The 110576-nt window shown below is 27.9% G+C and overlaps 3 protein-coding genes across 3 annotated transcripts in view; 1 reads left to right on the top strand and 2 right to left on the bottom strand.

Moving 5' to 3' along the window:
• Positions 1-4554: 4554 nt before the first annotated feature.
• On the bottom strand, positions 4555-68384 carry Chd1 (chromodomain-helicase-DNA-binding protein 1). The gene is made up of 39 exons (XM_087168113.1): positions 67927-68384; positions 53954-54249; positions 53480-53669; positions 49923-50006; positions 49645-49712; positions 48305-48547; positions 47172-47305; positions 46316-46532; positions 44216-44316; positions 43950-44131; positions 42240-42367; positions 41943-42159; positions 40321-40410; positions 38905-39095; positions 37445-37580; positions 36085-36137; positions 34060-34213; positions 33334-33486; positions 32369-32440; positions 31258-31407; positions 30975-31126; positions 28636-28732; positions 28455-28547; positions 26079-26270; positions 24563-24705; positions 24256-24297; positions 23983-24119; positions 22913-23054; positions 19092-19242; positions 18472-18576; positions 17318-17461; positions 16844-16999; positions 16024-16158; positions 14309-14481; positions 14038-14191; positions 13094-13266; positions 10974-11144; positions 7943-8065; positions 4555-5144 (listed from the first exon to the last, which is right to left on the bottom strand). The coding sequence occupies exons 1-39, from the start codon at positions 67933-67935 to the stop codon at positions 4877-4879; spliced, it is 5619 nt and encodes a 1872-aa protein (XP_087024239.1). The 5' UTR covers positions 67936-68384; the 3' UTR covers positions 4555-4876.
• A 1483-nt stretch (positions 68385-69867) lies between these two features.
• On the bottom strand, positions 69868-92581 carry mRpS11 (mitochondrial ribosomal protein S11). The gene is made up of 6 exons (XM_087168114.1): positions 92326-92581; positions 90609-90736; positions 86236-86261; positions 83866-83940; positions 82855-82920; positions 69868-70063 (listed from the first exon to the last, which is right to left on the bottom strand). The coding sequence occupies exons 1-6, from the start codon at positions 92514-92516 to the stop codon at positions 69956-69958; spliced, it is 594 nt and encodes a 197-aa protein (XP_087024240.1). The 5' UTR covers positions 92517-92581; the 3' UTR covers positions 69868-69955.
• A 15336-nt stretch (positions 92582-107917) lies between these two features.
• The window catches only part of LOC107446698 (uncharacterized), a 10995-nt gene continuing 8336 nt past the window's right edge, over positions 107918-110576 (top strand). Inside the window, exons 1-3 of the mRNA XM_087168112.1 lie at positions 107918-108045; positions 108292-108432; positions 110256-110303. Of these exons, the coding sequence (XP_087024238.1) occupies positions 108304-108432; positions 110256-110303 (177 nt within the window). The 5' untranslated portion in view covers positions 107918-108045; positions 108292-108303. The remainder of the gene's footprint in view (positions 108046-108291; positions 108433-110255; positions 110304-110576) is intronic.

Raw genomic sequence — 110576 nt, 5'->3', positions numbered from 1 at the left:
TTAAAATATTTTATGAGGAATTTAATTTTCCGCGGAGCGAAATTATTGAAGTCCTCATTCCTCCCTCTGAAGTTTCTCTAAAAATCATTTCCTTGGGATAAAACTGGTTGACCTTTATACAGGGATGAGATTTTTTTCGCTTTTTTCTATCGAATTTCAGCCTTTTTATCAAAAACTCAGATTCTCTAAAAGTTTCGTTTTTTTTATTTATTTATTTATAAATATCCCGTTTTTTTTTTTTTTTAAATTCAGTCGTTGAAGTCAAATTAATATATTTATTTACGATTTTCAAAGAAAAACAGAAAATTCAAACTACGTCCTAACTGCTAATCCTTCCGCATGTTTACTTATATTAGCTATTTTCTCCGATTTCACGCATAGAAAATAAGATTTTCCGTATTTTTTATCCGTCGGCCGGATAGCTCGTATTTTCGTAATTTAGACGTCGCTGCTTCTTGTATTCTGGAGAGAAAGCAAAAAAAAAAAAAAAAAAATGGAGGTGAATTTGTGGTGAAAATATTTATTTGCTCATTCAATTAATCTTGTAAATTTTTACTTATTGTGTAAACAAAAAACAATTCAAACAATCCTTTTAGAGATCCCAAGTCCCGACTCTGCAAATATCTCGATTTTTATTCACGTGATTTTAATATCAATCATCAATTTTCGTATTTACCTGATTTAAAAGTTGCGCATTGCAATTCTTATTTACGCTTTTTAAATATCGTACATTATGACTCGGATTTACGAGATTTAAAAATCTAATATCGTGTTTTGTATTTTCGCATTTTTAAAATCGCGATTTTATTATCAAACATCGATTTTCGTATTTACCTGATTTAAAAGTTGAACGTTGCGATTCTTATTCAGGCCATTTAAATATTGCGATTCTTATTTACGAGATTTAAAAAGCCAATTTCTCGATTTGCATTTACGAGCTTTTAAAACCCTATGTAGCTACCCGAGCTTAAAATCCAATGTCGTGATTCATTTTTGCGGTTGTAATATCGCGCGATTTTAAAATTATGCATCTTGATCTAAAAATTACGCATCATGATTTGTATTTTCGCATTTTTTAAATTCGATGTAGAGTTTTATATGCACGTGATTTAAAAGACTCATATCGGGACTTATAATCACATGGATTACAAGTTTAAACAAAAATTAGACAAAAAAAGTGCGATTTTTATATATATATATATATATATATATATATATATATATATATATATATATATATATATATATATATATATATATTTTTGGATTTCCTCTTTTTTACTTTCTGACTACTCTCATCCCTGTAATTAACACAATTTCTATGTCGCCACAAAATTTTAAACACATTTTTTTATTGAAAACTAATTTTTAAAAATTAGTTGCAAAAAGGACATTTTGTTTTTTTTCTTCTTTTAAAGAAATTTAAAAGTCTAATTAATTTAATATTTTTCTTAATAAGATCAATTTATAAAAGTTGTCAATAAGAATTTCTTTTTTATAAATTTGACTTTAAAAATTAGAGATATGTTCTAGAGGGGAAAGCTAATTGCGAATTTTTAAAAAAATATATTTCAAAAGGAAATTCAGCACTTATATGAATTGAATGCCGTTTGCATATTTTTTAAAGAAAATAACACTAACCATAAAAAAGCGTTTGCTACGAAAACTCAAATATTAATTAAATAACTTATATTTAAAATTAGTTAACACATTGCCGAGAGGACTTTTAAATCTTTCTCTAAAATGAAAGGAAGTTTGAAGTTTTCAAATCATATTTTTATTTGTAGATTTTGCTAATTTGTTAAGGAAATAAAAATTTGAATTTTTAAAAATCAAAAATAATTTCATGGAAGATATTAGCAATTTGAGTGCAACAAAACCAATTTTTTTTTGTCTGAAAAGACAAAACACCTGTATTAAATTTTCTTAAATACACTACTTTAACAGTATCACTTTCAATGGATGACACTAGTGCAATATAAAACCTGTCTTTCTTTTTTTTTTAAATTTTCAATCCTACAATAACAAAATATCCAATAAAAAATATTGTATCAGCATGAATGTGTTTGATATAACAAGCACTCAATGAATCATCCTCAGAAACTGATGTAAAACTTGGATTTAAAGCAAGTTTTTTCTCTGAAGAAAATTTTAACTACATAAATGCACAATCAGAGAAACATCTTGTTACCTACATGGGAATAAAGCTTTTTTTTTTTTTTTTTTTAATGCTTAACAATGTAGCAGCTCATTAAATACATTTTATTTTTGTCTAGGCCAAAATAAATTTGCTGTGCCCTCCGCCAGGCTGCACTAGTTTTGCCTTTATGCTCCTAAGTAAAGCAACTGTGACAATAGAATTTCTTTCAAGGCAGCTCTGAGGGGTTACCCACAAATGTCACACTTTTTCTCAATATTTTGACCAGCCTCTTCATTGACACATTTCACCATACCCTCCTTGTCGTAAACATGCAGACAGTTCAGAAACAAAGCACATGTTATAGATAATATTTCTAAATTTTTAGATGAGTATTTATTTTAATGTAAAAGATGAAAAAAAATTATATAATTATTTAAATTTGCTGATTTTGAAGATTTTATTTTAGTCCCCCTTCAAGTACATCAATTTAGACACCCCCTGAATATACTCGTTTATCTTTATAAATAAGAATTTCTTTTGTATTTTTAGAATTTTATTTATATGCTTTTGATTTTCAGCATGATTGCAGTCATATGATTTCATCACTGAAATCTGCAACTTTAATTTATGGAAATAAAACTTTTTTTATTTTATTTGAGCTTTTAACTTTTTTTATTTTATACAAAACTAAGAACTTATTGTTATACCATATAAAATTGCCGTAGTTAGTGGCAAAAATAACCAATGAAAGTAAGTCCGTATAAATCTAAAATAAACACAGAAACAACTGCATTCCAGCAATTTCATGTTAAATTATAGATTTTAATTTTGAAAATGAGATTTCATAATAATGAGAATGCGATTTTCCAAGGTTGCAATAGATTAACAAAAGTGGCATAGTCCATGCGACAGAAGTAGTAGTATATAGTTAAAAATCTTTAACTTTTATGTTTGATTTGAAATTTTTCGCCATAATTTTATTTTAAAATAATACATTTAATGATGACAATATGAAGTTTTTAAATAGTTCTAAAAACCCAGGTTTTTCATTTAAATCCAACCTTTTGATAGAAACCTTAAGTGAAATAGGCATTTTTTTTAGAAAGGCAATTTTTTTATAAATATACTTATTAAAACCCTATTATGTTCTTGTTTAGATATTGTAATTAACCTTTTGTATACAGCTGGTACAACATATGAACCAAATGTAATGGTACACCGTAAACAAAGGGTCAATTAAAATTTCCAAATCTCAAGCAAATTATTATGATTAGGAAAGATTTTATAAAAATTAAATGAATTTTAAAACTAGAAAAATTACAGCCAGTTTATAATTTGCTTTCACAATACCTTTTATGAAAAAAACAAGTTTCCTATTTTATTTTCAAATCTTATTTCACATTTGAGTGCTGCAAATTTTTCTCTATATTTACAAAAATTTCTTTATAGATATGTTAGTAATAGAACATCATCCTTTGAACATTCTAAAAAGTAGGAAAAAACTATTTCATCAAAACTCTGGAGACAAAAGTTGTAAAAGAGCAAACCATTGATACAGGGTGCATAGCCAAATCTCTCAACAAAAAATAAGCACTCAAAAAAATTTTTAAGCACTACATACATTAACAACATGCAAAAGAATTTTCACTATCATAATAAAATGACTAGGTTCTGACAAAAAACTCTTTTCTTGATAATATTAGCCATTATAAAATTATCGAGATTTTTTCTGTTCGATATCAGAGGGTGGAAAATGGAGCCTGAAATTGAGAGAATCTTGCAAAATGCAACAGAGTTGCACGTGAGAGCGCAAGAATCTCACTATATACACATGCAGACTCTCAAGTATTTCATCAAACATGTAAAATTATTGCTTTCATATGCTATGGATCCACGGTAAGCCGAAATAGAGAGTGGTTGAATGAATAGTGAAAACGTTGAATAGAACAATGTGAAAAGTACGCTTTTCCGTAATACGTGGCGAAAATTGACATGGTAAAGAAAAAAAATCTAATTTTCGAAAATGGAAAATAAGCACTTTTTAAAAACGCTACGCACCATGTGATAGCAATAGAACACTTTTTTTAAGGAAATTTTTCTTTTTTTAATAAAGCAAGTATTTGAATTTTTTTTTTTTAAATTAAGAGTTAAACTTAAACTGTTGCCAACACTTTTTACTTACGTGCTGCGTGAAAGTCTTTTTTTTCCTTGAGGAATAAGAATTCCAGTCTTAAATTTATCTCTATGCAAACCTAAATCAAAGAGTCTTAAATTACACCATATATAAACTATTGAACAAGAAGTAATTATATATTACTCATTTTTTGTAGTAAAGATAATTTTTTACCCTCTGTTTAATTCTTTTACAGTGAATAGATCTCTGATATAATACAAAAATTAACAGAACCAAAACAAAAACTGAAAACCATTAATTTATTATTTACAAATTGATTTTTCTTCTTTATACTGTAATGTACATAAGAAAAAGCACTTTCATTTCTGCTTGTTGTGGAATGCATTAGTTTGTACACATGATGATAATTCCTTGTAGCAAATTAGATTTAAATGATAATGAAGTTTGTCGATTTTACCACATCACAGTGTTAATTGATGATTAAATTATGGGTATGATATTTACATATTCACACAGTTGTGTTCATAGAAAATATATTAATATATATATATGTAGTCCTAAACTGCTCCTGATGCAAAAGACATATACAAGACTAGGAAATTTTAGTTTTTGAATTTGTGATCACTACTGGAACTATGATCTTTTCTTCTACGCCAAGAATCGGCGTGACCTTGATAGGATCCATATGAATCACCGGAATGATCTGACCCATGATGAGGTGGTTGGGAGCCCATTGAAGGAGGTGAATGTACAGGGGGTGCAGGTCCATAGTTATAACCACTATGAGCAGGAGGAGGTTGACCAGGCATACCATAAGGTGCCGGGCGCATACCGTATGAAGAGTAGCCCCCACCACCACTTTGATGATATCTGTAATAACAAATTTAATACTGTAGACATTTGAATATTCAAAAGAATTATCTGCATTCTTATAATGCTAAGTTTAATTTTTACAGAATTCAGTAGTGAAACTTTTTAGTAAATCTACGAAAAAAAATGTGTTTTAGTAAATTTAAGACATTAAGAAATAATTAGCGAAAAAAATTAAAAATAGGCAATTTTTCGCATTTTGAAAGTTTTGTACGCTGTATAAATTCTACATGTTTAAATATTTGGTGAAAATGGCTTGTAATGTCATAAACAACTGCAATAAATGCTGAAAAACAATAAAAATATAACTGCTAAAAGTAAAAATTTTACAGTTGTTTGTCGCTTTTTCGGATCAGAAATGAGAAAAATGTTTAGCAATGACATAAATTCTTGATGCAAATGTTACTCAAATTCGAAATTCGTGTGTAACAACATCATATATAAAATAATGGAATTCAAAAGATGATGGGGAAACAGATGCCAAAAAATGACTTCTGGCTGCCTTAAAAAATTGGAAAACATCACGGATTTATGATAGAATCTTCATTAATCTGGCATGTCAAAAAGCAGTAAGTCAGGTTTCGTAATTAATATCAGATTAAATATATTGAAATTTGAAACACCAAGGGGGGGGGGAACCAAAAAAATATAAATAGCAAAAAAAATAAAAAATCAGACTTTTTTTAAAAAATGGGTTTTAAATTGTGTAGTACGCAGTAACAGACAAAATTGGATAAAAATTATGGAGAATCCATGAATGTTGAAATTTTTGTTTTTATCACATAATTTGCATTAAGTCTGAATTGTACAGTGAAAAACGATTTATATTCTTAAATGGAATCGAAATTATCATCTGTACAGCCTGACCCCGATTCAACAAATTCATCGGAACCAGAACTGTCAAGGGTCGAAATAAAAATTTCTATACTTACAGCAACACAAAAACCCCATAATTAGAAATTGTACACTTTTTTTTTTTATTCAGAGTTGTTGTTTTTTTTTAAAGAAAAAAACAATAATTATATACAAGTTCATTTTAAATTTTTAGGTATGAGCTGAGTAATGTTTAACAGATTCCCCACTCGAAAAATGGGAGTTTAAATTATCCTTACATGTGACATAAATGTTAAAACCTTATCTTTTTCTTTCCCAGACAATATGGATACAGTAGACATTTGAAAAGCAACCTAATTTTTTTTCTTTTTAACCAGAACTAATACAAATGAAGAGTAAAAATTTCTGTGGTTTTTAAAATAATTTGTTAAATTTGAGTTTTTTCTTCATTAAAAAGGGTCTTATGGGAGAAAAGAAAATCGGATTCCTTCATAAACCCTATTTTACGAGAGGCCTAAACCCTAAAAATTTAATGACATATCAAAGACTATTTTCTACATAATTTTAATTGTTTTTAAATTTAAATGTTTTAGCTTTCTTAATAGAAGACATTAAAAAAGAAATTGAACAAGCACATTTTTAAACTTATTACTGTAAAATATTAAATGGAAAGAAAAAATTTAGTATAGTTTTTTCTTAATTCAGATAGGGTAAACCAACCAGTGAAGGAACACTACCCAGTGAAGGAACATTTCATATATATTGATTAAAAATAAGAATTTGAAAGTTTTTCTTTAGATTGATTGGTAACAATAGCTTACTGCCAAACAATAGGAAGTCATCTAGCAATGTTTTGGATTACCTGGTCAAATAGACTTCCCTGGAAAAATTTTTGAATTTGTTATTATCTCTGCAACACCTTGTTTCTTTGAAAAAATTATAAGGTGAATGTTTGTATTAATATGTTTGAAGTGGAATTAATTGCAGGTAATAGTTTTACTTTTCTCACTGTGAAAAAGAGAATTCAAAATAAGTTATTGAAGTTACGTTTTATTTTTTTTAAGCATCATAGCATAATAAAGTACTGAGATAAAGGGGTGTTTATTTGCTGGATTACCAAACGATGAAAAACCAGAGAAGGAACAAGTGTTCCTTTACTGGGTTTTTTTTCCTCTAAGTTAATGAAAGTAAAGATAACTTTAATTTTCTTGTAACTTTAGTGATGTTCCGCATCAAAAGTATGTTAAAAATACGAAAAACAACTTCTAACCAGTGAGGGAACAGGCATGTTCCTGGTATAGATTTACCAGTGAATGAACAGTATGTGTTAATATGTTGACACTTTAATTTTCAATTCATGATTACAAAAAATAGTTTCCAAGTATTTATATGTTATAATTTCAAGAATAGGCTTGTTTTTAAATATTTGTATGGCTTATAAATTCATAAAGAGCATTAAAAAATAACCAAAATTAAGTGTTCCTTTACTGGGTGTTCATTCACTGGTAAGAGCTGTTCTTTCACTTGGTCTTTTTACTACTTGTTATTTGAACCTCCAAAACTTTAAAACAATGTTATGTCAGTTCTCTACAATTTTTTTTACATAATTTGCAATTAGTAAAAAATATGTTGACACTGTCATTTAACTAAAATTACGAATTTTGAAATTAATATGATTTTTAAAAGGCAAGCAAAGCTTAAGTGTTCCTTCACTGGTTAGTTTACCCTACTTTTTATTTTCTTCTTCTAAGTTGTCTGTTTTTTAAAAAAAATTTAAACATAAATAAAAAATTTTCTTACTGAAACCATTTATTCTCTTAATGAAATGTCATATAGAAAAATACCAACAAAAAAAAATCTTTACTACTACATAAAAATTGATTTCAATGCCTTAAATTTTTTTTTAAAAATATTTTTGATTATTCAGGAAAAATTTATTAAGCAAATATGAAAGACGTAATTACCTATTATTATGCCTATCTGGAGGATATGGGTAATCTCTATGAGGTTTTCCTCGCTGGAAATTGTTGCCTTCTTCTCTAGAATAGTTTCTGTAGTGATCACGTTTGTTATAATCATTTGAATACCTAAAATGGGGAGAGAAAAAAAAGCAATTTCAAATTTAAGTTATAAATTCAACACAATTTTAAGCTACTCTTATAATATTTTTTCCCTGTCTTTAAATGAAGTTTTGATAACTGGACTGAAAAAGTAAATATTAACAAGTACAACAAAATTAATTACGTTATCATTATTTGTGCAAATAACTCCACGCACTAAGTTTTTATTAATAAAATTAAGAAAAAATAATTTAGCAGCAAATTAATTTAAATAAGTTTGACATAGTAAATATTTTTATTTTAATTATGTTGCACCAAGATTGTGTGAAACTGAAAAATATTTTTAATGTTAAGGACATACAGAGGTTGGACAGAATAAAGGACACACATTAATATTAACTAATTTTTTCATATTTCTCAAATGCTTAGAGAATTATTTTAAAAAGTGTTTAAGCCATGCAATTAACATACATATCAATAAAGTTTAAAACTTATAGAGGTTTGAGGGACCGGCAATAAATTACAGACACCCTATGCCAAAAAATACAATAATAAGTTTGTAACTCACCTCAATTACGTTGATTATCATATAAAATAACTGCACAAAATTTCATAAACCTAACTTAAATATCCATGGAGATGTGGACATTTTTATAAAAAACTCTATAATTGCAGAAATAATCAATAAAATAATTCTCTCTAGAAGTAATTTTTAATTTTGCAAAAAGTAATTTTTAATTTTGAAAACAAATTTTTAAATTGTGCAAGGTATGAGTATTTAAAGAATATTTTTAGGCTACATAGCAGAAAACATTTTTAAAAAAATTTCATAATTTCGTTTTGAATCGAATTTGATAATTTATGTAAAAAAAATCCAATTTAAATATCTTGAAAATTTAAAAAGCTTCTAACAATTTTCTAAGTAATTTTTCTTAATTTGGAAAGAAAGTTTTAAATGGTAAGGGGTTTTCCACAAATTAAATTTCGTACTATTAAATAAGATTTATTAAAAATGATAATGGCATTATTATCGAAATCGGCATCAATGCTTGAATGACGTATTGGCATCATTATCAGAACATAGGACCACACCCTATTGAATCATGTTTTATTTCCTAATATCATCACATTTTGTTGTCCGGACCATCATTTTAGAGTATTATCATTTGTGGAAAACCCCTTATCATTTGGAGTATTCAATAAGAAGTACAACAGCAACTAAGAAATTTGTTAGAAACTTTTTAAATTTTCAGGATATTCAAAGCAGAATTTTGTCATAGGTTACCAAAATACGATTCTAAACTAAATACTCATATCTTCCGCAATTTATAACGAATATTTTTGTTTTTCAAATTCTTAAATATTTTATTATTAATTTAAAATGACTCTAAATATTTTGTTTAATTTCATTAAACATATTTCTTCAGTTATAGTAAGAAAACATAAGTCAAAAAATTTAGTTTTTATAAAATGTCCATATCTCCATGAATATGAGAACCAACATAATTGACATGAGTTACAAGCTTATTGCTGATTTTTTGGCATAGGGTGTTCAAAAATATTCTTTTTTTGTTTGTAATTTATTGCCGGTCCCTCAAACTTCTGAAAGCTTAAACTTTTAGTAATACTAGGGACCGTATTTTTTTTCTTTTTTTACAATTTCAAGTTTATTAAGGATGTTCATTACGCTATCTCTTAATCAATTGCGAAATTTATGTTTAGGATCCTCAGCATTCAGAAAGAAAGATTCTGATTCCGACATGTTAACTGACAGATCATAAGAACATAATACTATTTTTAAATAAATAACTAATCAATATTATTTGTGAATCTTTTTTGATTCATTATAGTAAGAAATCACTGCTAAGCATTCTATTAACCCATTGCTTACAGCTGGTACAATAAATGGACCAGAATGACTTCATCATGCTAAGTGCCGTAAGCAAGATGTTAAATAAAAATATATAAGTAAAATATATATATAAAAAGATATATAAATATATATATAAGTAATAAAAAAAATATGAAAATAATTATCAAATTTTAATTTTAAACAAATTTAGTACTTGAATTCTAAGTGTTGAAAAATTTTTAAGAACGCTTACAACCATTAAATTTGGGAGCTATGTTCAACAGCATGAATTTTTATTAATCTAATATATATTTATTAATCTAATAACATATTAAGATACAATCTAATATATATTGTGTTAGTTAAGTTTTCAAACCTTAAAACTTTTTACGATAATCAGGGGGTCGACCTATACGCCCCAATCAGTCGGACATTCATTGATCGTAAAATATTGATAAATCATGAGCAATAAAATAGATATGAATAACTCTGTATAAATTTACCTCTTTCAAAAAAATATTTTTAAAATATTATATACCATTAATTTTACATTTCCTCTCTCCCTCTCTCTTTTTTATTTATTATTATTTTATTTTTTTGCATGTTAAGTTTTTTTGATAGAAACAATACTTTAAATTACGTTCAGAAAACATTATTTTGCTTTATTTGAGGATTGTCTCACAACACCTTAATTTGAGAGCAAAAATAATAATATCCAGATGCAACAATGTGAAATATTTTTAACTTAAAATTTTTTTGTAGATTCAAAAAAATTTTTTTTAGAAATTTTCAGATTTGTGTTTTCAGCTGTCGAGGTATAAGCCTGACATACTAGAAATTTGCTATCTTGTAATCATTGATATGGCAGGTCAACTTATACACCGAGATACAAGGTATTCCAAAATATTAATTAGTTACTAAATAAATCAGGAAATTATGGTCAGATAATTTTCTTTCTTTTTCTCGGAAGAAAACTATTACATTAGTGTTAATATAAATTTATTTTAACGAATTACTAAAATGCAAATTAAAATACTAGGCAGGCGTGATTACACAGAAAGTACTACTGTATAATATACTTGCCTATCTTTTGACCAATTTCCACTCGAATGATTTGAATTGTTCCAACGATCCATTTTCATCTTATTTGGTACACCATCTCTATGATTTGAATAACCATGATGAGGTGCACCAGAATAACTATTGGATGGACTTTTTTGTGGATACAAATTCTTGTCTGAACTTCGACTATCACTAAAGTTAAAATAAATATATAACTAAATTGCAATTGAAAATTATGTATTTTTGACAACACTATTTCAAGGTAACTAAGCGTAAAAGTATTAATTTCATAATTTTAAGAAAATTAGTACTGAAAATCAATAACAAACTGTTTTGTTCTATTATGAACTCTTCTAAATTACCCAACAGAAATGCTCCTCTTATAATTTATATCATATTAAATTCATAAAACTATTTAAAAATTCTACATTAATAATTATACTATTTTTTAACATTATTTTTAAGAAACACAGTTAAAACTAACACAGTTTATAAATCCATTTAACACTTGAAAAGAGACTGTAGTTTTCTTATTACAGGCTAATTTTTGACTGTCAAATTTCAGACTACACGCTGGCACTGACTGCTTGGCAGAACATTAGTCAAAATAGAATTACTCTATATCAATGTACACTACCCAACAATAATAGAAGAGAAGCATTCACTTTTTGACATTTTTTTAAATTTCTCAAAAAACACTCAAAGGATTATTTTGTAACATTAGAGTTGTTTAGTTCATGTGATTTTTTTAAACTTAGCAATAAGATGTAAAGCTTTCAGAGGTTTAGGGATCGACAATAAATAATGAAAGAAAGCAATTATTTATTTTTTTAAAACTATTTATGCCAGAAAATCAAGCAACCAGCTTGTAACTTGTATTGATTACTTTAGTTTTTATTTACAATTACTGCATAAATTTTGGAGGCCTAAATAAATACTTATACAGATATAGACATTAAAAAAAATAATAATAATTGTCTTATGTTTTTTTTTTTTTTGCCATAACTTCAAAAATAATCAGAAAAATTAAACAAAATTTTTGGAGCAATTTAGATCTAAAAACAAAAATCAATCATTTAAAGAAGTACAAAAAGTATATAGACAATTACTCAAAACTTTTTACATTTTTAAGATATTGAAATAAGACTTCTTTCATTAGTTGCCAAATGCGGTTCACTACATAATTATGAGGAAGAAAAAGCTTTTTAAATTGTTCGCGCACGCGCAGTACAAAAGAACTACTTCTAATACTCATATCCCTCGTAGTTTGAAGCAAACTTTTATCAAATTTTAAAACAAAATTTTGTATTTAATTTTAAATTGCTCCAAAAACTTTTGTTTAATTTTACTGAATATTTTTAAAGTTATAGCGAAAAACGTAAGATAAAAAATAATTACTTTTTCTTAAAAAATTTCCATATCTCCATAAATATTTAAGATAGAATTAAGAAGTTTCATACAGTTTCTTGCATATAACAATTAAAGTAATCAATACAAGCTTATTGCTTGATTTGCTGGCATAAGATGTTTGAACATACTAGTTTTCTTTCGTAATTTATTGTCGAACCCTCAAATCTCTGAAAGCTTTAAAACTTTATTGCAAGCTAAGAAAAATCGCATGAACTAAACAACACAAGTTACAAAATAATCCTTTAAGTTATTTTTGAGGAATTTTAAAAAATGTCAAAAAGTGAAAATGTGTCTTCCATTATTGTAGGGTAGTGTATGTTCAATTTGCCAAGCAAAATATTTTGAATTCAAACAATCTTTTGACCTATCAAGGACTAGAAAGAAGCTACTAAGACAACAGAGAGATTAGCAAATTATATTGAGAGGAAGCAAGAACAATAATTATTTCTCTATGATCAGACTATAATTAAAATTGTCCTTTTTTTTTACAGTTCAAATTTTAAGTTGTTTATTGTTCACTTTCAATTGTTTATTGTTCACCCTGATTCTTTTCTGGTGCAGTGGACTGTCCTAACACACATGAAAACAAAATATTAAAAGGAAAACATTAAAATATCTTCCAAGTGGAAAAGCAACTATCTGCAAATCATTAAACACAAGCCATAAAATGTTGTTAGATTTAGTTTAATAGTAAATACATCTCTTAAACATTAACATTAAGTTTTTCTTACCTATCTCTCCTTTCAGATATTTTTCTGTCATTAGGACTGTCTGAGTATTTCTTTTTTAATGGTCGATCACCTTTCCTACCAGGATCATCTTCAGCTGACCTTTTATTGGATGACCCTTGTTGAGAACGATGTTTGCTATTCTGTTTATCAGGTATAGATTGTTTGGGACTAGTCTGAAATCAAAAAGTTTAAACTTTACAATGGAAATTAAATTGCTACCCCCTACTATTCCCCAGAATAGTTAACAATGCATTGTAATTGTTAGAATTCTGACCTGTGCCAATCTGAAAATTTTCAAACAGTTAAAGGATAAGCCTAATTTCAAAATATGGTTTAAGTGCGATAATAGTTAATGTTAATTACAAAATATAATTCATGAAGAGACAAGGGGTAAAAACTCTGAGAACTAAAAAAGTGAACTCACACATGTGCAAATTTCACCGAAATATTTAATAATGAACATGTTAAAACAGCACCTAGATATAAAATAGACAGGCAGTTAGATATATTATTAGAGCCTTGATTTTGATGATGTAGAGAATCCCAACAAATGCCCTAGAAAATTGCCCCATTATTGAATTAAAAATATTAAAATGAAACATTGTTTTCCTCCTTAAAATTAATTGCAATGCAGTACATATTGCATGTTCATTTAAGCTTAAAATAAATGTTATATGCTAAAATAACAACAAAAAAAAAGGAAAATAAAATGACTACTGAACATAATCAAAAATGAAAAAAAAAAAAAAAAAAAAAGAAAACCCAAAAAGTTAAAAAATTTTCTAAAATGCAAAACATTGGGCTTAAATTATTCAACTGTGGAATTCTGAACAGTGGAAATCTGAGATTATTATTTATATTGCAGTGTATATGTGGAATTTTACTACATTACTTGTACTATAACTAATGTCTTTAAGAATCCAACTAACATAAAGACTACTTACATCAAGAATAGATTTTCTTTCCATGTTATCATTTGATTTCTTCGACTCAGATGGACGATTCGCTAGTTCTATATCTTTAATAGCTTGACGATATATTTTATACAGTTGCTTAGCATTTTGCTCAGTAAAGTTTGAAACAAAAATCCATAAGTTACTGTCAAGAGAATTAAAAAACAAATAATAAATAAGTATTTATCAATAGCAAATAGAGAAAGACATACATTAAATGCATAGAAATTAAATGCTCATAATTTTTAATTTTATTACATACCTTCTCCATTCTTTTACTGATTCTGGATCCTTGTAACTCTTTAAGATTTCTGAAATTTTACGTCCAATTTTTAGCAAATATTGGGGAAAACGTCGTTTCTTTTCTTCTTCCAATTCAGATTTGAAATCAAGTCGCATCAAGTATTTTTTTACAGGCCTCATCTGTTCTTTGCACTAGATTAATGAATAAATAAGTTTCCTTTTAATTTGAAAGTTATCCAATGTAAAATATTTAAAGAAACAAAAAAATCAAGAGCAATAAACTATTTTTGTTAAAAGCAACAAAGAATACTGAAAAATTCAAGACTAAAATATTTTATTACTTATTTACAGAATGATAACTTTAACTATTACAATAACTATTAAGGATGTATGTTATATAAAACCCTTCTGCCAAGGAAAATGAAAAAGTCTCAATTTTAGTGCCTTAAACTGCTGTGTATTCCCTTGCACGAAGAAAAAAAACTACTAAATTTAAATAGTAGCAATGACTTAAATACAAATAAATGAATAATAAAAAATTAAACTTTGAAAAAATATCCTAAACTTTCACTCAGAAAAAAAAAATACTACGATCAATGAAAAATTCTGAATTACATATTCTCATGAGCCATACTTAGGTAGCGTTGGAGTAATTTTTCAAACATTAAAAAATTATATTTCCAATTTTATAATCAGCCTAGAGAAAATGAGAAAGACTGCATTTAACAGTCATGAATAGCTGTTACATATTCACAAATGTGATAAAAGTAGAATATTATATGCTAAATATTTTTATTTTGAATGCCATCAGTCGTTGAAAAGTGGTTGCATTTTTATGGTAGGTTTTGAAGTCATGGAAAAATGTCCATTTAAATTTTTTTTTTTTTTAAAAATTGAAAATAGAAATCATATTACAATGAGAGGCAAAGAGAAAGAAAACAGTAAAAGTGTATGTCTATAAATAACTTTATCAAAATAGAGAACTTTGTCCTAAGGCTAAAGATTAACGAGAAAAGATAATTTATGAAAGTTTACAATTTATAACCACGTGTTAGTGCTAAATTTTATTACCAATATAAAATATTTTCAACTACTAAACTTAATGACAGTGAAGACTTCATTTTTTACATCACATTTAGTGTTAAATTAATTAAAACATTAAAAACTTTCTTACCATTTATCACAAAAACTTTTATCTTCACTATATAGTTGCAATATCTATTTAAAAACAAAGTTTATCTGCATACTTTTTAAAAATTAGTTACTAATCTCATCTTTAGGCAGGGTGCTTTTTGTATTTGGTAATATTTCTCTCTTAAACTTTTTAGTGTTCGATTTGTGATTCTGAAATAAGCTCAATTTTAAACATTGAACTTTTAACATTATTCATGTACGCTTTGCAATGATTAATATGCACTGTAATTTAAAGTACATAAATTTGGTTTAAAAAGTTGCTTACTATATTCTAATTGCCTTTAAGCTCTAAAAGTTTATGATTTTTACATTTTTAATTTGTTTCACACACCAGGGCAAATTTTAGATGTCTACGTTATGTAAAAAATATTAATAAAAAGAGACGTTTGATATCCTATAAGACGAAGAAGAAAAAAGAAGGAAAAAAAAGGAAAAACAGGTGTTAAAATTCCTGCAGTAAAAATTCTAAGTTTAATAAAATTAAAAACCAATTTAAACTGTTTTAAAATGCTAAAAAAATCTATACATATTTATACTTACAGTTTTAAATACATCATCATTAAGATTTCTTTCAGTTGCATCAATTACTTGAGGCTCAGCGTTTGCAGTATAATGCATAACAGGAGGTATTTTTTTCTTTTTCTCTTTTTTCTCTGGAGCAGGAGTAGGAGCTGCCTAAAAGCATTTAAATATAGTTACATATATTCAGATCTTAATTCAATTGAAACAACAACAAAAAAAGCTATCCTAGGCATGCATTAACAACAGACCATAAAAAATAAAACACCAGTAATTTACTACTGGTTTTAAAATAAGTTAATGAGCTTTATCCTAAAAGTTGATGCCCAGCTTGACAAGCACTTTTAGATTCTGATTTTCTTTTCACAGAAATAAATTTAGCTAACAAGAAAATGTCTAAGATTGCCATTTTGGAGGCTCACTTAATCTAAAGACAAACGTAACTTTTTCTTTAATTGAGATGGTTCAGGTTAATATATAGATCCACCAATTAAAAAAATAACAAAGACAGTTACTGTTATTGTTGAATTACGTTAGTTGGAATAGCAGAGTAAGTAAGAGTAGCATGTACATCACAAATCCTTATCTAAAATTCAGCAATTATTTTATCAAATTAAATAGCCCAATGAAAAAAGATTAAATACTTTTTAAAGATTAAATTTTTTTAAAAGGTTTTTTCAAAATTTTTAAAGAAATTTATTTTTTTAAGCTCAACTAATAAGCAATTATATTTTGAAAGTATCAGTAAAAAGCAAATTAATAATTTAAACTGGAACGTTTTAAAAATAATTGCAAATAAAATATCTAAGAAAAAAAAATATGCAAAAACTTAATAGCTTACTTTTTCTTTTGGTGGTTTTGGTTTCTCGGGTGGTTCTTTCTTTGTTTTCTTTTTCTTAGATGAAGATTCACTATCACTTAAAACTATTGATTTAATAGGAGCTGGAGATGCTGGTTCAAGCTTAACAACAGGCTTTTCAGTCTCTTTAGTAGTGGTCTGTAATATTTTAAACTACATTACTATAAGGACTTAAAAATTAACATCATCAACTGTAAGTATTATTTTTGAATATTATAAATCAAGAATGAAAGTACAAAAAAATTATTTAATTGCATAACACATAAATAATAAATTCTTAAACATAAAGAAAGAATATAAAAATCATAAATAAGTCAGTCGAAGAGTGCATATTTGTGATTTTTATATTGTTTCTACACTTTACAATCAGCACAAGAAAGAACCCTATCTTTTTTGAGTAAGTTAAGTTTTTTTATTTCAAAGCTATCTATTGTATATACACACAAAATTACTTACGGAGGAATCGGAAGCATCACTATCTGTGTTATCAATAATAGCTTTACTAATATGTTTTGTTTCAATCTTGCTTTTGCGGGGAGCCTTAACTTTGCGACCTTCTTCAGTCTTTACTTTACGACCACGTTTTGATTTTGGTATTTCCTGAAAAAATGACAATAAACATAAATTAAAAATAAATAGATCACACATACCTACTAATATTGCAGTTTGCTACGTCGCAGGTACCTATTTCATATTTTTCCACATTCTTAGTATAGTGAATAAATATAATTGAACAATTATAAGGCATGCATACAATTACAATGGATATCGCCAACTTTTAGCAAAGTAGACTTGATGGTCTACATACTATTCTTCTTATTGAAAGATATTGTTTCTTTTTTTTTCTACTTTGAATTCTGAATTTAAATTAAGACTATTCAATTAAGGCCATTTTTATTATTAAAAAGATTTAATATGTTTATAATTCATAATTATTGGAATATCTTAAAACCAAATTTACAATAAAAAAAAATCTATTTTGAAAAACAATTTGACTTTGAATGCATATACGTTTAAAAATAAAAGCATTGAATTGCACTACAAACAAGACAAGCATAAAAACGTTATTTTTTTTTAAGAAAGAAAAATTTCTGGTCATGATATCAATTCGTAAGAATATTTCTTAGACAGGGCTCCCACTCAATTTCAGAAAAAAATTCCCTGGCTTTTCTAGGTATACATTTTAATGAAAATCCATACCATATTTAATCTATACCATGCTACTTTTCATCAGAAGTTTTTCCAAGTTTTTTTTTACTATTTCTTGCTTCTTAGAGTTAAAATAAAATTAACTGACAATTCCGGGTTTTCCCTGTTCTCGCTGACCCATGGGATCACTGTAAGAGGTATTCGGGAAAAATAGATGTAGTTCAGTTAAATTAGGAACCTCTGTTCTAGATAGATCATAGATACATAGTACTTACTCTAGATAGATACATGTTACTAAACTTGAAATAATAAATTATTAGTCATTCAAATTAACAAGATGAAATAAGACTCAAGATTGCAATAAACAATTGCATATCTTGAATTGGCGGGAATGATTAATAAAATGCAAAATGACATGTTTAATTTTAACCATGCTAAATTAGTAAAATAAAAGAACTTACTTGACCAGGCGACACAAGAGTCATTTTCTTCAAAATTTTTAATAAGTAATCTACACGAGTCTGTAAATTTTTAGCTTGAGGCTTTTGTTCTCCATCAGGTAAAATCTAGAAAAATATTAAAAATTTTCAAGTCTAGTATTTAAGATAAAAGGAAAATTCACCTTATTATGCCTTTCAAGAATCATAACTAAGTGTTAAAAATAAATATAAAATATTTCATTAGGAAAATTTAAAAGGCCAGCTACATGAAGAACTTACTTCAGTGTCGAAACAAAAAAATTAATGAAGGAAACACAAGTTTAAAAAAGATAATCCAAAAAGTAGAAGAAAAAAAAGATAAGAATTGATTGAGGTAAAAGTTGGTTCTAGCTTTTTCCCACTCATCAATTCTTCTTTGTAACATGTTTGTTATTTTCTTCCTGCATTTTTATGTATCTCTTTTTTTTGGGTTTTGCCACTGAAGAAAGCTCTTCATTATAAAGCCAAAACTATAAGTTTCTTTATGTGGAAGTATTAGAACTCTTTTCAATTCATTTAGCATTATTCTCAAAAAATCAAAATAGTGACTAGAAAGAAGTTAATAGCCTTTCCTATGTTTTAGAAGAGTTATTTTCACTCACCTTTTCTCCTAGATCAAGATTAGGATCCATTTTGATAGATTCCCAACTTCCCATGCCATGCTCATAGACACCTCTCAAAAGTCGAGAATCCTCTTCTGGTCCCCAAGGAACATCAAAATGTGCATCTTTAACATGCTCTCGCAATACCCAGCTAATAAGTAAAAAAAATAATCAATTTCATCTTATATTTTATGAAGCTTTATTAATTTCTAAACATGAACTTTAACTCTTTAATAATTGATTTTGATATTTTTAATACACAATCATGTAATGCACTTGCCTATTATTTTTCTGTTATTTTTTTCAAAAGCAAAATTATAGCTCTAAAATACAAGTTGAATTTTCAATAAAAGAATTAATTAGTAAAAATGTCTTACATAATATGATTCAGACTAATAATTTTGATCACATTGTATCTTTTTGCCATATTCAGGGCTTCAAGTGGCAAAAGATGGTTTTGGAGCATCTTTGGAGCAACAAAAAAGCAATTTTGGAGCAGCAAAACAAAGATTTGGAGCATAGTTAATAAATAGAATTAAAACAAGAATTTTAAATTTCGTTCATTAATAACCTATCTAATTTTTTACACTTTTTTGAAGGTCCCTGCATTAAAAAATTAAGTTTCTTTTTGGTACCTTCCAATGCTGTCTAATATTCTGCTATCCTCGACTTAGCCTCAGATAAGAGGATCTGTCCGCTTTCTATAATTGATATGTCTTTATTATTTTAACTATCTTTAATATTTTTTTCAGCTACGGCTAAGAGATCCTGAGAAGCCTTCAATTTTTTTTACAAATCAATTTCAGCAGCTTTCAATCTGCTTTCCTCAGTCTCAGTGTTTTTCGCTTTTTTCTTTCTTTTTTCTCAACCTCTAATCGAGCAGATTAATTTTTAAATGCTACCACTTTAATCATATCTTTGTCAACTTTAAAGTTATTTAAATCCCTATTTTGTTGATATATGACACAACTTCTCTCAAACCATTCACACTATGCAAATTTAAACTTGCCTTATTGTCAAGTAGCTTTTTGTTCACCCTTAAACCTCTTTCAATATTGGCATTCCCATGTGGTACGCACAAAAGAGCTATGTTATAAGAGGATATTTGATAATTCCCAAAATTATCTTTCTTCACAAAATAGTTTTTCCAAAACACATCAATCTGTGCATATTCATTTGAATCAGAAGAATAACTTTCTGGTTCCCCATGTAACCTTGTCCCTTCATCTAGTAACAAAGATGCCTCTCCAGGCTTTATAATGGATGGGGTTACTGTTGTTAGATATCTTATTGACTTAATAGAAGTTTCTTCCATTCTCATTACAGGATGCAACACTTTAAGATGGTACAGTAATCTATTTTTAAAAGGCAATACTTTTAATAGATTTTTTTGCACATGCCAAGTAAAAAGACCTTGCACCTAAATACATAATTTTTTTTTTTCTGAAGAAGATGAGGATGTCATCACCTTTGTGGTATCTAGTCCAACATCTATCAAATTTTAATTTTGCCAAATTTCTGCTTTTTCTACATTCAATGATTTTAAGTCCTTTCCTGACAAACATGAAAAGCAGAACTCTTCAAAAAACGCCCTAACAATGCTTTAACTAGGAACACCATTTCATCATACGGCAAGTGAATCAATAGTGTTTCAGTTTTTAATCTCAATTGATATATTTTTTTTAAGAAATATTTCTTTAAAAAAAAAGAGCTTTTGGCAAAAGAAATTTAAATAAATTCAATACTGAATGGCTCATACTATTTTTTAAATTAATAATTACTTTCCTTAATTCTGTAAAAGGTAATTCAAAACTGTAATTAATTTAACTATTATTTAAGGTCATCGAGTGTAATTTTCTTAAAATTTAAATAAATGTAATTTGTAATAGTATATTCAACAAAACATTAACAAGATTAATATTGATCATACCAAATTTATAAAAATATGTAAAGAATTAAGCAAATTAAGAAAACTTTAATAAATTTATATTACAAATGTAAATTAGTCAATGGCCCCTAATAATTTTTATTAAAATTGGTTACTTATAAAGTATTTCATTAATGAAATGATTAAAAAAAATTAAATAATTTTTAAATGCAAATACAATGAGTATTGAAGCTAAAAAAAATTTGTCAGAAGTAAATTATTATATTGTCTCTACACTTATAATATTTAACAAATCTGTGACAATTAAAATTTTTTATATCAATTGCTGTAAATCAAATCATTAAAAGATGAACTGAAGTATTTTTGAATGAAAAATCTTAAAAACATAAGATTTTTTGCTGCATTTAAAATATTGAAACCCCCTCTCTTCATACTTATTTAAAATTTTGCCTCTAAATATTATTAAGTTATTTCCTAAAACAAAATAAGAGCACTGAAAATTTTGAAGGTAATAACACAATAATAAAATGCAATAAGTAAAAAAAAATATTAGTAAAAAAAAGTAATAAAGTAAAATAATTGTTTAAAAACAATATGCAATTAGTGGATGGTCCCACAGATAAAAAATTTACGTTATGAAACTCAATTAATTCTTATCTTTATTAAATGAAATGAATAAAAGGGAGATGGAAAGTTTAAAGTTATGAAGCTTTGTGATTCTTGACTGTTCTGAGGATCAACATGAAAATATGTACTTAGTGGATGGTCCCCTAGTTAATTCAAAGACCATGGTACTAATCTATAAATAGAATAGCGCAAGAAGGCCATTACCTTGCCATTGACGAAGACGATGGCACTTCAATAACGATGAAATCAACAAGAGAAAAAAAAATTTCTTATGCTATTAAAATTTGGCAATGTTTAGTTGGTCCCCGAAAATTGTTTGGCGCAGATTCGGCGCAAATTTAACATAAAATGCCGTTTCTGCGCAGTAATGCGCAAATATACCGATTTGGCGCAAAATGCGCAATGTGCGCAGCACTTGAAGCCCTGCATATTGCAAGTTAGCTAATTTTTAATTTTACTGTTATAGGTATTCTTGTTAATTTTTCATATTGTTCTGACAAGTGGAATCATAGATGCAAAATAGTAGCTTTTAATAGTCTAAAACACTAAAAGTAATAAATTGAATAGTATCCTCAAAGTGCTGATACTAAATGGAACGTGAAAATTAAAATGCTATAATAAGTGCTCAAAGTGTTATACTAAACATAGGAAGTAAATAGTAGTGGCAAAATCTTGACTGTATAAAAAATGTTTAAATAAACTTTTTAATGAGTTTTGAGGCTTTTAGCTCTAACATAAAAAATCTTATTCCATTTTGAAATAATTTATCAAACATGCATTTAAATACTTTTTGAGGAGGGAGGAAGTGTTAAACAACCATAACACATCATTACCAAGTATCACACATCAAATCTGTTTTTGCAGATTTATTATAATAAGTAAATTTTAATTGATGCCACTCAAAATCTATTAACATGCATGAGCACACATAAATTTAGAGCAATGAGGTTTTTAAATAAACAAAGCAATCAATTCAAAAATAAAATAAGCAAATTTTAACCACAAATTTAAAAGAAAAAAAACATTTTTTTTTCAGCTGAAACCACTTTGTTGAAAATAGTAATCATTTTGCTTTTTAAAAAAATAGAAAACCGTAGTATAGGGAAGATGAAAATAGTAGCCTGTGGCAGCTTTGTAATAACCATATTTTATGAATGCAAAAACATACAAAAATATATATGAAAAATTAAGTATTTTAAAAGATTGTGTAACAATATTTCTACCGATGTATAACAAACCACTCTGAATTATAAATTAAATAATTTAAATTAACAAAATAAAGTAAAGATAATTATGAAAAAAATACCTTTTCCTTTCCTTCGGATCTGATGGCAATATGATGTCCAAAGGTTCCAACTCACTCTCAACTGTAGCAAGAGTCTTAGCATTGACATTAACACCGCCAACTTTAAATGATGGACCCTTTTCTCTTCCTCTTTTTTTCACAGCTTAAAAAGTGATAAAAGAGAAATTATAAAAACAGAATTATAATAACTTTTCACATATAGTTATATATTTTTGTGTACAAGACAAAAATTTGAGAACTCTTTATATACATTTTGGAAAGGAAAAAGAGAAAGGTATTAGAACATAGACCGAAAATAAGAATGTAATAATAATATCAATAAATGATCAATATGACTTATCAAAACATATATTCAGTAGTTGAAAAAATTTAAACTATAATCATAAATTGTTACTATTTTTTTTCCATACTGTTCATTCATTTTGTTTTCATGGCACAAGTCTTACACAATATCAGCAACAAGACTCTTGAATAAGTTTATAAACGTAGCACTAAAACAAATTATTTTCCTTTCTGCTTGGATATTGTTTTTAACTTTTGAGTTAATTTTGGAAGAACAAAGTGAACCCACATCTTTTGGAAATCTTGGTAATTAGAGTAAATAGAGTTAACAAAAAAAAAAAAAAAAAAAAAAAAAGAATTCTATGAAGAGAATGAAGTATCCTTAATTTTTTTTCAGCAAGTCATCATATGCTATCATGTTGATTCAATTTCTTATTCTCAAAATAATATATTTAACATTATAAGAAGCAAAATATTCAACATATAATATTATATTTTCCTACACAATCTTTAAAACCTTTTACATAAATGCAAAAAAATTTATTTGAAAATTGGGTATTAAATTAGATATGCATAGATATGTTAAATATGCATAAATTAAAATATAAATATTCAGTTATAATTTAATAACATTCAATTGTCTATGGTTAATTATTGCATATTTTTTTTATTTATAGGAATGGGCTATATTTCTAGTATTATATTGACAACATACATACATAACACAAAAGATTTTTAAATATATGTTTAAACACTGTACTTAAATTAAAACAGTAAAAAATATGTACCTGGTTCTTCTTCGTCCTTCTTATCCACAAATTCCTTCATGGCCTTATCACAACCATTTTTAATTAAGTCTGCTAATTTTTTCAATTCATTGAATGGTTTTTCTTGTAATTCTGCATCCATGGCAATAGCCTCTAATCTGAAATTTAAAAACAAGATTTAGTTTATGTAAAACGGACAATTTTTTTAACAATTAATAATAATTTAAAAATATTATAAAACATTGCATTATAATATTAAAGATACTTTGAGTTCAATAATAATTTTATTGATACCTTTTGAGAGGACAAGGAAATTTCTTGTAACTTTTCAAAAACCTGCAAATAAATTAATTACAGATTATTTATAAAACAATAAAGATGAACAGTCAATGAAAAAATGATCATAACACACTAAGCCTTATATATTTCTGACTTATTTAAATGATACACTATTCAATAGGCATGCAGCAATAAGAGCATTCTGTAAATTTAAAATGGCATCAAAATATAAGGTGCCTAAGCTAGTTGAAACAGCCTGTCAATTTGAAGTAGTAACTAAAACCAAGTATTAAAAAAAACAATAATATATAGAGAGTCAAACCTTCTAATTTCAACATCAGTAAAGTCCTTGATAGCATCATTTTTAACTATTCTTGGCCGACCTCTTTTCTTGGGTCGATCCTCATCTGAATCATCATTATCTGACCCAGCGCTGGCTGACTCACTATCTGAATTTTTGGTTTCCTATGAAATGGTTATCCAAATTAATTTTAAGCATTAAAAGAAGGAACTGAAAGAAAATTGAGACGGAAACAATAACATTGATAACTGTAGCATCTCCAAGTGAGTATCTGATTTAAAGAACATTATTACCAAAAAATACCACAAAGAACAATTTGTTTCTCTGTTTGATGCCTTACTTGCATTAATTAAAAATTGTATAAATTGAACACAAAGAATTACAATGTGGCTGTGCTTGTTAATTGTAAGAATGAAGGGGCCAAGAAAATTACCTCATTAAATCAGAATGTTTTATGACAACGATAGCAAAATTATGAAAAATAAAAGTCATAGCTCACAAAAATAAATCAAAAAATGCTAAAAAATTAGTTATTTTTTATTGTTTATTACTTACATGAAAGGGGTTAATGCATGAGCTTTGTTTATTATTTAACTGTGCGTGTTTTTTCTGCAAAATCAGAAACAATTTGGTGGCTCACTGAAGACAAAAATAGCACCATGTTGAATACAAAAATATATCACTAAATTCTCCTTAACATCTGAAACCCTTTTAAATATTTGTTATCATATTTCTGTTCAAATGTCTATTTTTAAGAGCATTGAAACTGTAGAGTTATTCAAAGTGTCATAATTCTCATTCTTTGCAGTAAAAAATTCATATATTGATAAAATATTGATCAGATTTCTTTTTAAAAACTTTCTCACTGAACCTATTTTGATTATTTGAAGACAAGGCTAAATTAGAATTAGCTAAAATGTTTATAAATTAACAATGCCATGCTAAATATTTTACTATATTCACAGCATTAGTAACTTTTTAGTTTTTAAATATATTTACCCACAATGCTTTTTAAAAGGGGAAAAAAATTATTTTACAAATGAATTTTAACAGTTAATATAAAATAAAAAACACCTAATACTTATTGCCAGCATATTTTTATCATTTGCTTTAAAAAATGGTAGTCAATATACATTAAAAATTTATATAAGGAAGTATAAAAATTTCTCATTTTTAGGATTTTGACTTTTATAATTTATTTAAATTAGCATTTAGTATTTAAATTAGCATTTTAGTATTTAAAGATTGTAGCTATTATTAGAAATACCTCTCCTAAAATCAATTTCAGTTAGTAAATATGCAATGCCCTGTTCTATTAGTTGCTTGACAATAATATCAGTGATATTACTGTAATGGAAAATTTTGTAAGCACTAATAGACATTCAAGTACTTTAACAATTATTATTATTACAAAAAAAGATGTAATAAAAATAAAGTATAAAATTACAAATCACTGTTTTATAAATAAATGAAGACAAATTCAATAATATATTTATAAATTGTTTTGCGTTAAGATAGTATTAACACATTTTCTAACCTTTTTAACAGATTTTCGACTCCTGGGAGGCAAGTAAAGCTCTAATTCTTCTCTTTCTCGCTCCTCGTCTTCTATCTGTTTTCTCTCTTTTTCAGGTATAATATCATCCCAATCTTTTTCATTTGATTGTTCTTTTGAATCACCAGAACTTTGCATGCTCACTTCTTCTTCATTAAAGTTAAAACTAGCCACCTAATGATTAAATTGAGAATGAACATTGATAAGTAACAAAAGCTAGATTAACAAATATTTATATTAAATAAATTCAAGGTATTATAAAGAAGCACAGCAAATTTTGGAGCGACTAAATAAATAATGAACTTTAAAAAAATTAAAACATAATATTAAACTGAGTATAAATTATATATGATCCATCTGAGGATTAATATTAAATTTTCAGTTTCCATATTCTTCATAAGTTTACTATCTTTCATTGTAATTATTTAGGATGCATTAAATTACAAACTTTTGGATATGTCAGATTTTATTTTAGAAATCGGCTTTGTTAAATGGAAAGAAAAAAAAACACATTGAAGTAAATGTTTCATTGGCTAATAAGCAGGGCCTCTACTGAAGTAAACATTCAAAAATAATTGCTTTAGTTGCCCCCAAGCTTAAAAATAGTAGTCTAAATAGTAACCTTAGAAAGAAATACTAGTATATTTAATAAAATCATCTGGCAGTGAAGTAGCACATAAGGTAAAAGAAAAATCTTGAAGAAAAAAAAATTAGAGATAACACAGAGTGGTTCGTAAAAACCACCCTTTATTTTTTTGTTCTCTAGAATTCTTATCATAAGTGAAAAAATAAAGAAATACGCTTTGAGTGAAAACTACTATTTAATTGCCTAAAGAACAAACATGATTTGAAATCAGGCAAATCACAGTGCAGAATGTGGATGTAATCATAAAAATAAAACTAATGTAATTGCGCAAGGAAACAGAGAGGAGTTGGATGCTGATTATTATAAACACCTTAAGTTTCAGCCTCCAATTAAACTTATATTGATTTTAATACATCAGTTTTATCCATTGTAATTTGATAGATTTCAACAGTACTTTAGCTTACTCCCGTACTAAATTGTGACTCCTCCCAAGTGTATACTTTCTTTTTCCGTTTTTCATGTGATCTGTATCATGTGTTAAAATAGTATAGATATATTTAAAATTATCGCCTTTTAATAAACAAATAATAGACACAGTTGCCTTCTTTTAGTTTTAATAACAAATAATTGCATTTCAGGAGTAATTGTAACTGGTCAATCATAAGAGAAGAAGGACGTAGATGCCATAATAATACCAATATTATGTTGGGAAATAAATAGAAAAGAAAAAATATATCATGCGCTTTATGAATGTTAATAATTTTAACAAACATATTTCAGGGGTGACTGTGACACAAAGTGAAAAACTCTGAAAATTTTATTTGCAAAAAATCAATTTATAAAGTTCATATTTAACATAATTTTTTGATTTTTTATAATTAAATTAATTACTAATGCAAAATATATCACACCTTTAGAGTAACGAATTAAAGAAAAAACTTACTTCTTACAAGAATCGCAAAATTAGATTTTGCACAGTTGCATAGTTTTTATGCATAGTTTTTAGCAATGCATAGTTTTTAAATCACATATAAAAATTCAAAAATCGTTGTTTGATATTACAAATTCTTATTGCTGATTCTTGTCAAAAAAGAACCCTTAATGCATTCTAACTAACTCAATTAATAGCAGCACACACAATTTAAATAAATAAAAATCATTAACTTTTCCATTAAAAGTAAATGCCAAGCTTTTATAAGATATTATACATAAACTTGAAAAAATGCATTATTTTTTTAAATTTTGTTTTTAATATAATTAAATGATTATATTATTCACATTTAATCACATTAAGGAACAAAATTTTAAAAATTGAGCACTGTTATTTTTTTTCTTCAAAAATCTCAGTGTCTATAAGTGTCACTATTTATCAAATCATCTTTTTGGAAATTTACTCACTAATTCTAAATTAACTACTTTAATATGGTGATATCAATGTATCAATATTTATTACATTAATGAGTTTGAATACAAAAATTTGTAAATTAAGTTTAAAAAATTAACAAATCTTGCTCACATCCTTTTTCATGCTTTATGGAAAGAAAAAAAACCTTCTCTCTTGAAAAATTAGTAAAAACACTAATATGTGTCTAAATTGTAAAAAAATTCTGAAATACTCCCAAAATACTGAAAAGGTAACAAAATTAAAATAATCGCACAAATTTTAAGCACTGTTTATTTGTTATAATATCTTTTTAGAATCACAAATTATCTAGTACTTTAATAACAGTAGTTTGAAAAATGCAATATTTTGAAGTTTTATAAAAGAATACCTTAAATGCTGATAAAAGCTCTTCTCCAACAGACATGGGTTGATCTTGATCATCCCTATATTCTGCTCTACTTAGAATTTCATCAATGTCCACCTATCATATAAAAATATATGTTTTATACACCACCTTCAAATTGGACAATTTAGACATGGAAAAAAATCTTATTGCTAGACAAACTCACCTGAGGTTCTTCATCTCCATCATCGGTTTCTTTAAATAATTCTTCTGCACCAAACTTTAAAATTGCTGATAATTCCTCTTTGTTAAAAGGTGTTGCACTGTAAAATTAAAAGACACAAAATGTATTAAGATAAACATGTAAATATAAAAAAATTGCACTGCTACTATTGCTTATTTCTTTAATAATGAAAACAAATAAAACACTTAATCAAATTACATTTACAGTCGGTGTCTACAGGGTTATCAACTAATATTTTGAATTAAATTATTTTGTGTTATTTATATCACCTGTGATTTTGGTTTCTTAGTTAAACGTTAAAATAAACAATATATGTTACACTGTTATAATTTTGTAAGACAAAGATAATGGTGTTGTTCCTTTAATACAGACATTAAATATATATTTTTTAGACAAAAAATTTAAATTTGTTAACTAAAATTGAGTATCAAACAATCTTTAGCAAACAGTACAATCACTGGATGTAGCTAAAATCCATGACTATTACGTATATGACCATTAATACCATTTGGATACTGTATTATTTACAATCTAGGTGAGTATTGAAAAAAAAACAACTTATTTTTGCTTAAAGTCAGCTAAATATTACGTTTTTTAATCACTACTCTGAAAAACTTTGTCCTGTATTGTACACAGGGTTGGGTTTTTGACGTCAAAAAGTGGTTTTTGACATGACAAGGGTATAATACTGGTTTAAACCGTCAAAAATGTCAAAAACTGAAGTTTGCCAAGAAAATATATAAACTTCAAAACTACCAACAGTTGCCATGCATTATATTGAAATTTAATTATACTATAGGTAATCAGCAGGTTTTAAAATATTTTTTAATTAAAATTTAGGTAAAATAACAGATTTAAAATCTCAGAAATTTATATTCAAATGCATGTGCAGAAAAATTTTGCACAAAAATTGTTTAAATATTTATATTTAAAAAATTTTTCTTTTTTCTTTTTGATACTTAAGAAAATTAAAAGTTTATTACTATGCATTTTTGACATATAAGGAACATATAACTAATATTTATAAGGAACTTACAAGTTATGTTGTATAAATACAAACTTGATATAAGATACAAGTGTATAAAAAAATTTTTTTAATGTTATACCGAATATCTTTATTATCCAGTATGTTAATTTGAATTTAAAAGTAGTTATATTTATGAATAATGATAAATATAATTCATATTGTTTATTATATTTATTTATAATTATTACACTTATCATTTTAAAACAATTTTTATCTCTTAATTTTTTTTTCTCCACTTGTATTAAGAATACAAATAATGCATATCTTGAAAGCAGGAAGTAATTATTCAACAGCTGAATATTTAGATATTCAACAAAACTATATCGTATTCAGCAAAATGAAATTCACAAGTATTTGGATAAACTATATTTTCAGCATAGTAAATGAATAGGCTGAATATACTGTAAATCGACACTAACTACTCTGTGTATTTAACAGAAAGCACTTAAATTTGTATTGTCTTATGTTAAAAAGATTATTAAGAAGATTTAAAAGAATATTAAAAAGATTTTTCTTTAAAAGAAGATGTCTAATGTACAAAACTGCTAATGTTTATCTTTAAAAATGTCTAATTTTTAGTATAATCTATACTATACACTAAATTTGGTTATAAATAAATTTCTTAATAATATCACTGCAGATTTTCAATAACACATGAAAATGAATACATAATATTACAAAAGATGTGAGTTTTCAAAAGTACAAGATTTTGGTTACTATTCAAAATATAAGTGTTTCTTCAAAATTTTAAATTTATTTTTTCTAGAACATATTTAGAAACACTATCCTTTAAAAAATATATTAATTTTATGTATTAATTAAATTTCACATATGAATATAGGTTTTTGACATTTTCGACATTTTTGACAGTGAGGTTTTTGACGTGACGGTTTAAACTGTCAAAAACTGTCACATGTCAAAAACCTGCCAACCCTGATTGTACAATCATTAACTTTTCTTTATTCAAAGAAATAATAATTTGTTAAAAAAAAATTTAGAACAAAATATTTGAATAACAAAAATAAATTTTTCTATTCAGTTGCAATTATTGGTATATAACATTTAGATTTTAAATAAAATGAAAGCTAAGTGCTTTATTCATATTTTAAAAATGAAAAGAATATATTTTAAATGATTTTGAAATAACACCATAAATAAAGCAATAAAATTATTCTTTATTCCTAAAAAGAAATCAATGAATAAATATTTAAATTCAGCTAATCCTGTGCCGCCCTAGAAAATTTTAACTGATTAAGACTAATTAATAATTTTTAAAAGTTTAAACATATTATACCTATTTCCAGGTGCTTTATTAGGTTGCATAACTGTGCGACCAGTTGTGTCCATTCTTTGAATTACTAAATGATCTAAAACCATTTTTCGCTTAGCCCTTTCGATGATATCCTCTTCAACACTAGTTTTAGTTACTAAACGGTAAATATTAACCTAAAAATAAAAATAAATTACTCACTTTCTAAATGATTAAATATTTTTACAAATAAAACATTTTGAATACATTAAAAAACAAACAAAAGAAATACTAATTGTGAAGCATCATAAATATATAAGTATATTACTTGGTTTTTCTGACCAATCCTATGAGCTCTAGCTTGTGCTTGTAAGTCATTTTGTGGATTCCAATCAGAATCAAATATTATAACAGTATCAGCTGTTGCAAGATTAATACCAAGCCCACCTGCTCTAGTTGACAACAGAAAGCAGAAGTCCTAAAAATATATAAAATAGTAGTATAAATACAAGGCAGAGAAAAAAGTAATTTATGTTAAAAAGAGGACAATGCATAACAATATAAAATGTGAAACAAATCTTCCCACTTTTTGTCAAAGGAAAGTAGGAATGATTTGGAGCTCTTTCTCTATACTAAGATATAATTTGGCAAATCAGTAAATCTGCCTGAATCATTACAAGATTAAATGGGAGTTCATAATATAGTTATTTCTTGAAATAAATATTTTTTTTTTTTTTTTAAATTTTACATAGAAACCTTTTCTAATTATATCTGTCTGTTAATTCTCATCTCGCAAAGTATTCTAAAATATATACACAAAAATTATATTAAGTTAATAGTTACAGATAAATAAAAATTTAATTTTATATTTACTTGTTGTTGTTGTTTCTAATCCCCAAGAGGTCCATCCCAATTAAACCAATTCCATAAGTCCAAAAATATATTTACTTTTTTTAATAAAAGCAATGTGTGTTTTCAGAATACAATGTTTTTTTTAAATAACAAATTCTTTCAGGTACTTTTAAACCAAAACCTAACATTTCATGGAGTTATTACCCCTTTAATACAAAAACAAAACGAAGAAAAATGTAACTTAAATGCATAAAATATTTGATTAAAATAACTTTAAATAAACCGTATCAATAAAAAAGAATAAGTCAAATGCACACATTTCAATTGAAGTGATAAAAAGTTTTCTTAATTAGGAAAGTAATAATTCTTAATTAGGAAATAAAAATAACATTTCAAGTTGTATAACATAAACATACTTCGATTATTTCTATGAACACATGAAATACTAATTATTGAACATATAAATAAGAAAATATGAAATTATAAGAAATATACATGGAAATACACCATGCATACAAACTTAGCCGAATAAAAATAGAAATTTAAATTAAGTTTTATCCCCTGTATAAGTTTTAAAAGAAACATACCTGTGATCCTTCAGCATTAAAATGATCAAGCGCTTGTTTTCGAGTTTCTCCTTTTATTGATCCATCCAAGCGCTAAATGTTATATTTTTAAAACATTAGTCACATAGTTATTGTAAGAAAATAACAAAATGAAAAATACTGCATGGTTTAAGATAATGGCAAGAAGCAAAGAAACATTTAAATTCAAAACAAAAAATCTCAATGCCCCGATCAGATATATGTCTCATTTTAAGTTTAGTTACACGATTTTCACTTTTCCAATTTAAATTGGTTTTTATGATAAGGAAAGGATTTTAAATACACAGGAAGTATCAAAAATAAAATTTTATGTATATCTTTCCAAATAAGTATAGTTTTGTAGTAAAAGTAAGTACATATTCACAGACACAGCACAAAGTATAATTCTACCCAATTAAACTCTACACATATATAATTCGATCTTTTTTAACTACACTTTAAATAATAATACTTTAATTTGCATAAACTAAAGTTTGCTTGACATGTAAACCTAGGTTTAAAAATTATTTGAAATACTAAAAAGAACAAAATTTCCAGACAGAAAAACTTATGATGAAGGGGTTTCACTCTAAATCTCTCCGAGATAAAAAGGTAAGAAGTATCCATTTCTCCCTTTTTATTAAATAAAAGAGTTTTTACTGTGTATACATAACAGTTTAATAATAGTAAGCAGTTATATGACAAGAGAAAAAAAGGGTAAATGCCTGCTATATTTATCAATAACTGTTGAGTGATTATTTAATTATAATATAGAAAAATAACAATTTGGAAAATGCACATAAAATTTTAGTTTCATGTTTACCTTTAATTACCGAATTTCATTTTAAAAATAGTATAAAACTCACACAAAAATACACTAAGAAATCAAAACTTTCTGCTTTTGACAAAAATAAAATAAGAATATAAATTAATCAACAAATGCAAGTTTTTTTTAAATGATTATTTACCTGATATGAAAAATGACGTAGCTGCATGTAATCACTTAAAATGTCTAACATTCGGACCATCTGAGAAAATATGAGCACTCTATGGCCAGTTTCTTTTAGACGGCACAAGAGTTTGTCTAATAGCACTAACTTTCCACTGCAACGAATTAAGTGCTAAAATAGAAAAAACATTTTTAAATAATAAATTCCTAAAACATTAACACATAATTCAATACTACATTATTCAATCTATTATTACAATCTCTTCAATTTCAGTGATGATTTTACAAACAAGGTGGAAATAAAAGTGCCTCGTATAAATTTAGCATTTTTCCTTATATTCACTCTAAAGACTTTCTAAAGAAGCAAATTTGACTTCCCCGTAAGGGTTAAACTAAAGATTAAAATGTAACGATGAACAAAGAATTATGCAGCAACATAGAGATTTTTTTCTTTTTTTTCAATATTGAACATATCACATTAAAGCCTGTTTATTAAGCATTTAAGTTATAGAATTAATGTGCAGCGAAAAGAATTATTCCCAGAAATCAAAATGTTAAACAAAAGTCATTTTTTTAATTAAAAAAAAACAGGTAAAAAATTAAAAATAATTTATTAGATTAAAAAAAATTTTAAAAAACATAAAAATTTATCAATAGGCCTTTTAAAAGTATTACTAAGATTATAAAAATAATGTATCACAGGAAAAAAATAGAATAATGTTAATAACTAAAAAGTATCACTTACTTGTAAGTGGTCCAAGTTATTAGTATTATCAACAGGTCTTATTAGAAAAGCATGGTTACAACACTTCTTTAATTCCATTATTATATTACAAAAACTTGAAACATTTCCTTTCAATCCTTTACTAAGAGCTTTATAATTTTTAGTCAAAATCCAACTAGAAAATAATTTTAAACAAATGAACTAAACTAAAAAACTGATATATAAAAAATAACTAAATAACTGAAATATAAAAATTATTAATATCAATTTGAAAATGAGCTATCTGTAGTAACATGAAAAAATCCAATCTAATCTCTTTATATACCCACCCAAAATTTTATCAAATTTGACATTATTACAATAGCAATTAATTATTTACCTACTATTTGCAACCTTTTTACATTAGAAACTACACTATTACAGAAAAAGTAAATATAGAAACTTTTTTCCAGGGTGTGTAGCCAAATCAAACAGGCGCAAGATTTTAAAAAGAGCAATTAATTTTATTTAATCATTACGTGATGATGGAAATAAGAGAGAGTGACACAAAATCGTCGTGCTGCTCCATAAAGGTTAGGGAAAATCTTGCAAAGAAAATCCGTAAAATGTCTCGTTCTACGGAATAAGGGAAATCTTAGCAATTATAATTGGTTTATTAAATAGGTTGCACGATTCCCACAAGGAGCAACGGGGAAAATGTCTATGCATACTTGAACTAAAAATGCATACTTGAACTAAAAATAAATTAAAGAACAGGATGTGAATTTAAAAGTGTGAGAAAGCATTTTGTTTTGAATAATAAATTAAGGAAAAGATTTACAGAAAAGTAATAACGTAAAAAGATTAATTGAAGCTTTTTATAACACACACACACACATATATATATATACACACACACATTAACAAAATGCTAATTAATTTTTAAACACTTTACACAATAACACCTTTTAAATAATTTGTGGCTAAAATTGACAGGGTGAAAACAAAATTTCATTTTGGAAAAGGGAAAATTAAGCACTTTTTAAAAGCACCCAATCAAAAAGGGCTTCTAAAAAATGGATATCCAAAATAAGCAACCTTTAAAAATGGTAAGAACCCAGGGTTTTCCACTTAAATGGAGAAGATGTCATTTCTACAAACAAATTCAGTCAATTTTCAAGCAAGGAATAATGAGGTTATTTGACACTTTTCGTTTGGGTATAAGAAAGTAAAATTAACTTATGTAGCTTGCAGCAACTTTGTCTTTAACCTTCCGTTAGTCGCGCGCACCTCACAGGTGCATCCCTACTGCACTTCCACCTCCTTTGCCGTCAATAGATTTTTCCGGGGGTCGAGCCTAATGTTATGCTCCTAACTTTGGATTACTCAAATGTCCGTGTAAAACAGACCTTAGAACATGTCGATGGAGAGTTGGAACCGCTCAAATCACCCCTCTGGTGCAGCGCGACCATTGACGCAAGTATTATGGATATAATATTTTTATGAATTAAATATATATATTTTATCTCATGTTCTGTCTTCTCAACGTAGCAGGTATAAATGGTCAAGTTATATACACAGAAAATGGTTACGGAGTAAAAAACCGCAGAACCTTCTTGCGTCAATTGGTTGAACATCTTGTGATGGAGGAAGAGATCCGACGCGGGAGCAAGAAAAATTTATCTTCGGTACTTCGCTAAATAAGTTTTCTGATATTTATCTCTCTAAATCTGAGTCTTAAATTGGTAACAATTAACTATTTAAACTAGACTAAATTTAATTTGGCTTTCAAAAAATCAGAAATACCTCATAGATGCAACGCGATTAACCATGTCGGAAACAAGTGCGCGACTAACGGAAGGTTAATAAAAATTATTTGAAAATGTTCGTTATTCTAAATTCAGATTATTATATATTTTAATGAATATATTAACCACACTAAAACACAATATTTAAAAGTGGTTTTAAGCATTTTATACATTAAATATTAACTCAATATGTACACTAACTGAGCAATTAGTATTCTTTAAAATAATATTACCATTATTAAGATTAACACATACTTACCGATAAAATTGTTTCTGAGCAGTCGTCATTTCAACACGCAATATTCGTTCAACCTATAAAAAAAGTATCAATAAAAGATAATTTTCTTTAAATAACATATATCATATCGTAACTTTTGAAATACAAGTGGGAATACAGGAAAGAGTGTGTGAGATAAAATTGGTGATAGATTATTCAAATATTATACTAAATGTTTCCGACTTACTTAAAAAATATTTTATGTTTTTATAAAAATGTTTAAAAAAAAAATAATTTTTTTGAAGCAATAATAGGTACATAATGCTACAAAATTTAAAATCAATATTTCAATGATTTAAAAAAAAAAAACTAATTCGGTTGAGTTAGAAAATTTTTTCACAGTGTTAGTATGCTAAAGAAATGTGGTAGCAAAAAAATTTGCATTGATTACACAGTTCAAACTCTAATACTTAATGGTCTGAAAATATTTTAACTTTAACGTCATTTAAGCATAATCATACTAATGCCGTTATACAGCAGGCTTAATTTTTGGGTTCATGACTACTAATGTTCAATTCCGCAGCCTTGTAATTTTGAAACCAATCCAGAAAGCATGGGAATTTAAGGAGAAATTTGCCTTCTTGGTGGACTTTTTTTATAGAACTAACCCGCATTTGCATTACACTGAGAAGAAAATCACAAGAACCTTCCACAGTAAGCTTGACGGCAAGGGGACTCTAATCCATGATCCATCTACCACTGAGGATATTTTATGCCAGCACTGCGGTCGGTGCAAGCAATATGCCGAATTTGTATTGACCAGTCATAGCTGGGATTCGAATAGGGTTCACCTCATTGGAAGACGAACACTCTATCCCTTGAGCCACCATGGCTGTCCCAAGCAAAATTACAACAATTAATTATAATTAAATCGTAAATGACAAGAGTGAAAAATCATTGATTTTTGCTGCCATAAATGCGACAATGGGAACAGTAAGTAAAAGTGTCATGCCGCTTATATAGTGTCATTGGTCTGTTAAAGGTTAAATTGAGAGGAAAATGCTTCTCTCTGATTTGCAGAGTAAAAAAATATAATCAATTACAGCTTATACTAAGCAAGAAGTAATAACACAAAAAACTGCATCTCCTTCAAACAAACAGGAATAATTATTTAAAAATGCATTTGTATGTAACTACAAGGAAGCTTGCAAAAAAGTTTTTTGCGGGAGACTAAATTATTTGATTTTAATCTTTGATAAAATTTAAAGAATATCATTATAAATAAGAATGTAAATTTAAGTCTATGTTTAAAAATTCTTTTTAACCTGAATGTAAACGACAAGAAATGCTAAGAGTATTTATAATACCAAGTGATATAACAGTACCAAAATAAACAACTTACTTTAGCAGGTAATGATTTCTCAACATCTTTTTTTACTCTTCTTAATAGATAAGGTACAAGTTGTTTATGCAGTTTAGGATAGCCTTTATCAGCTGTGTCTTTATGCTCCTCTTCAAACTCTTCCCAAGAGGAGAACCTTTAAAGTCACCATGAAATTAATTCCAAATAAACATGATATCCCTCATCCAACTCTTCATTTATTATCTTTTGCTCATAAGAAATTCACTCAAAAGATAATTACTTATTATTATAATACAGTTAATTATTCCATTAATTACAACAGAAATAATAAGCTATATAACAAAGTAAAGAGTGGAGCCTTTCTCTTTATTCATCATAATGCACAATTAATATTAAAAATAATTTGTATCATGTTACTCTAAGAGATACATATTATAATGGAATATGATATATATCTATTAGCATGGGTAATTGTGACACCAAGTGAAAAATCTTGAAACTTTTATATACCAAAAATCAATAAGTCAATTTATATCCCTATCATGTTTCATATATAACATTATTTTTTGAATTAGCATATACAATTATTACATGAATATAAATCGCAACGCTGGATTTTAAAATCGTGTGGGTATGATCGTGACAGTGAATTTTTAAATTGTGTAAATATGAATCACGATACATAATTTTTAGATCGCATGAACATAATCCTAATGTGTAAGTTTTAAATCATGTATAAATTTGAAAAATTAGTGTTTGATTTTATAACTGGTTGAATACAAATTGAAACTTAGTGTTTTAAAAACGGCTATATGCAAATTGCAAGATTGTTTTTTCAATCCCATTAACAAGAATCGCAATGCAACGATTTTATAATCTTGTGAAAACAAATCACAACATATAATTTAATACAAAAAATCGATCCTTGATATTAAAGCCACATTAATAAGAATTGCAATATTAGCAGATTTTGGCACAACCAAAAAATCTGCCAACCAAATCAATGAAATTGGTGGATGAATCACATGTATGTAAACCTCTTGTTAATGGGATTTAACAAAAGTTTTAAAACGATTATAATAAGTTTTTCTTCTGCTGATCAATGGTCTAGAGAGAGATTGAATTCTACAAATATTCGCGGGGAAAATCACAGGCATGCTCTAGCTTTTAGATCCGGAAGAAATGATTAAAAAAAACTGGAAAACAATCACCCCTGCATCATATACATTACATATCATGCTAATATAACATATTTGCCTAACATTACAGAAATAGATAACTGACAGAAATAAACAGTTATTATTTATAGTTTTGATCAATTTTACTACTTATATAAAAGCAATGATTAAAAAGTGATAAGTAAATTTACAAAATTAAGAAGGTACTAAAAGTAATAATAAGAATAGGTCTATAATAAGATCTTGTCTGAGCATAGATTGCAGAAAACTATATAGAAACTTGAGAAAAACATAGTGCTAAACCATACAGCTGTAGCTTACTTTTGAGGCATTATAAAATGCAGAAGAGCATAAAGTTCTCGAAGTGAGTTTTGAAGGGGTGTTCCAGTGATCAGTAAACGATGATTCGTATCAAACTCATACAAATATTTATACAGCAATGAATCTTCATTTTTTAATCGATGAGCTTCATCTACTCCAAGAACAGCCCAGCTTATATTTCCCAAAAATGCCTAAGAGATAAAAGGAAAAATCAAATATATATAGAATTAGAAATGCTAAATTATACTCTCTTGCAGAAATCTAATAGATGGGGCACTAAGAGATTGAGGTATCTGACTAAATTACAAGGAGAAAAAAAAACAGCCTTAATTAAAATTTTGAATTTTGAAAAGAAAAACTTCTAAATTTGCACTTTAAAATTTTATAAAATATTTTTTCAAACTAAGAGCAAATTTGAGCATAGAAACTAAAAAAAATTTTATGTCACACTAACAACTGTACAACCAATTGTAATGCATAAATATCAAAATTGTTTTTAAATCAATAATATGGTTACCTGCGTGTAGAAAAATCTTCACACAGTATTTCCAATATACAAAGAGATAATAAATTGGTCAGTATTGATTTTTTTTATAAAAATTTTAACATTCGCAATTATAAAGTAAGATAAAAATAATAAATTCTCACTTAGGCTTCAATTTTTAGTTTAAAACATAGCAAACAATATATAAAATCTACGTAGCAGGTTTCAAATAATTCCTTAACATACGTTTTTGTGATGTGTCGAATAATTCCATAATAAACTTTTTTACAATGTGTGTTGGGGTAAAGAGATCTTCTCAAAATAAAAATTTTTCTGAAAATGTATTTAAAGTAAGTAATACTTTTCTGCTTTGTTTGTTAGTGTGCAAAGAAACAACTGTAACTTAGATTCTAAAGATTGGAGAGCAAAAATTTAAAGAATACTGAAAGCTAATTAAATAAACTTTCAAACATAAATTTTAAAAAATTTAATTTTTCTAAATATTTCCAATTTTCACCCAGCTGGATACCTTACTTTATTGTAAATAAAAAGGTTTGTTGAAGCATATTTCATCAATAAGTCTAGCATATAGTTTCAAAAGACGGGAATCAATACCTACAATGTACAGTAAAGCAACACTAAAAGATCACATAATTTTTGAAGCTAAAAAACAAAAAGACACATTTCGTTCAAATCAGAAATTTTAGAAGTGCGACAGCTAAAGAAGAGACGTGTTCTAACAAACTGTTGCCAAAAGATAAGTGCTTAACTAGGGCACATGTGCAATTAGAAGGGGGGTTTTGGTTTTATAAACTCATAAGAGAAGTATTAACAGAACAACTTTCAAAACATGAAATGAATAAAACTATAAAAAAGATAAAAATAAATTCAAAAATAAAAAATATTTTCTAAGACAAAATCTTAATAACTACCTTATCTTTCAGAAGCAATTCATAAGTAGTAATTAGAACATTGAATTTCAACCTTTTGTTACCAGGATGTTGCCATTCATATTGCCTTATCTAAAAGAAATAAAATTTGTCACGCAATGACTTTGTTCAGTACAGATTTTAAAAATAAATAATAATTCAAAAGAAGTTTCTTAAAAAAAAAAAAAAAAAAAAAAAAAGAAAGCAAGAAGAAGAATAAAGCAACAATGTATAAGCGATCTAGAACAAATTTACTCTAAACCACAAAAATAGCATCTGTGTTTTACACTAAAACTATTGAATTTTTTTTTAAATTAAAGTCTCTTATACCTAATATTCTTCCCCTTTGCATGGGAATGTAATATCTTCACTATGTCAGTTCATTTTTAAAGGAATCTATATAAATATATATATTTTTTATCTCAACAACAAATAATATAAAAACCTTGTTGTGTGCCAACAGCTGTGAAATGAAACAAGCTGCCAGATGTCAATCTGAATCTATCTCCTCGAAACCAAACTTTTAAGTTATTGATTAGAACTTAAGTTATTGGAGATGTTTGGTTTCAGGAAAAGTTATCTCCCCACAACGGATGGCAGAACCCTTCATTCAATCCTGTGCATAGGCATCACATCACACAAACTCTGAAAACAGGGATTCTTAATTCTGAAGAGAGAGAATATTGACTGCATCAATTAAGATTTTTATCCCAATAATATATCGTTTCCACTTCTTTAAGCATTTGTTTAAAAATAATGCATCAACATACATTTGAAAATAAGTTTATTATTCTGATATTTATAATTATTGATTTATGTAATAATACATAGAATTGAGACATTCTGAAATTCTAAATACATTAGTAAAAATAATAAGATTTTTGGCATACAAGTGAGAATTAATTAGAATAATGCAACTGCAAGCAGCGGTGCTCCTTACATGAGGTGCATCTAAAAGACAAATCAGTTGATTGACAAAGGTGACTAATTAAAAAATAAAAGATCAATGTCACTGCAAGGGTTTCAAACAAATATGTGGCTTGTGAAATTAAACATTATCAATCTTTTAATAAAAAATAATCTAAAATAAGCATGCATATTTCTTGTTGTTGTCGTCAACCATTGAGGCATAAGGGGTGCGATTGTTCTTTTTTTCCAGTGGCTATATTTATGGCCAAGAATTAGACTTTTGCCACACCCATACGTCTCACCCGTTTATAGGGCGAATTCATTCATACATCCATCTATTCGTCCACACATCGTAATTTTGACCTGAACCAGAGAATGTTCAATCTACAATTCAGTACCACCAGAGTTTACTTTACAGGGAGCCTTCGGCTGGCTGGATTCAAACTCTCGTTCGAACAAACATGAGTCCAGCACCTTGCCAACCAGGCTATCCTGGCCAGCATGTATATTTTAAACATCAATAACATAAAAAATGCATATAGAAATTTAAAACATAAAAAAGCAGTAAAATTAATAAAACAGTCCAATAACATTCAAAAGAAGAAAAACTAAAATATCAAAAATACAGAAAAGAGAAAATCAAGCATTTAAGCATGCACACTCATAATAAATATATTTCCACTTCCAGAAAATTTTAGTTTGAGAGCAATACTTACCACATTTCGACTATTCACATCACCAAGATAAATAATAACATTCATTTCTGGAGCCCATTGTTCAAATTCTCTTTGCCAAGATGTCATTGTTGATAAAGGAACAACCAATAGAAATGGCCCATAAAGTTGATGCTGATTGTATAGATAGTTCAGATAACTAATAGTCTGGATAGTTTTACCCAGTCCCATTTCATCAGCTAAAATAACACTATTTTCCCTAAATAGAAAAATTATAATGAGCTTTTCCATTCTTAATTTATTTTAAATGCTTTAATTAAATAAATGGCATGTACTAACTTGCACCAAGAATTTGCCAACCAATTAAGACCATCTAATTGGTAGTCCCTGAGCTCCAAATTATTAGGACCACCAACATATTTAGGTTGAGTTTTAAGAGGTATAAATTTTGGACGGATCTTAAGCACCTATATAAAAAACAAATAGATTAATTTAACTACAGTAGCACTAATCAAGTTTGCTTAGCTTTTGTCCTAAAAGGAAACATATTCTACAGTAAAACATGAATGAAAAACAATGACTAAAATAGCAAGGAAAAATAACATTTAACTACAGAGATCCCTCGTTTTTCATGGCTAATGGGGACCAGAACCTTCCACGAAAGCTGAAAAACCGCGAAGTAGGTTTTGCCAATAGGAATTTCCGTGTATGCGGGTACACGAATGGTTTAAATATGTATACGGTATTTATACTTTACACATTTAAGACAAAAATTACAACAGTATACGTATTTACTTAAACGTGTCAGTGCTAATTAATAAGGTTAATTACAAAACTGAGTGTAGGGTGCTTTAAAGGCACGAATGACACCTTGATCCATTGGCTGAATTAGAGGTGTAGTGTTTGGGGGTGCTGAGGTTGGGTTGCAGGTCCCTTGCATGGCCTCCTGCACAGTCCATCAGGAGAAGGATCTTAAAGGGGAGGCCCTTTTCAGACAGATACAGCTTCACGTGGGGAATGAAGCAATGGAGGAACCATTGACGGTGAGAACTCAACACCGTCATATTGCAGGTCCGTTGCATGGCCTCCTGCACAGTCCATCAGGAGAAGGATCTTAAAGGGGAGGCCCTTTTCGCCAGATACAGCTTCACCTGGGGAATGAAACAATGGAGGAACCATTGAAGGGTGAGAGCTTTCACTATCCAGGCCTTGGAATTATGCATCCAGAACATGAGCAACAGAGCCGCATTTCTGTTTTTTAATGCCCGTGGATTTTTGGCTTTATAAATAAGGCCTGGCTTAAGCCTAAAACCTGCAGCATTGCCAGCCGTGATGACAGTCATATAGTCTTTGTGAGCCTTGAAGCCTGACCTTTATGAGAGCCCGTAGTATATGTACTCTGAGTCAACTCATCTCTTCGGGTGACATGCAGGGATCCGTCACTTTCGCACATCAACATGAAACAACGCTCCTTTCCGCAATGTGGCTGCCGACATGGTTTTATTTTTTCATTTTTATTTTCTGATGAATATTTCGGAAAAACCTGCGAAGCACTGAAGATGCAAAACATGAAGAGCGAAGTGACGAGGGAACACTGTACTTATTTCCAAATTTTTATCTAAACAAAAAAATATTCCGATACTGAATAAAATAAATTGATAGATAAATAAATGACAGAAGTCATGTACCTAAAAGTTACTCATTTTATTTATAGCAATGCTTTAAAAATTAGGACCGTGAAGATAAGCATCCTATAATTCTGTACATTTTAGATATGTAGTTTGTCTTTGTTCAATAAATAACTAATAGCATGCCATATTCATTTAAATTGCAACAAATATTTTCATAAGAAATTTCAAATAATCTGATATTACCATTGTTTCCTTTTTCAGATAAAAATTCTCAGATATAATTCCCAATTCAAAACAGGTTAATTTAGTTAAACTTTAACATGAAAGAAATTGACAAAGAAAATAAAACTTAAACAGTAAAATTTGAAATTAAATATAAAAGCAAAATTAATTTACAGATAACATTTACTATACTAACTTTACAAGCTTTGCTCGGTATCTTCTGATTTTTTTGCCTCACAAAATATTCATCTATTTTACTTTGAAATTTCTTGGATATTAGACTACCTTCTTCCCAAGTGCATTCTATATACGGTAAACCAGACCATTTACAAAAATATTCTGTTTCAGTACCATCACCACTCTTCGATGGGCCATGAGCTGTCGAAAATATTTTTAAATTAGCAAAAATACATTATCTATTAAACAGAACACTATAGCTACTATTATAAAAAACATTATTACCAATAATTCTTTCCATGTGCATATGTTGAGTATGAACATCTAATGACATCTCCTGCTGGCATTCATAGTATTCAAGATCTTCAGGAGAAGCAAAAGATTTCCTAAGTTAGAATAATTAGACATGAATATAATAAAATTAAAGGTTTTTCAAACATTTAATAAAAGGTATAAAATAGTACAAAATTAAAGAAAAAACTTTGTTAATTGATTTAAAAAAACAGTTAAAAGTAGAAAACTAAATTCAAATTTTTAAAAAAATTCTAAAAATTTTAGATGCTTTTTAAATTAATAATTTAAAAAAAATTGAAATTTATTTGAAAACATAATAAAAAAGTAATAATTTTGGTACACAAAGTTGTAGAAAATAATTAGACAAAACTTGGCAGTCAATATTTAGTAAAAAGCTAATTAAAACAAGTTTGGGCTAAAACAAAAATACCGACTAATACTAATAAAGAATTTTTTAAAAGCTGACATTTTAAATTAATATAAAAAAAAATTTTATCACTTTAATAATCTAAAACTTTTACTTTCAAATAGTTCATATAACATCTCTTCAATTTCTTACAAAAAAAATCATATTTTGATCTTGAAGAAAAAAAAAAACATAAATGATGTTATTAGAATATAATACGGCAAAGTCTGCAGGCTATTTATCTTGAGAGCTTGTAAAAGTCTACAACCAAAAAAACAAACAAAACAAAAAAAATCACATTATTAGCATTTTTCCCCAGCACAATCCAAAGTGTCATATAAATAATTTGAGTAAATAATTTTAAATTTTTTTTCCTTTGAAAAAAAAAAAACATTTAACCTTTACATTTAAATAAAGAGTACACTGTTCACACATTATATATTTACAATCTAACATTATTTCAAATTCAAAAACAAAATTAAAATCTATCTAAACAGCAATAAAACATATAAAAAATAAAGGTTAAAAAATGATATTTTAGACAAAAGTTCTTGAAGACAATACTTCGATTCAAAGATTTAAAAGTAAGATTAATTAAAAGATCTATCAATTAGTGCATTGAACTGCAAAAAAGTAAATTGTTTGAAATAGTTGACACCTCTGAATAATTTAATTATCAAGCCCTTAACATACGAAGACGTCTGGGAGACGTAATTGGTTTCTTATGTCAAAACAATAATTGACGTGTCTCAGACGTCTAGAGATGCCAACTTGCTCTGGACAGCAAATAAATATTTTAAAGTTGTAGTTTATCAATTGTGATTCTTGGTTTAATAAATTCTATTTAGAAGATTTTTATCCGCCACTATTTCTAAATAATTCGTAGACTTATAAACAGGGGTGATTGTGAGTCCAAGTCAAAATTCCGGAAAATTTCTTGAGTTTAAAAAAAAAAAAAAAAAAAAAAAAAAAAGCAGTTTAACTTGAAAAATTAGAAAAACATTTAAACAAGGTTTTTTTCCTTTTTCTCAATATTTCTTACTTTACTTAAAATATATTTAAAATTTTACACATACCTATGATGACCTGGAGAAGTAATTAAAATTTCAAATAAGTCTTTATGATTATAAGAACTATTTACTGATAAAAAATGAATATTAATCATGAATATAAGCTTATAAAATATCTCCCTGGCTCTCCCTTACAAACAAATAAAATAAACTATGTTTTTAACTTCCACCTTTGAAAATTTGATTTCCGGAAACTTCTGTGATCAATAATTTTCTGAAACGTCCGGACCTTTAATCTCCGGAAACTTCCGGATCACTGTTAGCAAAAATTCCGGAAATCCGGATTTTTTCCGGAGCACAATCAGCCCTGTATATAATTCTCCACTTTATAGTAGTCATATCATGTCATACAGTAGTCATACCTTTTAAAAAGCAAGCAAATATATTCAAAATTTAGTTTGTAGTTATTTACCGTTTCTTTAATTATTTTGGCGTGTCTGGAGCAGTTGGCATATATGTCAACATTCCATTGCGAGTTGTTGTTTACAGTGCAATTAAAGATCATTTCTATATCAAGAAATTTAACAATATGCCAAGGGTTTAAATAAAATTTTGAACAGGAAATTATGGAGCACCAAAAAGAAGACAAATTAAAAATATTAAGATGAAATATACCATTCTAGCAGCTCGTCATTCTTTTTCTTGTAATTTTCAAGCTTCTTCATTCCTTGAACTTTTTGTTCTTTAAGGGTCGCTTCTGTTTCCCATGTGTTATGCAAATAAGACCAGCCCTTCCATTTTATCAAAAATTGTTCTTCTGTTTCAGTAGCTTCACCAGTATTTGGGTCACCAAAATCATCCACAGCATAAACAGTAGTACAGGCTCCAGTTGCTAGAAGTATATTACATAAATTTAATTCACCAATCATCAATAATGTCAGTTTTGGATAACACAAATCAAAAATGATTGTTTTAATTAATTTATAAATGCAGTAAAAGCATTTGAAGAGTTTCAGAAAAGTTTTTTTTAATTAATTTAAATTAGCATTTATTATAAACTGTAACCATTATAGTTTAAAAAATAAAAAAAGTTTTAAATCAAAATACATAACTAATTATTTAATTTGATAACAGCTCATTTTCCATAATTAATAATTAAATTAGAGTTGGAACAATTTTTTGATAGACTTAAATAAAATTTTTAAATAGTTTTTGAAAATTAAAAAAAAAGCCTTATAAGACAGGCAATTGGCCAAGAAATTTAATATCTCTCATTTACATAAGTGCACAGTTTAAAAATTGCTGTGTTAACATCTCAAGTAGTTAATCACATATTTTAATAATTTTAAATTAAAGGGGAACTACAATTTAAAAATGAACTTTTATTAAAATAATTGAATTATTTCTGACCTTTTCCTAGTCCGACTTGAAAGCAAAAAAAAAGTTGAAACCATTATATGAAAATTATTTTATAAAATTAAATGAAAATTACAATAAATCAAAACAGTCTGAAAAATAGTTAAAAACGTACCTCCTTTTTTGCCAGTACGGTGATCAAGTACCTTCTCAATGCACTCTGCAGTCTCTTCCTCCATTATAGTTTCAGTATATTCTATTTCAACAAGATCATCTGAATCTGTTTCGTCTGCACTTTGCTCTTTATAGCTAATATAAATATCATGACACAATAAGTATATTTTATTGGTACTTTTTGGTTAGCTAAAGAGATGCAGGGAAATTAAATTTTTTTTAAAATTTCTATTTTATGTTTTTTAATGTATTTAAAAAATAAATCAATTAAAAATATTTTAAAAAAATTGATGGAGGCTGACATTTATTGGAAACTTTTCGATTGCACCTAGATTATTGATATTGATTATATTTTAAGTGCAACAAGCAGTTGAGTAAAATAAAAATTTCGCAAATGATTGTTTTACAAAGTCAAAATAGCAAAAGTAAATGGACAACACTGACAGCATTAAAAACAAATAAATAGTTTAGCAAAAAATTCCATAACAAACACGATGTTAGTAATTTTGAACTAATAAACATGCTACTAAACACTCCTATATACATACATAACTAACTAAAGAAATTATTAATAAAATAGGATAAAAAAAACCTGTTGCTCTGGAAACATTGTAAAAACATGTATATTTCTAAGAAATCTGTTTAAAAAGATTTTATTTTATTTCCAATGTTGCATCATTTGCATTAAGATGAAAAATCTTCTAGTACTAAGGTATATATGCCAATGCATAATATACCTAAGCACAAATGACATGGGCAGAATTTTCTTCTTTTTTTTCTATTACCTAACACTCTTTTTTCTTTTCCCTATTACCAGAAATTTGTCAGTGAAAGGACATTGATACTTTCAAATAAATTTTTTAAAAAATATTTGTCAGATTCTTTAATAAGTTTAGTAAGTATCAGATTTTTAACAATAAGTTTCAGATTCCTTAATAAGCTCAAAAAAAAAAATACATCCAAATTATGCTTATAACATCAAATTTCTATTAATTTTTTAACTTCAGACATTAATTTATTAAAAAAAAATTTCAATAAGTCTCAGATCTTGTTAAAGCAGAGTAAAATAGTAATAATAAAAAACTTCATGGTAAATCATCTCAATTTCAGAAAACAAATTACTGAAATACAAACCTAACACTCTTTCTGGACTGCCGTAATGGAACTTGTTTCTCACTACCATCTGAATCGTAATAATCTTCGTCTGATGAATTATGCCCCTTCTTTTTAGGTTTGACCCTTTTCTTAGAGCTTGAAGTTTTAACAGGTCTTCTCTTTTCTGAATGAGTAGATTTATTTCTAGGTGCAGACCTCTTACTTTGATAAGCACTATCATCACTGTCACTATCACTATTAGATTCCTTCCAGTCTTGAGATCTAAATATAATATTTATAATATAACTATTATAGAAACTTACCAAGAGCTAAAATAACTTTAAGTGCTTTGTTATTAGAGCAGGAAAAAAAAAAATTTTTAAAATTATTTGAAAGCAGGCATGATATAAAGGGGATATCATTGATATAAAAGGATCACTGCAATAATGAGGGGATTGTTTGTATATAATAAATGCTGTACTCGTAAGGACACAAATCCCAAGACATCACAAGACTTCTTTTAAAAGATAAATTTAAATACACACCAAAGTATGCAAAACACAAAAAGCACATTTTAACACAATAAATAATAACAAGAATGGTTAGTAAAAAACCAAGATTGACATTAAAATTTCAGACAAAAAAATACAGAATTGCAAATATCTATTTGAATTCTCAAGCTATTTAATTTATATAAAAGGTTTGTGCAATGAAGACAAGCTGCATGCTCAGAAAAGCAATTGTGGTGAAAAAAACTGTAATTCCTATGCAATAAGATTTAAATACGAATATTTGAAAAGTATAAACCTGAAAAAAATACAGTGGAACAGTTGGATGCATGGGTGCAAGTTGGAAAAAAGGCCAAGACTGAAAATTTTTTGACTGAAATACCTAACATACACAATACTCCCTCGACATATGCAAACTATCTAAGAAAGCTTTACCATAATACATCAAGTTTAAATACTGTACAAAAAACATTTATTCATCTGTCTTTTGATAAAATAACAACAGGACATAAAAAAGTAGACCAATAACATAGACCTAAAAAATATTTTTAAGGACAGAAAAAAAAAATTCCGATTTCCGTCTTGGAGTCAGTCTTGTTTCCGTCTTACTTCCGTCTGAGGAAATTTTCGAAAGATGGCACCCATGGTTGGATGTAAAAACATCATTAGACGTGTTCTAAAGCCCTCGTTACATTTGGAAATAACATTTTGGATTATTTTTTCCCATGTTTACAATTAGTCATCACATTTAGATACATTTTTTTTTAATTATCAATGTATATTTACACATTATATTCAAAAACTACAGTTCTTCAATAAAAAAAAGTAGGTCATGAAGAAAAAATTCAAAAGACATGGATAAATACATACTGCTTCCTCTTGACACGCTTTCCGCCTTTTGAATCCCTTTTTTGTCCACTATCACTTTCTTCAGATTCCTAAAAAAATAATTTAATATCTGTTAGAATGCAAATAATGAATAAAAAAATAATCATTTTAACAGTTCTCACTCTAAAAATAAATTTTAAAGAATATGAGATTAAATATAACATTAAATATAACAGATTAATTATGCCACTGTCAAGCATGTAGGTAAAACAAATAACATTACACAAAATTTATACTGAAACAGCAATAACAAAACTTACATCTCCAATTGTGTACCTTTCTGGCTCTTTTCTTGACCTACCAGACCTTCGTATACCAAATTCTTCAGGGTTCTCTTCCCAAAGCTTAGTAAAGAAAGAAAAATATTGAATTATTTTACTAATAGTCAGATAAATATTTGAAAATATATATACAGTACATGTTTAATCAAATTTAAAAGAAGTTGCAACAATGCACATAAAAGTAGTCTCATATACATGTACAGTGATTTATTTAAAAAATGTAACGGCAGGTACTGAACTTTCGTTCTTCACCTTGGAAGATGCCGGAAGTGTAGCTCATTTAATGTTACCCAGTGGGCACCTATGAAAATAAGTCATGGATGAGAGCAACATTACCCCCACCACACTCCCACAAATACCCGTTCATAGGGTGGGCCACATTCACACATCTCACACAACAGATGACAACACATAGAGAGAAACATCCATGCTCAGAACGGGATTCGAACCCGCAGCCATTTGCTTCGCAGTCAGGCATGCTAACCGCTCGGCCACCTGGCCGGCTAACAAAAATGTATCCTCCTAAACTTTTCATATTATAATAAGATTTTCATGTACAAATATACAATGTTAGTGGTGTAAAAAGCAGATTGTAAATATGCTATGAAATCAAAAACGCTGGATTTTTCAATTTTTTATCATAAAAGGTTATTTATTACACAAAATCTGTATACCTTACAATTTTCAATTCTTCTTTTTACTAAATGAAACCATAAAAAATATATAAAACCATAAAAAATATATATATTTATTATATTATTGTTTGCATGAAATTATCTTTGTACATATATATATACATCATAAATAGATATAAAATTGAGCTACATAATTAATTATATGAATAATTAGGGATTGAAAATCTGAATGTGATGTATTGGGGGAGGGAAGGTAAGTTTATTCAGAAAGTATACTTTTATGTAACTTAATTTACATGTAGCATTAATTATATTTGGAATTTTCCTTCAAATTATTAAGATTGCATATAGTGAGTTTAAAATAGATTATCAAATCACTTTCTGAAGAAGATAAATTATTTGCATCAATTGTAAAAAATTTAGGGCTATGAAGAAATTAAAATGGTACAATTCATGATACAATTTATCCCGTAGATGTTAATTACCATTTGCAGAGGAAGAAGTAATTGGTGGTGGAAAATAGCACTTGGAATTTATTGATGAAGTTTAGTAATCGTTGGAGAAAATAATTATTATCAATTTTTCCACCATTTCCTTTCATAATGATGACGAAAAACAATTATATTCAAGTTATAAGTTAAGTTAACAAAGTTAAAGAAGAGGCATTTTGAATTAATAACAAAAGAATACAGGACAAAGGAACTAAATTTTTTTTTACTTTTAAATTGACACTTGCGATTTGTTAAAGAAAAGAGGTGAGAATCTTTTGATTTCACGCATCTTCTTAACTTTTACCAGACTTCCAACTTTTGTTCTAATTTCAGTCTGATTTCTGTAATAATATGAAAAACATGGATATCACAGAAATGAAATCCAATATTTCTAAACAGCACTAGCGAAAAAATCATGTATTTTTCTCCCCAAGTCTCACATAAAAGGATTACTACATAAAAGAATCGGGCACTAAATTTCAAGTGAGCAAAATTTCACACTTTGAAGAAATTCTAGTTCTCACTTGAAATTATCACGAAGGGGGTCATACAGTCATAATTTACAAGCGCGATTCAGAATTCACAGATCGAAATAGTATTATATTGAAAATAAAATCATAATTTAAAAAAATACCTATGTTGAAATACCAAACAGTTGAAAATGCGATCGACAAAACCATGTGAACTATTAAATTGTCACAAAGTGAGTGCATCGAAAAGCAATCCTTCAAATGTGTGAATAGAAATTTCCCATGTAAAGTAGTATTAAAAAATTATGAAACTCCTAAGTAATAAATGACAAAAGTGTGATCGTAAATCCACATGAGATCGAGGGTGAATCGTCAATAATTTAGTGCAAAATGCACAATACGAATTTTATGGAACAAAATATCATATTTAATTACCAAGTGAAAATTCATTTTAACATCTACCAAAAGAACGAGCAACAAAACCACCCAGATTCACTATGGAATTGTCCCAAATCAAGAGAATTGAGAAATTATTACTAACTGAAATGCGTGATTTGAAATTCAACAATGGACATGGGACTTTCCACTATATTTCATATCTGCTCTTTTTCAAAGAAATTAGTTTTTATAAAATAAAGGTTGTTAAAGAATAAAATAATTTTTTAAATGGCCAGAAAGGTATAAGTGAAGGGGCAAACCCAACAGAAAACGACTATCCATCAAGAAATCACAAATGCTATGTAGAAGTATTATTCAATATTATTATTTGCCAGGGGAAAGTTAAGGAAGCCTTCCTTATATTAACTGTCTTAGTTTATTGCCGAAGTTCCATTTCTTAGCCTTACACTATGTGTTGGTGGCAAAGAAACTGCAAGACACAATAAGGGATTTTAATAAAATTCATAGTATTCATGTACAGTAGGGAACCGATTATCCGGAACGATCGGGACCATCGCTATTCCGGATAACTGATTTTTCCGGTTTTCTGATACGCTACAAAAAGCCGTTTTTTTTTATTGTTAAACCCAACTAAAAAAAAATAAATTTTGAAATAATCTTAAAAAGAAGAAGAAACGATGAAATAATACCCCTTTAATTATTTCCAAACTGATGGTAAGATAAACATTTTTCAAAACAGAAAGAAAAATCCTAAAATCTTATGAGGAAAATGGCGGAAAAATTTATCGAATTTTGTTCCGGTTTTTTGGTTTTCCGGTTTTCTGATTTCCGGATTACAGGTTCTGTACTGTAATTCTTTTCAAATTTTATATTAAATGTGTTGAGCAGACGTAGAGGGAATCTTTAAAATTGGAACTCAAATTGAGATTATTGAATAAAAAGATAACAAATTATATTAAGGGTTTTCATTTATCGGGCAAAGGATTTTACTTTTTTCTGATTTTATTTTTATGAAATTTAGTTTTGAAATGATAGAAAATATGCATATCTTTGCATGGCATTATTATATGGTATTTTAGTAGTGAAAAATAATAGATGGACTCTTTTGGATAGGTAATCAATCTTTTCTTTAGAGTAAGAGAGAAGAAATGGAAAAAGAAGCTAATTCAAATTAAAATATACTTTGCAAAAAAAAGAAGAAGAAAAAAACTGTATACAATTCAGGTTTGTGCTGAAATCATTACAATTGCTAAAAATGTAATACCCTTAGAAACTCAGAGCACATTAAATAAGTACCTATAACTTTCTATGATAAAAATAAGCTTTTGTATAACAAATTTGGAAATTTTCTTTGATAAAAGCAATATCACACCCAGATATTTTTTTTTCATCCACACACTCGATAATTTAACATGTAAGAATACCTGTACACATTTTTTTATTTTAATTTTTATAGGCTCAAAAGTTCTCACTGGCAAGTATACCTTCGTTTGCATGACAGAGAACTGAACTTAACATGAAAAAAAAAGACTGAAATTTACCGTTTTAAGATCATCTAAATCACGACGGCCTTTCGGAGAACGTTTAACATCTTTTGCTTTAGTTGCCTTAGAGTTGTAACTACCATGGGAACTTTTGCTATCTTCTTCACTATGAGCAGACTCATTTTCTGAATGTGAACTCTGCTTCTCTTTTTTAATTTTAGCATCTTTAGCAGACCCATGACTTTCTCTAAAAATGAGAGAGAAAAAATTACAACCAAATTAAAAAGGAAAAACCTATTTTGTTTTAACTTAAAAAATAGCATTAAAAAATATAATTAAATATAAATTGCAAATGTTTTGATTTCTTTACTCAAAATATAGGAAAATAATTTTATTTCTAACAAATATTCTCTCCTGTCAAAAAATAAAAATGTAGATTTAAGATTTTATAATAAACAATTTACCTTGCACATACCTTCTTCAAAAATAAAAGCAATAAATAAAATTTAAAAAAATAATAAAAAGACTTACGCTTCTGACTCAGATCCTGAGTCAGAACCACTATTGGACGAGCCAGAGTCAGATCCAGAGCCACTGTTAGATCCTGAATTTGAACTTTTAGCTGATCTCCCAGAATTAGATTTTTCATCTTCTGATTTTGATGCAGAGCCAGATTTACCAGATCCTGAGCTAGAATCTGAATCTGAGTCACTGCCAGAATTTTCATTAGTTGAATCTAGAGTCTGGTTCAAAGCAGATGAATCCCTATCATTGCTTATGCTTGAAGATAATTCACCACTTGTAGATAATCCATGTGATTCCTCTTCCTTTAAAAAAAAGTAGAAGTATAAAACAATAAATTCAGTATCGAAACACAAACAATGTGAAAACAATACTGCTTCATAGGGTGATGTTTCATTTCAGTAAAATTTAAACTTAAGTTTTATTTAGATGCATATTCCCGGCAATTGCATGATTCTAAAATACTGAAATTACACAGTGAAAATGAAGAAGAAAAAAGTGGTGTTAATTTTCTTTTTCTAACTTATTGTGATAAAAACAAATTGTCACAAATTATTGCCGCAAAATGTAAGGAATAACAAGGGTCTATAATAGTTCAAAATTTCTAGATGCTAGTAAATTATGCAACAAAAACTAACATACTTACGTTTCGTTTTTAGAAATTTACTAGAAGACAATTAGTATTTTTAATATATTAATAAAAAATAAAGATAAGTTTGTTTGTTCTTAAAGGTTACTAACTTATTCTAAGAATATAAAATTACATTTTAATAAAATTAATATAAGATCATAAGACGAAACTAAGTGCAAACATGGACACCATATGGGTTAATAAAAAAGGCTGATTTTAAAGTTCTAGTAGGATAGCGACCAGGGACCCAGGATTTTTGGACTTCTCATTAACAAGCAATTAGTGCTTTGGCTACTTGCAATGATGTTGTACCTTATAACTGCATGTAATAAGTCCAGCCAATGAGGCACCTTGGAATCATGTGACCCAAAATTTCAGAACTAACTAAATTTTATATGAACTTCTGTAAGACAAATTTAAAATTTCCCCTTTTTTTTTTTATTCCCATTTCAATACTACATGTGCTTATTTGACACATTTATTTTCATTTAAAAAAAAAAAAAACTTTAGAAACTATGAAATTTAAAAAAATTTATTGCACATACTGAGTAAAAATAATCATTAATTTGAGTTAGTAGGAGCAGTTGATCCTGGTATAACTAAGGTTGACAAAATCCTATCATAGGCAATTTTTAATGCCTTCAAGTAAACCCCTAAAACAAACCTTCACTAAAACTGTTCTCTTCCCCACTGGCATCGCTCCTTGCACCATTATATTGTAGAATACAATATATGTATGTAGAATAATTTATTTTTTTTTTACAAAATTAACAACTTTTCAAACTTCAGCAACACCCTACAACATCTGTACATAATATACTAATTTATGTACTCTGCTATCACAAACAGATCTAACTTATTTTCATTTATCCCAAACAATTCAACTCACAAGGCAACTCAAACAATTCATATCACATTATTATTGATTTTTAACCTTCTTCTCAGCCATTATAGAGATATAACAAGCCCTCTTCCTTATGCTTATTTAAGATATAATTACTGCAAAATGTAATAATTTTTGCAATTTAAAAACCAAATTCGTCATAAGGAGGGAATTAATATCTTGAGTCAGCTTATATTTCTTTATGCCCTAAGCCAGCAAAAATAAGCAAATGGGAAGTTTTTTCTCTAAATGTATGACGGCATTTTTATAAGGGTGAGTTGATATGTTAACCATCTCAACCCAAAAAACCACTTTATGCCATGTGCATTACATATATGGTATTGTAAATAAAATATATTGTAATAATTTGTAATCTATTTTTTGTTAAACCAGGGCTCTCAATTATAGCATTTTAATGGTAAAGCAAATTGCTAGGTTGCTAAGAAAAAAATCCACGTCAACTCTCTAGAATTGCCCCATGAGACATAACCCTTATTAGACTTTTTATTTTTATTTTATACATAATTTTCATTGAAAAATTTATAAACATACAGTATGATTATTTGATATTTGGCCAACATCATGTACAATAAAAGTGAATAAAATTTTGTAAAAAGGCATTAAAATGTATGGGCTCAATTGAAAATAGGGTTAAAAATGATTCAATAGTTCTCATAGTCTCAACTAGTTTTTTTTTTTTTTTTCCTCAACTTTAAACAACAGAATTAATCAATTCAAACTTATTTTAATGAAACATACATAAAATCTAAAAGTACAAGTAACAGCTATGATATAATGCTAACAAAATTAAAAAAAATATGCTCCAATTACAGGTTTGGTTGCTGTTCTTGCTGAAATCTGTTTGCGTGGATTTTAAATTTATTTTATGTTTTTAGATCAATTTTATAATTCATTTGAAATTTGGAGGAAATTTAATGATTGGGAACTTGAGTATTTATTTCTCATCACAGAAGGGTGCAATAAAACCATATACAACAGGGATGGCGAACCAATGGCACGCGACACAATATATTTCGGGCACTCTACCCGATCACAATTGTTGTTACACTATGAATTGTTATTACACAAATGTTTATGAAGCATATGGAACAATTGAATTAAAATTCACGAAAAACAAACAAATAATAAACAATTATTGATAAAAAAAATTAAAAATTAGTACTACAAAAAAACAATTAATGACCGTAAAAAACAAGCTAACAATAAATAACTAGATAAAAAAAAAAATCATCAGTCCTGCTTAAACTTACATCTTACAACCTAATATAAGTTATTTGTCATCGAATCTGCAACAACAGAAGTCACACTGATGTTACTTTAAGTTGAATTACGTGTATAACTGAGACATTGCAAAATGTATTTTTTTTTCAATGTAAATAAAGAGTTTTGAGTTGATAGTATTTAGTATTATTATTTTTCCAATAATCACGATGTCAAAATAATTTGACGGCACGTCTATGACCTCATTAAGCAATTTTTTAGAGAGAATGGCACGTTGGTGTATAAAGGTTCGCCACCCCTGATATACAACATCTAGCTGTAAAGAATTATTTAGGCTTCAGAACAGACAAATAACTCTTAAAAATTTTTTACTGTGAGGATCAATAGACTGTGTTAAAATACATTCTTTGCATTTAAAAATCAATTTATTAGCTACTTTTTTGCAAGTTTTGTCAGAACTGTGATATCTGTAATGAATCTTAATTAAAGCTCCGGAAAAAAATAATTTTAAATGAGTCAGGTAGGAAAGAGGATTTTATAAATTTTAGATGACTACATTTACTTAATTTAAGTTCAGCATATAAGTGTGTTTATTTTTTCTGCTGTCTAGCATACCCTCTATTTTTGCAAAAAAAAATATTTTTTTTGATGCGAGGTGAGATGTAGACGTTCGTAATTTTAATCATCATCAAGTTTTTTTTCATTAAATTTAGTATAATTTTTAAAATGTTCACTTCTTTTAGCTTGCAAATAGCACGTAACTTTTAAATATCTGAAGCGAATGTCAGAATTTTTTTTTTTTACACAATTTTTCAAACTAACACTACACACGCCCCTGGTTTTTATAAAACTCCTCATCAATGTAGTTACACTGAAAATGAAATTATACCACTAAAATTGTTTTTCATGTAAATTTTTTTTAATAGTTTAACTCAGATTTAGAAGTATTTATTTATGAATCAGATGATTATCTAAAAAAAAAAGCATTAAGAGAGAACAAGAATTAGTAAATGTAATGCTTCTGCTGAAAATTAAAATATCAGTCCTTAAAGTCAGCCAATCGATTTATTAAATAAGTTCCTAAACTGAAATTTAATTAATATATCCACATGAAATAATACACCTTTCAGATTCTACACATTTAACCTTTTGCTTACAGCTGGTACAATAAGTGAACCAGAACGGCTTCATAATGCTAAGGACCGTAAACAAAAGGTTAAACAAATGTAAAAATAAGAGAAAAAACGTAGAAGATTAAAATGGTGTGAAATTTATAATTTTTCCAAAAACAGTAATTTGAAAGTCATACTAAGAAAAGAACACAAGAAATTAAATACTTCAGTTTTGTTTCTGTAAACAAGAAGGTTGAAACATGGGAAATTTTATTATTCGAAACTGCTTTATCTTAGCATTTGTATTTTGACCATAGCATACCTGTTTTCGAGCTTGCTTTATGTGTAATTACAAATATTTTTTTTTTTTAAATAGTACTTTGGAGCTGAACTATCGTCTCTCTAAACATATAAAAAACAGAACCTAAGTCATCAGCTTCACTCAGGGTTGGCAAGGTATTTACCATCTTGGGAAAAATTGTTCCCATCTTCAGAAAAATTTCTTATTGTTTCTACTATTTCTGAAAACAGCTTATAAGCATTCAAGGCAGTATTGAAACAAGAATTAAACACACTGTTAAAATAGTGTTGTACTAAACATTGCAGAACAATATATGATCATTTTAAGAACTAATGTTCTAAACAATATTACTTTTTAAAAAAAAATCACTTCTGGCATCAATATAGAAAAGAGAAAAACAAACATTTTGTTAACATTATCCAAAATATTTATTCTGCAAACATGTAGGCAACTACCAGCTAAATTGCCTGAATTCCTAAAACAAAAATACCTTTGCTGTTTTTGGAAATTTTGCTGTGTACTTCAAAAGAATGCAACTTTACTTTTGTTAATCACAATCTATCATGCAATCTTTTCTCCATCTTATTGAGATCAACATTCAGTGTTATCAGTTAAGTCAAAAGCCATTACACTTCATTTCATTTTTTTCCTTGCATCTCGAAAAACTTATGTTTTTGCGATTTGTTGTTGGTTATTAACTAGAGTTTTCATGCTAGTTGAAGTGTGATATGTTGAAGAGAATACAGTACAAAGGAAAAACAATAACGTTTAGCATTAAATATGCATATTTGCTTATACGACTTATTACTTTTTCATCATCCAAACTTTTATTATATTTGTGGTAATAAATCTAATTCTTAAAAATTATTAATAAACAATGTTTACACTAAATGAGTATGTAATGACCTAAATAAAAGGTGAAATGTATTTTTTTTTTTTTTTTGATCTGTTCTGCAAATGTATTCTTAAATGTGCAGCTGTTGAATTATTTAAAGTATTAATTCTTATCCAGTTAAATAAAAAAAAAGAAATTTAAGTTTGGTGACCACAAAATAATTTTTCTGTGCTATAATGCCAAAATATGACTGGAACTAACATATATATATAATTTATGAATAAGGTCATTCTGAAATTTAAATTTCTGGAGCAAAATTTTAGTTTATCATTTTTGATTAAGTTGAGAAAAAAAAATGCTTCCTTAAGCAGACTATAAATCATAACTTTTCAGATAGATGTTTAGTTTCGAAAATTATAACTAAGTTAGTTTTCCTTCTTGTTCTATTTTTTTTAAATATTCTGCCTGAAAATTGTTTTCATTCTAATATATTTTTGGTATTATTTTCTCCTGATTATCCTATTTGAACCACATAAGAGGCTTGTTTTTGCGATACATATTTTTTTATTGTTTATCATATATTCATTTTATAACTAAGTTTTGATAATAACATTTCTATCTTTATTTCTAATGTCTACATCATTGATATTCATTTTTGTCGTTCAGATTTTTGAAAACTTATAACATAAAAAACAATTTTTTTATACTTTTAATTCATTTGAACAAATGATTATTTTGCAAATTTTGAACTTAAAAGCGGACATTTTTATCATGAACATGAAATATTTTTTTTCCTAATCTAATTTCCTAAAAATATACGACTAAATATTGGTAAGATAAATCTTTATTTTACTGTACCCTTATCATAGTTTATTTTTTAAAAATCTAATTATTCCTTTGACCCCCTCATGCAACAGGTCATGGGTTAGATCCTTGGGCTGGACAAGGTTGAACCAGCCTTTCATCCATTCAGTGGGTCGATAAATGAGCACCAAGCATGCTTGAGAACTAATCACGCGTTCGGCTGACCACCTAACTGGAACATCTGCTCCTGCACACCACAGCCAAAGGTCAAGAAAACTGAGATGGGCACAGAAGGCCTGGTCCTATATAGGCTGTTGCGCCACTGAGTTTAGTTAAGCAATTATTCTTTTGTAAAAAATAAAAATAAATTATTTTTTTATAAAATAACATAATTCTGCTCATTTGAGTTTTCCGGTTAATCAGTTATTTTCTGTATATACAGCTGTAGCAAAGTTATGGTGTACAATGAAATAATACAATGCAATTTGTAAATATGAATTCAATTTTTAATTAATGGTTATAGGCTGACATTGAAAATCTAATAGATATGGGTGATTCTCACGAAATATGGCAATTTACAGTCCCTTGCTCCAAGATCTAATACTATACCACTAAATGAACTTTTTTGTTAAAATTTTAATAAATAGCATTGCTGTTAGTACTTTAAAATGACCTTGTATTAGCATTGACTGTTTTGTATATTTAAAAAATTTAATTGAATTTCAAAATGTCATTTTCCTGGTATGTCACAAACAATATTTCCAATAATAACTAGCTCATAACTTCCCATATCTAATCAATATCTAAATTTTTTTTATCTTAACCGTTGTAAACATTTCTAGAATATATGCAGAGGGTATTATTTACAAAAACTTTGTTGAAAATAATTTTTTCTGTCAATAATTTGTCACAAGGAAAACTGTCATTTTATTACCTACTTTTATTTAGTGATTTATAACCAAAATAGATAAGGCCAGCAATCAATATCTTATGCTAATAGACTGATTAGAACACCATCCTATCTGAACATGTCTTATTGCATGAATAAAGAACCAACTTTCTAGTTCAAAACCTATTTCAAAAATTTTTTCAACGTGAGTAGGTTTTTATGTTGTCATTTTTCTGTTTTCTTGAAATCATTAATAACATAAATTTACCTGTGTTATTTCAAGAAATCCTATCGTTTTCTGCGGAATGTAAGCATCTTAGGCAGAAATGTTAAAGTTAAATGCTATATAATGGCAAATTGTCATTATCCTGGCTTTAAAATACCAGAACATTGAAACAGTTACCAGAAAATTTTCTTAAACAGTTGAATGCAAAGAGAGAAAGCAAGTATTAACCTAATACCAAGTTTATGTAAGATTGTAATATGCTAGAATGTAATCAGTTATTTTTTTAATTTAATGATGGATTATTTCACACAATTTTATTCTGTACTATCAGCAAGAGAAATTTTTTTCATTCTTTCTACAGTGGATAAAAGAATTTAAGCAATTCATTGTCTATCTAACGCAAAGGCTTAAATTGATTTACTCACCATTAGCTTAAAAATGACTGTTTTTTTTAACTTCTAAGCTAATATGTCATTTTCCTGGCATTCAACATTTGGTAATTTTTCCCCCCTTTAGCAAATGTCAATTAACTACACTGCAGTCTGTAAGATATTAATAAATGTAACTAAATAAATATACAAAAAGAAATTTTGAAGACTTTAAATTTGAAGAAATATTTTGTTTCGAATTGTCATGTTTCCAAAGAATCACCCATATATCAGAATATTGAGAAGATTCGCCTCACCTGGTTACATGAATTAGTTTTACAATTACAAATTAGGTGATAGCTCACATCATATCACTTGTCTAATGGCTTGCTGACATACATATATATTTACACGTATATTAACTATAATTATTAATATTCTATAATATGGAAATATGATTCAAATAGGTTATAAATAATAAAGCACAAGGGCTAATAGTATTTACCAGTAAAATCCTAGTTTTTACTGTGTCCTGGTAAAAACTAATTTTTCCCCGCTAAAAAGCAACCCTGGGGCCTTACCATTTGATCATTTTCTTTCAAATTTTTTCAATTAACAATAAAACAAAATTAAAGTTACATTTAATATATTTTCACTACATAAAAACAGGCATATTTTGGATTAATAAAGGTAACCTAAAATGCCCCCCCCCCCCCAAGTTTGTTATATTGCCATGCTTTGTGTGATACCAATATGCAAAAATAATTTAAATCAAACCATAAAATGTTTCAGCTAGTTTTACATGAATTTGATAGTCAGTGTTATAGTGATTTATTTAGTGAAATTCTGAATACATTTACTAACAGCTGAATAATAATTTATTTTGATTACTGACTAAGTAGTCTGATAGCAGCACTGAACAGATAGGCCTCGCTTTCTTCTAAATGGAAACTATATTGTGCCTGCTAGTTTGTTAACACACTGGTTAGTGAAATTGGCCGCAGTAATGTTTTGCATCTTTCGCAATCCTCTCAGGTGTGATGAATAACAATATCAGGCTCCTCTTCACTTTCAATTAAACAATACATTTTTTTTTCATCATAAAGAGATGATTTTTGGGACTAATTAGAATGTGAAAAGATTCTGTACAAGCATATGGTAAAGCAGGTAATCTGCTGTTTCCTTTCAACGAAAATATGAAGGTACGTTTAATTGTCTTAACTGGTAATTAGCTGATAAGCAATGGATGCTTCCTTTCAGCTTAACCAGCATTAAATACCGAAGACAAGTGATTTTAATTTGTGAACTTATAACCTTAATAACAATAAATTTAAATTAATAATGTCAATTGATAATTTAACTTTTGGCTTTAATGAATACTATTATATTCTCATGCTCTATATAAGACAAATAAATCAATCTCATTTTTTTTCTCTTTTTTTACATTTTTATGAACCCAGATAATACAACATTGGAATAAGTTTATAAATATTAAAAATTACATCACAAACACATTTTCCTTCTCATAGCCATGTCATTTTCAGAATAACCATATATTGTGCTGGTTAAAGATAGGTTCAACTTGACCTAACAGTCATGAGTAACTGTTGCTAACTCACAGCAGTTATGAAAATAGCTATCATTTGCAAAAAAGCATCACTTCATGCAACGCCACATCCTTCGAAAATCATCCTCAAGAGGGTAATTCTCTTCAGATAGGCTAAAATGTAAATGATAGATATTTCAGTTTTTTTCTAGGGAAAATTGAATAAGCGGTTTGTTCATTAAAAGTTTGATGATGTTTATTACATCTCATGAGTTTGAAGTACTATTTGAAATAAATATTTAATTTTTAAACCTATGAAAATCACTCTAAACTCTTACTTATACATTTCATGTTCAATTTGCATATTTTTAGTACAACCTGTTCATTTTTTAGTCATTAAACTTTTTCATTTAGCAAAAGAAATTCTCACTCTTTATAAATATTAATTCTTTCACTTAGTGATTCAGAATGTTCCAGGTCAGTGGCATAATTATTTTGGTAGAGACAGTGCACAAGTTCGAAGAACATACTCTGATAAATTGCAAAACAAATTAAAGTAAATTGGGATAAGTACTTCAGTTTTTAAAAAGAAAGTGATTAAGATAAGATGAGTCTCTCACACTCATTTAAATTAATTTATTTTTCAAAAAAGTATAAATGTAACTTCCTTTTATGCATATGGTTCACAACCTTTTTCGGTTCACCACCACTCAACAAATTTATAACTTTTAACACCCCTTAAGATTCAACATAAGTTTAATAAAAAGAAAAAACTTTTATTTCTTAACATTTTTGATATGATACACTTTTATTGGGATGAATATAATTTGGTATAACTCAATGTTTCCAGTACATACAGTATGGGGTCAACATATTTAACAATCAATTAAATTGTAATTTATATGCCAATTGCAGGAAAAGAAAGAGCAGTAGAAAATTTTAAATGCCTTCAATCGCTCAAAAAATAATTTTTTAAAAAAAATGTGTTTAATAATGTGTGTTTCGTGGAATTGGACACCATCTTTGTATGACAGTTGAATAGTTATTTTAATTTTTAAAATTTTAATTATTAAACAGGTATATGTTCTCCGATACAAAAAATTGATTTTACTTTACAGGCTATATAAAATGACTTTCTTTAGTAAGCTGCACAAATTTGCTAAAGTACCCCGGACAGCAGTATTGTCCACCGTGGAAATCAATGCCTCTCGCATTGATTCCAATGGTACTTAAGTAATTTATGTTGTTAATTCATTTTCTAAAAATGTATTATTATGAAGTGCTCCAGTTTCCAACTATTGTGTAGTTCAAGAATATTTACATTTTAATTTTAGATTATTAACACCTTTATAAGGGGTTCTGTTTTAAAGAATAGAAAAAAAATATGTTAGTTTCAATTTTTATCAAGCAGTTAAGGACAGACACATTACGAATTATATTTATTAAAATTGTTTTAAATATATTTATGACTTAAATTAATCATATTATCATTTCATTAATAATTTAATCATTTTTCTTTTGATTCAAGAAAATTAAATATAACTAAGTGTATGTACAATATATGTATTCATTTTCAACACTAAATTAAAAGGGGATGAAACTTTACCCTGACATTTTGACAGGAACAAGTATTCATTACTTTATTTCATCACTATTACTAAAGTACTTCATTAATTTAATACTATTATTTTTAGCACTTTAATAAATATTAAGCATAACTACAATATATTTTGTCTAGTACATTTTATTGTATTGTTTTGTCCACAAACTATGGCCTGCGGGACACATGCCGACCGCAGGAACTTCTGAACACAATTTTAAAAAAATCTCATTTGGTTTTATATTAACCATTATAAATTTTCTTTTATTAAAATATTAAATTCTAATTTATATTACTCTATAAAATGTGTATTATTATTATTTTTTCTTATGCACTTTCATTCTGTAAGCTTCTCTTTGGTTAGAATTTATATCCTCCCTCCCGATATTCATATATATATAAAACTATTTGAGAAAATAGTTATTGTGAAAAATGGAAAAAGTTTTTTTAACTTTAAATAAATTCAATAAATTAAAAGTATTTAGTTTTCTGCAAATATGTTTAGTTAACTGATAAAAATATTTGGTTCTTAGAATACTTATGCTTAGATAAAAATTATGTTTGCCGTAACATGGCAAATATGTGAATGGCCCTCCACTTAAAAACGTGCACCTCTTGTCTAATACCTTTTCTGGACTTTCTAGTACAACCTTCTGTCTCTCGTAACACAAGATTTAGAGATTCCGTCTCGCTCAATTAAAATAAACCAATTTTATATTTAGGTGGAAAAAATTTTCACATTTAAGTTTTTAACCATTGACTGCTCTTATATTGGATGTATTAAAAGGGTCAAAAAATCTAAATCTATTGAAGAAAAAAAGTTTGTTCATTTAGATTAAGTATGTTTTCAAGCCTACTTCTTTAACTTAATAGTTAGCACCAATTAAGGTCACCTTTTTGAATCATTAGTGTTGCCAGTGGCACAAACAAGCAAACATTTCTTTCTTTGCACTGTACATTTTAGTATTTATATGGATTATAGAGAATCTCTTTCTTGGAATGTATGAATAAAACAAAAACTTTTATTTAAGAAATCCTCCTACGTTATGAAACTAGAGCAACTAGAACAAACACAAAGGTGACAATTTAACTGATAACTGTGGCAAAATAATCACTAAGCAACTTCAAGTCAACGGTTCGAGATAAAAAAAAAATTACAAAAGGGGACTAACTCAAAGGGTATAACCAACTTGTAACCATCCCTAAGCAAACCTCTACACGTATTTTTGTTTGAACATTTGACGTTCAAATTCAATTTGGCTCCTTGGCGATTGTAGTTTGGGTGGCAGATGATGTGGAAATATCCCTATGTTTTCAACTGCCTAATGTAGAACCCTAATCAACCACTAAAAATATGATTGATTTGAATATGTAGCAGTTCATGTTTCGTATTCTTATACATTTGAGTAACACTTATACGAAAATATGATTTTTTGAAGAAGCTCCTTTACCTTGATTTATATTGTTAAGACTAGAGATTTCAATGAGCAAAGAAAGATACAAAGAGACAATATTCAAGTGATTCCTGAAAAGTCAAGAACAATAGGCAACCTTAAAATACTTGCTGCCAGAGTAGATTGCTGAAATGTCGATTAAAAAAAGATTCGAAAGAAAAAGATAATTAAAAAAAAGGCAAATCAACAATTTATATTTATAGATCTTACTAATTAGAAACTTACAGACGAAATGCTATGTCAATTCAAATTCAATGTCACTTGGAATCTTCTTCCACTTGATTTCAAAGATATTTGCATTTCAATGCAAATATTATTGAATCACCAACTAAAAATATGTGTCAAATAAATATTTACCTAAATGAACTAAAGTCTTGTCGACACAATACAAAAATTAAGAACTATGTTTTTGTTTTATTAACTACTTCAATCCCATTTTATTTTCAAAAAACATAATACTCAAATAAAACACTAATTTCAAATTTTAAAAATGCTATCTTTTCCTGATTTTAAAATTTGATATCCTGTAAATGTATTATTATTATCTTTTTTTTTAATTTTACATACTGAAATGTTTGATTTTATTCTTAAAAACATTTTAACATAATTTTTATGTTAGAGGACCTTAATACATACGAGAATTTCTACAAAAAAATAATAAAACCATGGTGCAATGCTGCTGAAAGTCATAACCTAATTCTTTTCAGGTTTAGTCCAGTATACCTTAATTTTACTCTAGAAATAGCAGGTAGAAACTTTTTAATGACATTACTTACTGAAAGATTAAAAACAAATCTATGGGAAATAATTACCAGTACTGGCAAATCTATAGCAACATTTAAAAATAATAAACAGGACTACTTATGAACAATTTGAACTGATTTCATATAACACTTCACATCATAATAATAGCCTTAATTAAGCACTAAAAAAATCTTAAATATTCAAGTGAAATCCATATTTTTAAACTGTTTGAAAGCAAAAATAATTTAAATCTTAAAACTGCATAAGAATTTTAAGTAAAACATGAGAGCAATTTAAAGTTAATAGCATTTCAGTTGATGAGAAGTATGGATATTTTCTGAATTGACCTTGAGATAAGCAATTAGTCACAATTAAATATGAATCTATATTCAGAAAAAAAACAAGTGTGTGTAAATGCTTTTAATAATGTACTGTCTAGATGCTACTTCACTGATAAATTTTAAAGCGATCAATAATGCTAAGATTATGTTGAGTACACAATAGAAAATAGCTTAAAGGAACACTATAATTTTATGATTATAATAAAGAGCATAAGTTAATGATATCTTTAAACACCATAGAAATTTATAACTAGAAGCAATAGCAAAGTAAAAGCACTGTCTTAATATTTATAAGAGTGCCAAGTTATTTTATTTACTTACTGCTAAGTAATACACTAAAATGATGTTTCTATATTGAATGTATTAGTCATGAAAATCCATTGGTAAAGACAACTTAAATGCTACTTTTGCATAACATTATACTTTTAATAATAAATCATATTATAGCATATTGATTCATGGGTTAAGCAAACAAAAGCATTAAAGCAATCCAATAAACAGCTATTTTACTAAATTGGGTACCCTTAGAAATTTCAAAATTTCAGCCTAACATAAAGGAATGCACTTAGAGGAGTAAAAATATTTACAAATATGAATGGAACACTCGTTATTTTATCTTCATTCACTGATTGACAACAGTTATATCACAACAACAGCTGAGTCCCAATGAGATTAACAGTAAAAATCTTAAGTTTTCTGCTATTGTCACACATGGATATACTAACTTAAGTCAAGTATATAAGTGCTAAATATACGTAATCAGTAAAAAATATAAAACTACTCATAAATAGAGCTATTTAATTGAAATAAACACTAGCAAATCAATAAGCAATACAACTGAGCAATTATATAAGAGATTGAATTCAACCTACTAAAATGATCTATTCAATTAATGTTATAAAAAACTTCTCGATAACATAATACACAAAATTGACAACTAATTAAAAGTAAACAATTAAAAATAATGCAAAGAATGTTTACATTAACAACGAACGTAAGTACGTACCTTATCCATAGTTTCTCACATGGAGCAAAATCCAAAAATTATTATTTTCGATAGTTAAAGAAATATTCAAGTTCAAAACCGTAGCGTAGCGAAAAATAAAATGTTTTTAAATGAAATCGCAAGTCTAAATAAGCTCACGAAATCAAAGCATCGCTTTGCTTATTATCGCATCAAGATGGCAGACAGAATGATGGCATCCATTGCGGCATTACAGCACGATAAAAATAAAAATCACGTTAATTTCTGAATTAATTCCGAAAAATAGTAACTAATAGATATTTAAAACTAGCTTAATTCACAAGATACAATGTAAGAAGATATTCAACTATAGTATATCACAACACAGGCATACGATGTAGCCACGTTACGAAAGAGTTGCATACATCCACCATTTTTTCAGCTTCCTCTCCTACAATGAGTGTGACGTAGCAACTCTCGCGAAGTCACGTGAGAGCTGCATATTAAAGGTCGTCGCTATTTCATTTAAGTTCAACCAAAAAATTATTTTAAATATCGTCAGTGTGAAAAAAATTTTAATACCAGGTTACTAAAAAGAATTAATTAGCAGAAATAATTACAATTCTTCACTACGTTTAAATTATAATTAAAAAAAAATTTTAAAAATACGATGCGTTCAATTCGGTTACAGTTACTTTCTGCAAATGGCGTATATCAAAAAAAACAATTAACTTCTTCACCAGTTTGAGAAATAAAAATAAATGGTTCCAGTGCATAATTTTTGTTTTTGTTCAGCTAGCCCTACCATTTCTCAAAGCTCTTATTTAGCTGGAATTGATTTCAAGTAAAACTGATTTTAATTACTGAAAATTTCATTCAAAACTCCTACACTGTCTATATATATTAGTCATACAAATAGATTCAAGTAGAGAATTTTGAGTAGAGTAGGAAATTGTGTTTCACAAATTGCAGAATGCCAGTTTAATGACAAAGATAACTACAAAATAAATTAACCTTATTTTTTGATAAAATGCCCTTCTTTAAATAAAAGTATTAATTCAGATTTTTTGCTATAATTATCCTAGCAACAACTTAACTCCTTAATTCTATAGCCTCTATCTGAACACTATCTAGTCTAATATTTACAAATATAAAAAATATATATAACAAATAAACACCATTAAAACTAATGCTAAAATATTAAAAATATGAATACTATTTCTATTTTAATAGCAATGACAAATAGTACTTACATGTCAGATGTCTTGGCTCGTGGAAATCCAAATATTCTTCAAAAAATAAAAATCTTCTCCATAGTAGTACTTAAATCACAGCCACGTTACAGTTACCATTTCACAATTATTTTCGAAAAAAAAAAATTTACCCACACCAAATTGCAAAATCGGTCATCAAAAAAGTTTAAATACATTAACAACAATACAAACATATATAATGTAAGATAAATTGCATGAAAAAAATTAAAGCCACAGTTGATAAATGAATTACAACGCCAAGTGAAACTATATATCACAACATTGCACCATGGTCGTAAAAATAATTGAGAAATGAAGTTTAATGCTTGGGGTAATTACTATGAATTTTATCTTTCTAAACGTATAGGGCAATAAAGATAATTTGCATCAAGAATCTTTAGAGAACACAGCCTTACTATTTATGGTATAGTAATAATTATGAAATACCATACACTTCAAGTAAATTCTATTTCATGTTAAATCTATTTAAATCATAATGTTACTCATTCCATCAATATACCATAATTATTTCAATATTTTTCTAGACAATGAATATTTTTTCTAACTATATAGAAACATTTAAAAAAAGAAAACAATAATGGAACACTGAGATTCCAATAAAATACTAAAAAAAAAGCAAAAAATTCACATATCTAAAGAAAATAATGAGCAAATATATTCATGAGACACTAGTAAAGTGAGAATTGGAATTAAAAAAAAACTAATCATATGGTAAAAAAAAGATTTTTATTGATCTAATTATCTTTACAAAATGAACTAACAATTATATGAATAATGATAACATGAAGGATGCCAATTCATATTCTTCTTTGCTTCCTAGGTCTATTTCCACCAATTACAAATGGAGTCTTATCAGTAATAGATATTATGTCCAATCCACCCATTTCCAAGCCTTTAATAGAAGCCTAAAAATTACAGAAGTCTATTTAATATATATATATATCTTTAATAAAAAAAAAATGCAAGATCAAACTCAAGCAACCAACTAATAGTGATACTAAAGACCCATTGAATGCTTTATGAACAGTTTTTGAATTTAAATGTTTTTGCTACCCATAACAAAAAAAAATACTGACTGATTACTTTAAACTGATTACTATAAGTGAGGTTTGCTTCACTATTGATTAGTAATACTTATTTAAATATTCAAGCATTAAGATGTGTAAAAATTTATTTCAATAAGGATTTTTTTCCAAATACCTAATCAATTTTAGGTAATTTTCTAAAATGTAGCTAAATTCAGTAGTCTACTGCTTTTGAACCTGAGCGAAGAAATTTCTTTAAAAAGAAAATTTATAAATTTTTTTAAATTAAAACTTAAAACATTTTTTATTGTAATTTAGCTTACATAACATTAATTGCCAATTCATTTAATAATCTTAAAATAAATGAAAATAAAATCAAAGATTGGAATGAAAAGTAAATTTAATATAATTTTTTTCAATTTTTTATGTAAAATAGAATAGTAGAACTTTAATATATTATTACTAAAGAACTTTTTATAATATTATATCATGTATTTTCCTATCAAATCATGCAAAGATTCAACAGGGATCCTTAGTGCTTGAGAGTTGTTTTCCTGAGAGTTGGGGCTCTAAATTTGCCATGCTCCAATAATATCATTACATCCTAAAGTCATAGAAGAGAATTAATTGAAGCACTGTAATGGCAATGCCTGTTAGCTAAGGTGCTGTAGAAAGATTATTTTTGGATTTTTTTTTAGTATCCCTTTTTGTAAAAAAAAATCTTAAATTAAAATCTGAAACTAAAAAATGTATAAATAAATATATATATTAAAATTGCTGGAGCTTTAGCTAATTTCAGGGTATCTGCTACATTTTAGATTTTCAAATTCATGACTACGTCGAATTCCATGAAATTTTCATGACTTAACGAAGTTACTATTTTCTCTGACAAAAGCAGAATAAATTAAACAAGCATTATAATAACATTAATTAAAATGATAGGTTTAACCAAAACTGTTATCCTCTTCATCTTCATATTTATTGATTTTAAATTTAAAAAACAGAGTAAAGAAATAGTTGAAGCAATAAAATAGTTGAAAAAGTAAAAGCTGAGAAATTATTTCTTTTTTTCTGCAGAATTATATTCTAAAGATACTTTTCTTGTTCATCAGAAATACTCCTGATGTTTCTGTTCTCATTTCGGAATTTAAAAAAATTGCCTATGACTGGCTTGCTTCAGCTAGAATTTTAAATTGATAAAATTAAAAAAAGATTAATAATAATAATTCTGAAATCACAAGTTTAAATGATACTTCTCTCCAGAAATGATGTTCTTTCTTTCATTTTTAGAAAGAACAGCATAATTTTTTAAAGAAAATGATTAAAACTTTATATTTTAATAAAATATGACTCAGAGTGGGGATTTTTTTTACAATTTAATATGCTTTTTCCCTTCTAAGAGTATTTTAGTAGCATAATTGTATGATTTTTTTTTTCCTTTCCTCAGTTCAGTAGCTTTACACTACTGGGCTAAGGATATACTAATATTTTTTTATATGGTCAAATAAAATCAATTTGTTTAAATAAAAAAAATTTATTAAAATTTTTTAACCAGTTGAATAAAATTTTATAAATTTGAAATTAATATTTTTTTTTTTATAGATAATCTTAAAACAAAATATTCAGTAATATATAAGGACACATAATTTATGTAGATATAAGTACACCTATATTTGGGAAAAATAAGGTTGACAAATCCAAATTTGAAATAAATTATAAAAGGATATTTAGATCTCAAAATTCTTCTTTAACAACTTAAGAAAATTATCTTTTTAAAAAATAACAAGAAAAAATATACTTTTTTACACTAGGCATATAAAATTTTATTAGCTCTAAATTTAAACTTTTCAGTAAAAATTTGTCATTAAACAATTATAAGTGGTCAATCTTAAGAGTCATCAATTTGAGTTTCTTCCAAACAAAATACCAACCCTGATATAGCTATTTTAACTACAGGGTGCGTAGCCAAATCTTTCAACAAAAAAAAGCACCCTTTTAAGTACTTTTTTAGCCCTCAAAAAATACTTCTAAGCACTATACACTTTAACAAGATGTAAAATAATTTTCAAAGACTATATGATTATAATAAAATAACTAGTTTCTGTCAAAGAACTCTTTTCTTGATCATTATTGCCATTATAATAGGATCAAGAGACTTTTTGGTTCTATATCAGAAGATATTACAAAATGCAGTAGAATTGCACATGAGAAAGCAATAATCTCACCGAACAAAGCTCAGTATACACACATACGAACTCGCAATATTTCATCAGTCATGTAAAATGATTGCCGCTTCCATACAATATGGACTGACTGTATGCCGAAATAGATTGTGGTTGAATGAGAGAAAACTAACTTTGTGATAAACACGTTTGTGGGTAATCCTTGGCAAAAACCGACATGGTAAAGAAAGAAAAATCACATTTTGGAAAAGGGATAGTTAAGCACTTTTTAAAAACATCCTAAGGAAAGAGCATCTTTAAAAAACAAAAATCGAAAATAAGCCCCTTTAAGTACTTTTTAAAAACTCTATGCACCATGAACTAGTAATTAAAATAAACAGACACTGAACTGCACACAATTGCTTGCAACTCCTTCATAAAAAAAAATTTCAGATATGTTGCTGTTGCAAACATATAGTTTGGTTATATTTGAGAATATCAATATGAAAAATGTGAACACTAAACATATTAAACACAGTAATGGATTATATTTAACCTTTTATACTCAAAACCTTGAACATGACAGAAAGAGCTGTGGATTATGTTTCATCTCAAATTTCATGAAGAAAGAAAGGCTTAACTATCTAAACATTTTGCAAGGAAAATTTATTTTTAAAAATTACAGTTAATTTTCTTTAGGATAAACTGATCTTTTTTTTTCCAGTGTCATAGAACTAATACAAAATAAATATCCTAAAAAAATTATAATAAGTATTCTATAGAACGTGTTCCACTTTCCACTGCTTTTTCCCTATGAGACATAGGTTGATCTAGGGCAGGGATGAGCAAACTTTTTTCGTCAAGGGCAAAAAATCGAGAGATAAAAAGTTTGGTGAGCTGAGTTAAAAACTTCTAAAAAAATTTAATAAAATAAAACAATATACAAGTTTTAATTAAAATATTTAATGAGATGAATGAAATTGCAATTTCATTTTTAAAAGTTCCCCATATTGAGGTTTGAAGTGAGATGTACTTATTTTAAGGAGCTAGGCTAAATGCTTGTCTGTTAGTCTAATTCTGAAATTATTTTTTCTAAGTTTCATAGTTGAAAACACTTGTTATGAAGCAAACATAGCACTGATTTTCTGGGCAAGAGACATTAAATTTTGAAAACTAGCCTTTGGTAATGATTTGTAAAACTCAATCTTTGGCATATTTAGAAATAACTGCAGATGATTGCTAGATTGCAACTCAATTAATTCAAATTGCAAATCCGACCTCACTGTTTACAGAGTGCATAGCCAAATCTTTCAACAAAAAATAAGCACCTTTTTAAACACTCAAAAATAATTTGTAAGCACTATATACATTATCAAAATGCATAATAATTTTCAAGACTGCATGATCAGGAAAAAATTACTAGTTTTGGACAAAAAAATCTTTTCTTGATTATATTAGCCATTAAAAAATGATCAAGAGATTTTTCGATTCGATTTCAGAGGGTGGGAAATGAAGCATGAAATTGAGATTATCTTGCAAAATGCAACAGAGTTGCACATGAGAGAGAGCAATAATCTCACTGAACCCAGCTGACTATATGCACATGCCGTATTTCATCAAACCTGTAAAATGATTGGCGCTTTCATACGCTATGGGCTGACGGTACGCTGAAACAGATTGTGGTTGAATGAATTGTGAAAACGCTGAATAGAACAATGAGAAAAGCACGCATTTGCATAATATGTGGCGAAAATCGACATGGTAGAGAAAAATTCTCATTTTCAAAAAGAGAAAATTAAGCACTTTATAAAAATACCCAATGAAAAAAGAAACTTTTAAGAGCTTTTAAAAAAAGAAAATCGCAAATAAGTACCTATAAGCACTTTTTAAAAACGCTACGCACCATGTGTTTAGCAATTTACATTGAAAGGCATAGTAAAAATAGCTTAATTCTGTTTGAATGGCACTGAAATCTTGAAATCTGCGTTCAAATTCAAAATGGAATTTTTTCAAGCCATCTTCATAATTCATAAGAGGGTATTCAATTTAACCTCGAGAAATAAGACAAGTTGTTCTGAACTAGCTTTCCAGCAAACAGATCAAGTATGTATCTTAACATTCAAGTTGCTCATATGACGAAGATCTGGGAAAAATGAAATCTGAAAGCCATTCTGTATCTTCTAATATTTCACACTCTGCTGAAGACTGTTTCTCATTGAGGAACGACAATGTCGTTTTTCAGCTTCCTAACTCGCTTGAAAACTCTTCCTGCACTAAGCCACCAGCTTTTGTGTAATACAGTACATCAGCGTATTCAGATTGCACAAACTAAAGAAAATCTAGGAATCGCCTGTGTGTACGCCCACGAAATCAAATAGTATTAACAAGCTTTACTAATATTCAATGCAGATTTACACAGAGCATCTTGGCGTAGAAAACTAAGGCTATTCCCAGGTTAGTTCTGATTATAGAATTAAAGGTATTCAGATTCTTTTCCTGTCATATTTTGTGCCCCATCAGTCAAAATATTACATATTTTTAATATGGCCACTTTCAAAGTTAAAAACCCTTCCTGAAACTCACAAAAAATCAAATCCTGCGGCAGTTCCCTTTTGAAGCTGTCTGTGCTAACTATTTTCATCAATTTATGTTTTGTAGAACAAGAATAGAGCAAAAATAGAGAAAGTTAAAAGGTCACCAGTACTTTGTTAAAAAAGAAAGAACGAAAATATCTTTAAACAAAGTAGACAAGAAAATGGATGTATAATGTATATTGTTTGTATTTGTCACAGATTGGCAAGTTAAAATTCTATCTGTGGGGCGGATAAAACCTTCTGGCGGGCCATAGTATGCCCATCCCTGATCTAGGGGTACTAGTTAACTCAAAGTAAATTAGAATATATGTCTGCATTAAAGCCCTTAACAAGTTGCCTCATTAAGTTTTGAGGATAAAAATGAAAAAATAACTTAAATTGGCAAGAAAAGATAGAAATAGGGATACTTTTTATTGGCCAGATAAAGGAATTAATACTGAGGATGAATTAATGATTCCCACTCAACCAGCATTAGACGCTGCTATTTAGTACTTTTAATTTTTTTTCTCTTATGTTTGCTAATTCATCAAAATTTGAGTAAAATGCAACAAAGAAAATCTGTATAGGAAGAAGACTATAAGGAAAGAGAAAGGCTGGATCTCCAATAAAAAAAGATGTCTAGATGAGGTAGAGGATGGTTTAAAAAAGTTGAAAAATCAATAATATGTAAAATTAAATGAATATGAAATGTAAATAATTGGCTTATATGTAAATGTAAAATGAATTGCCTATAGGTTAACAAATTTCTCAGGTTTTTTTTTTTTTTTTTTGGTTCGATAATTAGCCATCTTACAGAATGTCAGCAGATCTCATAAATGCATTCATTTATATGATCTGCTGGCATTAATGATAATGGATTTAATGACATTAATGATTATAATGGATTTAAGTATCATGCCCTTCAACTTATTAATATAAAGAAATAAATTAGCCAAATTTAAATAGTAATAATATATACACAAAATATTTTTTAAAAATATACAATTAATGCAGAAAACTGTTCATTCTTCTAATATGAATTTATACAATGTTTCACACATAAAAATTTCACATCAAGCGAATTAAATAATTAATCCGTAAACTTACATACGCTAATCACTAGTTAAAAAAAATGTCTATGCCCAATGAATGGATTTAACACACTTAGTGTTACATCATTAGTTGCTAATGCCATTAGAATTCCCAGTATAAACTTAATTTCCTTGCATTTTTAAAAATTGTGGATTTCCCATTGTTTATTCTAAATATCCTGAGAATTCCAGGTTCATTCTGTTTTCATTGAGAGTGGCCACCTTGTGTGTACATACATACAGGGTGAGCCAGTCAAGCATGCATTTTTGAAAAGGGTGGGAGAGCTGTGAAAGTGGATGAAGCGAGTTACCGAGGTTACCATTGTGTCCCCCACAATATTCGTTCGATGTGAAAGCGGTTTACCAAAGTGGTAGTTATGCAGCCGCTCAGCGTCGTTTCCCGACGAATTTTCAAATTAATCAAAATAGGCCAGTGCCACCTGTTAATTCAATCAAATTGTGGGTGAAAAACTTTAAAGCAATTGGTGAAACGAGAAGCAGAAGGGCTGGCAGTGCAAGATCAGAGAGAAATCCAGCGAAGATTGACGGCGTGCGAGTTGCTGTGGAAGGAAGCCCTCGGAGATCGGCGCATTGGCACCATCTTACTGGCTTTATTTTTAAACAGTGAATGTTGTTTCTTAAATGCTTTTTAATGTAGATTAAGATAGTAGCAATAAAATTTTGAAATATCTATCCATTTATTTTTTAGTCATTTCAAAAATGCAGTTTTGACTGGCTCACCCTGTATATACAGAAGGGTGCCGATTATCCGCCTTTTGTAGGCTTAGGACTGGCTATCTAAAATCAGGGTTAAAGAGAATAGAAGGGCTGGTTCATTCCTTTGAAGTATCTCTTGCCGCGCCGATCCTCCGACGTCACTCTAGTGACTTTGGCCCAAAGCTCGCACTTTTACTTCAAGAACGGAGCGTTTGGCCTTACTAGCTCTAACTAATATTGGATCATTTCTTTTTGCGAGATATTCTAAGACATTTGTTATTTTCTATAATGACTTTCCTCAGTTTTTGCAGTGAATTTACAAGAATTTAAAACTATTATCTAAATGCCAGTTTGCGCGATTGCAACTTGCAAAAATGCTGATAGAAAAACAAAAGGAAAAAGTATAATTTTTCTCGTGTTCCCAAAAGTAAATGAACAACTATGTAAAGAATGGATTCCGAAATTACACAGTTAATATAAAACCGCATTACGTTTATTCTGTCGTAAAGAACTTTTATAAAAATTCATTATCTAAATAGAAACCGCCTCGCTACTTCATAAAGAAAGGCAGGTGAAAAGAATTAAAAAATAGATAAAGTCAAAGAAAATTAAAATGTAAGTAAAAGGTATAAATAAAATATATAGTATATAGTTGAAATTCTCCTAATTTCATAACATATTTTTTAATGTAGTTATTCTAAATATTTATGATTTTTTTTAAAAATTATATTCTCTTCAATTTAAATATCTATGTATTATATCATCGTAAATTTAAATGTCTATAAACAATTGTAAAATTTCTGATGTCATTATGAACCTAAATTATTATTTTGTTTCTGTAATTAGTGTTTAAGGTTGATGTTTCCTAATGATTAAGTATGAACAAATTGCTATTAACGACATATTTCAAAATCATGGATTCTAAATTTAACTTAACTTATCTTCATAAAAGAATATGTAGATAAAAAAAGTGTCGATATATGCCTTCATTTTTCTTAATAGTTAAAGTTAAAACTGAACTTTTTAAAATAAAGTATTTATCGTGTCATTTTCACCAACTAGCAAAACATTTTTATAAGTTTAAAATGGTATTTTTTTAATATAATAAATAAGAAAGTTTTTTTTGAACTATGTTTATGAACGGAAATAATGTGTTAATTACGTAAAGTTTGAAGGCTAATAACCAGAAAAAGTCTAACTTATTTTTACAAGAGAAAGATGCAAAGTTATCATATCTTTGCTTGCGATCTCCGAGATCTGTAGACACAGTGACGTCATGAGGAGGGAAATCGTAGCTTCAGCTCTAAGAGCGGAGTGAACTAGCCCTTGTATTCTCTTTAGCCCTGATCTAAAATAGCTCTCCCTTGTTTAAAATATTTTTTTTTCTTCAATTTTTAAATATCTTTAATTTTCACTAAAACTTTTTTTTCATTTTGATTTTTATCACATTTCCCTTTTTTATAATTTTTTTGTCAATTACTGATTTTACCACAATTTTCATTGCAAATGAAATCCAACAGAAATTTAGTTTCAAAGAAGATGCGTTTTTTTTAGCAGCTATATATACCTTATTCTTTTTTAAATCAACTGAACTGGATCAACATCATTTTTACGTTCTAGCCAATTCATTGCAAAATCTAATGAATTGCATGCTTCTATATGAGAAGGTCCACTATCTTGAATGATCACCTACTTCTTCCTCTTCGTCTGTGGAGTTCTGATTTTCATTCAAAATTTCAGCAACAATTTCATCATTTTCATCCGAAAGATCTACTGGTTCAGAAACTTCAGTTTCGTTTGTTTCCCTGTTAAGAATTGTATTCCAAGATTTAAGATTCCAAGCACTGTAATCACTAATCATTAACCATAAGTGACAAATACCCATTCCCCAATTATTGAACTTCAGCACTTATCTATTCATTAACTCCTCCTGCATTCCAGCCATTGTAGACTATCAAAATAAAGCTCGCATTCTTAGAAGATAATTTTCAGTTGTGAAGGGCTAAAGGGGTATGTAGGTTTAACTGTATCACAATACATGTATGTATGGCTATTATATGAAAACTGCTAAAAATGTTGTAAATTAAATATAGTCTTCAGATATAGGGGATATTATTTATTCTTCTTAATTTAGAAAAATTGTCGAAAGGTTAAAAAGTATTCTAATCTTTAAATAAAAAAACACACACACACAAAAAAAAAAAAAGTATTCAGACATAGTTCGGATAATTGGACGTTCGGATAATAAGGGTGCAGATAATCGGCGCTCTACTGTAATACAGGGTGAGAGGGACAGAAAATATAAATTAACTTCATAAAGGCAAGAATTAAAAAATAATGAATTAAAAATAATTTTAAAACCATATAGTTAATAAAGAAAATGAAACGATCAAACATTTTTTTATTCATATGAAATTTAAAAAAATAAAAAGTTTGTCACTGATAAGTCAGTCAGTTAAGTTTGTTCTATAGAAAATGAACATTGCTATAAAGTTAATAAAGAATCTGTATCAATCTTCACTTTTAAGAATTGAAATCATCCAGAAATTTTTATTCAGATGAATGAGCAGCAAACAAAACAAAAAAGAAAGAGTACTAATTTAAATATTTACCTATTGAATGAGTGCATTTATAATGCTATTTCCATATTTCTAACAAAATGCAGAAAAACTGCATTCTGTATTATGAATGGAAATAAATCAAACTTTAATTTGTACAAAATTCAAGATAGAAAACTTTTACAATGAAAATAGCTTTCCATGAAGTTTTATTACAAGACACTTATTAGGCTTTTAATGCAAAGAGAGTGTTACATGGCATTTTAACTGAAGTTGTAAAACCAAATTGGCAAGTGGTTATTATAAAAATAAATACTGATTCAATAAAGCACAAACACTCTACTCTGCCATGACAGGGTGCATAGCCAAATCTCTCAACAAAAAATAAGCACCTTTAATGTACTTTTCAAGCACTCAAAAACTATTTTAAAGCACTATATGAATTACAAAAAACAAAATCATTTTCAAAACATGATCATGGTAAAATAACTAGTTTCTGACAAAGAACTCTTTTCTTGATTATAATACCATTAAAAGATCTAGAGATTTTTCAGTTCGATTCCAGAGGGTGAAAATGAAGCCTGAAATGGAGAATATCATGCAAAATGCAGCAGAGTTGCACATGAGCCCGGTGGCAGAATTTTTTTGGGCTTTCTGCTACATACCTCTACCTCTCTTAATACTAATATCTTTCTGCAAGATATTTAAAAATAACAAAGATATATGTTACTAATTTAAAGTAACAGAAGCGTTAATTTAAAAAAAATTAAATTAAATAAATAAATAAAAAATTGGATCAAATAAATTTTTTTTAATTGAATATGCGATATTTTTCTAATATTAAAGGCGATATTGTTGTATTTTGTAGAGAGATCCCACTAATTATTTCTTTTTTTGCATTTTGTAATTGATCACATTGAAAAAATAAAAGATCGTGAAATCTGTAGCAGTAACTAAAGGGGGGGAAAAAAAGATTAACAGCAAAATCATGAAAGGGGTTACTAAATGCATGTTTTAATTTCGAGATTCAATTGTTGTAACAAATATAAAATTTCTCTACGAAATCAGTACCAATACCTCCAAAAAAAAATGAAAATTTCTATAGATAAAAAAAAAATCAATTTTTTACTCCATTTTTCTTGAAATTTTTCATTCTTCTCAAATGAGAATAGAAAAATCACGAGCATTCCCCCCCCCCCACTCTAATGAGCAAGAAAGGCATCTTTTGAATACAATTCTGAAAAGATAAAAATCTTTTAAAAACTTATGCAGAAAAAGAAAATTTTTTACTTCCAAAATGAAAAATCTTTCTGCAAGAACTCAGGAGCATTCTGCGACAATGTCGCTGTGTCACCACGATTCTGCCACCTGGCACACGAAAGTGCAATAATCACACTGAACCCAGCTAACTAGACGCCCATGCAGACTCGAAAGTATTTCATCAAACATGTAACATGATTGGTGATATCATACGTTATGGACTGATGTTAAGGCAAAATGGATTGTGGTAGAATAAATTGTGAAAATGTTTAATAGAACAATGGGAAAATCACGCTGCTGCATAATATGCACCGATAATGGACACAGTAAAGGAAAAAATCTCATTCCAGAAATGGAAATTAAGCACATTTTGAAAACGATCCATGGAAAAAGCATCTTTAATCACTTTTTAAATATGCTACACACCATGCATGATTATACAACTAAACATTGAAAGTTTCTAAAGTAACAATACTTACAGCACTATTTTTGTTACAATTCATATACAATTAGTTGGATTTATAGAATTCTTACCAACAAGTCTATATATATCAAAAATTAATATACACCAACAATACATTAAGATGCAACAAATTAAAACTCTTTTTTGATTTGGTTCACAAATTATACATTTCTCAAGTAGATGATTTTTAAATATGATGAAAATAAATTAATAGCAAAATTAATGCATTTCATGGATTTACAGATGTTAATAGAAAATATATTACATCACCAATTTAAAAATAGAAAACTGAATATTTCTTTATGCATCCACAATTAATGTTTGATTGACATTATACAGCTTTCATGATTCCTGATGAGCTCAATATTGATGTCAATTTTGGATCCAATTATGTTTTTTATTTCACAGCTGCTGAAAATTTCCTGCTGATATAAATTTTTGGGAGGTTTTAAATTACCCATTTATATAATTACTAAGTAATAGAATCAGTTGCTTGCTGTCCTCAAAATCAATCAACAGAATCATTTTTATATGCAAATTTTATCAGTTATCATACTGACTACCAAATGTCAGAATTAAAACTACTTGGTCACTCAAAATTTACTAGAAGAGCAACATTAAATTTGAAAGGCAAGAAATACCCTTTGCAATGATTCACATCTGTTTTTAATAAATTGCTCTCAGGTATACAAACTTTCACTTTATGAACGAACTTATCTATAACTCTTATATGTGGATTCGAAAAATTGAGAAAGGGTCAGGGGCAAATGTGTAGGACAGGATTGCAGCTGAGTTGAAACCACATAGACACATGAAGTATATAATATGCAATGTTCTTAAGCGGTAGAAGTAGAAAGATGGCCAACCCAGCCTGCCTTTTCACATAAATAAATGCTTCTTTGCCAATTTTGTAAAATTCGTGTCCCCTTTTTAATTTAAGAAAGAAATCAGTAGCAGAAATCAGGAAATTCTTAACATAACTAGTGAAAATTTTTAGGCAAAAGTAAATAGAAACTAGTATTATTTCTCTCATTTATTTGAAGAGCATTAATCTAGCTAAATATAAATATATTTTAAGCAAGATTAGTGCCCTTCAATACTGAAGGTGTCTCAACCTGCCTTTTCCATAAATATGGGCTTTGATTAATTGAAGTGAAAAAAATGAATAGCCAAAAAAACAAGATTACTAAGAAATTTAAGATAACTAAGATATTGGATTACTATACGCCATCAGGGGGAAAAAATCCTTAGTTTTACTATCTTATTTCATTAGACCTCTAAACTGGCAGAAAATAATTGATAATAGTCTTTAGAAAAGGCAGAAAAACAAATTTACAGAACAAAAAAAAAAGATATCCAGCATGACGATTCTGCAGCAAATGCAAAAGACGTTGCATGATCAAAGAACACTAATACAGAGAATGGCAGTTAAATAACAATGATGCAGAAAAGAGAAAAGTTACCATAATCCTTACAATTGGCTATTTGGTTGAATATTTTTTGTAGAAGACACTGTCTCTGAGCTCACTCACATAACATGCACTTTTATTTATTTTGAAATTACACACAAATTACAATACGAAAATAAAAACTAACACATTAATGCAAACAAAAGTGCAGTTTTCTTAACATTAAAAATCTTTCAGCGAAAATACAGTTAAATATTAATCTATTAAATTTATTTACCACATTTTATGTAATGTGTTCAAGTCTATAAGGGACTTTTAGACATGTTTTATGTCTAGGAGACTTGAGAAAAAAATGGACAAAATTTTTTGTTGTTATATAGTAAGATGCTATGCTTTATTCCATATGAAACAACAAAAGGTAATATTTTCAAGACTTACCATTCTTCCAGGTCCAAGGCCTTTAATAGCAACTCGCACTTGATTATAACCTTTCTTCAAGCATTTCTACAAAACATAAGAAAACATTCAGTTAACCTAGAGAAATACTTGAATAAACAAAAATTCAATTATATCAGTTTTCATGGATTGGCTTCCCAAGTTCAAAATGTCAAACATTTTCCAAGGTCATAGAGAATAAAATAAAGGAACATTAACGCAGGATTTTTAAAAAAAATTTTATATGCTAACCTAATGCTGTATTTCGTAAATTTTGCTCAAATCAAGTATTAAGGTATACAGTGTTTTCATTACAAAAAAAATGGGTGAGAATTTCTCACCCTTTCTCAAAAAATGGTGAGATTTTAAAAAGCTTAAGTGAGATTTCTAAAAATTAAAAAAAACACGAATAGACTTGGAAAAAAAATTTCTTTAATTTATAATACATTTTTCACATCTTCTAATTTCTAAGCCATTGAATATTTTTCATCATCATATGGAAAATATTCTATATCTACTTTTTTATCAGCTATTCTCATTAGGTTGCTTAAATGCTCATCAGTCAATCTATTACGATAATTTGTTTTAATTCGGTTTTGGGTGCTAAATGGCCTTGCAACAGATGCTGAACTATTCTGAATCACCAATTAAATTTGTAGCATTGTGCACACAATTTCCTATCCTCTACATCTGCCAGCACAGGCTTTTCAATTATTTCTGTTACAGAATAATGAAGTTCATTTAAGTGATTTCCGTGTTCATACTTCTTAGGCCTCCTAGCATAGTTTTCACAGACTTCAACTTCTCAAATTGCTGTAAATTGTCGATGAAGGACTACTTAGGAACCTATAAATTAAGCAATAAATTCCCTGCTTTATTACCAAAAAATCATAGTTGGCAATGCAGATAACTCAAGTGAAATTTTATTCCACATAAAACGAAACTTTCTTTCTTCTACATATTGACATTTTGAACTTAATACAACCAATAAAAATAAAAGCTATTGATACTTACTGAACTAAAAGTAACAGCTGTAGCCTGAGCAGCAATATTAGTACCTTTTTTAGTATTTTTAAATCCTTCAACGCCCTGAAATGAGAGGAAGAGAGTGAATAGGAGTGATATATTAGTAGTAATAAACAAAATTTTAGAGCAAATAATTTAACTTCAGACAAGAATAAAAATTCTTAAAAGAAACAAAATTATTTCGGCTAATTGATTGCTGCGTAGACTATGACTTTTTGAAATACATAATTCCTTTTGAAATATATAATTTTAAACACAAGCTACCTCTACCAGTAAATAGGGAAGTTCAGATAGTTGTATGCTAATTCACTGAGATTTGATAAAATCACAATCTAAATTATATTAAGTAGTAAAAAAATACAGCATAACAGAATACCATTAACTATATTTTGTTCTAAGAAAATCAAATATTTGTAATTGTATTTACATTCTTTCATAAATCTGAGAAATAAAATTGTATAGTTTTTTAAAAGCACAAGCTTAAAATTAGATATAAAAAATATTATAATACTGTAATAACAAATCTGTAGACTATTATATAAATTTTCCAAAAAACTAACTACAAAACTTTTCCTAGATATTTTTTTTTTAACTTTAAATAATGTTGAAATGTTAAGCTGTCCTAATACAAAACAGCTAGATTTTTAACATAAAAGAAAAATTAATATATTAAAAGCTACTAAAAGTGTCAATCTAAATAAACCCAGTAGCAGAATTTATAAACCCAATCAAGAGCTCTATCTTTAAAATCAAAACAGCCCTAACAGTCACATGGAGACAATGTAAAAATAAAGCTTATATACATATATATATAAATTAAATTTGCAAATTTAAGGAAGATAAAAATGAAACAAGAAATGTGTGCTGTTTAAATTTAATTTGAAACTGAACTCAGCAATCCATATGATAAATCCATATTTCAAGTATCTAAATAATTTTAACAGAAAAACAGTCATGCAGAATAAATTAAATCCAAACTTTTGTCTCAATAATTGCTACCAGAATAAATACATCATTCCAGACAAATTAGTTCAGATTAATATCATCATTCATGTTACAATAACTGCAGACAGATCCAGACTCATTGGTGAAAAGTTATTCAGATAAATTATGCACAGCACAGATAAAATGTGCATATCATTCTGTGAATTATTATAATTTTTTTTTCTGCTAATATTATACAAGTTTCTGCAAAACTCCTTTGCTAACAAATCGCTGTGGTATGTGCCAATGGAAATTTCTTTACAAAAACTAATTTCTGAAAACTTCAAAAGAGACTATCATAGTAGATTTTTTTCTTTAATTTTGAAATCTCATAAAATTATTTTCAATGCCTGCTGCGGTGCTGGAGGATTTCTGCTACCACGTTTATAAGAAATACTTTCAATTAAGTCTTATTTCTGTGACTTTAAAGAAATGTGATATACAATATTGATGACATATTCACATTATCAACATAAAATACACATGGTCAAAGCCATAATTACAGACATGGGATCAGACACTTTCTTTTTGGCTTTTTAATTTTCATAAATAAATATTTAGATAACTTCCCAAATTTTACAATGTAGCAACTTATCTCCCAATTAAAAATAATGTAAACTATTTGTTTTAGGAGAAAAACATTTTAATTAATAAAATAAAATGTCAGAAAAAACCAAGACAAAAAAAAAGCATGATTACTGTTGTATTAATATGACCAATTGTTCTGAAACGGTACGTAACTCAGGTTCAAAAATTTTACAAAAGACTTCACTTAAGGACACGACATAATAAAATTTAAAACACTTTTTTTTAACAATTATTTACCAGCAAAACAGCTTTTTAAACTTAGCTTTATTTTACTATTCATAAAAAAATAAATTATTTAAATATATTAGCTCTATTTTGTTTTTTCATGAAATTATAACTTTCTCTAGCTTTAGTAAGTAAAAAAAAAAAATAATAATAATAATAATTTGCCAAAATTTCAAAAATAGTAAGAGACATGACATTTGTCTGCTATTCATAGAATTGTGCACACATATATTTAATACATATTTTAATCACATTATGTATATTTTATGTACAATCACATTAGGTATATTTTTGATATATTTATGAATTGGCACTTATCACAGAAATTACACAGAAATTAAAAATTTCTTTAGAACATAATATAACTTAAAATACATTACCAATCAAAATTTTGAAAATAAAATAAACAGTAAAATAATAATTAAAATAAAATAGGGAAAGAATGTAATAATTTAAGACTTCTGTATTATTTATAGACACGAGAATTCATAAAATAAATTGTCAGAAACTTTAATAAAAATTATTTGCTAACTTATTAATTTCAATAACAAATATACTTACACAACTTCTTACTTCCTTTGTACCACCTGAAAAACAAAAAATATATGTTAAGTTACTGAAAATCCTATTATAAATCAGATTTATTAAATAATCACTACATATAAACATTACCTTAACACATTCATGCAACAAGTTCAAAAGAATAGGAATAGTATCTCATAATTCCATTTGCTTTGCCAGCTGAGCCTTCATTTTTCCAGGATGTCTAAAAAGGAATCAGATATGAAAAGAAATATTTTAAAATATGCATGAATGTGTTAAAAGTTTTACTACATATGCATGGCTTAAAACAAACACAATCAATGCCAAAATTTCAAAATGATATATTAGTGAAGGGGTCTATCCAGCTCGAATTTACCACCGTTTAACGGCGCCTTCACAAATTCAACTTTAGGGAAAATGGTAGTTTCACAAAATACTTTTTCTGAAAATTTTATTTTTTTATTCCTTAAGAAATGATAAATCCTAATTTTTGCGTTGATTTTTTTTACATAATTTTTCACAAATTATGTCTAAATTTCAGAAAATAGGTACCTCTCAGAAAAACCTAGACAGACCCCTGAGAGAGTAATATTTTGCTGACTTAATGTTTTTATCAATTTATTTAATTAATAATTAGAACTTTTTATCATGAATTGAGATCTTGTATTAGGCCACAATTACATAATTATGCATTATTAAAACTAGAAAAAAGAATTTTTTATACATATTTCACTTACCAAAATAAAACCAGATTTAATTTTAAAATTTAAAAAAAAAAAAAACTATATTTTATAAATTTATTAATATTTTGCACTCTAGAATATGAGTTACAATTAATTTTTTTTCGTCTGTGGAACTTCTAATGAGAAAGCTTCTTTTAATGGAATCCTGACAGTATAAAAAAAAAAATTATTAAAAGAGGTATGAACATAAAAACTTTTAAAAAATTATTTCAAAACTATTTACAATGAAAAAGACTGCTAAATATTGTAAGAATATTTAATATGAAAGATAAAATATTCCTAGTTCACCAAAATAGTTCCTAGTTCACCCAAATGCTAAAAATTAATAAAAGGAGATAATGGTTTTCAAAAAACTTATAATTGCTTGGAATAAACTATTTGAGAAATGTAATTCCTTATTCTTGAATTGTTATATTATTTTGAATTGAATAGCCTGATTTGAAATACTCCTTAAATTTTCATAAATACATATACTTTTCATAATTTATTAAGTATTTTATCATTGAAATTTTTTTTTTTTTGCATTTGCTACTTTTTTCATACATAAATACTTTTTGAGGAATATTCAGATAAACAGAAATTTTACATAAATAAATGGAATATATATTGAATATAAGTCTTAAGTTGAAAAAAAAATTTATCTTTCTAAACTCTTGCAATCTTTCCACAGAACACTTTTTGGGAACCTCTGATCTAGAAATACAAAACAAATGAAATAAAACAAAAATACGACCACCGAAGCCGACGTCTTCAGGGGGTACCGGCCCCGGTAGCCATTAAAAACAAAACCATTTCTATTTGAGGGAGAAGCAAAAGCTTAAAATATCTCCCTCAGTACCCCGATGGTTTTGTATAGAGGTCCAGGAAAAACAAGATACATTCAAAAGAATAAACAAATTACAAAAAGAAAATCAATAAAAATCATCAGAAAATTAAAAACTCACAGTCACAGGTCAAGAATCAACTTCAAAAGCGGAGGAAAAGAAAACACTAAAAACTGAAAAACAACGCCCCCTATAATAATGCGCAGTAAAAGTTTAAAAATGATATGAAAAGGTCAGGAGAAGGAGATACGTAGATAAATTAATAGAATGCTTAACTAAGCATTCTATTAAGCATTCTATTAATTTATCTACGTATCTCCTTCTCCTGACCTTTTCATATCTAAGCATTCTATTAATTTATCTACGTATCTCCTTCTCCTGACCTTTTCATATCATTTTTAAACTTTTACTGCGCATTATTATAGGGGGCGTTGTTTTTCAGTTTTTAGTGTTTTCTTTTCCTCCGCTTTTGAAGTTGATTCTTGACCTGTGACTGTGAGTTTTTAATTTTCTGATGATTTTTATTGATTTTCTTTTTGTAATTTGTTTATTCTTTTGAATGTATCTTGTTTTTCCTGGACCTCTATACAAAACCATCGGGGTACTGAGGGAGATATTTTAAGCTTTTGCTTCTCCCTCAAATAGAAGTGGTTTTGTTTTTAATGGCTACCGGGGCCGGTACCCCCTGAAGACGTCAGCTTCGGTGGTCGTATTTTTGTTTTATTTCATTTGTTTTGTATTGATACTTTTTTCTGAAATTTCTGCTGCTTTTTAGCGCGTTTTTTTTCCAAAGAAGTTTTTTCCTTTTGATCTTAATTATTTGTGTTTTCTTTCAGTATCTGATCTAGAAAGTAATTTTTCTTTCCATATTCACTTAGGAAAAGTTACTTTCATTTGCTCAAGAATTAAGTCTTTTACACTTACAGTGAAGAAAGTTTAACCCACCCCAAACAATTTTTTGACTCTCCATTGATGAACCAAAAGAAATAACTTAAATTAGATTGTTGAAATAAAAATATTAAAAAAACAATTTTTGTCTAATTTAACCATTTTCAAATTCGAAAAATAAACAGTCTGTTAAAAGTAAAAAAGGAATAATTTTTGTTCTATGTCTTAAAAATACTTTCCACTGTTAAATGATCTGCATTCAAATTATCAATTTTGTCAACAATTCAATTTAAATTCATCAATCTCATAGTTTCCAACATCTGATAAAAAAATTTAAAAAAATAAGCTATCTTCATGTTGTAATAATCTTCAATAAAATTTAAAATATAAAAAAAAATACTAATATTTAATTTCAAAATAATTACTAAATCTATAAAAAAAAAATTTTTTTTTTAATTTTCTGAACGCAAAGATAAAAAGTCTTAATTCAAATATTTCCATTAGTGTTTAATTTTTCTTGATGTAACAAAAAAATTACAGAAATTAAACTTTTACACTTTTTTTACAGATCAATATTTTTATGACATTACATACCAATTTTAAAGAACCACTCGGTTAATTTGCAAAAGTCATCATTAAGGCTGCATTAAGTTAAGAGGGCAAAACTTACATAAATCTTTAGACATGATACATGCTTTTTTAAAAGTATAAAATGAAGTCTGAACAAAATAAAAAATACTAAAATCTTAATTAAAATTTATTACACTTTATCATTTCATTAGGTTAATGTCATTACTTTAATTAAAAGAATGCATTGAAATTTCAAACTTATTTAATTATCAAGTTTAAATGAATTATTAACGTTTTATAGCAGTGATAAATCAAAATTTTAAATAAGGTGGTTTTAAAACTAAATTGATTTTGAAACCGTAAAAAAATTACAAAATGCTACTTAAAATTTTATGATTTCAGTGAACATACATTAAAATGTAAATTGATGAACTCATGATAAGGGTTTGAAATAGCAATTAAAATTTAATGGTCTATTAGGACCATCCACCTAGGTATTCGTTTAATGGTCCAAAAAATTGGTATGGTAGACAAACTTGAGAAAAGAACTTTACAATTTTCATGTTATGGTACAAATCAAAAATTATTTATTGCCATCTAAAACTAATTAGGTTCATTAGCCCAGAAGGATTAGAGATCAGAAAATAAATTCAAGGATAAAAAGCTACATCGTAAATATGAAAAAAAGCTGAGACCAAATAAATAACCGAAAACAGAAAGAAAGAACTAACAAAATTTACTAACAATTAATTACCAAAAAATTATAAAATTCAAAATAAAGTCACTCCAGAAGATCAAAAAATTATTTTATTATTGAATAATTTCACTGCCAGTACATGAATGCAAAACACAGCATGTAAATTTGAAATTTAAACATTAAAATTTTAAAAAAAATTAGTGTCATTCCAATTGATAAAACATGCGATTGAATTCCACTCCAAGCAGAGCAATAATATTAGTACAACAAATATTATATTCATGGAATTCAATGTAAAAAACTAATTTTAGTTAATATTTTCTTAAACCCAAAATTTCAAGATGACAAATTTGTCACCCTTGAGTGTGATTTTAGCATCATTAGTAAAATATTTGACAACAAATTTTGCCCTGTTGCTCTGCAGGCATGAACCCTACTCATAATACCATTAGAAAATATATAAGTTCGATTGCCTAAAAGTAATAAATTTAAAATTTTGATGGAATTTCATAACTTTTTTTTTAACTAGATAATACTTATTTCTCAATAATCAGCACAGTTAACTAATTGTTTGTATATTAACATAAATATGTATACTTTGAGATTATATTTCCTAAGTTTTGACCATAATATTGAATAAAGGAACACTGAATACTAAAAATATATTACCAATTGCATCAGTCAACATAAATATAGTATTGTTTTTGGAGACTCTAATATGCACAATCGGAAGATCAGCAAATTTAATGCCATTGAAAAGAACATTATTGGTATTTTCATCTGGGAAGTCACATTTCCTATAAGAAATGTTTCTACTTTAGTATAAATAAAATACAGAAAACACACCATAAAAGTGCATAACACATATTACTAGCATTAAATAACATTAAATGCAGTAGCTATATATTAATTATCAAATTCAGGAGTTAAAATTTCATTAAGTTTTCTAAATTAAATTTATCACATTTGAAAACAATTATGAAGCCTTAACATCAAGTTTTATCAAGAACTACTTTTCCAAATCAGCAGTCTTTTACTTTTACAAATATTAAGAATCTTTTTGAGAGGACAGGATATAAGCAGAAAAAATAATAAACATAAAATGCAGATATTCCAAGAGGGTAACAATACTTTCTATTACTGTCAAATAGGAATTAAACAGAATAATTCAGATATTATAAAATAATGCTAAGATAATTTCTACAAAATTACTAGAAAATTAACAATTAAGTATCTGAATAATTTGTGCTATAAAAATAAAATCAACTGTATCAAACAAAAAATTAAAATAGAATAAAAATTTTAAAATTCAAGAGGCAATAAAAAATTATTATAAATAATCAAAGTTTGTGGAATAAAACAAAATAATTTAAACTTGATTAAATTAATAAGTTGCATATACATTTCTATTTTAGCACAATACAGAAATTCAATAGTGGTATATTAGGCAGCCTACACACTTGCATTGTTTAAGATAGTGACAAACAAGTAATATTTTATTAAATAGATAAAATTCAAGATATATAACTAACTTCACAAGACTAAATACAAACAAGAAGTACAAAATATATATTTATACTAATTAAGAATTAACAGGTCTCAAATACCCTTTAAAAAATTCAGTCAATTTTAAAACCACCAAAAGAAAATTTAAAAAAAAAAAAAAAAAAAAATTATGGAAGCTTCCAACTTAAGAAATACATGTTTCAGGTAAACAGACCTATCTGTCAATACTCGTAGTTGTCATTAATAAAACATAGGACAAGCTGGTAAAAATTATAGAACAAAAAATTATTGGTAAGAATTTAGGTGCTTAAAATATCGTCCAATAAAGGATATTAAAATTAAAATGTAACTTTAACTACTAATCCATTTAATGCAGCTACAAACAAAAACAGAAAAAACGAAAATAGATATATATACTAAAATGTTGCAAGGCATAAAAGTAAAGAAAAAGAGACACGTATACAGTTTCAAAGATAGCTATTTAAGCCATAGGGCCAATTTTTAACTCTATAATGCTAAAAACTACACTAATTACAAAATTTAATGTTTTAAGCACATATAATTATTTAAATACCAATTAAACGTATGAACAATAAATTAAACGTAGTAAATTGAAAAAATCTGTAGCAATCGATTTATTTGGGCACATAAGTTGCAAAATGGCGCAAGGTTAAGTTAAGAAAGAATACTAAAATTCGTTATAAATATGAATCAGAACTTACAGTAATTATTTTATAACAAATATGGGATTTAGGTTTAAAAACTAAAGTTGGATAAATATACAGCTGAAATTGTGAAAGCAATATGAAATATGTGATTTTAAACCACGTAAATACAAAATGGCTACTCTGATCATATAACAAGAAATGAAATGGCGTACTTGATCCAGGCAGGTTCAATGTCGAAAGTTTTCTCTTGAGGAACAGTATTTTCCTTGATAACTATATTCTGTCGCTTATTTTTCCGAAAATCTCTACATAAAGAGGACGATTCAAATATATTTCTGTGAAAATTTAAATTAAGGTTATTTTTTAAAGCTAAATTAATGGCTCCTAGTATACTCTTGGCCATCTTGAACGTTCGAAACGAGAACGAGAAATGAAAAAGGATGTTGTGATGTGATATGACGTTGTACGTCTACACTGGAATTTAGTTTCGGTTTACAGTTAAATGGAAAATATTGACCCGAGGCATTTTTCATACTGAAACAACCTTATTTCTGTGTTGCAAACAATTAAAACAGTGAAATATTTCTGGGAAGAATTTCATAAAGAGTGAAACATTTTTGTATCTTAAAAGCAGAAGACTCATTTTCCCTACAAGTAGTCAAATTTTAAGAATCACTACTGGCCTAAGGAAAATTTCCTTTGTTTTTATTTGTTATTTTTTTTCAGCTGAGCCGTTTTTTTTCAGCCTGAGCCAATCATCCATTTCGGAGCAGAAGCTTTTCCAGCAATAATGAAAAGCTGCAAGATTTGGCAACTTATCGCTACAAACGACGTTAACCTCAACTATAGAATAATCAGTAAAGAAAAGCGTGCATCGATTAACATTGCTTTTCGGAAACTTTTTTTTATACTTATACAAATTCACTGCAAATTTTATTAGCGATTAAAAATGTTTAATAAAAAATTGTATATGTGCTACATACCAATTACATCAATCTTTTTTTTAATGATTTCAAAGTGAATTTGGTACTAACTTTTATGTTTCTGTTAGATCTGAGTTTTTCTGATTTTTTTTTTCAGGTTTTTTTTTAACAAAATTAAAATAGAAAAAAAAAACATGTTTTGATCTGAAATATATTTAAGTATGTTTTCATAATCAATATAATTAAATTTATAATGCAATATTTTAAATGTAAATGTCTACAATCATGAGAAGTAATAATTTTTTTTTCAAAATCAAGAATTAATTTGAAATTAATTTTTTCAGTTGAAACATTGAATTTTCTTTAAGACATAAAAGGACAAGACGAATTAAGTTTTTTAGCTATTATTATTATATAAATAGAAACAAGAGTTTTATGGGGAGGGTAAGAAACGACGCATGATAAATTTTTAAATAATTTATTTAAATACACATCTTATTTCAAATCACATTTTCATAACATTTACTTAAATAAGTAATACATAAATAAAGAATAAAATTTTTTTAAAAATATATCTGTATATTATTCTAGGTAGAAATAGTTTTTACAAATTTTCGGTTCTTTAATATTAAAAAATAATAATAATTAAACAAATGGAGTAGTATTAATACATTTATATTTGCATTAGATTTAAGCTTATCTAAAATTGATCCAGGTTTGGGACAGCCTCAGGGAGGGATTTGCGTATAAGCTAAAGAAGCTGTAGCTTGGGGCCCCGAGATGGCAAGGGCCCCCAGATCCAACTTTTTCCTTCTTTTTAAAAAAATTTATTCGGAGCTGGAGTCCTCTCAAGCCTAAAATACTTTTTTTCTCTTTTTTACATTGGCGTCGTTTTTCAAAATCTAATAGAAGTGTTTACAAATATAAAATAATTGTTACTCTTCACTTTTCTAACCAAAAGAGCAATAAAAAGGCCTTTTGACTGATGAATATATCCTGTAGCTTTCGTAGCTACCAGTGATGGGAGTAGTCCATGGATCCTAAAAAGCGGTACTCTAGACTCCATGGAGTAGTCAAATAGCCGCCTCAATTTTACACTGTGGGAAAAGTTTTCAGCTTCTTTAAATTATTGTGGGCTCTTTTGTCCACAGAAACACCCTTTTGTCTGATTTCTGGGCAAAAAATTTATAGGGCTGTGGGAAAATCTTGTTTAGGGTCACTCTGCTTCGAGATTTCCGTTGTGTCTCATTGTCGTTTAATTTTAACTTTTCTTTTTTGCAAAATATATTTCTTCCAATTTATTATAAAAGCTTTTTTTCCTTTTAATTATCCTAAATGTTTTAACTAGCTTAATTGTTTAATTTACTCAATTATTGTAATTGATTTCAATTTGTTATTTTCTAAATTAATCGTACATGAATCTGTGAACTCCTTTCTTCATTTATTTAAATGGTGGGCCACTATTAAATTCCCTCTTTGACAGGCCTATCTGCCAAAATCCTTGATTTGGTCTATTTTGAACGAAATTGAGATAACAGATGTGGTTTTACTTTAATTTTACTTACTGCTAATAGACAGAAGCAACATGTGATATTGCTTGATAGAGCATTGAAATCAAGTGATCATCAGCTAAACAAATGTTTAAATACATATGTAAAAAATATTGTTCAAACCTCCTGTCTGACCAAATTTTCCATGTATCCCCGAAATATGAATTATGTTTAATTTATAAAATATGATATTTCGTACACAAAATTCATTTATTTAGTTAGCTTATGATTTTATTGTTTATTGATCATACTTGTTTCTATTTTTTACTCCCTGATTTTTGTTGTTATTATGTGTTTAAAGTTAATAAGGCATCTAAATTTTTTAATTTATAAGGATTTCAAATTTTTGAAGCAAAGTCGAAATAACTTCTTAAAATTGCAAATTGAAACTATTTATAAAATTTTGGCAGATTTGTTTTTATTTTAAATCTGTGCATTTAATTTAATAAAATAAAAACAAATAAAAAATAAGTTTAAAAAATATAAATAAATGACTAGATAACATTTAAACCTGTGTTGTCAATGAAAAGGAACATATCTTTTAAACATTTTGAAAAATAAACAATTTTAAAAAGTAGAAAAGTTTTTTGATTTATTTAAAAGGCAAATTTTGTCCCTTCATTTGATCAAGAGACTATTTAATATCTGTTTCTAAGAAGCGGTCAGTCGCGTGTGGGTGTGTGGATGATGTAAGTAAAAGAGGCATACAAAAAAAGCCAATTTAACTTCAAATAATGCTCTCGATATTATATTTTAAAACTCCTCGCAAAAATGTAGTAAAAAAGTTATACAAATTAATTGTCGCAAACAAATTAATATTAAGTAAGAACGAATTAAAAGTGATATCGAAATATGCTGAATCACTAATGAGGCAGGCGGGATGAAAGACATCGAAACCAATTTGATTAAATAGTAAAACTAGAAAGTGTTTCAAAAATCCGGACATGTAACAGGCTTCATTTTTTTTACTGCCACAAAATTTATCGGGACAATTCGTTAGATTTCAATACGGGTTATGTTTTTTCTTTAATTAAATATTAAACATTAACTAATATTTATCTTTCAAAGCTTTTCCTTCTGTAATAACGAATGTCAAGCATTTAAAGTATCCAGTTCAAGAATGTCAAGTATCCAAATGACTTCATTTATCAAATTTAAAAAAAAAAATAATAATAATAAAAAAAATATCCGCAAGACAGGTGTGTATATTTGGGGCTGATGATTATGAAATCTAACACAAAACTGTGAGATCGCGGGTTCTATTCCAGCTGATGACAGTTTTTAATTATTATTTCTTAATACTGAAAAATGTATTTCGTATTTTTCTTAAAGTATGCATGTTAAAAACTAATAATTTAACAAGTATTTAAAAAACTAGAAAGCTACAGCCCCTGTTCATTTTGCACACTAACCCTCATGGTTGCTTCTGACTAATCATTGCAGATTAAGAGGAAAAACGGTTTATTTCCATCTTTTTATTCTACAAAAATTACGATTGAATTTCTATTTACATTTTGAAGATGACTAAAATTTGGCAAATCAATAAAATTGGTACCTCCTGCAGAGTTATTACCCAGTGAAGATGGACTCAAGGGTACTGAGTTCGAATCCCAGTGTTGACTGGTCGATACGAATTCTACACCTGGCTTACACCAGCCACTGTGCCGAATTAAATTTCCTCAGTGGTAGACGGATCATAGGTCCCCTTGTTGTCAGACTGACAGGGGAAAGCTTTTGTGGTTTTCCTCATCATGTAACTTAAATGCTGGTCAGTTCCATCAAAACGTCCCCCTCCAAGACAAAAATTTCTTCCAATACTTGATCCCGGAGTTCCTTGTGTTCTGAATTGAGTTTAAAATTAGAAGTCTAATAAGTAGAACACTAGTAGTCGTAAACTCGAAATTGGATTGGCTGTTCAATGACTATTATAAAATAAACTAATAATTTGGCCGGGATAGCCTGGTTGGTAGGGCGTTGAACTCGTGTTCGTGAGAATGGGATTTTGAATCCAGCCGGCCGAAGAATACCTATGTATAAAATGGTGACTAGTGCATGTTAAATCTGCGTCACAAAGTCCTCTAAGTTCTCACAGCAAATCAATACCTCTGGGTACTGATCCAGTTCTCTTGTCTTCTGGATTGAGTTCAAAATTATAAGATTATTATTCAATATGATACGGAGTTAAACATTTGTAGTGGTAAACTCAAAATTAAGTCGGTTGTTCAACGGCTGTTATAAAAAAAATAAAACTAATAATCCAATTGTATTTTCTTATGTTCTTTCTAACTCCTTGCTTATTTTTGACACACCTTCATAATTTCATGTTTCTAAGTCATAGAGCAGCAAAGCGAAATGTAACGTTAAAAAAAAAAAATAATAATTTAAAATTCCAAATAACATATATTCAGAATTTCAAGAAAAACAAATCTTTACTCTGTGCTTAAAATGTTCTTAAAATGAGTTTCTGTTTTTTTCCTCGTGCAAAAAATATGTGCAATAGAAAGACTCTACATTACAGTCCCATCACAACCAATATATTTAACAATCAAGCAATATTATCAAATTTTTAATAATATAATGTTAATATTCAGCAATAAAAAATACGACTGTTTACTTTAGGTGTATAAAAATAGAATTGAACTTAAAAGGGCCCCATCATTTTCAGTAGCTTAAGGCCCCGCCAAGCTTAAATCCGGTTCTGGACAGCCTATTACTTTCAGATTTTTTTGAAGAATTTTTATGGAGTTTAGAACATTGAAAATCGTTGGAATAGCATCAGGTTTTAATTTATTGTTACCATCTTTTCTATTTATTTCCAGTTGAGATTCTTCAAAATGAACCTACAAAAATAGTTAGAATACTTTATTTTTATACTTAAGTTAAATCACATTAAAAAAATTTAGAGTTTAGAATTTTTAAACTTACTATCATGAAATTTTTCTATCACAGAAATTAATAATGTCAGCAATTTAACACAAGAATTACAAACAAAAAGAAACATTGGAGATCAAACAAGAAAGATCACATACGAAATAGATTTCTTATGATAAATGTAAGCAAATCGCTTGAACTTTAGGTGATATATTACCATAAATAACTAAAAAATAAACTTAAATTATCCAAGATTAAGAAAATAGCTACTTGATCTTAGTGTAATAAAAAGGAATACAGTAAAAAATAAGTAAATATTTGTTTTTGACAAAAAGAAATACTTAAAAGTGAATACAAAACTTGGCGATTTTGAAATAAGTTTGGCGAACACTTCACCCAATCTCTTGCCTTTATATGCTGGTCTTATTGCACATAAACACTTAAAATTGCTAAATAAATCAATAAATGTTGTTTAAAAGTCATATTTTAATTAAATATATACTTAATAAATGCAATTTTTAATGAAAATTCTTATATTTGGTACATAGTTAAAGCTGTACAGTCCGCAAAAAAAAAAAAAGATATCATTCTGAATAACTTTCGTTCTAATGATTGGATTTTCACGAACTAAGTGTCAATCTTAGTGGTTCCTGGGGGTGACCTAAAATATGCTAATTAATTAGTGCTAATTATTAATCAAGTTACGAAATCAGACACAAAAACGTACTTTCTTTGAATAAACATATATTTTTTTTACATATTTGGATTTCTTATCTTCAAAATATAGGGGGTAGCCGCAATCTGGGAAATGTGATCCCTATAGTTTGGCCAGGAGAGCGATCCAAAGTTTGGACCCCTTAATGTTAATTTTGCCTTTTGCGTTTTCAGTCATATTTTAAAAACTAATGAAGTAATTCAAAAAAAAAACTGCACCCACTCATAAAACTCATTTACCCAAAGATAATTTCATGAAAAAAATAATTTTTAATAATTATTAATTATTTTTTATTATTTAATTAAAGTGAGGAAGAAAAAATGTTGAATTATAAGGTATGGATTTTTTTATGCCACATTAATCTACATATTTTTCAATTGAAAAATCTAAAGTTTCAACTGTTTTTGTTCATTAGAAGATGAGAAAAATAAAAATTAATTATTTAAAAAAAATTATTTGGCGACAATGAAGAAATGATTAAATGGGGCGATTATTATTAAAATGTGATAAACTTACAAGGAACTCGACTTAGCGCGTATAAAATTTCATTCATATTTTTTTCGCTAATGATCGCTTGCTAATATTTTTATTTTTTTAAAACTATAAAATACGATGTTTCTTTTTCAGTCGTCTAAAATTCTATTTGCAATTTAGTAAAGAAATGTGAATAAAACATTTTATTGAATAAAAAACATTTTATTCAACGAATGTCGAGTTTTATGAAAGCGTGCTTCTGATAGAATATGATTATACACCAGATTGTGCTTATTTAATGTGATTATTTTTTAGTTTTTTTTTTCAATAACTGATACAATTTCAATAATATGCATACGTATGAATAGATTTGGAATCAAATATTTATCAATTTCTTGAATATATTTTTTATAAATATTAATAAAAATACGTAGTAAACATATTTAAGCATAACTCACAACATCGCAAATTTCTCAACATCTTATATATCGTCTTAATCTTAAAAGTAATTTTTAAATAACCTGTCCGGAAGTGTTTCGCAGAACTATTTTACCATTTATTTAATTAAATATTAACATTTTTAAAAATCTTATTCTTTACCCTACTACGTTTATTATTTCTTCATTAATATACTAATGAATTTTTTTAGTACTTTAATTTAGGTTTTCTTTAAAGTAAAGTTCCTTTTTAAATTATAGTCAGTCCCGCAGTGGACTGATCGTTAAGACACGGTTCCCAGCAGATCACCGAAGTCAAGCATCATTGGCTGCGGTCAGTGTGCGGGTGGGTGACCACTTGGATCAGTCTGCGTAGGGACCGAGGGTATGCGGTATTGGTCCTCGTTAAACTGTTCTATCGAAAAGTGCTCGTCTTCGCATGCAGGTCGTCGGGCTACCGAAGCGGGGGCACCATCCCCTCTGGCAGAGGATCAAAATTGTGATGGCATGTCTTCGGATCATCCTCAGGGATGTTTCCCAGACTGTCGCCAATAGCCCATTGTGCTGCTCTAGTGCGACGTAAATGAACAACAACAACCAATTATTGTCGAATTTTTTTTAAAAGAATTATTGACTGCTAGCTGAGAATAAAACCTTGTTAAGAAATTAAAAATATTAAATTAAAAAAAAATTAGAAGTCAATACAAAGAGTATAAAGATACCGAACATAAAAAGCTGTCGAATACGTAGCCAAAATTTCTAAGCATCTTAAAATATCTCATTATCTTAAATGTCGTCCTAACATCTTAGTTGCGAAATTAAATTTTTAATTATCTGACCACGTGTAATTCACTAATTATTTCATTATATCTTTTACTCTTTCTTTATGATTCCATGTAGATTTTTTTCCGGATAATATACTAAACTATTTTGTTTCATTTTTTTACTATAGCACGATTCCCAAGATATTATTGTAGTATAATTTGTTACCAGGAAAAATGCCTTATTTTGTTAAGCAGGAAATACTAAAAATTGAACTTTGTAAAAAGATTCCGAAGCCGTGCCAATTTTAGAGTCATCTGATTTTTTAAAAAAAATGCTATAAAAAATACGCAATTTCCGAACTTATTTTAATAAAAAAATTAAAAAAACGTAGTAAGAAGGCTAACATACTTTTTACAGAAACTGTGAAAACCAATTTTTCTTATATTTCGTCAAAAGAGTATAAGAATGATATTGCTCCAAGGGACCTACTCAATAATTTCGCTATTTCCAGAATGAAATCTGTTTGATCGAAACATATTATTCCTTGAAAATTAAAACGAGGAAAAATTAACTTTCATTATATTTATCTAAGCTTATTCCATTTATTTAATGATAGCGGTATTAAGGTTAAGGATATGCGATGGAAACCCCGTTTACTATTATACTATAAATGCATTGATTCATGTAGCTTGAATAATTTATTTTAAGCAAATTATTTAATAATTTTAAGCAAATAAGGGTGTAAAAATAAACTCGATCGAAATACTCCGAAAGTATACCCTAAAATATATGTAGAATAAGCTTTGGAATCGATATATAAAAAATAACTTTTCAAACAACTTCGTGTAGGACGGAAAAAATAGCTTGTTTGAAATAATTGTCCTTGTAACTATTTAATTTCGATTCCCGATGCTAGGGGACATTCCATTTTCACATTCGACTTTTGAAATTTCAATTGCAAACGGAATTTTTTTATGTCCTTGCATTAAAATGTTAAGGCTTGAACATTTTAATGCAAGGACATAAAAAACAACATTTTTTTCCCCCTTTTTTTTACAAAGATAGAAAGAATTATTATTTTTTCCAATTTAAGAGCCTGTGCCTATAACTTATGTAAAACTTATTTTAATATCGAGTGAAATAATTTAATATGTCGTGTAACTAAATGGATAATCCCAAGAAACTGAATCGAAAATATAAAAACTTCATTGATTTAAAAAAATAATAGATGATAATAACAACAGACATGTTTAGAGTGCCCAATAATAAAAGTCACAAGATATTCAAGCCTGACAAGTCTTGAGAATGGGCGATTATATTTGAATTCTCGAAACATGTCAACTTTTACTTCCCTCTTTATATGTTTTGAAGCCAGTTGAGTTTTTATCATTCGGGTCTTGATCATTTATTTTGATAAGGATTTTACATTCGTTAAAGTAAACATACGCATTTTCATATTTTAACAGGATTTATGTGATTTTTAAAAACGTAAGAGCATCAATATTATAAAATTTATATTTAACTTTAAAATTAAAATTTTGAGAGCAGATATTTTGAGTTAATGAAATTAAATATTTTATCTTTTAAGTTTTCGTGCCCCCATTTCAGGACCTTACGAGCTCTGTTTAAAAAGAGAGTATCAGACATATATAAGAAAACAAAAATAGTCATAGTAGCAGTATTTGGTGGTAAATGTCGTATCGTAATTGAAGAATTTGTTGTGCAACATTTTATGGTGAATTTGCGAACGTAAGTTTCACAATGTATCGAAACATGATGATGCTATTTGATAATCATTTTTATACAAAGAAAACCATGTAACCTAGCAGAATGAAGCGATTTTTTGAACAATGAATCATACAATATGCAACTATGTATTTCAATATCTTATTCTTAAACATAACATATTTCAATGTTTTTAAAATACCACTAAACGTTCAGCAATTCCTTGAGTTATAGAAAAAAGAAATATCGTAAATTATAGAAAACCTTGTGAATGTGCATTAGAATTACTATACAATATAAATTTTATTTTTCAAGCACTTTTTTTTCCTTCAAACTTTCTTGCCTAGAAGACTCGATTAAAGCTGTAAAAATGATTATCCTTAAAATTTTGTATATAGCCATAATAAGTTATGTTAATTTGATTTTAGTATGAAATCCTCGAATAAATATAGCAAAAACAGCATAATTTAAATAATATCAGATAAAAAGTTCATGTATTTAAATTCTAAAAGCTTAGAGAATCATAAATAATTTATAAATCGATTCAAATTTTCTTTTCAAAGGAGATTAAAATAATTTTTTTTTTTTTTTTTTTTGCTTTTTGGTCAGAAATCAGCTTAAAAATTGTCTATTACCTTGAAACTTCGAGATATTTTCTATTAACAATTAATTAAACCTCTCCCAGTAATCACAGAACATTATTTCAATTTTTTTTTACAGTCAGAGATTGGTTGCTTAACAACATAGTAAAATTAAGCATTCTTCTTTTGAATTAGTGAATAGGTTATCTTAAAATATTTATTTGCGCTGGCGACTTTTTTTGGTGGTTTTCTGGACTATTGCCAAATATACAAACCTTTATTGTAACCCAATTTACAACCCAATTTTTTTAAAATTTTGTCTACCCCCCCCCCCTAATTCAAGTGTCTAGATTTCAAATATGTAAAAAAATGTATGTTTATTCAGAGTAAGTACGTTTTGTGTCTGATTTCGTAACTTAATTAATAGTTAGCACTAATTAGTTAGCATATTTGAGGTCATCCCCAGGAGCCATTAAGATCGACACTTAGTTCGTGAAAATCCGATTATTAGAAAGAAAGTTATTCAGGGTGATATCTTTTTTTTTTTTTTTTTTTTTTTTGCTGACGGTACATTTCAAGTAACGCTAAAAGTTATTCACTTATTTTTTTAAAAAAAAAAAAAAAAAAAAAAAAAAAATAGATTAAAACTTTTTCTTTTATTAACAAATTCTAACAACTTAATATCGTTTATATACTACATATATTAATAAATAAATCTAACAAGTAATAAATAAATTAGTATTTATCTCTCATAAGCGAGCTCCACTTTTAGGCTGCCAGTTGTATCTTCTGCAAATTATTATCTGCTTCTTTTTTTTTTTTTTCAAATTTGAAGAAAATCTGAACATTAGAAAGATTTTTTTTCTTTTAAACTGTTTGTACAATTTACCGCCGCACAACCACCCATATCAATAAGTTTAGGTATCCAAATAGTTTTCAAACTCTCACGCTAATACTAACATAACCTTAACTTGCGAACTCGTCTGCTTCATCATGGCGGACAGTTCAAGGAAGAGGAGAAGGGGCAGGATTTCGAAACAGCTGATAAAAAATTCACCGAAATTTTTTTAAGCAAATTTAAAAATATTTCCCGCAATTAAGCTCTTCAAATAGCAAAAAAAATCATATTATATAATATAAGTTAAAAAAAAAAAAACTAAGTTTATAAAAAAAATTTTTTTTAAGGAAGGTGGCACCGCACCACATTTAATTTCGCTCCAGCATTTCCGGATGATTTGGTAATAATCGCATTGACGAAAAAAGCATTGTTGGAATCAATTACCGCTCTTAAGGCTGTTTTACGAAGGTTCCGTCGTAATAAATATGATGATTTTCTGTGAATAATGCGCTATGTTTATAACTTCTGTGAGTTCGCAACTGTTACTCATGACTGTTAGATTAAGTTTAGCCTATCTAAAGCTGTCAACGCTTATTTTGAAAATGATGCAAAACGTCATTATGGAGAAAAAGCACATTTTTGCGGAAATGAAAATCGTTTGTTGCCTAATTTTTTAAAGTTTAAAAACATACTCCAATGCTGCATTACTTGGGCTCATAAAAAATTGCAAAAATTGCAGCAATTTTGATAAATGTCATACAAGTGGGAAAATGTCACCAAATTGGTCACCAAAAGTTTAATAATTTTTGAAATATTTAAATTTTTTGTCCGTTCTAAAGCCCAGATAATTTTAAATGATAAAATTATATAAATAGTTCAAAAATTATCGCATTTCTTTAATTGTTAGGCTTTAGGAAGGCTAATTAGAAAGCGCTATCCTGGTTGGAAAGGCAACAGGTAGTGGGTTCCATCCCCGCCAGCCGAAGAACACCCGTGTTGTAAATGGTGACTGGTGTAAGTTAAATCTGTCGAGTCACAAAGTCCTCCATGTTCCCATAACAAATCATACCTCCGGGGGTACTGATCCAGGAGTTTCCTTGTCATCTGGATTGGTTCAAAATTACAAGGTTACGGAGTAAGTACGGAGTACATTAGTAGTCGTAAACCTAAAATTGGGTCTGCTGTTCAACGACTGTTATAGAAAAAATAAAATTAGTAAGCTCAGACGATATTTTAAATTACGAAATCAGACTCAAAAACGTACTTCTTCTGAATAAACATGCCTTTTTTTCAACCAATTTGAATTTCAGACTACTAAAATTTAGGATGCAAGCTCCATCTGAGAAGAAGGTCCTAATAGTTTTATAAGGAAAGAGATCAAAAATTTGGGCAATTAAATTTTAATTTTTGTTTGCATATTTAACCATATCTTGAACACTCTTTAAGTGAATCGTAAAACTTCTGCACACAATTATAAATTTCGTTGATCCAAAGATAATTCTAAGCAAAAAATAATTTTTAGTAAATATTTACTATTTTTTATAATGTTATTTATTTATGTAGGTAGGTAGGTATTTTGTTTTTCGCACTAAAGATGCACAATGGGCTACTGGCGACATGATTAGTGATAGTCGAAACTTTTTTGAATACACGAATTTTTACATCAATTTAAGGAATGAACTTTTACATACACTAAATCAGTGTTCCCCAACCTTTTTATCACCGCGGACCTGTCATCGTTTGATAATTTAACTGCGGCCCGATGGGGGGGCGGGGCGTTGATTGTTTATATTTCAGATTATTTTGTATTATTAAATCAATTTAATTGTATTTAAACATGCCTTCAAAATAAAATACTGATATACCAAAAGTAAGTATAAAGTGATTTAACATTTTAACTTACTAGAACGTTAAATCAATGTTAACCCTGAGCTCGTTTCTTCGCAATGAGACGGTTCCACCTGGGGGTAATCGGAGACAATGATACATTACAAATATTAAGAAATTTATATCACTACCTTCGGGGGCCACTTTTTTTAAATTAATAAAATTTTAATGGAACACAGATATTTTTAATTTGGGGTATAAACCCAGGAATTTGAATTCAATTTCAATTACTTGGGCGGCCCGGTACCATTCGATCCACGGACCGGTGCCGGTCCGTGGACCGGGGGTTGGGGAACACTGCACTAAATTATGCAAAATTTGAACAAAATTGGTTCTATAGTTTCTGAGAGATCAAATTTTAAATATCAGATGTCTCTTTCTCTGATATTCTCTCACACTAAATGTTTCTAATTTTTGGGAATTCTGATCAAAAAAGCTCTTTGGAGAAAATTTTCTACCAAAATAATTCACAGTCTGCCGAGTTGCTTTATTTTATTTACACAACTTGACAATTGCTAAAGAACAGTTACATTGTTCTGAATAATTAATAATAAGCACTGATTGAAGAAATGAAACTAAGTACATATTTAGCGGAGACAATGTGCATGCAAAATGGTGCAAATATAGTTAAATCGAAAAAGAAAATTAAATATAAGAATTATGCTTCTCAGATGATTTCCAAACAGCCACGAAAAATGGGTCTTATTGCTAGAATGAAGGAAGTGTGAGTATCTTAGGAAGATGTTTGAATACCTCTGGCAGTCTGCATATTTGGCATCTGTTATTTATTATGACACAAATAACACGTCTTTGAGGGATATTATCCCACTCCCCTGTCAAGGCTGTTATCAGTTCTTACACGCTCAGGGAGGGTATATTCTTTGTAAAACACGCCTACCAAGGGCATTCCAACCAGGCTCTATAGGACGCAGATCATTTTCATACATACAATAACTTCACTTCCTAGTGTGATATCTCAGTAAAACATTTGTGTAAAATTTTAACGATGAAGAACTATTAGCTATCACAACTTTTGAATACGCCATCTGGGGTGAAGGCAGGTTCCATGCCTTTGGCCCTTCCCTCTTCGTTGTATAGGAATGTACTACGATATTTTACCTTTTCTTATATTTTTCGTATTTAACAGTTAGAAATATTTTTTAAAATTTTCCATGACGCTTTCTTTTAGAACTATGTTTAATGCAGTTTTCAGTTCCATATAGTTTCTTAACTTAAATTTTTTTTCATCTATTTAAAAATCAAGACAGAAACTAACGTACTTCCTTCTTCTATGACTCTCCACTCGATAGCGTTGAAAGCATGTGAAGTATTGTCATCGGTAGAGAATTCTGCTCTACGTCACCTCTAGTTCATTTCAATCGCCTATTAGAACGGCTTAAAAGCGCTTGTTATTAATGAGCATTCACACTGTAATAAGGCCTGGTTTCTTAGGACAGGACGCCGTCAGCTGGAAATCAGCGCTAACCTCTGATTGGTCCATTTGTGAGCTTGATAGTTTACGTCATCGAACGCTCATCTTGAACTACAATTGCCGTCCAACTCAACTGCAGTTGGATTACAGCGTGACGTTAACCACAGAAGCAATGGCGGACAGCATCTAACAACACATTGAAATCAGCCAAGATTTTGATTTTGACATTAAACATAGCTTCTTCATTAAACATAGCACTCTTCATTTAACTCAGCTATAATGTGTTTTTTCTTGGACAAAGTCATTATTTGTTCTCTAAAACACTGGTCGACAATAACAAAATCAATACAAATTCAAAATAAATATTTGTTTGCGTTATTAACGCATGCGCAATGAGAGATAATGTCTGCGTTGGACCGACTGCTTACGCTGAGCTAACAAAAAAGTATTTTTTTGGCGTCAGCTCTACGTCAACTTTCGGCTGACGCCCAGATAAGGCGCTAGTTCTAAGAAACCAGGCCTTGAGCTAACAAACCAGTATTTTGTTGGCGTCAGCGTGACGTTGACGTCCCGCTGACGCTCAGATAAGGCGCTTGTCCTAAGAAACCAGACCTTAGGTTGTTCACACACTTTCGATCGCCGATCATTTTGGCGGAAAATTAATTTCACCAATCAAGATCTCATACTCCCATGATAGTGATCGGAATCAGTGTATGAATCATATGCAGTAAGAACGGCTCTGTAAGAATGTGCAATCGCATGCAATGAGATGGAAGCACGGGGTTTCAGGCAATTTTTAAGAAACACTCACACCGCGTGTGGTTACCTCACCTCCAAGAAATATGAGAACTTACTGTTGCTGTAGATCATTTACGACACACTAAAGCTGCACAATGGGCCATTGGCGACGGCCTGGGGGGAAAAATCCCTGAGGCTGATCCGAAGATATAACATCCTAATTTCGATCCTCTGCAGAGGGGATGGCACCCCCACTTTGATAGCCCAATGAGCTGCACGCGAAGTCGATCACTTTACGGTAGAACAGTTTAACGAGAAATAATACCGCACACCCTCGGTCCCTATGCAGACTGTGCAACTCACCCCTACACTGATCACACCCAGTGATGCTTGACTTCCGATTAGTCCACTGCGAGCGGTTGAAAACTTGCAAAGCTGCAAATTGCGAGATGCAAAATAATTGCACTTAAAAAAAATCGTTGTAGTTGTAGTAGTTCATTTACGTCGCTCTAGAGCTGCACAATGGGCTATTGGAGAGAAAAAAAAATCTATTTTTTGCAATTGGGCATACTATAGGCTACGTCACAGGTTGTGTTATTCCTAATAAATTTAACCCATGAACGGCATTTTTTGCGAGCCTAACTTCAAGCCACAAATAAACAAACGAAGTGTTTGATCGTTTCAATAGCTGCTCGCCAGATTTTATTGCATTATAAAGAAAAGTAATTGATATTCGATTTTTGATTAATAATTGATTTATGTGGATAGTGGCATTTATGTGGATAGTAGCATAGAATTTAGCATTGCGTCATGGTAAATGTTATTCCTACTAAGTGGAAGTAGTTGTGTTTTTTTAATATTATACCCGATTGAAAAAATTGCATCCAGCAAGAATGTAAGCAAAAATAGACAGTCGTAAGCTGTCTAAGTAAATAATAAATAAAAAGATAAATCGTAGTAAAAATGTTTTGAGACTTTTACTTGGAGATTTGAAAAGTAGGTATAATTATGTAATTTAAATCAAGTAGCTAGCAAGTTTACGTTGCTCTGATGATTCTAAATAAAATTCATTGAATGGTTGTTATTTTTCTTTATTGCTATCTTAAATTATGCTCTTTCGTAGGATTCTCTTACTATTTTAATGTTTCCTTATTTGACAAAAATTAAAAATAATTTTTGTACCCAAGTCAAACTAATTTTTTCACGAGCTACTGAATTTAAGCTGTGTTTAATATGTTTTAGATAACAACTAACATGTCTTTGGTTGCATACGCTAGTAGTGATGATGACTCTCAAAGTGAAAAAGAAGATGAAATATCAGCTGAAACTTCTCTTCCGAAGAAAAGAGAGCCAGTTAAAATAAGTATTCCATCCTTAAAGGAGGTATATAATTTCTTTATTTTTTCCCTTAAATTATATCACATAAGATACAATGTGTTAAATTTTGTGTCTGATTAGTATGACCTATTTTTCGTCCCCGTTTCTGTAAAGTTGTTATGTTTATTCGAATACTAAATTTACGTGAAAGATTTTTGCTAAAACTTTTTTGCTGGGAGATTTCTGCATCGTGATCTGTGGCAGAATGATCGCCTAGTCTTGGAAACTAAAAAAAACATCACGGAAAGGGACCAACTAGAAGGGTATAACGCATAGCCACCCCGGGCAAATATCAATGTGTTTTTTATAAAAAAATTTGCAAGTTTAAAATCTATTGGCACCTTGGCAATTGTAGTTGGCGCTACAGGCCGTGTAACAGAAATATCCCCTTTTTTGCTATGTCTTTTGACTATTAATTGTTTACAAGCCTTTTCTTCTTTAAACTTGTGGAAGCAAAGTTATAAATTGAATACACTAATATATTTTCATAAACTTGTATACTTTTTTTTAAAAAAAATATTGTGTTTAACCTTACTGTAAGTAATCACACAAATTTGATTGGAAAATTGTACTGATGGGGTGAATTGCAGGTATGTGTTTAAATTTTTTTTTTTTTGTTGCCTGAAATCATGTATAAACGAAAACTATACATTTAGTCAGAAGTTAAAATAAGTGAAATGTTTGTTAATAAATACAGTGCAGTTAAAAATAAATAAATAATCAATAAACCTATCAAACCCAGGGTTGGATTGTTTGATAGAACTGTTACATAAAGATCAATTAGAACCATTTGCTTTTAACTAAAGTGTTTAAAGTGAATGATTTTTTTAAAAAAGAAACAATAATTTTTTATAGTTCAATTTTCTATTATTTATATTAACTTCAGTTTAAACACTGAATGAAAAAATATGAAATTTTCATATAAAACTTTTTTAATTTAATATGAATATGTGTTACTTTAAATAAACATTCATTTGTACATTGTTTACGCATCATTGTGCTTATGAGAAGGTATATGCATATAAAATAATTTAATGTGGTAAAATTCAAAGTTAAATTATGTCTAAAAAATTGTTATAAAATAAAACAGACCATTATCAATTCGATATTCTGAAATTTTCTTTATTTTTAAAAATTATGTGTTCATTTATGATGTTAAAAATCTAATATTTCTAAATTTGTAATTAATAGTATTTAAATTTTTTTTTATAAGAGATATACTTAACCAATTATTACAGTCGCATTCTAAATTTGAACTGATACTTTCATATTTTAAATTTGAATTGAAAAAGATAAGAAAAATGTGTGATATTGTTTTACTTCAATGACGGTAATATTTACTTAATGTGCCGCAGTTTAGTACTAATTCATTTTTGAACCTTTCAACAAACAACCTTTCAATTAGAGAAGAATTGAATTTCTCATAATTTTACTGATTGTTCAGTTGGAATTTGCTTAATGGCAACTAATGAATTCTGATGACAGTTTGCGGGCAAAAATTTGTATTTTTTTAGCTATAAATTTTTTTTATAAGTTAACATAATATAAAAATGTTTTCCTTTTCGGGAATCTAGGTCATTATTTCACTTTTGCATTAAAAATTATCAAATTTGGTAAGGTTTCCTTGTTAGTTGAATCCTTTATTCAGTTTCTCTCAAAAATAAATTCCAGTTATTATTATTGTATTAAACCTGAACATTATTGCTATTGAAACAGTGGTTTTATAATTTATGTTTTCAGAATTTATATATTTTTAGTTTCATTTGTTTATTGTTAATTTTTTATTTATTTATTTACCTAATTTATGGCATAATTATTAATTTTTTTAGTTTCAAGAAGAAGATAAGCCTGATCCTATTGTGAAACCTAAGCCAAAAGTAAGTGAATTATTTAAATTAGCTATGTTTTTATTCTGTTTGATATTATTTACTTTGATGTTTGATATTATTAATGAAATTATTTGCAATTCGTCTTTATTATGAAATTATAAATGTTGGTGATTTTAATTTCTTTTAATATTTGTATGCATGGTTCTATTTGAAATTAATGATTTAAAAAAAAACTAAACAATTAAGTGTGTTTTCAATTTCCAAAAAGTAATGTTTGGTTTTTGTTAATTTTTGTAAAGTATTTTGTTAAAAAATTTTAAC

This window comes from Parasteatoda tepidariorum, chromosome 7 (genome assembly GCF_982258835.1).
Source record: "Parasteatoda tepidariorum strain Cologne lab strain chromosome 7, Ptep-v5.0, whole genome shotgun sequence".
Classification (NCBI taxonomy): domain Eukaryota; kingdom Metazoa; phylum Arthropoda; class Arachnida; order Araneae; family Theridiidae; genus Parasteatoda; species Parasteatoda tepidariorum.
The sequence above is the reverse complement of the archived record's forward strand: the minus strand, read 5'-3'. Positions and strand labels throughout refer to the sequence as shown.

Bases quoted from the DNA above. Each gene is read 5' to 3' on its own strand.
- mRpS11 (XM_087168114.1), bottom strand. From the start codon at position 92,516: ATGGCCAAGAGTATACTAGGAGCCATTAATTTAGCTTTAAAAAATAAC. The intron at 90,737-92,325 runs GTACGCCATTTC...CATTTCTTATAG, and splicing joins ATTGAACCTGCCTGGATCAA to GAAATGTGACTTCCCAGATG. The intron at 83,941-86,235 runs GTAAGTATATTT...CTCTCATTTCAG, and splicing joins CAAAGGAAGTAAGAAGTTGT to GGCGTTGAAGGATTTAAAAA.
- Chd1 (XM_087168113.1), bottom strand. The intron at 44,317-46,315 runs GTATATTTCATC...ATTCTAACTTAG, and splicing joins AATGACGAGCTGCTAGAATG to GAAATCTTTTGCTTCTCCTG. The intron at 8,066-10,973 runs GCAAGTATATTA...TCCCCATTTTAG, and splicing joins GGAAATTGGTCAAAAGATAG to GTATTCAAATGATTATAACA.